Here is a 115,785-nt window from a genome sequence, read left to right as displayed (position 1 = left end):
TTGAAGAAATAGAATTTGTACAAAAGTCAATCTGTAAAATCAGTGATTATAAATTCCAGAATGTAAATATAATATATATATCACAGGATACTGTTGCAATGGTGATATTGCAGTCTGGAATATATATGAATATAAAAATACAATGTCATATATTTGTATCACCAATGTCTGTTTTCAGGTTCTGTTAAAACAGTTCAAGTCCTGAATGTGATACACACAAAATATCCAAAATGTCACAAGCTTAAAAATTTACAACTTGTGAATCCCAAACACATCACAGAATTAGTCTGAATGACTAGAAGTCCATCCAGGAAGGTTTGGAATTATTCTTGAGACTGCATGAACTCTTGAAGTTGAAATGAGATGAATGATGAACTGCCTCCTCTCACTGTGAAAGTGATGTTGTTGATTGGACTAGCAGCCCCACGTTGGGCGCCATTTTGTAGCCGGGTGTGGTGTGTTATGTCCAGCCACTGGGCTGCTAGTCATAACAAGAGCAGTTCTCGATGAAAGATGAAGTTTATTTGAGTTCAAAGTTGGGAGGAAGGCTGAAAACAGAGAACCTCCCTCCTATAAGAGTTCATGCAGAATGTATAATGTAAGCCAAATAGAGTTTAAATGGCTGAAGCACATGGTTGAAGACCATGTGCTCAGTCAAAGTTACAAAATATGCAGTAACTGGTAAATATTTAGATAAATGTATGAAATAATATTGTAATTAAATATGTTTTATAACTATGAAGTTGTGAGATACCCTTTTAATGAATAGTATTTGTTTACAGAACAAAGTACAGAAAGATAAGAATATTGAAATCTTTCTCACCTGAAAACAGAGAACCTCCCTCCTATAAGAGTTCATGCAGAATGCATGAGGAGGGCAGGTGAGAAAGGAAGTTCAGAGAGGGGGGCCAAAAGGCCAATCAGAATACAGGTAGCATCTGACAGGTGTCAAAGGAAGTCAGATGCTGGACAGTTACATTAGGTGGTGGAAGTGTCTAAAAATAGAGAGGGGAAGTCCAGGTGAAGCTGGAGAACTCAGAGGCTGCTAAGGGTATTGAAGACTGAAGATGTTAGTGGGCTGACATTCAACTGCAGACAAGGACAACATATAATACAAATAGCATGAAATGATGATGATGATGATGAAGTGGATGACAATGTGTATATATAAATGTATATGACAATACTGTGGGGGTTATGAGAGGGTGGTACTTAAGTGGTAATAACTCAGTCAGAGGTATAGCCACCACCCTGCTACTAGTTCAGTAGTTATTTTGTCTTAGTGTGAAGCTCCGGAACAATGAAAAGATAGAAGGAAATCACAATTTCTATTTTAATACAATGAGTTTTAGTATCTATCAAACACAATCTACACAACCCATTGTTATGAAAGCTTCAGGAAACGTGGGAACGTTCAGTGGGAAGGAACCTGAAACATCCCCTAGTGTGTGACATGAGTGAGTGAGTGAGCTACTACAAGTAGAATACAGGACATGTGATCCAGGTTAGAATTGATCTTCAGTAACCCATGCTTGTAAGAGGCGACTAACGGGATCGGGTGGTCAGACTTGCTGACTTGGTTGACACATGTCATCATATCCCAACTACTGTCAATCACTGGATTGGCTGGTCCAGCTGGACTACTGTTGAGTGCGGCGTTAAACAATAACCAAACTAGGCTACACAGGCGCTGTTAGATCACAGTGTCATTGACCGATCATGATTTATGGCTTGGTGTGTTTGTGTGTGCGTGCGTGCAAAATCAATGACCCTCCTTCCCACAATTTTAAGCGTAGGTTATAATAAACCCCTCCCCAGGGCATGTGTACAGATTGCGAGAGAGAGAGAGAGAGAGAGAGAGAGAGAGAGAGAGAGAGAGAGAGAGAGAGAGAGAGAGAGAGAGAGAGAGAGAGAGAGAGAGAGAGAGAGAGAGAGAGAGAGAGAGAAATAATTATTATGAACGGTCCCTTAAAAAAGTATCTTTTTAGAGTACGTGTACCTGCACGCCTGTAAGATATATTTTACGTCCGTTTCCTAAGCATCAGGGAAAGTGTCTAAGATCATAAACGGTTGATAAATGTTCTGTCGGTTTATAGGTGCAAGATTATTTTACTTTTATCTACTTATAGGTAACTGTTTATGTATGTACGTGTGCAGGTCATTTATGACCCGACTTATTCCGGTTTCATAGCTGATATCAACAGCGCACTTGAACATGCCACGGTGAGGTGAGGTGAAATTGGGTTTGTGTATGTGCGGCTGCTTGTACTAGCCCAGACTGAAGCTGGTCTTATAATGCTAGCCCACTGAGATACCATGCCGCAGTGAAGCATGAATTCCCCACTCAGACACATTATACTGACTCCGAGCCGACCAGTCCTTGTTGTACCCATTAATGCCGAGCGCCAGGCAGGGAACAACAAGTACCATATTTTAACGTCTTTTGGTATGACGCGGCCGGGGATCGAACCCGCGACCTTCCGCTCTCCGGGCGGACGCTCTAACCACTACACCACGGAGGCGGTCACATGCCACGTGAATTATGTATACGTTACTCAACCCTTACTTGAATTCTCCCGATCTGTCCGATTGGGAACCGATGACATGTGTCAACCAAGTCAGCGAGCCTGACCACCCGACCCCGTTAGTCGCCTCTTACGACAAGCATGGGTTTCTGAAGACCAACATTCTAACCCGGACCTTCATGGGTCATATTTGGGGTGAGGGGCGGTGGGGTAACCTAGTGGTAAAAGCTTTCGCTCGTCACTTGTCACCCGTTTTCGATTCCCCACATGGGTACAATGTGTGAAGCCCATTTCTGGTGGTCCCCGCCGTGATATTGCTGGAACATTATAAGAGCGGCGTAAAACCTCGCTCACTCACATTTGGGGTCACAGGGAAGGTTTTCGGATTCTTGTTATGGCTGCATGCACATGGTGTCACCGACGTCACCGGTAGCGTAAAGGTGTCACTCGCCGGGAATGAGACGGTTGGCTGTACATGTATCTTCAAAACACCTGTGCACGTTCCACCCAGGATCCTCGAACTTCCCGTGCGCAGGTGCAAAACTCCATGCCACTACGTATATCGCGAGATTAGACCGAAAGAGCATGATTTGCATGTGCACTTGAAGCCCGCGAGCGTGGGCTGTATTAATTCATTTCACACAACATCACATGTGACTGTCGCCGACAAAACATTAATTAATTAATATATTTTCCCAGAGATATTAAAAAATTAAACATGTGCGAGTAAACAGCTGATTTTCTATAAGAGCTGTCAATCTTTAAAAAAATGTAGGTTGAAAAATTCTCATATATACCCCACTCCTGAATTTCTGACTGCTGATGACAACATGTGATGATATTTATCCTTCTAGGAATGACGGGATTCAATTTTCATTGCTATTACTGATCACAATAGTTTCGTTTGACATTCAGTCATATGCCATATGTAACCATTTCTGTCTGCAGACGTGATTGACACTTAATCATGTTTATTTTTTACGTAAGTGCTTGAACATCAGGGGCTGGTGTCCAATGAGAGAATTGACGCACCACCAGCCTTGACGTCTATTACTGGAAAAGAAGTAATGCTAAACTGGTACTTAAGACGCATGGAATGGCTTAGTTGAAGTTATTTATCCAATAATCCCATATGCAAGGCCAATGTCTTAACTGAGGAAGAAATATAAAACATGCTGCAGATGACGTGATTCTGAAGACCATTCCTCTTTTGTACTGGATTCCAATGCTTCTTAAAAATGGACACAAACAGATATAATTCTATATCCAGCAAATGCAACCCCAAACCCTGTTTCAAAGGTAAACCATAATCCTTAATACTATAGTGAGTGAGTGAGTGAGTTTGGTTTTACGCCGCTTTTAGCAATATTCCAGCAATATCAGGGCGGGGACACCAGAAATGAGCTTCACACAATGTACCCATGTGGGGATTCGAACCTGGGTCTTCGGCGTGACGAGCTATAACGCTTTAACCACTAGACTTCGCTTTTGTTTATGATGGGTACCCCTAGAGAGGCAGGATACGCTAATCCAAGCTACACAGGCGATCTGGGATTAGAATCCAAGATCATTGTTCACAAAGTAGCATAAGGGACGCAGCTCTGGCCTGCAATTTGCGGAATCCTCACTAAGATGTGACAAATGTTTGTTTGTTGGGAATTTTACATGCATAGATATTTACATCTTGGTATGATTGTTTCTCATTCGACAATACATTATCAATAGTCAGGGTGTGTATGACTTTTAAAAGTACATCACTATCTCCCAAAGGATGATGTATCAGGACTGCTTCACTTGTTTTCACATTCCACAGAACTCTGCCGTATCCACGGGCGGTGGGGTGGCCTAGTGGTTAACGCGTTCGCTAGTCACTCCGAAGACCTGGGTTCGATTCCGTAATGGGTACAACGAGTGAAGCCCTTTTTGGTGTCCCCCGCCGTGATATTGCTGGGCCTAGATTTACGAAGCTCTCTTAGAGCTAAGATAGTGGTAAGTTAATGTTAATGTATGGTACTTACGACTATCTTAGCGCTAAGGGAGTTTCGAAAATCGAGGTCCTGGAATATAGCTAAAAGCGCAGTGAAACCACACGCACCCACCCTGTTTGAAACACTGTTCGAAGCTCTATCAGCTTCACGTTGGAACAATGCCTGAACTTCAGGTGACAACCAGGAGGCAACATCAGGGCGAGTGTAGGATTAGAAACGCACCATGATAGGATACAGACACAATCCATGGGTGTTCGACAAAACGCTTAGAACCGCCGCAGACTCCTTTTGCTCAGGGACCATTCATGATTTATTGTTAGGGGCGTGGTGTGTGCGTGAGTGCGCGCGTGTGTGATGATGATGATGATGATGACTTTCAAACAAGTGGGGCGTTTGGGGTGTGAATGATTGTGTATATTACATGAAGTGTGTGTGTGTGAGGGGGGGGGGGGCACTGACTTATTTTGCACAGATATGATGACTTCACCACTTGGGTACAGCTCCCATGAAGGTCCGGGTTAGAATTGATCCAACGCTTGTTGTAAGCGGCGATCGGGGTCTGGTGGCCATGCTCGCCGATTCTGTTGATGCTCATATCCCAATCGCGTAGACCGACACTCATGTTGCCACTGAGGTTGGTCTGGTCCAGATTCGATTATTTAAAATCGACTAGCTGGCCTGATGCGGCGTCCAACAACAAACAGTTGTCACTGGCACAAACATTTTATCGTTTCACTGTTACAACAAACAGTTGATGTGCAATTTGAAGCTTGACACATACGTATGTGTGTGGGTGTTATTTGTTTGCATGCAGCATCGTTCAAAAAGTTCCTAAACCATTTGGTTTAGCAAAATCGGAAAATCATTCCAAAGTCATATCTTCTTTCCTTCAGCATAATGTCCTATATGCGTTGACATCGTGCCCACGTTTCACGCGTGCATGTCGAGAGGATCATTCCACTGTGTCGAAGGGGACATAGGTTGTATGAATTGTGAATCGTGTACATTTAAAGCAACTGTCGGATGTAAATATTTTCAGTCCGCTTCAGTCACTTCCATATTAAATTTGTTTGTTGTTTACCATACCACTCCATCTTCCAGCTGTATATCGTGGAGTCTGAACGACATAATCAGGACTGACGTCACGGGCATCTACGGTGACAAGCATCAACCAAGTCATCGAGCCTGACCACTCGATCCAGTTAGTCGTCTTTTATGCCAAGCGTGGGTTGTTAAAGATAATGTCTCAGCCGGATCTTCACAGGTCTCCAGATTAAGAGTTGTTTTTCTGATCTGATTCTATAAGAAAACGAACTTTCTGAATATAAACTTCTGGGGTTTTTTTGTAGAGGATGACGTTTCGGTGCAGATTAACATGGATATCCAACAGGAGTGTTTACATACAAGTAATGAGGGAGTGATGTTTGTTTTATTCACGTACAGGGCCACCGGTCTTATATATACTGGACAAAATAAGTTAGGGATATTGGTATTTTTATGATTGATATTTTATTAGTATGTCAATGAATAAATAGATCATTATTCATAATTTCAAAATTTACATATATCCCTAACCATTTTTGTCCAGTATACAATGAGCATGAGATACAGATCATGATAAGGACTGTTGGACAGCGGCGCTGAGAACAAATATCACTAAATTATACACTGACAGTTTATGGTAATAGGCACGACAATGCAATCTTTTCACGATGTTGCTAAACAACAGATTTTTCTTTGTAAATACACAAGTTTATTACAGACATTAAGTTTATCACTTGAAAATATTGAGAAGAATTTGCCAAGAGTTGGGAACATTTTAATACTGTGGAATATGACAGGAGCGCAAATCTGAATTAGATGGGCACACTAAACAAACGTGAAATTCATCCTCAACTTTGTATCGGTACATGAAGGTTACATATGATGTTGTTTCTTGCAGCCAACTGATTGGACACAAATAAAACATCTCAGCTGCTTGCTTGGAACTTAATATAAAATGTATTAATAAGTACGAAATGTAATACCCTTGATCTCTGTTGATCAAAGGTTTGTGAGGGCGGATTTCTAAAGCATCTGAGTGTTTTATTTCAGTGAAGTCCTGATGTTGTTTTTGAGAATATTTGGACCTTTGGTCGCAGACTGCCCATGAAAACCTAATCAAGCAACAGTGAGTGAGTGAGTTTAGTTTTACGCCGCACTCAGCAATATTCCAGCTATATGGCGGCGGTTTGTAAATAATCGAGTCTGGACCAGACAATCCAGTGATCAACAGCATGAGCATCGATCTGCGCAATTGGCAACCGATGACATGTGTCAACCAAGTTAGCGAGCCTGAACACCCGATCCCTTAGTTGCCTCTTACGACAAGCATGGGTAATTGAAGACCAATTCTACCCCGGATCTTCACGGGTAAATCAAGCAATATACTTCTGTTAGCATCCAATCAGCTTGTCAAAACGTTTAAATCCCTTCAATTCTTATCCATACTGTACATCTGACTTCACAGTTAATTTCAGAATACAGTTGTGAATTATGTCACATTTCTATGGAATCCGAGAAGGGACATTGTCGCGTTGTCGCATTGTCGTCCTCTCAAAAACAAGTAAAATGAGGCAAAATAAACGAAAACGCGGCACGCGACATCGCGACAATGTCCCTTCCAGGATTCCATACATTTCTCTGTTGATTTCACATCGAATTCGTTTACGTACAGACTTCGGATTAACTTTTTGTTTCAATTTGGGAATCACGTGACACACCAGATACAAACATATCGAAATGTGACATTTAACCTTTGTAATCCTGAACTATTAAGGGTCTTGTTTAAAAAGGAGCGGCGGGGTAGCCTAGAGGTGAAAGTGTTCGCTCGTCACGCCGAAGGCCCGGGTTCGTTTCCCACATGGGTGCAATGTGTGAAGGCCATTTCTGGTGTCCTCCGCCCTGGTGTTGCTGGAATATTGCTAAAACGGCGTAAAACAATATTCACTAAGTCACTCACTTGTTTAAAAAAGCTGAACACTCAAACTGTCAAAATACCCTGTCCCCGTTCTTTAAACATATACAGTTAATCAAACTGACTTATGTTTTCCCAGATACCTGTATTAAACGCCAGATTTCGTAGCAAGAAGTATAACAGATGAGTCTGCAGTGTGCCTTCTATATAAATGATATTTATTCCGCTGGGAATAAAGCGGTGAACGTGACTGGGATATGTTGAAGAAAGACTACAAGTGAATCAATCTAACACAAAGGAAGTTGAATTTATGCATACAAAATCTACGAAAGGCTACGGAAATAAAGGTGGGTTTCTTTTTGTCACAGATGCTGGTCAGCTAAATAGAACGATGGGAATACGTTCTATTGTGAAATTACACCTGTTCTATAGACCATATTTTAGACTTTCATGTTGAACTAGCTCCTGAAGTTTTCTTTTGCTTTGTTTCGAGCCCTTCTGGAGAAATGAACCCGGGCCTTTGGTGTGACGAACGAACACTTTAACCACTTGGCTACCTGTCTCCCAAATGAAACTGAAGTCATCTGTGGTAGGGCAACTTAGTGTAAACATGAACTGTTTCAATGAAACCATTTAAACAAAAATATATACGAAAGGCCGAAGATGCTGACCAGCCAAATAGACGATGGGAACACTTTCCAATGTGAAATAACACCTGTTTTATAAGCCTTATTATTAGTCTTTTATGTTGAACCAGCTCCTGATTTGTTTTGTTTGAATTTGTTTCGAACCCTTCTGGAGAACTGAACCCGAACCTTTGGTGTGACAAACGATCACTTTAACCACATGGCTACTCATCCCTAAATGAAACTGAATAGGTACGAGAGCGTTGATATAGTGCCAAATCTGCTTTAACAGAAGTCAGGCAATAGCACGGAGATCGACACATCAAATGGGCTTTATCATTTTACCTGGGAATCGAACCCGAACCATCGGCGTGATGAGCGAACGCTATAACCACTAAACCACGCCACCACCCAAATTAATATTGAGTCTGCAATCCAAATAGCGACAATCTTGCTGTGCCCAGACAACAGAGCAGTAACAATACTTCCGATCATGGTCAATATATAAATTATAAAATCAATTTGAAAATATTAACATCTTCATATCTATATGTATCATTTCAAATGTTGAGCTGAGGACAATTAAATATTTAAATTTTATTGCTCTAAATTTGGCCTGACTGAAGATACGTACGCTGAGTCGCAGTCATCGGACATGGAAACAAACAAGAAACTGTTCCAAGTTAGTTTTGTCATTTAATTGAAACTCGAAAAGGTGTTTTTAGAATTGATTATGTATTCTATTTAGCCATAATTCATTCATGAGACGGTTTGTGAAAAGTCATCTGTGGTTTGGCAATTTCGTGTAAAAATAAATTGGTTCAATGAAAACCTGGGTAAGAAATACATTTGCAACCATTTGGCTCTTACCGTGGTTTGTTTCAATTATTTGAAATGTATTGATTTTCAAATGCTTTCAAAAGTCTAAGATGTGTATAATGCGGGTTTTTCATTTTTCAAAGTTTTCCAAATTAAATTTAAAAAATAATAGAACCATCTGGAAATGACTAAACGTCACTACTTGTAATATTTTACGTAATATCGATAACTTAAGATGTTTTCATTTGAAAATAAAGCATATGACCAAATCAGTTGAGAGGTATAGCTTCTTTCCCACTCTGTAAGTTAATACCTTCAGCTGAGACATTTTAAAGTTGAGAAACACTGATGACAATCCCCAAATCAATATGTTATGGTATTCTGCAGTGACTTGTAAAATAAAGAATTATGGAGTATTGCCCCGAGACAGATCTATACGTAGTTAAAGCCAGAATGTATGAGATAATACCTATCAGCATTACTGAAGGCCAGGCAAGGGTGTACTAAATCTACCAAGCTGCGCCTCGAGGTGCCAGAATCCAGTGCAACGTAAACCTTTAAGTTACTTGGCACCAGGTAACACTGATCAGATGAAATTTGGGTTTGATATAAATTTGATCATCCTCCTACTTTTCGTGCTTGTCGGATTTGATAAAAAAAACGAAGATTGACATCTTTGTTGGTCGGTAAAACCCGATAAAGACAACTGGGAAATATGACGTGTTTTCTAAGGGCTCCGGCCAGTAAAGATCCGGAGGGGAATTGGTCTTTAGCAACCCATGTTTGTCGAAAGGGACCTCTAACGGGAGGGGGTGTTTAGGCTCGCTGACTTCGCGAATTGCGTAGTTCGATCCTCATGATGTTGATCACTGGATTGTCTGGTCCAGACTCGATTAATTACAGCGTCTAATAGCGGCGTCGAACAACAAAGAAACAACATATAAAGGCCCCTTCCCAATAACACTGAAATAGTCTAAATTGTGCAAGCTCTGCCAAAACTTGGACTTCCGTTTGTGAATCTTATGTCTGTCTTCACAGATTATCATATCAGGTAGATGTTTGTTCTTGTGGGTGTCCTGTCAACCAGGATAAGCAGATGTATAATTCGGAAAACCTAAACTCCTACATACACGATCCTTGGTGATGATGAAGTCTCATTTGTTGAAAATTGCCCCATGGTCGCTTTGTGATGAATCAGTCGAATAATATTCATTGTTCAAAGTGGGTGAATGTGGTGTGTTTTGACAATACCTTGAAACCGCAGGTATTGTTAATGTGTGAGTGAGTGAATCGGGTTAATACCGCTTTCAGCATAATTTCAGTTACAGGTTCTACCACACCAAATTCCATAGTTTAACAAGCACTTTTCGTAGGGTTCCTTCAGTGCAGGCAGAATCATTTGAAGTTGTGATTTGATGATTTTGTGTTAGATTTTTGTGTTTTTTAAATGTACATCCATCAAGTATTTATACTGACCATAGTTTTCTATTATTAGTGCTGTCAATTTTAACACAATGACTTACGTTTAATGCTTGCAGAGATCAAGTAGGTGACATTTGGTTGGGGTTAGTGTGTTCCTGTACTCGGAACAGGAATTGGTTAATCAAGCAGAATCTTGGTTTTGAATGCCTAAGGACAAAGCAAGGCCCACTCTCCCTAAAATGAAACATACATGAAGCCTACCATCTCACTCCTTGCAACCATCGGGTAACACACACACACACACGCACTCACGCACGCACGCACGCACACACACACTCCTCGACATTCAGAAATCAATTTCGTCGCTAAGACGACACGACGCTATTCGATGAGACTAAACACTGACTTCCTGTGAAGTTTAGATCTTCAGTAACCCATGCTTGTCATAGCAAGCAACATTCAGGGTCGGTTGGTCAGGCTCGCTGTTTTTTCTGGTCCAGACTCCATTATTTACAAACCACTGTTATATAACTAGAATGTTCCTGAGCTAAACAACAAACAAAGTCACACAGACTGTCGACGATTGTCTTATTGCTGCAGCTGGGGAAACAAAACAACTCCTGCATACATTTCTAATTTTTGTTCTTTATTACAACTCTACATTTGTACAAAAATATATAAATATGACAGAAAACGCGACATGCATACATTATGTTACAATGTTGAAGTGTGGCGCCAGCACGGTCATACTGCATCCTGGTCTTCCGTCAGACATCAAGGGACAGGTTTACTGATAACAGAAGGGGTGTCGGGTTGAAACTGAGTTCAGTGTCCCGTAGAACACGTTAGTGAGCGAGTGAGTTTAGTTTTACGCCGTTTTTAGCAATATTCCATCAGTATTCCAACGAGAGACACCAGAAATGGCCTTCACACATTGTGCCCATGTGGGGAATCGAACCCGGGTGTTCGGCGTGAAGAGCGAACGCTTTAACCACTGGACTACCCCACCACCCCAGTTACAGGGTTAACACTGTTTCACTTCTATCGTGATATGCGTTCTCGTGTGTGACTGCCTGTTCTAGTCCGGGCCAGTGCCGGTTTTTAAGTGCTTGCTCACTGAAATACCATGCCGCAGTTTACCGCCTATGCTCGACTCAGAGAGATAGTATCTGTGCCCCGGGGCGGTGGGGTAGCCTAGTGGTTAAAGCGTTCGCTCGTCACGCCGAAGGCCCGGGTTCGATTCCCCACATGGGTACAATTTGCGAAGCCCATTTCTGGTGTCCCCCGCCGTGATATCGCTTGAATATTGCTAAAAACGGCGTAAAACCATACTCAGTCAGTCAGTCAGTCAGTATCTGTGCCCCATGTGCCAGTTTTATCCTTTTAAAGCTGAGCGCCAGCCATGGTAACAACAAGTAACATTTATATATTTTGTTGCGGGGGATGAACCTAAGATTTCCCACCTCCCGGGCTAGCACTGTAACCACTACACCACGAAGGCGGTCGCTTTTAACAGTATTTCAGTTATATCACGGCATCTCAGCTGGATGTAGGTGAAACACACGAATCTGGAGTTCGAACCCACGATAATTTGTTATGTGGCATGCGTAATGGACGGAGTCCATCGCCGAACATATTTTTGGTAAATAAAATCATGTGAACATTTCGTAGATAAATACCTAAATCATTTTATGTTACAATAAGGACAAATTTTACAGAAAAAACTTCATTTATTTCGTGATGAAACATTCCTAAAGATCCGTTGTCAGTGTGGGATAACGGTAAATGTGTCTTTATCGAGAGGTCGCACGCACAAAATAAATGAAGTTTTGTATGCATAAAATGTGTCTTTACTGTACACACCAACTTTTAAAATACCACTCAAATATGCATCTGGGGTCATCTTGCCTCTGGAACTATCGTAAAATCTGATTCAGTCACTTTTGACTTCTTCCCTAATTTACTTTCGGAAACACCTCTAAGTTTCCTTGTCGACACCCCTTGCTGTCGATGCTATTCAAGCTGAAAATAGAAACCATTTATTGTTTACTAATTTAATCTACTCTTAAATTATTTACGAAAGGTTTTCTGCATACATAAAAGTTATTTCAAAATACATATTCCCCAAGATAGAAAGAATTTATTGCACTGAAAAACTTTCACAGATTTTTCTTCTGCGAAGTGGCATTGTAAAAACACCCCACCTAATTGCATTAAACGATATTCGTCGATGTATTTTTGTGGATATTCCCAGTGGAAGTATTTTTAAATCTTAGCACCTTGATTTGAAACGGCAAAAATCAGTTTCTTTCTATTTTGACACTACTTTTTAAATCGAGCGATACGACCTAACCTTGACAGTGATGAAAACAAAAAGAGCTATACAACTTACGTAGTAAAAAGCTTCGTAATGTTTTCATACGCCTGAGACTTGGCCTAAATGATTTATATATCAGTCAAGGAAGATATTCATCTATTATAAAATCACAAAGGTTCTGTCCATTTTGTAATACTGTAGAGAATGAATGACACTTTCTATTTCTTTGTCCTGCATATACTGATTTAAGGCAACTGTATTTTCCAAAATGGCTACAATCAAATATTAATGCTACAAAACTGTATTCAATACTTTCATGTAAAGCATCCCTATTTTGTTTGTTGTTGAATGCCGCACTCAGCAATATCCAAATATTAACATCACTCAATTGATAAAATGTGTATCGTGTCATCCCACATATGTTGCTTGTGCTCTGAAAAGAAAAGAAAAATCATTTTGATATATGAATGATACAGGTTACATAATGTCACTGGAGTTAACTATCTTTAGTTGTGCGGTAAACAGTTTCACTGCCAAGTGACGACCTGACCTGAACCCGCGTATCTGCATAACACGTGCAGTCAATAACAACAGTGTTGAAAGGTATGCCGCCAATCCACGTGACACATTGACGAATACACGGAGAGCACGAACTCCACGTGCACAGTCTCGCGCCACCGGAAACACCTGTTCCATGGCGCTTTCGTTGCACACGGAACGCTAACTGTCAGAAATGGCAGGATTCGCGGTTTCCTTTTGGTTTGTTTGGTTTGTAAAACTATTACAGGACATTCGTCTTACAGAGGTTTTAGATCAATACGTGTATGTTCGAAGTTCCAAGTCTCCATCGATATACAGATGGCCAAAGTGCGTGAGTTGGGTTCTCAAGACATAGGCACCCATAGGTGTGTCTTGCCCAGAATCGATTCTTTGAAAACTGCCTCGGCATATCTTGAATAGTGCTGACGAGGGCTAGAAACAATATGGACTCACTCATTTGATGTTGGACCAAGACCCAAAGATAAACGATCATAGATGTAACCACACACCAATGAGAGTGAGTGAGAGAAGTCTTGATTCAAATCTCTATTTGGGGCGGTGAGGTAGCCTAAAGCTTAAAGCGTTTGCTCATCACGTCAAGTCGATTCCTCACATGAGTTTAATATAAAAAGCCCATTTATGGTGTCCCCCGCCGTCATATTGCTGGAATATTGCTAAAAGCGGCGTAAAACCACGCTGACTCAAACCCCTATTCAGCATATACAGTAGAACACGGATATAACGAACTCCAAGGGACCAAGAAATTTAGTTCGCTATATCCGTTGTTCGTTATTCACATTTGACCGCCATCTTGGATTGTAGAGATGTAGACATTCACAGACATTACCTATATCATGTTGATAAATATGAAGTTTATTTTTATAATAAAATTGAAATAATACAACTACAACTTAAATAAATGTATTTTTTAATGAAAATGCAAGCTTACATTTATAATGTCCAGATAAACCACGAAAGAAGCAAAAACTGTAGCGATTTTTTTTCCATTTGTGACATGTCATAACATGCCCGTGCCTTTTTCTTTTATATTTTCATTTTTATGTAATCAGGCTTTCCGTTCGTTAACATGACACAACAACGGGAAATACCTCCGTTTTCGAAACTTCGTATGAATAACATGCGAGGCGATTCGTGTGGTGTCTGGTATCGTTCGACAGCTCTGGAACATGAACAATATCACTGTAGCAAAGTTTGAGTGAAGTTAGTTTTATGCCACTTTTAGCAAAATTCCAGCAATATGACGGCGGAGGACACCAGAAATGGGCTTAGGACAATGTATCAATGTCGCCGTGACGAGCAAACGCTTTAACCACAAGGCTACCCCGCCGCCCCGAATCCTGGCAGAACTGAGGGAAACAACTCAGTATTCTAAACTGAATCATCTTTCTGCGACCCAGACGTTCTAATATGCCATGTCGCCTTTTCCAAACTATAGGATAAAACCCACTGAAGAATCTCGTGTAATTCAGTAATTCACCACGGGACGACTCGGGTAAGATATAACAAGAGCTGTCATCTTGAAATTTGTTTCTTCAATTTAATTTATCAGACTATCGATATTTTCACACAGGCTCGGCTCATAAAGCAGAATTCAATCAAATATGACATCGATGACGGCCGGAGAAAAATGAATCTCCCAAAGAAAAACAAATTCCATTTGTGAACGAAATATATTTCAATCAAAATCTCCTTGTGTTACAACACCTGCGATGTTTTGTGAGTGAGCCACGATGGCTTATGGTAGCTACCGAAATTATGTAAGCAGGTGCGAATGAGTTTAGTTTAACGCCGCCCAGAACAGTATTTTATTTGCAGCGTTTAGAAGGAAGAAATCTCGAAGTGATGCCTGTGTTCAACGTTCACTACTTTGGTTAAGCCCACTTTGGCGTATCGGGGATTCGAACCAGTGATAACAGTTTTCTGCAATTTCAGAAGGACATGACTCTGACGACTGACGAATATTTTCGATCCAAATAGGCCAACACAGTTGAAACGGTAAAGAGACCAACAAAATAGAGAATGAGGGGGCGAGTAGTTTTACGCCGCTTTAAGCAATGTTCCAGCAATATCATGGCTTCACACATATTACCACATAATACTGAACGACCTCATAACCTCATAACCAAGATCATCATCATTCTTCCTCTCTTCATCCGTGAGAGTGCTCCGGGTCCTCTACATCGTTTATGTGCCATAGTGAGTGAGTGAGTTTGGTTTTACGCCGCTTTTAGCAATATTCCAGCAATATCACGGCGGGGGACACCAGAAATGGTCTTCACACTTTTCACCCATGTGGGTAATCGAACCCGTGTCTTTGGCGTGACGAGCCAAAGCTTTATTCACTAGACTACCCCACCGCCCCTTATGTGACATAAAATGTGACGGTTGATGGTGTTACTCATGATATCCATCACGGGTTTGTCTGACCCAGATAATTGTACTCACCTGCCGCCGTAATTGTGTTGCAATATTCCCGAGCACGGCGGCCTATAACATCATTCACTTACTCGAAGGTAATCGAACTCGAGTGAGTGAGTGAGTAAATACCGCTTACTTCCGCATCAGGAATACCGCAGCCATTCCGGGCAGTGAACTGAACCAGAATCCACTGTGATTAAAACGTGGAACGCTAAGTTCAGAATGTTACATCACTATATGATGTCCGACTAACAGAGAATGTCGTAGTCTGTCTCACAGTCCCTGAACCATATTATTTTCCCTTCAGCCTAGCCCTCCCTGCTATGCTTAAGCTCTAAATGAAGCAAGTCTAGTTCTCCCCAATCTCTGGTCTCCCTTGGGAACCTTTTCAATTTAAATGGGTTTATTTGTTACAATCAAAATTATGCATTCAGAGACTAAGCGTTAGTCTAGGAATGTCGTTCAACAAATACTTTCCAGTTGAAAATATCTGTATGGGCAAAACATGGTTGTTTCATAATATGCCAAGGCTACTCTGATTTTCAAAATCGCTGTAACTCTATAGTTTTTCCTTCCTGAATTGTCCAGGAAGCCAATAATCAACTGCGTCAACTTGCTTATTTCTCTGACGTCAGATATATTGAAACATCAGTCTTGCAAAACCGTTGTGATATATAATTTGGCTTCAAGTATCTGAATAAAACTTAGTAAAATTCCAAGAACATATATTTTTAGACGATACTTGAAATGAACACATTTCCTCGTTTGCGCAGAACAGTTTGCTGTAACCGGAGCAGAAAGAAGTATGTTTATGTGTCTATTTGCGTTTTCCCTGATCTTGAGACGTCCTCGAGAATAGCACCAATACCATAATCTTGGTTAACGGGTTTCTCCAGGATTCATATAGTAATACAGAACGATCAATTCTACGGAATCGGCGAAAGCTGGTCATGGAAAGATATCATATTCCATATTATTATTCATTCCAAGATACCACATTCCCCCTTTGAACTAATAAACTTGAACTATTCATGTAATATAGTCAGCTATCCTAAGGGCATGAGATGAAAGATGCCTACTGTATTCATTTTGAATAAAGATGAAGTAAACTATCAATAATATCCTTAGCTCCATTCTCCATATTCAACTTGTCATTTTTAGATCAGTTCTAAAAATTCTAAACTGTAATGTTAACAGCCCCCCTCAAGCCCAGAGTAAATTTTGTAAACGCTAATAACTAAACAGCACAAACTTTTAACGTGCTGTAACATCATTTGCCCTACCGTTCCTTGGTGGTTGATATTGGTTCGAACCACTCTGTTGTTAATTGGCATGATGGGGCGGTTGTTGTTGGCCACGATGTTGTTTGGGTCGTCTTTTATACCTTGTTGAAGGCGCCGTAATGACGTCAGCTGCAACAAACAAAACTTACTTTGAATTTTAGAAATAAAATGCTAGTCCAGAAGCCTTGTGTGTTCAATTCCCGGTTCGCCCTGATAAAGATAAAAATACTTTGGCAGCACCACACCCTTGCTCGTTGGTGTCACCAAACGTCTGAGTGTGGAAAGTGGCTAATCCTGTGCCCACTCCTTTACAATGGACGGACATACTCTGACGTAACTGGGGTGCTGTTAAAACGACGTTATATCCGACTGGGCTGAGCCGAACGCATCCGGATATCAGAATGGCAAAGAGGGACGAGTTTTGTGTAACGGCAGTTTTACAGAAAGTTGGTTATATCACGGCGTGCTATGAGAGGAAAGCTCCAAGAGAGGTAGAACATTTATTACTGGTGAAATCCGCCCTTGGGTCCGACAAACCTAGAGACATTATCAAGACAAGCGGTCTCACGATCATAACACGTGGGCATACCTAGGGGACGCAACTCTTCCCAGCTAATTGCGGCGCCTCAGAGGAACGGGACATCCTGACACTTCATTCTGTGAGACTTTATTCCCAGAATAGTGAAGTCAAAGCGGTTCAAGGGAAGCAAAACAAATCTTAGGGAGACTTTATGCCATTGCCTAGAGGAAGGTAATCAAGAAGCACAAATTATTGATAAATCCGACATTTTCAGAACATATGAGCCTGTCAGTTTTGTCCAGTTAAATGTCAAATCAATAGATCTGACTGGAGACCTATAAGTTCTTTAGAACGGTTCCTTCACATTCTCAATATGCCAACGTAATTGACATCACCATCGACTGTTGACATGGCCGTGCCTCTCCAGTGTTAAATGTCAAGTGTATATCGATATGTTCGTGGTTGATATTCTGTCCTCTCTTCGCCAGGACAAAGTATGACATACACACTCAGCAAAATGCCACATCATCTCATCATCGAACGCCAAATGACTTCAAAATACTTAAATAAATCTCCCCGTCAACTTTTAAAGGTTTGCGTATAGGTCATGCAGCTTACCTTTATGCAATTGAGGAAGAAAGATATTTATATTTGCATTTCATATTTGGTTGTGGCAAAAACTGTTTCTTTGCGTCAAACTTAACAGACGCCATAAGCATCGATCTTTGCAACTGGCAGTCTGCGAGCCTGACAATCAGATCCCGTTAGTTGCGTTTTGGGTTGTTGAGGGCCAATAAACCGGATCTTAAATACGCAGGTGTTGTATATACACAAGCTGCAGCCTGTCACAAAAGATAAACAGACAAATAAACAGGCAGCCGTTAAACTAGACAAATAATGAATCTAACATGCTTACCATATCTTTTGAAATGTATATGGGCTTGTTGAATATGACCCACGTGACCGTCTCATAACATCCGGGTTGTGTGAGTGAGCCCTCGTACGTGACGTAATAGTTGGTGTTGGGGAAGAGGGCTTTGGCGGGGATCGTCTCTACCCGGGTTGACTGGCCTGGGAACAGATAAACGTCATGATTAAAACATGGTTCCAAACAAAACGATAAATATTTCGCAAAAATCAATTTTTGTTGGATATGATTGATAAATATCCGTTTCGGTAAGTATTGGAACAGTGATCTAATTAATTATTAAAATCTACAGTCCCTTTGAGTTCGTCATAACCGTACAACATATGGTACACCATTGTATTGGAAACCATGTGGGAATCCGACCATCTCTCCACAGTGACAGCAACTACCTTAACCACTAGGCTTTCTAAGCCTGGAAGCAGTACATCTTCTTGACAAAAAATTCGAAATGATAATTAGGAGATAATCCAACTGTGTTTACATTATGGAAGTGATTATAGTTGGTTGAACGCTGCTAAATGTTTCATGGTGCACCACAAGGCTGTGCAATATCTCCTGTTCTTTTCACCCTCTACACTAATGATTGTGCAAGCTCGAATTCAACCTGTTCAACTGTAAAGTTCGCAGATGATGCAGCAATTGTCGGCAAACTGAACGACACTGATTCTGAAGAACTGTATAAAGAGGACATTAATCATTTTACGACTTGGTGTGCAGAAAACCACTTACTCTTAAATGTCACAAAAACAAAGGAACTTATAATTGACTTTCGGAGTAAACCCACAGAAATGCTTCCAGTGATAATCAATGGTGAATGTGTTGAGACACTGGGAACCTTCATTGACTCTAAGCTGAACTGGAACTCTAACACTGAAACCCTATACAAAAAGTGTCAACAACGTCTTCATCTCATGCGTAAACTGAGATCTTTTAATGTAAACCCATCTGCGATGTTATCTTTTTTTTATGTAGCATTTATTCAGAGTATTTTAACCTTTTCCTTCCATTGTTGGTACGGGTCTCTCTCAGTTCATTTCAAATCTAAAATAGACAAAATTGTTAACACTGCAAGTAAAATCGCTGGAGTCAGATTTGAATGTTTATCATCAATATATGAGCGGCAAATCGTGAATTAAGCTGTCAAAATCATATCTGACCGTACTCACTACTTAAATTCGGAATACAACCTCCTCCCTTCAGGCCACCGCTACAAAGTCCCAATTGTGAAAACTAAGAGTTCCACTGTACCACTGTACATCCTTTATTCCAAGTACCATATCTCTCTTAAACAAATGTGAAGATACCTAAATCAAACAATTTATGTAAATATGTTTGGTATCTCTCTAATGTGTCAGTAGCTCTGCTGATGTAACACAAATTCCTGAAAAGGCATTAAAGTGTTATTCTATTCTTCTATTCTATTCTATTTAGCAGCGTTCAACCAACTATAATCACTTCCAAAATGTAAACGCAGTAGGATTATCTCCATTCTACCATGACCTATGCACCATGAATAGAACGCGTTTTAAATATGCACTCATTACCCTTGCGTAGTGTTTTGACACTACGCGCAGTGAACCGGCTCTCAGAAGTGCTTATTTGAAAACTTTTCACTTCTAATTTTTTAGTAACAGCCAATCAAAAACGAACATACTTAAAAGTCATGGTAGAATAGTGGTTAAGCGTTCGCTCGTCACGTCGAAGATCCGGGTTAGATTCCCTACATGGGTACATTGTGTGAAGCCCATTTATGGTGTCCCCGGCCGTGATATTGCGGGAATATTGCTAAAAGCGACGTAAAACTAAACTCACTCACTTAATATTTTGTGATAGAGAAATAGACTTTGACGGATGTATAGATAAACAAAGTGTCAAAAATGGTAAAATGTGTGTGCGTTCTAACTACTGTCCTCATGTCTCAGTGATCGGATGTCCCAGGGGATCATATTACGACAGGACCTAATTTCACGCTACGACGACCCGTGTTTCAACCAAGTTCATCAACATCCTACGGGACGGCAGGAGAAACTACCAGATCATTGTTTCTACAAGGCATGAAATGTAAACTTGCAGCTGACCTGTCACGTTAGATAAAGCACGATAAAACATGTCCTCATACATAATGACATAAAAGGAATGTGGTGACCCAAGGAGACATGATCAGTGACGTATCTGGGAGATGCTAGCTAGGACGTGCGGATGGCGAATAAATTCGCCTGGAGTTACATCCCCATAGTTTCCTATTTTGGAGGATGGGGTGTGTGTGCCTGTTCACTGTGGGTGAGTGAGTGAGTTTAGTTTTACGCCACACTCCACAGTATTCTAGCTATATGGCGGCGGTCTGTAAATAAACGAGTCTTGACCAGAACATCAAGTGATCAACAGCATGAACATCGATCTGCGCAATTGTGAACCGATCACATGTGTCAACCAAGTCAGCGAGCCTGACCATCCGATCCCGTTAGTCGCCTCTTACGACAAGCATGGGTTGCTGAAGATCAATATTCTAACCCGTGTTCACTGTGGAAGTTGCGTCAATTGGGCATGCCATGAGCTGAATGATAGTGGGTTCGAATCTTGGTTTACCCTGATCATATTCCTATGTCAACACCATACTCGTGCTCTTGGGTTTCACCGAAGCGATGGACGTCTGGCACGCGACGCACGCACGCACGCACGCACGCACGCACGCACACACACGCACACACACACAGACATACATACATACATGCTGCTCCTGGCCTTTGGGCAACGTATGTACCCTGATCCTGTTTGAAATGATTTTTGACGAATTTAGATATTGGATAAAAGGAAAACAATTAAACAGCCAGAACATCAAATATCTTAATAGCACGCGAGCCTCGTGTACACATCCTATATACATGTACCACCAAATCCAGTCACTCCTTCACCGTGTATTACTGGCAGCAGATTTCATCACAACATATCACTTTAACAAGAACATCTAACGTCGAAGTAAAACGTAGCGCTGTGAGATGGAGGGTCGATAAGCCTCATCCGTTCCTACTACTGAAGTCTAAAGGCCTTAATAGACAGTCGAAAAACAGTGTTATCTCAATCATAATTTCTCCGTATTCCATCTAAATTCCAGCTTAAAGCTACTGAAAACCCATTTCCAACTCAGTAAATGTCAATGGATTTCGTTAAAACAGATGACATCAAGAAATTTGATGATGTAAATTATATGCTCTTTATTACCAATTTAAATTTGCGCTGATGTTTGATCACTTCGTCAATAAATTTTAATGTGAGCGAATGTTGTTTCACACAACATTTAAGCGAGATCACGGATCTCTGCAGGTTCCCCGCCCGTCACTAAAGCTCCTTAGGGTAGTGCCTTTGTTCGAAACACGCCTCTGTTGATCCCGCGGTGAATGGGTACCCAGTAGAATGTGTGTTTAATGATTATCGATTTCCTTTGAGTGGCCCACGGACAGTTTTGATTTTGTATAGTCCCAAGGTTGGTGAGTATGAAAATGACAGTTTGGCGAATTGAATATTCACTTGGTGAGTGACTAGGTGAGTTTAGCATGGCTTTGAACATAATTTAATGTCTATCAAGCCCAAGGGGTGTATGCTCGAATATGACTGGACCTAAATACAACTATTATCGTTACAAGATATTTAATAAGAGTCAAACTAAGAATCAAACACTATAACCGCTGGACCACCCAAGCCCTTCATGGCAACGTTATAAAGCGTTGCTGTCACGCCGACCACGATTCCCCAAGGGTAGTCCCATTTCTGGTGTCCCCGCCGTGACATGAAAAGCGGCGTAAAACTAAAACTGTCATCGTCGCTGATCTAACAGTTCAACTCAGCTACGAAATTCCCCAAAGCATTTACAAATCTGGGATGATGACACTCTTCAATTGGTCTTCAGTCACCCAATGCTTGTCGTAAGAGGCGACTAACGGGATCGGGTGGTCAGGGATCGGGTGGTGGACACATGTCATCGCATCTGAACTGCTATTGACCACTGGATTGTCTTGTCGGGACTCGATTATTTACAGATCATATAGCAGGGATATTGCTGAGTTCGAAGTTTAATAACAAACAAACAAACAAACGGTTGTAGCTAAAGAACACGGTGTTTCGATTTGCTGCGCAGTGCTCACCATTTAATTGGGGCGCCAGATACCACAATGTCTCACATATAATAACAGACAGTAAAAGACTCCATCAAATGTTTATAAGATAATGATGAAAAAAATGTCAAAATGTTGAAGCAATACAAGATAAACGCCACTCCTACAATAGAAACGTTTATCTTCCGAAATTATAATGTTTTAAGTCATAAGCATCCCATCAATATATCAAAAGAGCTTTACTCAAAAAACATTAAAATGTAACGTCAAAACAGATATGCTAAAACCACAAAGTTAAATGTGATTATCTTTCGTAAATGACAGACAAGAATACTTAAGGAGAGCTTTTTTTATTTCTTGTCAGATGTAAATGATACATCAGTTCTTATTTTGTGTCATTATTTTGTTTATAGCCATGTTTCCGTACTCTGCATCAAGGCCGAACGTGCTTTCAAGTACTCCATTCACTTGTCACATTTAACAACGGTAACTAGCCAATTGACCGCCTCCATGGTGTAGTAGTTAGAGCGTCCGCCAGGAGAGCGGAAGGTCGCGGGTTCGATCCCCGACCGCGTCATACCAAAAGGCGTAAAAATGTGGTACTTGTTGGTCCCTGCCTGGCGCTCGACATTAATGGGTACAACAAGGACTGGTCGGCTCGGAGTCAGTGTAATGTTTCTGAGTGGGGTATTCAACTATTCATGCAGCATGGTATCTCAGTGGGCTAGCACTATGAAACCAGCTTCAGTCTGGGCTAGTACAAGCAGCCGCACATACACATACACACGCATGCACGTCGTCATATGAGCGAAATATTCTCAAGCACGTACGACGTTAAATCCAATTTCACCTCACCTCATTAGCTAATTGAAACGTGCATTTGTGATTTGCCCACTGCGCTGTGTAGAGTTACCTCCTTTTGCCCAAGGATTCGATCTAATCCGAAATTCGAGCTTAACATTAACATAATCCTTTTTCTTAGAACCACATCTGCGCTCATACATTTCACAAAAGTTACTATTGCTGACTGTGGCGTTAAACATCAAACAAAAGTTATTAATATCTAAAATCTTAGTCCTTGTGAGCCTTTGGAAGATTTCATTCGGAAATCGTAGTATCGATGTAACCACAATAAATTCTCACTGAGGCAGGAACCCTGATGTGAAAACAGTATCATGTCATAGGCAAACATTGATAATAAACTATTTTCGATTTAAGCGGCATGAGAGCAAGTTGCATAAAAATACACAACACAATTAAACTGACTATAAATAGTGCGACTTCACATCACATTCACGATCTAATATGGTCTCTTTAACACTGACATGGTATTAATTTGTATCGGATTAAGGCATTCTAAGATACTCCTTGTACTAAGGCAACCATAATGATTGCAGTGAATTGTAAAACACACACACACTTCTTCTGACTCTAAAAGCTAGTCAAGCTAAAGGCAAACTGAGTCCCGTGGGCTCCCACGAGGGACTTCCTCTGGTCGATGTGGCGAGCCCAGACTGTATTCCCCACCCCCAGGGATCACTAGAGTTTCCCCAAAACTGTCAAGAGTATTTACCAACCGCAGGGGATATATCTCAGCTGTCATATCTAAGACGACTCCGGGAAGTGACCACGACAGGGAAATATCATTATACGTGACTTGTAACGGGAACAGAAACGTAAATATACCAGCTGACTGACGTCGAGTTTCGATTCATGTGATGGAGATATGTCTTTTACACCAGATGAGCTAGGCACTTTTTCTCTTAAATAGTATGGTTAGATTTATGTAAATATACTCTCCCAAAAAAGAAACGCATATAGGAATTTCAACTGTATTTTATGTTTATTGTGAAACATCTTGTAGGCTTTATGAGTCAATAAAATATAGCGAAATTGCACACTGGGAATGCAGACTGATCCGTCTTTGGCACCAACTCGAGGAAAGTCAGTTTGAGTGTCACATGGAGACGTGTGGTGGCGCTGAAGTCAATACCTCGTGTGACCACCGTGGGCATCCAGAACTGAACGGCATCGCCTCGGCATCGAACGAATAAGTCTCAAAATCTCGTGTTGCCCAATCGCAGGCCACTCTGCCTGTTGTGCCTGTGCGAGTTGCTGAAGTGTCTGGGGCTGAGGGTTACGGCGTCGCACCCGTCTGTCCAGGGCATCCCACAGATGTTCGATCGGGTTTAAGTCCGGTGATCTTGAGGGCCAGGGGAGCACATTGATGTTGTTGTTCTGGAGGAAGTCTCTAGTGTGACGTGGTGTGTGAGGCCTGGCATTGTCCTTTTGAAACAACTCCCTCTGCCGATCAATGATTGGAAATAAGTGTGGGCGTAGGATTTCGTCACAGTACCGTTGAGCTGTCAGGTTGCCCTGGATCATCACCAAATCACTTCTTCTACGTCAGGTGATCGCTCCCCACATCATAACACTGTCCCGGCCGAATCTGTCCACCTCGGGAACGCAAGCGTCGGCGAAACGTTCACGTCGACGTCTGTACACCCGCATTCTTCCATCGCGTCGTTCCAATAGAAATCGTGATTCATCACTGAACCAGATTCTACGCCAATTCGGTAGGTCCCAGGCCTGAACGTTGGTGCACCATGAACTCGATGTCGACGATGTTGTTGTCGAAGCACAGGGTCAAAATAAGGTCTTCTGGCACGTAAACCAGCCTCTCTCAACCTGTTCCTGACGGTCTGTGCAGAAAGCCTCCTCAATCCGGGTATTTGTCGAGCGGCACTGGTCGCCGTAGCTGTTCGATGACGCAGGTGATGTACCCGGATGTAGCGATCCTGCGCCGCAGTGGTCGCTCGAGGTCGCCTACTACGAGGGGCATCTGCTACCGCATTCTGTCGACGATATCTCTCCCAGAGCCGTGAAATGGTGCTTTGGTGAACAATCATGAGTCGGGCAACTGCACGTTGAGACTAGACAGCTTCAAGCAAACCAATGGCGATATGACGGTTGGCTTCACTTAGACGTGGCATTTTGCGTTCGTCAACAATATTCCAAATACAGTGAATAATCGACAGACAGCGATCAACCTTTTATACCCCTCATTGAGACTATCTGATCCCCAACGTTCACGTACATTGCATGTGAATTGTGTATTCTGTGACACTACACGCCGAAATTGAAAATCATGCTGTTAAATACGGGTATTTTACGGATGGTGCGTTTTGTTGTGATGCTTCAAAACATAAACACCATAGGACTCGTAAACAGAGCAAAACCTTTTGTAAAATGAATCACGTTTTAATTCATTGCTACATGAAATTGCTATTTTCTTGATGCGTTTCTTTTTGGGGGAGAGTATATAGGAACACAGACAAAACTGAAGATGCCGGATACAATAACAACACTGATCATTGTGACACTGGTCCCAAAGACGTCGATGGTTAATGGACGAGATTGTTTTACGCTTTTAGCAATATACATGCAGTATTACGGAGGGGATACTAGGGATCCAGACATTATACACGTGGGGAATCAAACCCGGAACTTGAAGAGCCACAATCACGACCCTTCTGCTATTTACTGAGTCATAGCATCGATATCTGTTGTTTTGTTTGTCAATAATTAAGACTCTTTCACGGAATAACTGTGCCATTTTCATGACACCTTTTTGATATTATTCGGCCCGACCACGCCTTCTTAAGTGTGACTTTTTCAGTGATATCTTCGCGAAACTGCATAGCTTTAAGGGACAACTGAGAAATTAGCCAATAATGTCTGTTTGCCATAGTAGCTTCACGGGTCAACTAGTGACCAAAAATGGACCAAATCAAGATTCGACAGGATGCTGATACAGATCAGATGATTCATGAGAAAAGTAACGATGACAATTCATCTGACATGTTACAGATGTTGAACGCTAACCCTGATTAAACTGCCATTTGTTACAACTCCATGAAGTTAACCCTAACACCCAGCGTTTAGGCTGTCAACCAATATTGATCAAATCAGAAGAAATATGAAATATTCCCGAATTGTACGTGATCGCATTTCTAACTTAACGCTCTGGAGATTATAAAAACTTATTTTCTAAAGCATAAATTTCCATGCGTTCCTGGAGACAATTCAACAATGGGGGATCTGTGTAATATCATCAGCGAGGGGGCAATGCCGGAAGATACAATTCTGGTGACCTTTTGGTTTTACAACACTGCATATTTGCATGTCATCAAACAGAAATATTTGTAATGTAATGCATAACGTATCATGAGTGTGTTGCGAGTAAAATAATATTGAATGTTATTAAAGACAACATGAAACCTGGAAGTCCAAACATTCCCCGGGTCGAGTTCATTGATCCAACCAATGCTTTATTGTCCTTGGAATTAGGAGGGACTACACTGAATTTAGACTATATTGTGGCCAACAACAACCGCCCATCATGTCTATAAACAACACAATGGTTGGAACCAATGTCAACCAGAAACGGTAGGAGCAACGGCTTAACACTGGCTAAGGCTCTATGTTATCTTCATACTTGCTTGTGTGTATGTGTATGTATGCTCATGAACGATATATATATCTGTATGTGTGTGTGTATGCGTACGTACGTGCGTGCAGGTATCAATGCTTCAGAGAGAGAGAGAGAGAAGGGGGGGGGGGGGGTAAAGTAGTTGATAGTGATGCTGTGACCAGTATACCTATACCTTTACGGTATATAATCCTAATTAGTCCAGACTCGAATGTTTACAGACCACCGCCATAAAACTTGAAGGTTGCTGAGTGCGGCGTTAAACAACAAACAAACCAACCAAGTATCTTACAAAAACACGCTTGCTAAGGGAGACAAAACGACAAGGCTTTGGAAAGCAATATGACAACCACCACAAAATATCCACCGATTGTTTTTTATACTTTATTATTAGTCAACGTCTTTTTTGCAATGGGCGCGACGTGTCGGTGTATGTACTAACTTGTAGTGTAGGTCATCACTTGCTTGATAACAGTGTTAGTACCTACACCGATACGTCGCGCCCATTGCAATAAAGAAGTGGACTATCCATAAAACCTGGTTTTCCTTCAGTTTTGCGATAGTCACTGCAGGGGATGTGTATCGCCCAACTGGGGAATGTTAGCCAATTTACACCATCTTCGTTTGGCTACAAATAATAAAGTTCTAAAATGCCTCTCAAAGAAGTTATAGCAAAACTGACACCAAACCAGATGATGGAACACTATCATCTCCGTGAACTCACCAAGGCAAACAGTATTAACATCCGACTGTGGCAAAATACAATAGTTTGGGGATTTGATGACGAGAACGTCAATCCTTGCTTTGTTTGATTACCAACAACGTCATCAGAACAAACGTAACTATTCAATCACCGCCTTGACAGAAGGGCGGAAAATAAAAGTCCCTTTAAAAGAACTCACGTCACAAAGTACATGCTATATAGAATACGGAACAGCAGAGAGAGATTGCCTCATCGGCGGCTAACACACTTCCAAGGAATAACACAGTAATTAAAATCTTGCAATCTCTCTGATGGTATTGAAACACATCTGCTTGGGTAAAGGTTTATTTAATCCTTTGGGTGCTCTTATATTTGTTAATTGTACTACGCATGCGCAGATCAACATTCGTCGTGTCCCGGATATTGAGTGGCACGTGTCGGTAATCCATCTGATGACGCTATACAAGCCATATAATTATTGTTTGTCCCATTCACACCATCCATCACTTATCTCCCTTTGATCTGTCTGTGGTTACATGTGGTTTCGAGCAAGTCGTAATGGTCACAAATGTGGTGGAGTTGAGCACTAACTGGGTTCCTGTCTACCTGGACAGCTTGACAGGTATTTTATTACATCAGTTCCCGCGCCAAGTCCCATGGGAATGTTAAGGCTATATAGATATCCTATAATAGTTACTTACTTCCCTTTACATGCATGAGGATCTGCCATCGGCACACAAGTTACGTTGATAAACGAATTCATCCGAATTCAGAATGAAAGGCCATTGGTAAATGGTGCTAGGTGAGCTTCACACACCTCAGGTTGGAATGACAGACGACGGACAATGTGCCATATCACTTTACACGAACCTTCAATACAGGTAAGCTACAACAGATCGCGCCACTAACATTACGAACCTCCAATACAGGTAGGCTACAACAGATCGCGCCACTAACATAACGAACCTCCAATACAGGTAAGCTACAACAGATCTAGCCACTAACATAACGAACCTATAAATACCCAGGTTCCAAGTGTTTCTAGCATAATATCGTTCGCGAGACATAGAACACGATCTCGTGTTAGATCATTAATCTTCTAATGGATGATTCCTAATATGAGAACATTACGTTGAGTAATACACAGGCAGGATTCTACAGCTCTGACCTCGGGTGATACATGTACAGGTTTAGACTGTTTCTTTGGTAAAACGTTTCTGGCACGACATTTTAGACGTTAGGGTGAGGTGAGGTGAGGTGAGGTAATGTGGGGTGAGGTGAGGTGAGATAATGTGAGGTAATGTGAGGTGAGGTGAGGTAATGTGGGGTGAGGTGAGGTGAGGTGAGGTGAGGCAGGGTTACAACAAGCACCATCTTTTAGCCTCTTATACGACACGCCCAGGAATCAAGTAGCTTGGATACGAGATCTCAAATAATAAAGTAACTGCCACACAACATGTACACATAGCCCAGTATGAGGGAGCATAAACCCGAGACAAAGCCGAGTCTATACTGGATATTCATACACGACACAAAGACAAAGAACTATGTTTATGCAGGGATAATCTACAACGTCTTATAGTCTCCCTGGTTTGTGAGACACTGAAAGGTTTAAAACATACTTTGATGGAGAAAATGACACTCAGAAACAAATGACTGCGAAGATCAGTCCACACAGTGAAATCACGTGCGAGTTGACGCACATAGCGATGTTGTGCGAGATTTGGATGGTCAGACGAGTTTTGGTCGGTCAGAGAGATTTGGCAGGCGAGACAAGATCTGGTATCAAGACGAAGCACCACAATATTCAGTACGGAAGAGAAACCCAAATGATATTTGACGAAGAAAATCTGGATTTAAAAATACATATCAACATGAATACGTCAGCATATGTGAGGAGGAGAATCCCATAATTCCCCGTAAACATGGAGAAACGAGATTTTTGTATTTGAGAGAAGCCCGATCTTGTCTGAACAACACGATGTAACGTCAACAAATATAACATCTTAAATAACTTCAAGTTTTCTCTCAACAAGAGATAATACCGAAAGCTTCTGTGTCAATCTTTGTTCCGTATTGATTTCAGACACTTAATAAAGTTGTGAAACTCTCGCTGGAGTCCATGAGATAACGTGAATTCCAAGACCATTAAGACATTTCTGTTTGTACTGTAGTTACCAGACTAGCCCTGTTAAATTAGACACTTACATCAACTGACGTCATCGCGAGGACTTTATCTGCCTCCCTGGCATCGAGATATAAATACCTCGCAGTATGGCGACCGATTAAAGAGAAATAAAGTCGTCTTACATTTAATCACCTCGTTAATAAGGAATTGCTGATTATCAAGAGTAATGACATGAGTATTTAATGATAGTTTAGTGGAATGTTCGTTTGATAACGTACAGGCGAGATGCTTTAAGGTTAAAGTGTTCCCTCGTCATACCAAGGGCGGTGGGATAGCCAAGTGGTTAAAGTGTTCGTTCTTCCCGCCAAATGCTGAGGTTCGATTCCCCATATGGGTACAATGTGTGAAGCTCGTTTCTGGAGTCTCTAGAAGTAAAATTGCTGGAATATCGCTTAAGTTATCATACAAAATGCCTACAAAGTCACCACAATGCTTGCGCAAATTAGAAGTCGACGGATGTAATTTTCAAACAACCCTTTGTATTCTAAGAAACTTACGACTACACTAAGTTTAATTTGTAAATCGTCATATGTAACATTTCAATGTACGATATATTTCCTCCTTGACCACGCTTGCTCGGACCCATTGCTTGACCCTGTGATTGACCCGATGTACTCAACACTGTATGTACTTTGTAGAATAGATCTGTGACCCAAAGTCTGTCATACAGACCCTGAAGCAAATTTATCCAGGAAATCCCAAGCAACTCTAGAAAATGTGGCAAGTCTAGATTTCCACAGCTTCAGGAAATTAAGAAAGTCTCAGGGCTCCTTTTTATTATATTTTATTCCATTATGGGCCTTTTTTCTGTAAAATATGTTCATTTCAGAGACTAGTTGTTAGTCTATGTGACCTCATAATGACGCATATATAACAATCAATATCAACAGATGATTTCTCGATCTCCAGGTTTATGCTTAACGACGCACTCAGCAATATTCCAGCTATATGGCGGTGGTCGGTAAATAATCGAGACTGGACCAGACAATCTAGTGACTGAAACCATGAGCACCAATCTACCCAAATGGGACATGATGACATGACAATTCGATCCTTTCGTTGCCTTTCACAAGCACAGACCATTTCTAACCGGACCTTCACGGATCTGTAACAAAATATTTAACCCGTTGCCTCAATTCTGAATTTGAGTATATTATCTTTGACGACCTTCCTCACGATCAGCTTTCTATATCGAAATGTTAAGAAAATAGAGTCCCTCCTACGTGCATTAAATTATGCATCTACTAAATAACTTACATTCCCCAGATTGGTCTTTATAACCATTGAAGATCCGGGTGCGTGAAAAGCATAGACTGGATGGTAAGTCAACTATCGGGAAAGGTACTAAGGACATTTGACAGTTTACTAATGTTATATTTACCCAGTGTTATGGGCCCTCTGTGATACTTAATGTCCCCCTTGGCCTTCGCCCTGGGCTATGGCTCTGGGACCATCAACTATGTACAGTGTTGTTGTATAACGCCGCACTCAGCAATGTTCCAGCTATATGGTGGCAGTCTGTAACTAATCGAGTCTGGACCAGACAATCCAGTGATCAACATCATGAGCATCGATTTACGCAAATGGGATACTATGACATGTGTCAACCAAGCCAGCGAGTCTGACCACCCGATCCCGTTAGTCGCCTCTTACGACAAGCATGGGTTGCTGAAAACGTTATAACCCGGATCTACACGGGTCTTACTGATCTTTAATGGGATAGGTGCGGGCTATTTATAACAAACGACGGTTTGTGCAATACATATTTTCTGTCTATTTGACGCTTTATAGGCAAGAGAGTTGACGCAATTGCTTTAATGCCATCTTACAGCCTTGACTTGTTATGTTCAAGTATTTAACTTGTAAATATCATCGTAAAACATTTATAGCGACTTTCAGAAAAAGGAGAATCATGTCATGTAATAAGATATTCGTATGACAGGTAAGTTCATAAAGAAACTATAGTACTGTCGGAAATGCTAGAAAAATGCTTTTTAGCCTTAGTATCTTTATAAAGGTGATAAATGTACTATGTTGTCAATATATCAACTCGCCTATTGTCTACCTAATTTTTATTTCAATCGATTTAACATCCTCATGCATTTAAAGGGCAGTTTACAGGAGAGAATTTGGTACCAAAACAGCAACTTAAGATTTATTCAGAATTCAACAACAGAAATCTGAAATAGTCTTTACATTTATGCTAATAATACAGGTGGTGTAAAAATATGAATTAACGTTTTTCCTAAACAAATAAATGTTGAATGTTTGTGTTACTTTACTTAATTATCGTTTTCTGTATTGAAGAAATATTAATATAAATGTTAAGTCTTGATAAATAGGTTTCCCGTCATGCATGCACATCTTTATCACAGCGTGCACTATGGCCAACGATTTGCAGTCGATGGTTGCAAAGGTTTATAGTTTTTTTTTCTGCTTAAAAAAGACAGAGGTAAACCTTTCATTAGTGTAGAGAGGGTTTATTACAGAACTTGTAGAGCTATTGGCATGTCTTACCAACAAGTTTACAATATTGTAAACAAATCAGACAAGACAGGGACCGTCTCATATGCAAAACCGAGACGTAAAACCATCCTTGACAACTTTGACAAGGGAGTGCTTAGACGGACGGTCTACAAACTTTATGAGAAGAAAATACATGTATATATAATATATCTTTGGCCAATGTTCACAACTACATTTAAACTGACCGAATTACATCCATATTTTTTCAATGAACTATACTGTTGACATGCAAAACATTTATTAAAACGTTGCACATTTCTACAATCAATCGATAAGATACCACAAGTGATAGGATTCTTTCCAATGTACAGTAATTCGTATGTTTATGTCACAATAAACACACATACACAAATGATCCCTTACATAACTGATGCGTATACTATACGTACACATATTCAACATTTTGCAGAAAACATCTATTGAGATGACCCCTCGCCCGAGCGTGTGCTCAGGTGTCAATTTCACCTGTCGATACCGTGCATGCTGATGACGTAACACTGGCAGTTAATGTTTGTTTCAAATAACGTCCAACTACCCCTTATTTTTCTAAGTTTTTGGTATTTTCATCAGTAAAAACACAGTTTGGAGCATGTCTCTAAATTTATTCCCCCCGGTCTACATTAGGTAGATGTTTCTTGAAGTGATATTTGTTATTTAAGTAACTGTAATACCTCTGAATTTTAAATATAAGTCAAAAAGCATTTTTCTAGCATTTCCGACAGTCCTTTAGTTGTTGATCTGTTTTGTCAAACGTGATAATGTGATGTTACAGATTTAACATGGAGCTCGACCTTCTGTTTTCTCATCACATTCGACTGCACATCAATGGCTGCAGTATTGATTATACGGCAGTATTCACTCACTTACTCACTCACTCACTCACTCACTCAGGCATGGTTCCCCCCAAGCGAGTGAATTTTGTTGAAGGCCGCTGAGCAAATATAGTTACATTTTAGATGACCATTATTCACATGAATAGTTTCGTATTAGCTCAAGGGGAAAATTTAATATCTTTAAATGAATAATGACATTAAACATAATAATTTATCAAGAATAGTTTTTTGTCTCAGTCGTGTGTGTTACTTGATGAATCCTTGTTGAGAAACCCGATAAGCGAGGTTTATAGCATTAGGTGCCATTCTGAAGGACGTCTTAAGATCAGAGAAAACACAAATACACTCATAAACACACTTCTTTCTTTTAAGCTGTTCTACTCAGACGTAATCATTAAAACGTTCTGGATGAAAATCGTTCATCAGAACGATCAAACAGACTGTATTTTGAGAATTGCCAGCATCAATTGTTATTTACACTTCATCTGACAATAGTCAACTTTTTTATATCGCTCAATTTAAGTTCGACAACCTTAAACACTTCTCACACATCTGTGAATAATCTTTATCCAATTTGTGTGTGTCGGCATCATCAGAACCTAGAATTCCGATCAAACAGAACTTTCGTTTTATGACCATGTGGGCGCCACTGACCCGATGGTCTTCAACGCTATAACTCGCTGTGCAGAGTTACGTCCCTTGGGCATGCTAGGAACCTGTGATCATTGGGCGGAGCTGAATTAAAAGTTAGACCTGATAATGTTTCTGGGTGTGTCAGTACCACGCCCGTGATCAGGGGTTTCACCAAAACAGTAAACGTCTATGGACGGAATCACTCTCCGATTTTCTCTCATATCAAGGGTCTAGTTTGGCCTGCTCGAACAATAAAAACAATAAAACAAATAAATTCTTTTATTTTGACTCAAAACAATATTCAATAAATGATGACCGCCGCGTTATGAGCTGGAATATTGCTGTGCGGCGTAAACTGACGTCACATTGGCAATAGCTATACACGTTTTGAGCCAATAGTGTGATATTCACGTCACATTGATCCATAGAGCGCAAAAACGATCTAAGACGGTAATAATTCCCATAACTTAGGGCACTTAAGACAATGCTAGGGCTAAGAGTTCTTTGTTGATCTGTGTCCAAACACGTTAATAGGTATGGTAGCAGATTGGAGGCTGGATAACAATACCTTTTCCTCAACGTTATAAGCCAATACGCACGCATTCTTCCTTGACCGTTCCTCGCACGTCCTCATGTCGAAACCTTCCTTTATGACAAGTCATACGGCGTAAATCCACCCTCGCTCATTCACTCACTCCAACATCACAAGATGAAACAATTTCATTACATAATGATCAAGAGCTTCCCCTTGTATCAAAAGGTTACTTTGCTCTAAACCTGACCCAACGCCTTCCAGATAACCTAAAGGTTCCCCTATATCAAAGTCAGACCGACAAGGCCATACCCACATTCTCCCCCATCTCCCCGCCTCACTCTCACCCTCACCCTCAACCCAACCGTGCACTGTGCCAACAATACCCGTCGTGTTTCCGATTATTATTAGACTAGTTTAAAGCGTTGGCTCGTCACGCCGAAGACCCGGGTTCGATTCCCAACATGGGCTTGTGTTCCATTTCTGGTGTCCCCTGCCGTGATATTCTGGAATATTGCTAAAAGCGGCGTAAACTAAACTCAGTCGTCTCATCCGATAATTATTACAGGAGTTGCAATCTAAACTGGTTTCATTTTATATTCGCACAGGAAACTTTACGCTATCACCCAACAGGAGACAACAAGTCAAAACATAGATTACAAAACTCGTTTCCTGTTGACTGGGTCCCGTCCTACTGCGTAACGTAGCACAATAACCAGTCCAGAATTTTGAGACCAATTCATTCAACTGGATACATCATTATTAATCAGCATTATTTGATACATCTAAGCACTTGTATATTGCAACACCACGCTTCTTCTAATCTTTGCAATCGCGTTGTGCAGGGTGCTCTGACAAAACGGAAATCTGGAAATCGTGGAAATGTCAAAACGAGGCTCTCCCGCTAGAAAAGTTTGGCGGTCTTGTACGGACTTGATATTATATTTATCACATTGTGCGTTACAGAACTACACTGAATAAGCGCAAAAACACATAACATAAGCGAGCCAGATGCATTGTGAATCATTTTACGACCTCATCAAACAGGGGCAGTCTGTGACGTCATAGTTAAGGTCATGCTGCCTACACCTCGCAATAAAATATAGAAATACGATATTATTAAAGCTTAAAAGTTACAATTCATTGTAAATACGATTTTCTTTTGAAACAAGGAATTGGAATTCAGTGTAACCATAGTTGTTTGTGATGTCTATTTTCAGTTTCACATGAGAAAATTCGAATCGGCTGAAAAGTAGGTCATTGTCTGAATAGGTTAATGAGATTCATGTTTCGGTTTGACAAGAATCTCTGTACCATATCACGGTATAGGTGCTCAGTCGGGATTAGTACCAACGTAAAGAAACAGGGTCGCGATCCACAAAGCGTTCGTAACGTTACGACCTGTCGTAACTCTATAGTTAATCATAGGCTTACAAAGCGTTCGTAACGTTACGACCTGTCGTAACTCTATAGTTAATCATAGGCTTACGATTGTCGTAGTGCTACGGACGTTTTGTGGATCGGCACCCAGGAGGACATACCTACACCTCAATCGATGAACGTTGTAACAACCTGTTCTGATGATATACAGTTTGGGCGGGAGCAACTTCATTTTACAAACAGTAATCGACTATTAGCTTTCATCCCATACCTTGGACCAATGACTGTTTTGCGTCGCCCAGTCGCAGCCATTGAGAAAATGGCTCGTTTAGGTAGGCCGGATCCCAGTCAAGATCAAAGAGTTGCCTGCATTGTGACCAATTCCGAGTACCCTAATTCCAACCCAACACGAAACCGTTCCCCGACATTTACACATGTTCCTCTACTTATGTAACCTTGAGTGTACCCTAATTCCAACCCAACACGAAACCGTTCCCCGACATTTACACATGTTCCTCTACTTATACCCTTGAGTGTACCCTAATTCCAACCCAACACGAAACCGTTCCCCGACATTTACACATGTTCCTCTACTTATAACCTTGAATAACCCTAATTCCAACCCAACACGAAACCGTTCCCCGACATTTACACATGTTCCTCTACTTATACCCTTGAGTATACCCTAATTCCAACCTAACACTAAACCGTTCCCCGACACTTACACATGTTCCTCTACTTATCACCTTGAGTATACCCCAAACAAATACGTCCCAACGACACCACCAAACCAGGAGGAACCGTCACGAGGTAGTTTAGACAGTTCAACAGTCGAAAAGACCGATTACTTTTGTAGAGAACAGTAATGATCATTTAGATGAAAAAATGTGATTTACCTTTCCACAATATCCGTTGCGCAAAGGTTGCCATGGTTTTAAAGGCTTCGTTCACGGGCTGACCAATCTGCGAGAAATCAAGGACATTGATTAAAGATAACTCTGGTGCTGTGACAGATTTATAGTCATCTTTGGTGATCTCTCCGTCTCCCCATAAAGCACGGGTAATGCGGGGTGACAGGGAGAGGGACACTGTTCATATCGTTTAGGGATGAAGCTGGACGGGTTGTCATTGCTGCAGCGTTTGGCTGAGACATTTATCTCCACGCGCCATCAATTGTCGAGTTGATGACGTCCAATTGGAACCGGTCCATGACCGTTGCGTTATAAGTTATAACGTCTGGCTATTGTCTCGGGAGCCCGCTATTGTTACAGTAATGGTTCGGTGTTGTGATATGTTGGCTTGCGTGGTGGACTCTACAGTGACAGATGTATCTGCCACGGGTTTCGGGCAGGAAAAGTTGTAGAATCAGCGATATTTGAAACTGTTGCGTGCTGTGTAGCGGTTTCCCTGCATCGCAGAGGGGAGCAGAACAACACAGGAAAAACATAACTGAATTAATGTTTAGATCTGATGAATGGCTTCTTCAGATGGCTACCATGTTACATCTCCATTCTTGTTTGACGAATGCCCAACCCCAGACCAATTAGCTGTAATATTCGCAGCAACAGCGTCGCTTTGAGTCCAATCCAAACAGCAGGATGATAAAAACAGCTGTCCAAACATATTGGAGGAATTGTGAGCGAGCTTACAGCTTGTACGGAACCTGGAAAACACTATAATTGTCCAGCTATGTGACGCGGGAGAAGCTGGCCAGATAACGGAGGAGCCGACGGAGATGATGAAAATGGACCCAGCCTCCGAGCTCATCCTCCGATTCATTAAGACAAAGCATAGCAAAACCTGGATTCCCAAAGGGCAGGAAGAAACATGAGCCAAGTGAATGTCAGCCACATACACTGTGTGGAACTTTGCTTGAAATGGTAAAAACTATTGGAAGGGAGTTCGGTGCACCGACGGGAGGAAAGTGAAGGCAAGACCTGATTTGAGGTAAAAGTAAGACCTGATGGAGGGAAAGCAAGATGTGATGGGCAAGACCTCAGGAAGGGAAAAGACCTGATGGGAGGGAAAGCAAGACCTGATGGGGGGGAAAGCAAGTCCTGATGGAAGGGAAAGCAAGACCTGATTGAAGGAAAGCAATTTGAGGGAAAGGAAAGGCAGGACCTGATGGAAGTGAAAGCAAGACCTGATTTAAGTGAAAAGCAAGACCTGATTTGAGGGAAAGCAAGACCTGCTTTTAGGGAAAACAAGACCTGATGGAAGGGAAACTAAAGACCTGATTTGAGGGAAAGCAAGACCTGATGGAAAGGAAAGCAAGCAAGACCTGATGGGAGGGAAAGAAGGACATGAGGGGAAGAAAGCAAGACTGAGGGGAGGGATAGCAATTTAGAACCATGTGCATTAGCAGACCCGAGGGATATGAAAAGACCTGAGATGGAAAGCAAGACTGAGAGGAGGTTTAAGCAGAATATTGATATTTTACATACCTCCGTGAACTTAACTTTTGGCACCCTGTTTTTCACAATTTAGATAAAACTCCTAAATATTTTAAAACGCTACTCTGTTCATATGGTAATTGTATACTGTGACCTAACAAGATATCGATTTTAGTAATTCTAAAACGATTATTAAAGATTTTGCCTTTAAACCTGTCATATAATAACTGTAAAACTGTAGAGAGTTTTACGAGGGGTTAACGCACGTGATGAAAAAGCCAACAACATTGTAAAATGTGTGTCAGCGTGATATGTACATGCACGGGTATTTACATTAGCACGCTGAAGTGATGTCAAAGATCGTCAACACACAGGTTGAGGTAAAAACGATGTTGTACAAAGATGACCGGTAAATCATCAAAAGAGTTTACAACTTTTTCAAGCGCAAGGCAAAGCGAAAAAAACCCTCTTTTTAAAATTGAGTGTTTCTTCAAAAGACACTTAATGCCACCAAGATCTGCAAAAGAACATAGCAAAGAGTTATCTCCCATGACACTATTTCAGAGACTGACGATGACATGACAGTTAAATCAGGGACCGTCTCAAAACATGCAAAGAAAATATAGCTTGATGAATTCGTTAGAAGGGTTTGTGAGGGACGTCATGCGTCGGTTAAATCGATCCAGTGAGTCCATAGTCAAGCAAACTGAAGAAAATATTGTTCAAAAGAAGACCATGACATCAATGTATCAAAGCATACCATATGCAAGCTGTTGCTCAAATTTGGATCTTGATACAAGAGATTGAGCAACCAGTATTTAAAGATTTCAATAAATCTACTTGTTTAAAATGGATTTGTGATGATTATACAGTCCCTTTAGATTTGCTTGCAGGCGTAACAATGTAAACAAAATGCACGCGTGTCACACCATGTTGTTTTCTGTTCCATCGTATCATTTTACTCCCTTGTATAACTACTTCTATTTTTCATATGTTTATAAGATGGCTTCTTAAGAAGAAGCTTTAATAATTGACATAAATTTATGAAATTTGAACCTTAGATAGGTCATAAGATTTAAAGAGCATATGCCTAAAAACATTTTGAAGGCATTTTTGGTTGAAAGGTAAGTTGTGAAAAACAGGGTGCCAAAAGTTCAGTTGACGGACTATAGTCGCCTCATACGACAAGCACGGGTTACTGAAGGCCAATTGTAACCCGGATCTTCACGGGTAGTTTAACTTGGGAATGGATACGTAATGCAGTCAGATACAAACATATCAAACCTGCCATTTAGTCTTTATATGTGTCTCTGATTTATCACGTCTGTCAGGTTTAAAAAGCTCAACACTCTAAATGTCAAAATGACCCTTTCGCTGCCAAATGTCGCCATGTTCTTTAAACATGTACAGTTAATCAAAGTGACCTATGTTTCCCCAGACATTTATATTGAGTTCCAGATTTCGTAGCAAGAAATTTAACAGATGAGTCATATTGATAAATCATATTTATTCTGCTGGAAAAATGCGGCGTACCTGATTAGGATATGTTAAAGAATGACTTCAAGTGAAACTGACACTGAAAAATTAAGTTGAATTTATACGCCACAAACAAAGGCGGGTTTCTTTTTGTCAAAGATGTTGGCCAGCCAAATACACGTAGAAGATGGGAACTCTTTCTAATGAAAAATAACACCTCTTTGATAAACCTTATTATTTGTATTTCCTGTTGGACTAGATCCTGATTTGTTTTGTTTAACTTTGCCCTGGACACATCATAATGGGCTTTATACATTTTACCTGGGTATCGAACCCGAACCATCGGCGTGACGAGCGAACGTTTAAACCACTAAACCACCGCAATCTCCTAATTTGGCTGTATCTAGGCAACAGAGCTGTAACAATCCTTCCGATCATAGTCAATATTTCAATAAAATCAATTTTGAATGTTAACATCTACGTAGTATATTTCAAATGTTAAGCTGAGGAGAATATTTAAATTTTGCTGTTCTGAATTTCCCTTGACTTTCAAGCAAACCGTTGTTCCAGGCAAAGTAGTAGGAAGACCCGTACATTCAGTTGTAGTCATCATATACTAAAAAGAGAAAAAAGTGTCTCGAGTTAGTTTTGTTAACTAATTGAAACTCGAAAAGCTGTTTTTGAAATTGATTATGTATTTAGCAATAATTAATTCATGAGACAGTTTGTAAAAAGTCATCTGCGGTTTGGCAATTTCGTGTAAAAATACATTGGTTCAATGAAAACCCGAGTAAGAAATACATTTGCAACCATTTGGCTCCTACCATGGTTTGTTTCAATCATTTGAAAACAGAAGGTTGAAACAGAGTTCAGTGTCGCGTGGAACAGTTAGTGAGTGAGTGAGTTTAGTTTTACGCCGCTTTGAGCAATATTTCAGCAAGGTGTGTGTCAGAAATAGGCTTTACGGTTTGTACCCAAGTGGGGAATCGAGTCTACGGCGTGACGAGCAAACGCATTAACCACGAGCTAACGGGAGTTAAAGACTATTTCACTTTTATCGCGACGTGCGTCCGCGTATGTTACTGCTCATACCAGTCTGGACAAGTGCCGGTGTTTAAGGGACGCAATCTTTCGCATCCATCGCCCGATAGGTTTTGGCAATTAAAATCACACAAAGATTTTATCAGTAAGTAATTAAATTGTTTAGGAAACAATAAAGACAGATTTTATAGATAACAACTTCTTTTACATTTCATGATTCCCACGTTTCGAATCAAATTGTTGTACAGTTGTCAAGTGGGGATAACGGTACAAGGGTCATACTATGTTTACGACACCAGTGCCTAAATGTTGGTATTTCCAGAGCGAGAGCGAGGAATATACTGATATTAAGGCACGAGTGTCGTAAACATAGTATGATATGGGCACGAATATAATATTCTGTTTATTACCGAAGTCGTCAAATTGAGAAAAATACACCCAAATCTACTTTCAAACATAGGCTAGCTACCTGCCGTCGCCTATGTAGAACGCAACGTCATAGAAGAAACGTGACGTCATAGCATTGTTCATGACGTCACGTCACCATGACAAAGTGATATTTTGCCCTAGGGCATCGTATGAAAAATATGAACCCCGATATTTTCGCCCTCGTAGGTAATAAATAAGAAGTTTTTATTCATTTTCTTGTATCGTTGTCAAGCAGAGAAAACGGTACTAGAGTCTCTATCGAAATGTCACCAAATATATCAAGTTATTTATCCATAAAACGTGTCATTATTGAACACCCCAACTTCTAAAATCCACTCAAAGAAGCATCTGGGGCTATCTTGCCCCTGTAACCACTTTTGAAAAGACCTCTAATTTTCTTTTTCGACACCTCATGCTGTCACAAGGAGTTCTTAAATCTATACGTATTTTCAAAATTATTATTGACTTCAATGCTAGTCAAGATGAAAATAAAAAACAACAACATTTACTGTGTACTAATTTAATCTACTCTTAAAATGTTTACGTGAGGTTTTCTGCACACATAAAAAGTTATTTCAAACTACATATTCCGCAAGATAGAACGAATTTATTACACTGAAAAACTTTCACGGATATTTCTCCTGCGAAGTGGCACTGTAAAACTGACTCACCTAATTGCATTAAACGATATTTGTCGATGTATTCTTAATAAGGTTAGTTCCCATTATATATGAGGTCTTGAAGGATAATGTAACTGAACCAGAGACAGACTTCACCTTTGATCGGCATCCTGCTGCTGTAAGTGTAGATACAGTTAAAATACGTTCTAGGATGACGACGCCAGTAGGCAATGGAGACCAGCTTTTTATATGGAAACGTTTCTGATGGATTTTTTTTTTTCAAAATTGAAAAATAGAAGTTACTGTTCTGTAAGCCATTTCATTGTATGTACAATAACTTTTAAAACTTTTATCATGCTGGTCGAACATGAGTGAGCGAGAATCGAGAAATTTGTCAAAATATCTTCCAAGTCTGGAATGATGGAGACGGCTGGTTTCAAACTTGTGAAAAAGAGAGTGAGTGAGTAAGTATGGTTTAACAAGATTTATAGCAATATTTCAGCAATGCCAGTGCGGTGGACACCCGAAAATGGAATCGAACCCGCGTCTTCGGCGTAACGAACGAACGGCTTAACCACTATGCTGCCCCACCTTCCCTGAAATTTGTTCCGTAAAGTTCGAGACAGTCAATGGTAGGTCAAAGATTGCGAATGTCATTCTAAGGTTAGGTGTGATAGGATGTCCTCGGATCCTAGTTTAGTGGTAGCTAAAATAGCGGGAATGTAACGACTGCGGTGTAAAACAACACTCACTTACTGTAGTAAGGTATACAACTGTCCAAACAACGAGGGCGCGCCATTATCACGCTTTGTTAAATGAAACAGCGTTATCAAACCGAGAAAAATCAAGAGACATATAACACGCACAATCCAAAATAGTTCAATTTGTCAAGTCACGCTTAGGTTAGAGAAATTCTGCAGAATACTTGACCTGGCTGTTAACGTATTACAGCTAATCGCGTATATACTCAATGAAATAAATAAAGGAACACATAGTAAACTATCATGAGAGCCAGAAAATACTTGGCCTTCGAAATCACAGGTTTCAAATCACATTGCCACAAGTGTCCAGTCGCCACAGGGCGTAATATATCTCGTACTGCTTATAGCACGTAAAGATTTGTTTCCGGAATCTCTGCACTTCTCCACATCAGTCGTATTTGAAAATCAACAACTAGATTTTCTGGTCCATTAATCACTTGGTTGTCTCTTTTCTTCACAGACGGCCGTCGCACTGCGAGTGTATTCCTGTAAGCATTTATTTTTTTAAAGTGAGTGAGTGAGTTCCGATTTTAAGTCACATCGGCAGTATTTGGCAAATGGCCTCTGCTTCTGACTGGATAATGAAATGTGGAAATCTGACTTTTGTTTCAATGATGAGAACGAAAGTAAACTTGAAGTAAACATGGTTAATTGATGTAATTGAAGTGAGACGGGAGGTGCATCGCTGTTTTTGGGACAAAATGGCATTGAGGATAAATATATGTACGTACAACCTAACACATGTGACCCTCTTTCACCCTCCATTGCAACTCAGAGGAGAGTCCCGCACGGTCCCCATCAAGGTGACCTAACTTTGGTTGCTTGCGATCTCTAGCCCCTTTCCGTATTGTATTGTGAACTGATAGTTTATTTATAATTCTCTCAAACTTGTTTTAAATATATATGATTATCTAGTTACTACACGGTTCTTCGAGTGAGTGAGATGGGTTTTACGCCACTTTTAGCAATATTCCAGCAATATCACGGCTGGGGACACCAGAAATGGGCTTCACACAATGTACCCATGTGGGGAATCGAACCCGGGCCTTCGGCGTGACGAGCGAACGCTTTAACCACATTGATACACCACCTGTCCTCTGTTCTTCGACGCCAGGATGTTATCCAGACTAAATATGTTTATTTTGTATGTACAAGTTTGTCTCGTTAAGGTATAGCTGAACATTGCCGATCTGTCATTAAATTTTAACTCACTCACTCAGACGAGACCTAAGTGCACGGATCTAAACATAATCTCACAATACTCCCCATGTTTCAGCCCCTAAGCCATAGCTATACAGGCCGACATGTAACACACTGCAAAAACGTTTAAATTCTGAATAATCAAATCAGTTGTGAAATCAAATTACTATTTCACAACATATTTCAACTGCATGTCGTTCGCATTTCACTATTCAGAACCGTGATGTTTCAATTTGTTTTGCAGTCTGAAGAAGCAGATGTAATGGTTAACTCGCAGAAGTACAGATGCACTTTAAGTGCATTAGCCCTATTTGTAAAATCCCCCATGTAGATTGGTCCCCTGTGCTGGATGTAAAAGCCGACGGGAAAGAAGATTTAATTGTCCGTTGATGTAAAGTAGCTTCACGATGGTTTAACATCCCAACAAAAATAAAGCCACAAGCGCTGTAGCTCACCTGAATTCCTGTGGAATAATATTTCAGACAACCAAAACACAAGTTGGTATTTATTACATATTACAGTATTATATGTCTATTTAAAATTGGTATGACGTAGTACTACTCACGAAACATACCACCTATCAAATTTCATAAATTGCTGAAGAATAGAGGGAACCGCATTTTCAATATGGCCGAAGTGGACGCCATGTTCAGTTTGTGGAAGCACGTATTGGTTCATTATCACCCTCATCATACCATCGTCGTCGTCATCATCATCATCAGCAGCAGCAGCAGCATCAACAGCAGCATAGTGATCATCACCATCGTCATCATCATCGACAACATATAAATATTTAAGTACGCCCAAAGGGCATTCTGGAACAATAGGTTTAAGTGATATTTACATTTTAGGTATTAGACAGATTTGCCCAGACTAAATGTGTATTCACTCTCTGATTGCCTGTACGAGTGGATTTCTCACAAATAATATATAATACGTAGAATATTAACGTAGGTAAACATATTAAGCTTAATACATCGTGTCGACTCATGATGAATTTGGAATTTCAAAAGTAGCATTTAATAATTTTATGGATGTCGGTTTCAGTATGAAAACTAGTGATTTCACAGCTGTATCATTCAGGTTGGAGATCACCATTTTTTCAATAATGTTTAATATAAAAAACCGCTATGTAATCTCTAAGCAATGGCCGCTGCAATAGTATCTAAGTGTGCTTGTACTCATAAACTGGCAACTTGAAGCAAGCAGCCACACTCGCACACGTGCAAGCACGTCTTTTATGTAAGTGCAATAATCTTGATCGCGGCGTTTAACGTTAATAATTGGAGATACCTGTGGCTAAGACATTATCGTTCATGTAGGAAATTTTGTTTGTTGAAAAGCCGCTCTCAGATTTGTTTGCTTGTTTGCTTGTTTCTTTGTTGTTTAACGCTGCACTCAGCAATATTCCAGCGACATGGCGGTGGTTTGTAAATAATCGAGTCAGGACAAAACAACCCACTAACTGACATCATGAGCATCGATCTGCGCAACTGAGATACGATGACATGTGTCAACCACGTCAGCGAGCCTGACCACCCCATCCTGTTAGTCGCCTCTTACGACAAGCACGGGTTACTGAAGGCCAATTGTAACCCGGATCTTCACAGGTAGTTGGACGTAACGCACCCAGATACAAACATATCAAACCTACCATTTAGTCTTTCTATGTGTCCCTGATCTATCACGTCTGTCAGATTTAAACAGTTCAACACTCAAAATGTCAAAATGACCCTGTCGCTGCCAAATGTCGCCATGTTCTTTAAACATATACAGTTAATCAAACTATGTTTTCCCAGACATTTATATTGAGTGCCAGATTTCGTAGCAAGAAATTTTACAGATGAGTCTGCAGTTTGCCTTCTTGATAAATTGTATTTATTCTGCTGGTAAAAAGCGGCGTACGTGATTGGGATATGTTATAGAAAGACTTCAAGTGAACCTGACACTGAAATATCATGTTGGAATCTTTTCATGGAAAATCTACGAAAGACTACGTCGGAAATAGAGGCGGGTTTCTTTTTGTCAAAGATGCTGGCTAGCCAAATACATGTAGAAGATGGGAACTCTTTCTAATGTGAAATAACACCTCTTTGATAAACCTTATTATTAGTCGTTCATGTTTCTTCATGATTTGTTTTGTTAACTTTGCTACCACTCCGTCCGGAGAATTGAACCGGGGCTTTGGTGTGGCGTACGAACACTTTAACCACTTGGCTACCCGTCACCCAAATGAAACAGAACAGGTACGAGATCGTTTATATAGTACCAAAGCCACTTTTAGCAGTAGTCAGGCAATATCACGGCGATCGACACATCACATGGGCTTTATACGTTTTAGCTGGGAATCGAACCCGAACCATCGGCGTGACGAGCGAACGCTTAAACCACTAAACCACCACAATCTCCTAATTTGACTGTATCTAGAAAACAGAGCTATAAAAATCCTTCCGATCATAGTCAATATTTCAATAAAATCGATTTTGAATGTTAACATCTGCATATCTATGTGTATACTTCAAATGATAAGCTAAGCAACATTTAATATAATATTAAATTTTGCTGTTCTAAATTTGCCCTGACTTTCAAGGAAATATGTTCCAGGCGATAAAGGAAGATCCGTACATTGAGTTGTAGTAATCATATACTGAAACGAAAAAGAAAGTGTCCCGAGTTTGTTTTGCTATCTAATTGAAACTCGAAAAACTGTTTTTGAAATTGATTATGTATTCTATTTAGACGTAATTCATTTATGAGGCAATTTGTAAAAAGTCATCTGTGGTTTGGCAATTTCGTGTAAAAAATAAATTGGTTCAATGAAAACCTGAGTAAGAAATACATCTGCAACCATTTGGCTCCTACCAAGGTTTGTTTCAGATAAAATTTATCGATTTTCAAAACTTTTCAAAAGATGTGTATTACACTAGCTTTTCATTTTTCAAAGTTTCACATCAAATTCTATTTAAAAAAGAATAGAATCAACTGGAATGCTGGCTACATGTCAGTGCTTGTAATATTTTACGTAATATCGCTAACTTAAGATGTTTTCAACTGAACACAAAGCACATGACCAAATCAGCTGAGAGGTATAGTTTATTTCCCAGTCTGTAAGTTAATACCTTCAGCTGGGGCATTTTTAAAGTTGAGAAACACTGATGACAATCCCCAAATCAATATATTATGGTATTATGCAGTGACTTGTAAAATAAAAGAATTGTTGAGCAATGCCTTAAGACAAATTTATACGTTGTTTAAGCCAAAATGTATAAGATAATACCTTTCAGTATTACTGAACGCCAGGCAGCGGTGTTCTAGATCTACCAAGCTGCGCCCCCGGATGTGAGAAACCAGTGCAACGTATGTGGCACTAGGTAACATTGATCGGATGAAATTCGGGTTTAATATAAATTTGATCATCCTCGTACTTGGAGTGCTTGTCGGATTTGACAAAAAGAAGAGGATTGATATCGTTGCTGGTCAGTAAAACCTGAGAAAGAAAAGCTGGGAAACATGGCGTATTTTATAAGGGCTCGCGAAGACCCGGGTTTGAATAGGTCTTCAGCAACGCATGCTTGTCGTAAGAGGCGACTAACGGGATCGGATGGTCCGGCTCGCTGACTTCGTCTATTGCGTAGTTAGATGCTCATGATGTTCATTATTTGATTGTCTGGTCCACATTCGATTATTAATACAGCCCGTCGTCTAATAGCTGGAATATTGCTGGTTACGGCGTTAAATAACTACACAAAACACAAAGGCTTCTTCCCAAGAACAGGGAAACATTCTAAATCGTGCACGTATCACCTGACGTCACAGCTCTGCCAAAACTTCAGCTTCGGCTTGAGAAATCTGCAATAGAATCTTATGTCTGTCTTCACAGATTATCATTATCAGGTAGATGTTTGTTCTCTTGGGTGTCCTGTCAACCAGAATACACAGATGTGTTGTTTTAAAAGCATACACTTCTACATTGACAAATTCATGGTCCTTGATGATGATGATGATGATGATGATGATGATGATGATGATGATGATGATGATGAACCAGCTCATTTGGGGATTGAGCTTTAAATGAAAATTGCCCACAAGTGTGCTTTGTGATGAATCAGTCGAATAACATTCAATGTTCACAGTGGGTGAATGTTGTGTGTTTTAACATTGAAATCGCAGGAAATGTTAATGTGTGAGTGAGTGAATCAGGTTTAAAACCGCTTTGAACATTATTTCAGTTACAGTTTCCACCACACCTAATCAGATCCCGTAGTTTAACAAGCACCTTTCGTAGGGAGCCTTCAGTGCAGACAGAATCATTAGGCAGCTGTGATTGGGTGATTTTGTGTAAGAATTTTGTTTTTCTGTAAACGTTCATCCATCCACTACTTAACAATGACTATATTTTCAATATTTAGTGATATCTTTTTTAACACAATGACTTCTGCTGAATATGTGCAGAGATATTTTCAAAAGGGTGACATTTGGTTGGGGTAGGTGTGATTACGGAAAAGGAATTGGTTAACCGAGCCAAAAGTTGTGGCTTTAAGTCCATACTCTGCTTATATGTACATGCACATGGACTCTGTAGCTGGGGAAACAAAACAACTCCTTCATACATTTCTAATTTTTGTTCTTTATTACAACTCTACATTTGTACAAAAATATATAAATATGACAGAAAACGCGACATGCATACATTATGTTACAATGTTGAAGTGTGGCGCCAGCACGGTCATACTGCATCCTGGTCTTCCGTCAGACATCAAGGGACGGGTTTACTGGAAAACAGAAGGGGTCAGGTTAAAACTGAGTTTATACAGTCTGTAATTTTACTTGTCGACTCAGTATGGTATCACAAGGAGTTCTTAAATTTATACATGTTTTCAAATGTAACCAATTGTTAATGACTTTGATGCTATTCAAGCTGAAAATAGAAACCATTTATTGTTTACTAATTTAATCTACTCTTACATTATTTACGTGAGGTTTTCTGCACACAATAAAAGACATTTCAAGATACATATTCCCCAAGATGAAAAGATTCTATTGCACTGAAAAAACTTTTACGGATTTTTCTCCTGCGAAGTGACATTGTAAAAACAACCCCACCTAATTGCATTAAACGATATTCGTCGATGTATTTTTGTGGATATTCCCAGTGGAAGTATTCTTAAATCTTAGCACCTTGATTTGAAACGGCAAAAATAAGTTTCTTTCTATTTTGATACTACTTTTTAAATCGAGCGATACGACCTAACCTTGACAGTGATGAAAACAAAAAGAGCTAGCTGTCAATCATATCAACCTAACAAATCAGTATCATAGCGTGTACAAATATTGAGTGGGCCTAAAGACCCCATCATATTAACGCTGGTAAAACTCCCTAACCCGAACCAGACCGGGAAGTTTCAAGCGTTAGGTTAATCTTTGGCAGTATTTTGTTTGTTGTGCAACACCGCACTCAGCAATATACCAGCTATATGGCGACAGTCTGTAAATAACATGAACATTGTTCAACACAATCAGGATACGATGACATGTGTCAACAAAGTCAGCGAGCCTGACCACCTGATCCCATTAGTCACCTCTTACGACAAGCAAGGGTTGCTGAAGACCAAATCTAGCCCGGATCTTCAAAGGTCCTAAGGCAGTAACTGACGACATTGAAAACATGTGGTGACAAATATTAACAGTCACTGATTAACAGTATCGTGAAGATCCGTCTTGTAACTGGTCTTCAGCAACCCATGCTTGTGTAGACTGACGGGGTGGTCTGGCTTGCTGACTTGGATTATGCTTGTCCTTGAATCCCAGTTACGGGGATCGATGCTCATGATGTCAGTCACTGGATTGTCTGTTCCAGACTCGATCACTGACAACATACAGCTGTAATACTGCTGATTGTGGAATTAAAACAATCTGCAAACAAACCCGAATGTGGGAAAACCAAACGTTCCAAATATAAATAACACTCACTTTGATAAAACGTGTATCGTGTCATCCCACATATGTTGCTTGTGCTCTGAAAAGAAGAAAAACAGTCATTTTAATACTTGAATGAAACAAGTAGCTTTATGCCACAAGAGTTAACAAACATTAGTTGTCCGGTAAACGGTTTCGACCTGACCTGAACCCCCAGATCTGCATAACACGTGCAGTCGATAACAACAGTGCTGAAGGTATGCCGCCAATCCACGTGACACATTGACGAATACACGGAGAGCACGAACTCCACGTGCACAGTCTCGCGCCACCGGAAACACCTGTTCCATGGTGCTTGTTTCGTTGCACACGGAACACTAACTGTCAGAAATGGCAGTGTTCGCGGTTTTCTTTTGGTTTGTTTGGTTTCAGATCAATACGTGTATATTCGAAGTTCCAAGTCTCCATCGATATATAGATGGGCAAAGTGCGTGAGTTGGGTTCTCAGACATAGGCATCTATAGGTGTGTCTTGCCCAGAATCGATTCTTTGAAAGCTGCCTTGGCATATCTTGAATAGTGCTGATGAGAGCTAGAAACAATATGGACTCACTCAACTGATGTTGGACCAAGACCCAAAGATAAACGATCATAGATGTAACCACACACCAATGATAATTATCAGGGCGCATTAGGGATTGAAACCCATTATCAATTCATCTTGTCAGAGATAAGGGAAGCAACTCTGTTCAGCGAATTATGAGATATCAATGATATGAGTGCGCAATTGGAATTTGTTCACCACACCCCAAATAAATGATCAAGTCTAGATTCAAACCCCTATTTGGGGCAGAAAGGAAGCCTAGTGGTTAAAGCGTCCACTCGTCACCCGTCGAAGCCCCGGGTTCGATTCCCCACACGGGTACAGTGTGTGAAGCCTTCATATTGCTGGAATATTGCTAAAAGCAGCGTAAAACAATACTCACTCAAACCCCATATCAGCGACTTCTAGCAGAATTGAGGGGCAACTCAGTATTCTAACTTGAATCATGTTTCTGCGACCCAGACGTTCTAATATGCGGCCACCTTGCCCAAACTATAGGATAAAACCCACTGAAAAATCCCAACTCGTGTAATTACATGTATGTATTACACTACGGGACGACTCGGGTAGGATATAACAAGACCTGTCATCTTGAAATTTGTTTCTTCAATTGAATTTATCAGGCTATCGAATTTTTCACACAGGTTCGGCTCATAAAGAATAATTCAATCAAATATGACATCGATGCCCGTCAAAGAAAATCGAATCTCCCAAAGAAAAACAAATTCCATTTGTGAACGAAATATATTTCAATCAAAATCTCCTTCTTGTGTTACAGGCACCTGCGATGGTTTGTCAGTGAGCCTCGATGGTTTATGGTAGTTACCGAAATTGATATAAGCAGGTGCGAAGGAATTTAGTTTAACGCCGCGCAGGACAACATTGTATTTGTAGCATTTTATAGGAAGGAAGTTCAAAGTGATGCCAGGTAAATGGTAAAAGTTTTCTGCAATTTCTGAAAGACGTGACTCTAACAATTGACAAATATTTCCTATCCAAATAGGCCTCCAGAGTTGAAATGGTCATGAGTGAGTGAGTGAGTGAGTGATGTTACACTAAGAACCATGTGACGGTTGATGGTGTTACTCATGATATCCATCACGGGTTTGTCTGCCCCAGATAATTGTACTCACCTACCGCCGTAATTGTGTTGCAATATTCCCAAGCACGGCGGCCTATAACAACATTCACTTACTCGAGGGGAATCGAACTCGAGTGAGTGAGTGAGTGAGTGAGTAAATACTGCTAACTGCCGCATCAGGAATACCGCCGCCATTGAGGGCAATGAACTGAACCAGAATCGACTGCGATTAAAACGTGGAAAGCTAAGTTCAGAATGTTACATCACTATATGATGTCCGACTAACAGAGAATGTCGTAGTCTGTCTCACAGTCCCTGAACCATATTATTTTCCATACTGTCTTGCCCTCCCTTCAGTGCTAAAGCCCTAAATGAAGCAAGTCTAATTCTCCCCAATCTCTGGTCTACTTTGGGCTCCTTTTCAATTTAAATGGGTTTATTTGTTACAATCAAAATTATGCATTCAGAGATTAAGCGTTAGTCTTGGAATGTCCTTCAAAAGATACTTTCCAATTGAAAATATCTGTATGGGCAAAACATGGTTGTTTCATAATATGCCAAGGCTACTCTGATTTTCAAAATCGCTATAATCTAAATGTTTTGCATTGCTTTGTGAAGTTGTTTCTCTGACGTCAGATATATTGAAACATCAGTCTTGCAAAACCCTTGGGATATATAATTTGGCTTCAAGAATCTGAATAAAACTTATTAAAAATTCCAAGAAGATATTGTTTTAGAGGATACTTGAAATCAACAATTTTCCTCGTTTGCGCAGAACAGTTTGCTGTAATCGGAGCAGAAAGAAGTTTATGTGCCTGTTTGCGTTTTCCCTGATCTTGAGACGTCTTCCAGAATAGCACAAAACCTGGCTTAACGGGTTTCTCCAGAAGGATTCATCGAGTACTACACAACGATCAGTTGTACGGAATCGGCGAAAGCTGTTCATGGACAAGTATCATATTCCATGTTACTCCAAGATACCACATTCTCCCCTTTGAACTAATAAACTTGAACTATTCATGTAATATAGTCAGCTATCCTGAGGACATGAGATGAAAGATGCCTACTGTATTCATTTTGAATAAAGATGAAGTAAACTATCAATAATATCCTTAGCTCCATTCTCCATATTCAACTTAACATTTTTAGATCAGTTCTAAAAATTCTAAACTGTGATGTTAACTTAATAATATAAAACTTTACTTTTCACCTTGAACCAGTGAACCAGAGTGAACCAACGCGATATATTAAACATAGTTTGATCCTATTTAGTTAATGCTAACCAAAACGTATACGCTAAATAAAGGACTAGAGTGAGTGAGTTTAGTTTTAGGCCGCGTTTAGTCATATTTAGGCAATATCACTGTGGGGGACACCAGAAATGGGCTCCACACACTGTACCCATGTGGGGAATCACATCTGGTTCTACGCTTTAACCAAAGGCTACCAAACAGCCCCCTCAAGCCCAGAGTAATTTTGTAAACGCTAGTAACTAAAAGGCACAAACTTTTAACGTGCTGTAACATCATTTGCCCTACCGTTCCTGGATGGTTGATATTGGTTCGAACCACTCTGTTGTTTATAGGCATGATGGGGCGGTTGTTGTTGGCCACGATGTTGTTTGGGTCGTCTTTTATACCTTGTTGGAGGCGCCGTAATGACGTCAGCTGCAACAAACAACACTTGAAAAGTTACTTCAAATTTTAGAAATCAAGTAGAAATCAAATGCTAGTCCAGTAGTCTAAGGCGCCGCAATTAGCTGTGCAGAGTTGCTTCTCAGGGAGTAGTCCACAGGGTAGCCAGAAACCTTGTGTGTTCAATTCCCTGATATAGACTCTCTTACTTTGGCAGCACCACATCCTTGCTCGTTGGTTTTACTAAACGTCTGAGCGTGGAAAGTGGCTGACCCCGACCCCACCCCTTTACAATGGACGGACATACTCTGACGTAACTGGGGTGCTGTTAAAACGACGTTATATCCGACTGGGCTGAGCCGAACGCATCAGGATATCAGAATGGCAAAGAGAGACGAGTTTTGTGTAACGGCAGTTTGACAGAAAGTTGGTTATATCACGGCGTGCTGCTTGAAGTGAGAGGAAAGCCCCAAGCGAGGTAGAACATTTATTACTGGTGAAATCCGCCCTTGGGTCCGACAAACCTAGAAACATTATCAAGACAAGCATTGAATTCGGTCCCACGATCATAACACCTGGGCATACCTAAGGGACGCAACTCTTCCCAGCTAATTGCGGCGCCTCAGAGAAACGGGAGATCCTGAGACTTCATTCTCTGAGACTTCACTCCCAGAATAGTGAAGTCAAAGCAGTTAAAGGGAAGCAACAAAAATCTTAGGGAGACTTTATGCCATTGCCTAGAGGAAGGTAACCAAGAAGCACAAATTATTGATAAATCCGACATTTTCAGAACATATGAGCCTGTCAGTTTTGTCCAGTTAAATGCCAAATCAATAGATCTGACTGGAGACCTATAAGTTCTTTAGAACGGTTCCTTCACATTCTCAATATACCAACGTAATTGACATCACCATCGACTGTTGACATGGCCGTGCCTCTCCAGTGTTAAATGTCAAGTGTATATCGATATGTTCGTGGTTGATATTCTGTACTCTCTTCGCCAGGACAAAGTATGACATACACACTCAGCTGAATGCCACATCATCTCATCATCGGCAGCTAAATTCAAAATACTTGAATAAATCTCCCCGTCAACTTTTAAATGTTTGCGTATAGGTCATTCAGCTTACCTATCTTCAAATGAATATTTAACTGAGGAAGAAAGATATATATTCTTGCATCTCATATTTGGTTGTGGCAAAAACTGTTTCTTTTTGTCAAACTGAACAGATGTCATGAACATCGATCTATGCAACTGGTATACGACGACAGCTATCAAGTCTGCGAGCCTGACAGTCAGATCCCGTTAGTTGTGTTTTGGGTTGTTGAGGATCAATAAACCGGATCTTAAACACACAAGCTGAAGACTGTCACAAAAGATGCAGGTGACAAATAAACAGGTAACCGTTGAATTAAACAAATAATGAATCTTACTTGCTTACCATATCTTTTGAAATGTATATGGGTTTGTTGAATATGACCCACGTGACCGTCTCATAACATCCGGGTTGTGTGAGTGAGCCCTCGTACGTGACGTAATAGTTGGTGTTGGGGAAGAGGGCTTTGGCGGGGATCGTCTCTACCCGGGTTGACTGGCCTGGGAACCAATAAACGTCATGATTAAAAATGCTTCCATGAATAACGGTAAATGTTTGACAAAAGCAGTTTTTGTCAGATATGCTGTATACCCTGGATAAATTAATCGTTTCCGTAAGTTTTGGAACAGTGATCTAATTAATTATGCATAAATGACATATCTTTCTTATAAATAAATATAATTATAAATACCCCAACACTCGATCCATTGACGTGGTATCGGCTTCCTATACGTTGGAGATGAATACTCAAAGTACAATGTACATATGATAATCCTTTTTCTTAGAACCACATCTGCGCTCGTATTTTTTTCAAAAAGTTACTTTTGCTGATGTGGCGTTAAACATCAAACAAAAAGTTATACATCTAAGATTTTAGGACTTGTAAGCATTTGGAAGATTTCATTCGGAAAACGTAGTATCGATGTAACCACTAATACATTCTCACTGAGGCAGGAAGCCTGATGTGAAAACAGTATCATGTCATAGACAAGCATTAATAATAAACTATTTTCCATCTATGCGACATAAGACAAGTTGCATAAGGAATGAACATCATAATTAAACACTCTGTAAATTGTGAGACTTTACATCACATTAAAAAGATCTAGCATGGTCTCTTTAACACTGACACGGTATCAATTGTATCTGTTTATGGCATTCTGAGATACTTCTTGCACTGAGGCAACCATAATGATTGCTGAGAATGTAACACACACTCTCCAATGACTCTACATTCTACTGAAGCTAAAGGCAAACTGAGTCCCATGAGCTCCACGAGTGACTTCCTCTGGTCGATGTGGCGAGCCCAGACTGCATTCCCCACCCCCAGGGATCACTAGAGTTTCTCCCACACTGTCAAGAGTATTTACCAACCGCGGGGGATATATATCAGCTGTCATATCTAAGTCGGCCCCAGGAAGTGACCACGACAGGGAAGTATCATTATACGTTACTTGTAACGGGAACAGAAACGTGAATATACCAACTGACTGACGTCTAGTTTCGAGTCACGTGATGGAGATATATCTTTTACACCAGATGAGCTAGGCGCGTTTTCTCTTATATGCTTAGATTTACGTAAATATTTGAACACAGGCATAACTAAAGATTCCGGATACATAAATAGATAACTTTGGCCTTGAAAAACGATTGGTTCATTGTGACACTGATCCCAAAGACGTCGATGGTGAATGGACGAGATTGTTGTACGCCCCTTTTAGCAATATACATGTAATATCAGGGAGGGGATACCAGGGGTCCAGACATTGTACACGTGGGGAATCAAACCCGGAACTGTGACGTGAAGCGCCACAATCACGACCATTTTGCTATTTACTGTGTCACCGTCAAAGCATTTCTGTTGGATTGTTTTTCAACAATTAAGAGTCTGACACTTTCGAGCCTAACGGTGCCATGTTCATAGTATAGTATTTTTCTGTCATTCCAAGCCTTCCATCCGTTACCACTTCAGTGATATCTTCGCGAAACTGCATACCTTTAAGCGACAACTGGGAAATTAGCCATTAATGTCTGTTTGTCATAGTGGTCGTACTGGTCAACTCGTGACCACACAAACTGGACCAAATCAAGATTCGACAGGATGCTGATACACATCAGATGATGCATGAGAAAAGTAACGATGACAAATCATCTGACATGTTACAGATGTTGAACGCTAACCCTGATTAAACTGCCATTTGTTACAACTCCATCAAGTTAACCCGAACACCCAGCGTTTAGGCTGTCAACCAATATTGATCAAATCAGAAGAAATATGAAATAATCTCGAATTGTACGTGATCGCATTTCTAACTTAACGCTTCGGAGATTATAAAAAGTTATTTTCTAAAGCATAAATTTCCATGCGTTCCTGGAGACAATGCCTCGTTGGGGGATCTGTGTAATTTCACCAGCGAGGGGACAATGACAGAAGGTACAATTCTGGTGACCTTTTGGTTTTACAACACTGCATATTTGCATGTCATCAAACAGAAACTCTTTGTAATCTAATGCATAATTTATATGTTTGCTTTTGTTTCATGAGATTGAATGTTTTAACTGTAGAACGAGATTACAAATATGAGCGTGTTGCAAGTAAAATGATATCAAATATTGAATGTTATTAAAGACAACATGAAACCTAGAAGCCCAAACGTTCCCCGGGTCGAGTTCATTGATCCAACCAATGCTTTATTGTCCTTGGAATTAGGAGGGACTACACTGAATTTAGATTAAATTGTGGCCAACAACAACCGCCCCATCATGCCTATAAACAACAGAATGGTTAGAACTAATATCAACCATCCAGAAACGGGGGGGACCAACGGCGTAATACATATTTGTGTGTGTACGTTCGTGCTTGCATGTATGCGTGCGAGAGAGAGAAAGAGAGAGAGATAGAGAGAGAAAGATAGAGAGAGAGATAGAGAGAGATAGAGAGAGAAAGAGATAGAGAGAAAGAGAGAGATAGAGAGAGAAAGAGAGAGATAGAGAGAGAGAAAGAGAGAGAGAAAGAGATAGAGAGAGAGACAGATAGAGAGACAGATAGAGAGAGAGAGAGGGAGGAGGGAAGAGAGGGAAGTAAAGGATAAAGTGGTTGATAGGTATACATGGGTAACCCAACTCAAACTCACTAACTCACGCTTAGAATTAGGAAGAGAGGGAGAGGCTTCACAGCTAATTCCCGCGCCTAAAACGAACTGTCCTAGCATTTGCGTTCTATTGTCTGCTTTCTGATGTATTTTTTTGCAAAGCTAACTTTACATTGACAGCCCAACTCAAACTCACTCACTCACTCATCACATGAACACTGATGTTGTGACCAGTATACCTATACCTTTACGGTACATAATCCTAATTAGTCCAGACTCGAATATTTACAGACCGCCGCCATATAGCTTGAAGGTTGCTGAGTGCGGCGTTAAACAACAAACCAACCAACCAAGTATCTTAAAAAAACACACTTGCTAATAGAGTCAAAACGACAAGGCTTTGGATAGCAATATGACAACCACCACGAAATATCCACCGATTCTTCCATGCACAGTGTTTTTTATACTTTATTATTTGTAGCCAAACGAAGATGGTGTAAATTGGTTAACATTCCCAGTTGGGCGATACGCATCCCCTGTAGTGACGATCGCAAAACTGACACAAAACATTGACCAGATGATGGAACACTATCATCTCCGTGAACTCATCAACGCAAACAGTTTTAACATCCGACTGTGGCAAAATACAACAGTTTGGGGATTTGATGACGAGAACGTCAATCCTTGCTTTGTTAATTACCGACAGCGTTATCAGAACAAACGTAACTATTCAATCACTGCCTTGACAGAAGGGCGGAAAATAAAAGTCCCTTTAAAAGAACTCACGTCACAAAGTACATGCTATATAGAATACGGAACAGCAGCGAGAGATTGGCTAACACACTTCCAAGGAATAACACAGTAATTAAAATCTTGCAATCTCTCTGATAGTATTGAAACACATCTGCTTGGGTAAAGGTTTATTTAATCCTTTGGGTGCTCTTATATTTGTTCCTTGTAATACGCATGCGCGGATCAACATTCGTCGTGTCCCGGATATTGAGTGGCACGTGTCGGTAATCCATCTGATGACGCTACACAAGCCATATAATTATTGTTTGTCCCATTCACACCATCCATCACTTATCTCCCTTTGATCTGGCTGTGGTTACATGTGGTTCCGAGCAAGTCGTAATGTTCACAAATCTCGTGAAGTTGAGCACTAACTGGGTTCCTGTCTACCTGAACGACTACACAGGTATTTTATTACATCACTTCCCGCGCCAAGTCCCATGGGAATGTTGAGGCACATACACTTACTTCCTTTAACACGCACGAGCATCTGCCAGCATCAGCAAGTTACGCTGATACACTACAGGTCTTCCAAATTCAGGATGAAAGGCCATTGGTAGATCGCGTAAGGTGAGCTTTTAGCAATACTCCAGCAATATCTCAGCGCGTGACACCGGAAATGTGCCTTACACGTTCCACTCATTTGGGGAATCGAACTCGGTATGTCGGTGTGACAAGCGAACGCTTTAATCAGTAGCCTACAAAACCGACCCGAAAAACCTAAATAGTATTCAGGACGAAATCGAGACGCACACAGCGATGTTGTGCGAGATTTGGAAGGTCAGACGAGATTTGGTCGGTCAGACAGATTTGGCAGGCGAGACAAGATCTGGTATCAAGACGAAGCACCACAATATTCAGTACGGGAGAGAATCCTAGCCGACATTTGACTAAGAAAATCTGGATTTAAAAATACATCGAAACAAGAGTACGTATACGTATCAAGATGAATGTCAGTATATTAGGAGAATCCCATAATTCCCTGTAAACATGGAGAAACGAGATTTTTGTATTTGAGAGAAGCCCCATCTTGTCTGAGCAACATGATGTAACGTCAACAAATATAACATCTTAAATAACTTCAAGTTTTCTCTCAGCAAGAGATAATACCGAAAGCTTCTGTGTCAATCTTTGTTCAGTATTGATTTCCGACACTTAATAAACTCAGGAAACTCTCACTGGAGACCATGACCTGAGATAACGTGAATTCCAAGACCATTAAGACATTTCTGTTTGTACTGTAGTTACCAGACTAGCCCTGTTAAATTAGACACTTACATCAACTGACGTCATCACGAGGACTCTATCTGCCTCCCTGGCATCGAGATATAAATACCTCGCAGTATGGCGACCGATGAAAGAGTAATAAGGTCGTCTTACATTTAATCACCTCGTTAATAACTAATTGCTGATTACCAAGAGTAATGACATGGGTATTTAATGAGCATTTAGTGGAATGTCGGTTTGATAGCGTACAGGCGAGTAGCTTTAAGGTTAAAGTGTTCTCTGGTCATACCAAGGGTGGTGGGATAGCCAAGTGGTTAAAGTGTTTGTTCTTCCCGCCAAATGATGAGGTCTGATTCCCCACATAGGCACAATGTGTGAGGCTCGTTTCTGGTGTCCCTAGCAGTGAAATTGTTGGAACATCACTTAATCTTGCGCTTGCGCAAATTAGAAGTCGACGGCTGTAATTTTCAAACTGGTAGATCTAAATAAAAGCGAAACAACCCTTTGTATACTAAAAACATAAGATTACACCAATTGTAACTTGTGAAGGGGTTTCCCTGCAGTACGTATTTCCACGTACGATACATTTTATTCCTTTTTGACCACGGTTACTCGATCCCGTTACTTGACCCTGTGATCTGACCGATGTACATCAACACTGTATGTACTTTGTAGAATAGATATGTGGCCTCATTAGGACGCATATATAACAATCAATATTAACAGAATATAGTTCGATTCGTTCTTCAGTTTTGTGCTTAACGCCGCATCCAGTAATATTCCTGCTATATGGTGGTGGCCGGTAAATAATGGAGTCTGGAACAGACAATCCAGTGGTTGAAGTCATGAGCAAAGATCTAAGCAATTGGGACATGGTGACATGACCATGCGATCTCTTCGTTGCCTTTCACGACAAGCATGGATCAATTCTAACTGGGCCATAACAGAATATAGAACCCGTCGCCTCAATTCTGAATCTAAGTATAATATCCTTGACGACCTCCCCGATCAAGCTTTCTATGCTCGAAATGTTCAGATAATAGAGTCCCTCCCTCACGTGCATTAAATTGTGCATAAACTAAATAACTTACATTCCCAAACTTGGTCTTCTAAGATACGGATGCGTGAAAAGCATAGGCTGGATAGTAAATCAATTATGCAGAAAGGGCCTAAGGACATTTGACAGTTTACTGATGTTATATTTACGCAGTGTTATGAGCCCTCTGTGATACTTAACGTCCCCTTGGCCTTCGCCCGGGCTATGGCTCTTGACCATTAACTATGTATTATTAAATAAATAATCGAGCCTGGACCAGACAATCTAGTGATCAACAGCATGAGCATCGATTCTACGCAAATGGGATACTATGACATGTGTCAGACAAGACAGCGAGAGCCTAACCACCTCGATCCCGTTAGTCGCCTCTTCACGACAAGCATGGGTAGCTGTAGACCAATTCTAAACCCGGGTTTTCACGGGTCTTGCTGATCTTTAATGGGTTAGGTACGGGCTATTTATAACAAACGACGATTTTACAAATGCATATTTTCTGTCTATCTGAACTTTATAGGCAAGAGAGTTGACGCAATCGCTTTAATGGCTTCTTACATCCTTGACGTGTCATGTTCCAGTATTTAACTTGCAAATATCATCGTCAAACATGTATAGCGACTTTCAGAAAAAGCATGACAGGTAAGTTCATACAGAAACTAGTTGTTGATCTGTTTTGTCAAACGTGATAATGTGATGTTACAGATTGAAGTTGGAGCTGGACCTTCTGTTTTCTCATCACATTCGACTGCACATCAATGGCTGCAGTATTGATTATGCGGCAGTATTCCCTAACTCACTCACTCAGGTATGGTTCACCCCAAGCGAGTGAATGTTGTTCAAGGCCGCTGACCAAATATAGTTACATTCAAGGTGACCATTATTCACATGAATAGTTCCATATTAGTTCAAGGGGAAAATCTGACATCTTTGAATGAATAATGACATTAAACATCATAATTTATCATGAATAGTTTTTGTCTTAGTCGAGATTTTACTTTTCGTGTGTGTTACTTCATGAATCCTTGTTGAGAAACCCGATAAGCGAGGTTTATAGCATTAGGTGCCATTCTGAAGGACGTCTCAAGATCAGAGAAAACACAAATACACTCATAAACACACTCACCTCTTTCAAGCTGTTCTACTCAGACGTAATCATTAAAACGTTCTTGATGAAAATCGTTCACCAGAACGATCAAACAGACTGTATTTTGAGAATTGCCAGCATCAATTGTTATTTATACTTCATCTGACAATAGTCAACCTTTTTTTTCGCTCAATTTAAGTTCCCGACAACCTTAAACAGTTCCACATCTGTGAATAATCTTTATCAATTTGTGTGTGTCGGCATCATCAGAACCTAGAATTCCGATCAAAACAGAACTTTCGTTTTATGACCATGTGGGCGCCACTGACCCGATGGTCTTCAACGCTATAACTCACTGTGCAGAGTTACGTCCTTAGGCATTCTAGGAACCACCTGTGATCATTGGGCGGAGCTGAATTAAAAGTTAGACCTGATAATGTTTGTAGGTTTGTCTGTACCTGTGCGCCAGTGATCAGGGGAATTCACCAAAGCGGCAAACGTCCAGGACGGAATCACTGCAGGATTTGCTCTCACATCAAAGGGTCTAGTTTGGGCAGCTCGAACAATGAAAAAACTAAAACAAATAAATCCACCTATTCTTTTCGCTCAAATGATATTCTGTAATTATTAGTTAAAATTAAAGCGTCAAATCGGCAATAGTTCAGCCATAGACTGTGCCGTTCCACAAAACTATCTAACCGCTGAAACGATGGTAAATCTGACTCGATTATTTAAATACAGCTGGAATATTGCTGAAGTTCGGCGTTAAACAACAAACAAACAAACAATCGAAATCTCACAAAGGGAAACATACGACAATCCTCGCTAAAGATGGCTTTGTGGAACGGTGCCTAAACATGTCAGCAGGAATGTCGGTATCGTTGCTGGAACATAATACTTTCCCCCACCGTTATTGGCCAAACGTAAGCCCGCATTGTTCCTGACAATCAAGAGTCCTCAGTATGGAAGAAACCGTATCCTTACTTAATAACCAGTAAGCACCCTTGCATTGCTAAATAACTCTGTTCTCACATCACATGACAAAAGATAATGAAAAGGAGCTTCTCCTTGTATGACACCCAACATCCATTGATTACGATCAAAAGTTTCCCTTGCTCTAAACCTCACCCAAAGCCTTCCAGATAACCTAAAGGTTCCCCTATATCAAAGTCAGACCCACAAGGCCAAACCCACGTTCACGTTCACACACACCCTCATCCCCACCCGAAACTTGGTACCCTCGTGCACTGTGCCAACAATACCCGTCGTGTTTCCGATGATGAGAAGACTAGTTGCGTTACAACCTAATATCGTTCGATGTTTCATTTGTGCAGGACGATTTACGCTATCACCCACACACGAGACAACACAAGAATCTCTCAAAGAATCACAGTTCCACATCACGGTATAGGTGCGCAAGCAGTACCAGTACCAATGTGAATGAACAAACACGGGGATATACCTACACTCAAGCGATAACAGCCTGTTCTGTTGATATACAATTTGGGCCAGAGCAGCTTCACTTTACAAACACGCTTCAAGTAGTCGACTATTTGCTTTCATTCTGTACTGTGGACCAAGGACTGTTTAGTGTCAGCGCAGTCATCGCCATCTAGTAATTGACCATTGCCTGCTCTTTTTTTGGTAGACAGGATCCCAGTCAAGATCAAAGAGTTGCCGGCATTGACCAGCAACCCAACACAAAACCGTTCCCCGATATTTTCACATGTCCTTCTACATATAACCTTGAGTATACCCTAAATTCAATATAACACTAAACCGTTCCCCAACATTTACACATATTCATCTACTTATTACCTTCAGTATACCCAAATCAAATCCAACACTAAACAGTAAGACATGTTCCTCCATTTATCGCCTTGAGTAAACCCCGAAATCCAATATAACACTAAACCGTTCCCTAACATTTAGACATGTTTACTCTACTTATTACCTTGGTATACCCCTAAATCCAATATAACAGTGAACTTCGTTCCCCGACACTTTACACAGGTTCCTCTACTTACCCAATACCCTGGTATACCTAAACAAATACGTCCCAACGCACCACCAAACGAGGAGGAACGTCACGAAAGTTAGTTTATACAGTTCAGCAGTCGAAAGACCGATTACTTTTTAGTAGAGAACAGTAATGATCATTTAGATGAAAAAATGGGATTTACCTTTCCACAATAGCTCCGTGCGCAAAGGTTGCCATGGTTTTAAAGGAAGGCTTCGTTCACGGGCTGACCAATCTGCGAGAAATCAAGGACATTGATTAAAGATAACTCTGGATTGCTGTGACAGATTTAAGAGTCATCTTGGGTGATCTCCGTCTCCCCACGCAAGCACGGGTAATGAGGGGGTGACGGGGGAGAGGTTACTGTTCATATCGTTTTAGGGATGAAGCTGGAGAGAGGGGTTGTCATTGCTGCAGCGTTTGGCTGAGACATTTATCTCCACGCGCCATCAATTGTCGAGTTGATGACGTCCAGTGGAGGTTTCCAGTCCATGACCCGTTGCATTATAAGTTATAACGTCTGGCTATTGTCTCGAGGAGCCCGCTATTGTTACAGTAATGGTTCGGTGTTGTGATATGTGGGCTTGCGTAGTGGACGCTCTACAGTGACAGATGTATCTGCCACGGGGTTCGAGCAGGGAAAAGAATCAGCGATATTTGAAACTGTTGCGTGCTGTGTAGCGGTTTCCTGCATCACCGAGAGGGAACAGAACAACACAGGAAAAACATAACTGAATTAATGTTTAGATCTGATGAATGGCTTCTTCATATGGCTACCATTTTACATCTCGATTCTTGTTTGACGAATGCCCAACCCCAGACCAATTAGCTGTAATATTCGCAGCAACAGCGTCGCTTTGAGTCCAATCCAAACAGCAGGATGATGAAAACAGCTGTCCAAACAAATTGGAGGAATTGTGTGCAAGCTTAAATGGTAAAATAGATAGGATGTGACGTTTGTACGGAACTTTGTTGTTTAACGCCACACTCAGCAATTTTCCAGCTAAATGACGGCGGCTTGTAAATGTACGAAGCTGGCCAGATAGACCTCTGATATCAAGAGCAATGCCCCATGCGTTTGAGCTATGGTGACATGCAATGGACCCAGCCTCCGAGGCTCATCCTCGGATTCGTTAAGTTGCCAGTTTCAAGCATAGCTTGCGGGGGAGCACTCCAATGTGGATTCCCAAAGGGCATAAACATTGTAGGCCTCGGTTTTGTTACATAAAACATGAACCGTGAATGTCAGCCACATACATAGTTGTGTGTATGATATAGCGCGATTCTGTGACTTTGCTTGAAATGGTAAAACTCGAGGAGAGAGAAGAGAGATAACGGAGGAGTCGACAGGAGGAACAGTAAGCTCCTCGATGACAGAGAGCACAAGACCGAGCAAAAGCAAGACCCGAGCCAAGTGAAAGTAAGACCTGATTTGAGGGAAGGTAAGACCTGATTTGAGGTAACGCAAGACATGATGGGAGGGAAAGCAAGACATGATGGGAGCTCAGGGAAAGCAAGACCTGATTTGAGGGAAAGCAAGTCCTGATGGAAGGGAAAGCAAGAACTGATTTGAGGGAAAGGAAGACCTGATTTGATGGAAAGCAAGACCTGATTTAAGGGAAAGCAAGTCCTGATTTGAGGGAAAGCAAGACCTGATTTGAGGTAAAGCAAGACCTGATGGGAGGGAAAGCAAGACCTGATGGTAGGGAAAGCAAGACCTGATTTGAGGGAAAGAAGGACATGAGGGGAAGAAAGCAAGACTGAGGGGAGGGACAGCAAGACCTGAGGGGAAGGGTAGCAAGACCTGAGGGGTGGAAAGCATGACTGAGAGGAGTGATGAGCAGAACCATATGCATTAGTAGAGTCATATGAATATCAACTTCCGAAAACAATAGATGACATCAACAGAGGTTTCAAATGACGGTGAATATTGATATTTTACATACCTCTGCGAACACAGACACGATAGCTATGCCGTACGGGGCTTGTAGAGCCTCTCGGAAGGAGGAGTAGATATCAGTGTTGTAAGCTACGAGTTGAATCTGAAAATGTAAGTTGCAAGAATATAACACACAAGACTCCTGTACTTTTCAAGCTATGGCTACCAAAGGGATAGCGAACTACCAGGGGGGGTCAGACTCGCTGACCCAATATCCCATATACTGTCTTCATATCCCAATTGTGTAGATCGATGCTCATGCTGTTGATCCCTGGATTGTCTGGTCCAGACTCATTATTTACAGAAAAGTCGTAAAGCTGGAATATTGCTGAGTGAGGCGTAAAACTAAACTCACTTACTCACTCACTCATTCATGAACCCCGGTGAAATCTACAAGTCAGGCGGACAGCACGTGTTGCGTCTATGAATGTCACTGTCATTGACAGAAGAACTTCTCAGCTGATGAGTAATTTGATAACGTTGACTTTAAAAATGATTGACAGACAATTGCGTTTTTTTTAATTCAGTTAGTTTCTATTATATTCGAGGTCTTGAAGGATAATGTAACTGAACCAGAGACAGACTTCACCTTTAATCGGAATCCTGCTGCTGTAAGTGTAGATACATTTAAAATACGTTTTAAGATGACGACGCAATTGGAGACCAGTTTTTGTTATATGGAAACGTTTCTGATGGATTTTTGTTTCAAAATTGAAAAAAAGACGTGAGTGTTATGAAGGTCATTTAACGGTATGTACAATAACCTTTCTAACATTTAACCATGCTGTTGATTGTGAGTGAGTGAACATCGAGAAATCTGTCAAAATATCTTTCAAGCCTGGAATCATTATGGAGGTCGCTAGTTTCAAACTTGTGAAACAGAGAGTGAGTGGGTATGCTTTTACATGTTTTTTTAGCAATATTCCAGCAATGCCAGTGCGGTGGACACCCGAAAATGGAATCGAACCCGGGTCTTCGGCGTAACGAGCGAACGGCTTAACCACTATGCTTCCCCACCTACCCTGAAATTTGTCCCGTAAAGTTCGAGACAGTCAATGGTAGGTCAAAGATTGGTGTGATAGGATGTCCTCGGATCCTACTTTAGTGTTTCAAGAATAGCAGCAATGTGAGTTTAGTTTTACGCCGCATTCAGCAATATTCCAGTTATATGGCGGAGCAGGAATGTATGGTGTAAAACAACACTCACTTACTGTAACAAGGTCTACTATTGTCCAACCGACGATATCATGCTTTGATAAAAAACAAGTTTGTCTCATATAACACGTATAATCCAAAATAGTTTAACTTGTCAAGTCACGCTGAGGTTACAGAAATTCTGCAACATACTTGGCCTGGCTGTAAACGTATTACAGCTAATCGCGTATATACTCAAGGAAATAAATATAGGAACACGCAGTAAACTATCATGAGAGCCACAAAGAACTTGGCCTTCGAAATCAGAGGTTTCAAATCACATTGCCACAAGTGTCCGGTCGCCACAGGGCAATATATATCTCCCACTGCATTATAGCACATAATGATTTGGTTCCGGAATCTCTGCACGTCTACACATCAGTCGTATTTCAAAATCAACAACTAGATTTTCTGGTCCATTATTCACTTGGTTGTTTCTTTTCTTCACAGACGGCCGTTACACTGCGAGTGTATTCCTGTAAGCTTTTACTTTTTTAAAGTGAGTGAGTGAGTTCCGATTTTAAGTCACATCGGCAGTATTTGGCAAATGGCCTCTGCTTCTGACTGGATAATGAAATGTGGAAATCTGACTTTTGTTTCAATGATGAGAACGAAATTAAACTTGAAGTAAACATGGTTAATTGATGTAATTGAAGTGAGGCGGGAGGTGCATCGCTGTTTTGGGGACAAAATGGCATTGAGGATAAATATATGTACGTACAACCTAACACATGTGACCCTCTTTCACACTCCATTGCAGCTCAGAGGAGAGTCCCGCACGGTCCCCATCAAGGTGACCTAACTTTGGTTGCTTGCGATCTCTAGCCCCTTTCCGTATTGTATTGTGAACTGATAGTTTATTTATAATTCTCTCAAAACTTGTTTTAAATATATATGATTATCTAGTTACTACACGGTTCTTCGAGTGAGTGAGATGGGTTTTACGCCACTTTTAGCAATATTCCAGCAATATCACTGCGGGGGACACCAGAAATGGGCTTCACACAATGCACCAATGTGGGGAATCGAACCCAGGCCTTCAGCGTAACGAGCAAACGCTTTATCCACATTGATACACCACCTGCCCTCTGTTCTGTTATCCAGACTAAATATGTTTGTTTTGTGTGTACAAGTTTGTCTCGTTAAGATATAGCTGAAACATTGCCGATGTGACATTAAATTTTAACTCACTCACTCAGACGAGACCTAAGTGCTCAGATCTGAACATACTCACAATACTCCCCATGTTTCAGCCCCTTAGCCATTGCTATACAGGCCGACATGTAACACACTGCAAAAACGTTTAAATTCTGAATAATCAAATCAGTTTTGAAATCAAATTACTGTTTCACAACATATTTCAAATGCATGTCGTTCGCATTTCACTATTCAGAACCGTGATGTTTCAATATTTGTTTTTGCAGTCTGAAGAAGCAGATGTAATGGTTAATTCGCAGAAGTACAGATGCACTTTAAGTGCATTAGCCCTATTTGTAAAATCCCCCATGTAGATTGGTCCCCTGTGCTGGATGTAAAAGCCGACGGGAAAGAAGATTTAATTGGTTTAACATCCCAACATTTGTCCGATGGTTTAACATCCCAACAAAAATAAAGCCGCAAGCACTGTAGCTCACCTGAATTTCTGTGGAATAATATTTCAGACAACCAAAACACAAGTTGGTATTTATTACATATTACAGTATTATATGTCTATTTAAAATTGGTATGACGTAGTGCTACTCACGAAACATACCACCTATCAAATTTTATAAATAGCTGAAGAATAGAGGGAACCGCATTTTCAATATGGCCGAAGTGGACGCCATGTTCAGTTTGTGGAAGCACGTATTGGTTCATTGTCATCCTCATCATATCATCGTCGTCATCATCATCATCAGCAGCAGCAGCAGTAGCAGCAGCAGCATAGTGATCATCACCATCGTCATCATCATCGACAACATATCAATATTTAATATAAGTATGCCCGAAGGGCATTCTGGAACAATAAGTTTAAGTGATATTGACATTTTCGGCATTAGACAGATTTGCCCAGACTAAATGTGTATTCACTCTCTGATTGCCTGTACGAGTGGATTTCTCACAAATATTATATAATACGTAGAATATATATAGAAAACGTAGGTAAACATATTAAGCTTAATACATCGTGTCGACTTATGATGAGTTTGGAATTTCAAAAGTAGCATTTAATAATTTTATGGATGTCAGTTTCAGTATGAAAACTAGTGATTTCACAACTGTATCATTCAGGTTGGAGATCACCATTTTTTCAATAATGTTGAATATAAAAAACGCTTTGTAATCTCATCTGTGGCCGCTGCAATAGTATCTAAGTATGCTTGTACTCATTAACTGGCAACTTGAAGCAAGCAGCCACACTGGCACACGTGCAAGCACGTCTTTTATGTAAGTGCAATAATCTTGATCGCGGCGTTTAACGTTAATAATAAGAGATACCTGTGGCTAAGACATTATCGTTCATGTAGGAAATTTTGTTTGTTGAAAAGCCGCTCTCAGATTTGTTTGTTTGTTTGCTTGTTTCTTTGTTGTTTAACGCTGCACTCAGCAATATTCCAGCGACGTGGCGGTGGTTTGTAAATAATCGAGTCAGGACAAAACAACCCACTAACTGACATCATGAGCATCGTTCTGCGCAACTGTGATACGATGACATGTTTCAACCAAGTCAGCGATCCTGACCACCCCATCCTGTTAGTCGCCTCTTACGACAAGCATGGGTTACTGAAGGCCAATTGCAACCCGGATCTTCACAGGTAGTTCGACGTAACGCACCCACATAGAAACATATCAAACCTACAATTTAGTCTTTATATGTGTCCCTGATCTATCACGTCTGTCACGTTTAAACAGTTCAACACTCAAAATGTCAAAATGACCCTTTCGCTGCCAAATGTCGCCATGTTCTTTAAACATATACAGTTAATCAAACTATGTTTTCCCAGACATTTATATTGAGTGCCAGATTTCGTAGCAAGAAATTTAACAGATGAGTCTGCAGTTTGCCATCTTGATAAATTGTATTTATTCTGCTGGTAAAAAGCGGCGTACGTGATTGGGATATGTTAAAGAAAGACTTCAAGTGAAACTGACACTGAAATATCATCTTGGAATCTTTTCATGTAAAATCTACGAAAGACTACGTCAAAAATACAGGCGGGTTTCTTTTTGTCAAAGATGCTGGCTAGCCAAATACATGTAGAATATGGGAACTCTTTCTAATGTGAAATAACACCTCTTTGATAAACCTTATTGTTAGTCGTTCATGTTTCTTCATGATTTGTTTTGTTAACTTTGCTACCACTCCGTCCGGAGAATTGAACCGGGGCTTTGGTGTGGCGTATGAACACTTTAACCACTTGGCTACCCGTCACCCAAATGAAACAGAACAGGTACGAGATCGTTTATATAGTACCATCGCCACTTTTAGCAGTAGTCAGGCAATATCACGGCGATCGACACATCACATTGGCTTTATACGTTTTAGCTGGGAATCGAACCCGAACCATCGGCGCGACGAGCGAACGCTTAAACCAATAAACCACCGCAATCTCCTAATTTGACTGTATCTAGACAACAGGATCTATAACAATCCTTCCGATCATAGTCAATATTTCAATAAAATCAATTTTGAATGTTAACATCTACATATCTATGGGTATACTTCAAATGATAAGCTAAGCAACATTTAATATAATATTAAATTTTGCTGTTCTAAATTTGCCCTGACTTTCAAGGAAATATGTTCCAGGCGATAAAGGAAGATCCGTACACTGAGTTGTAGTAATCATATACTGAAACGAAAAACAAAGTGTCCCGAGTTTGTTTTGTTATCTAATTGAAACTCGAAAAACTGTTTTTGAAATTGATTATGTATTCTATTTAGACGTAATTCATTTATGAGGCAATTTGTAAAAAGTCATCTGTGGTTTGGCAATTTCGTGTAAAAATAAATTGGTTCAATGAAAACCTGAGTAAGAAATACATCTGCAACCATTTGGCTCCTACCAGGGTTTGTTTCAGATAAGATTTATCGATTTTCAAAACTTTTCAAAAGATGTGTATTCCACTAGCTTTTTATTTTTCAAAGTTTCACATCAAATTCTATTTAAAAAAGAATAGAATCAACTGGAATGCTGGCTACATGTCAGTGCTTGTAATATTTTACGTAATATCGCTAACTTAAGATGTTCTCAACTGAACACAAAGCACATGACCAAATCAGCTGAGAGGTAAAGTTTATTTCCCAGTCTGTAAGTTAATACCTTCAGCTGGGGCATTTTTAAAGTTGAGAAACACTGATGACAATCCCCAAATCAATATATTATGGTATTATGCAGTGACTTGTAAAATAAAAGAATTGTTGAGCAATGCCTTAAGACAAATTCATACGTTGTTTAAGCCAAAATGTATAAGATAATATCTTTCAGTATTACTGAACGCCAGGCAGCGGTGTTCTAGATCTACCAAGCTGCGCCCCCGGATGTGAGAAACCACTGCAACGTATGTGGCACTAGGTAACATTGATCGGATGAAATTCGGGTTTAATATAAATTTGATGTACTTGGAGTGCTTGTCGGATTTGAGAAAAAAAAGAGGATTGATATCGTTTCTGGTCAGTAAAACCTGAGAAAGAAAAGCTGGGAAACATGGCGTATTTTATAAGGGCTCGCGAAGACCCGGGTTGAATAGGTCTTCAGCAACACATGCTTGTCGTAAGAGGCGACTAACGGGATCGGATGGTCCGGCTCGCTGACTTCGTCTATTACGTAGTTAGATGCTCATGATGTTCATTATTTGATTGTCTGGTCCATATTCGATTATTGATACAGCCCGTCGTCTAATACCTGGAATATTGCTGGTTACGGCGTTAAATAACTACACAAAACACAAAGGCTTCTTCCCAAGAACAGGGAAACCTTTCTAAATCGTGCACGTATCACCTGACGTCACAGCTCTGCCAAAACTTCAGCTTCGGCTTGAGAAATCTGCAATAGAATCTTATGTCTGTCTTCACAGATTATCATTATCAGGTAGATGTTTGTTCTCTTGGGTGTCCTGTCAAACAGAATACACAGGTGTGTTGTTTTAAAAGCATACACTTCTACCTTGACAAACTCATGGTCCTTGATGATGACGATGACGATGACGATGACGACGACGATGATGATGATGATGATGACGATGATGATGATGACGATGCCTTAACCAGCTCATTTGGGGATTGAGCTTCAAATGAAAATTGCCCACAAGTGTGCTTTGTGATGAATCAGTCGAATAACATTCATTGTTCACAGTGGGTGAATTTTGTGTGTTTTAACATTAAAATCGCAGGAAATGTTAATGTGTGAGCGAGTGAATCAGGTTTAAAACCGCTTTGAACATTATTTCAGTTACAGTTTCCACCACACCAAATCAGATCCCGTAGTTTAACAAGCACCTTTCGTAGGGAGCCTTCAGTGCAGACAGAATCATGTGACAGCTGTGATTGGGTGATTTTTTGTACGAATTTTGTTTTTCTGCAAACGTTCATCCATCCACTACTTAACAATGACTATATTTTCAATATTTAGACATATCTCCTTTAACACAATGACTTCTGCTGAATATGTTCAGAGATATTTTCAAAAAGGTGACATTTGGTTGGGGTAGGTGTGATTACGGAAAAGGAATTGGTTAACCGAGCCAAAAGTTGTGGCTTTAAGTCCATACTCTGCTTATATGTACATGCACATGGACTCTGTAGCTGGGGAAACAAAACAACTCCTTCATACATTTCTAATTTTTGTTCTTTATTACAACTCTACATTTGTACAAAAATATATAAATATGACAGAAAACGCGACATGCATACATTATGTTACAATGTTGAAGTGTGGCGCCAGCACGGTCATACTGCATCCTGGTCTTCCGTCAGACATCAAGGGACGGGTTTACTGGAACACAGAAGGGGGTCAGGTTAAAACTGAGTTTATACAGTCTGTAATTTTACTTGTCGACTCAGTATGGTATCACAAAGAGTTCTTAAATTTATACATGTTTTCAAATGTAACCAATTGTTAATGACTTCGATGCTGGGCCTAAAGACCCAATCTTATTAACGCTGGTAAAACTCCCTAACCAGAACCAGACAGGGAAGTTTCAAGCGTTATATTAGGTTAATCTTTGGGAGTATTTTGTTTGTTCTGCAACACCGCACTCAGCAATATACCAGCTATATGGCGACAGTCTGTAAATAACATGAACATTGTTCAACACAATCGGGATACGATGACATGTGTCAACAAAGTCAACGAGCCTGACCACCTGATCCCATTAGTCTCCTTTAAGGACAAGCAGGGTTGGTGAAGACCAAATCTAGCTCGGATCTTCAAAGGTCCTAAGGCAGTAACTGACGACATTGAAAACATGTGGTGACAAAATATTAACAGTCACTGATTAACAGTATCGTGAAGATCCGTCTTGTAACTGGTCTTCAGCAACCCATGCTTGTGTAGACTGACGGGGTGGTCTGGCTTGCTGACTTGGATTATGCTTGTCCTTGAATCCCAGGTACGGGGATCGATGCTCATGATGTCAGTCACTGGACTGCCTGTTCCAGACTTGATCACTGACAACATACAACTGTAATACTGCTGATTGTGGCATTAAAACAATCTGCAAACAAACCCGAATGTGCGAAAAAACAAACGTTCCAAAATAAATAACACTCACTTTGATAAAACGTGTATCGTGTCATCCCACATATGTTGCTTGTGCTCTGAAAAGAAGAAAAACAGTCATTTTAATACTTGAATGAAACAAGTAGCTTTATGCCACAAGAGGTAACAAACATTAGTTGTCCGGTAAACGGTTTCGACCTGACCTGAACCCCCAGATCTGCATAACACGTGCAGTCGATCACAACAGTGCTGAAGGTATGCCGCCAATCCACGTGACACATTGACGAATACACGGAGAGCACGAACTCCACGTGCACAGTCTCGCGCCACCGGAAACACTTGTTCCATGGTCCTTGTTTCGTTGCACACGAAACACTAACTGTCAGAAATGGCAGTGTTCTCGGTTTTCTTTTGGTTTGTTTGGTTTCAGATCAATACGTGTATGTTCGAAGTTCCAAGTCTCCATCGATATATAGATGGGCAAAGTGCGTGAGTTGGGTTCTCAGTACATAGGCATCCATAGGTGTGTCTTGCCCAGAATCGATTCTTTGAAAGCTGCCTTGGCATATCTGAATAGTGCTGATGAGAGCAAGAAACAATATGGACTCACTCAACTGATGTTGGACCAAGACCCAAAGATAAACGATCATAGATGTAACCACACACCAATGATAATTATCAGGGCGCATTAGGGATTGAAACCCATTATCAATTCATCTTGTCAGAGATAAGGGAAGCAACTCTGTTCAGCGAATTATGAGATATCAATGATATGAGTGCGCAATTGGAATTTGTTCACCACACCCCAAATAAATGATCAAGTCTAGATTCAAACCCCTATTTAGGGGAGAAAGGAAGCCTAGTGGTTAAAGCGTCCACTCGTCACCCGTCGAAGCCCCGGGTTCGATTCCCCACACGGGTACAGTGTGTGAAGCCTTCATATTGCTGGAATATTGCTGAAAGAGGCGTAAAACAATACTCACTCAAACCCCATATCAGCGACTTCTAGCAGCATTGAGGGGGGCAACTCAGTATTCTAACTTGAATCATGTTTCTGCGACCCAGACGTTCTAATATGCGGCCACCTTGCCCACTGAAAATTCCCAACTCGTGCAACTATGTATTACACTACGGGACGACTCGGGTAGGATATAACAAGAGCTGTCATCTTGAAATTTGTTTCTTCAATTGAATGTATCAGGCTATCGAAATTTTCACACAGGTTTGGCTCATAAAGAATAATTCAATCAAATATGACATCGATGTCCGTCAAAGAAAATCGAATCTCCCAAAGAAAAACAAATTCCATTTGTGAACGAAATATATTTCAATCAAAATCTCCTTCTTGTGTTACAGGCATCTGCGATGGTTTGTGAGCCTCGATGGTTTATGGTAGTTACCGAAATTGATATAAGCAGGTGCGAAGGAATTTAGTTTAACGCCGCGCAGGACAACATTGTATTTGGAGCTTTTTATAGGAAGGAAGTTCAAAGTGATGCCAGGTAAATGGTAAAAGCTTTCTGCAATTTCTGAAAGACGTGACTCTAACAATCGACAATTTTTTTCTATCCAAATAGGCTTCCAGAGTTGAAATGGTCATGAGTGAGTGAGAGAGTGAGTGAGTGAGTGATGTTACACTAAGAACCATGTGACGGTTGATGGTGTTACTCATGATATCCATCACGGGTTTGTCTGACCCAGATAATTGTACTCACCTACCGCCGTAATTGTGTTGCAATATTCCCGAGCACGGCGGCCTATAACAACATTCACTTACTCGAGGGGAATCGAACTCGAGTGAGTGAGTGAGTGAGTAAATACTGCTAACTGCCGAATGAGGAATACCGGCGCCATTGAGGGCAATGAACTGAACCACAATCGACTGCGATTAAAACGTGGAAAGCTAAGTTCAGAATGTTACATCACTATATGATGTCCGACTAACAGAGAATGTCCTAGTCTGTCTCACAGGCCCTGAACCATATTATTTTACCTACAGTCTAGACCTCCCTTCAGTGCTAAAGCCCTACAGGAAGCAAGTCTAATTCTCGTTCTCTAGTTCTTGTACTCCTTTTCAATTTAAATGGGTTTATTTGTTACAATCAAAATTATGCATTCAGAGATTAAGCGTTAGTCTAGGAATGTCGTTCAAAAGATACTTTCCAGTTGAAAATATCTGTAGGGGCAAAACATGATTGTTTCATAATATGCCAAGGCTACTCTGACATTCAAAATCGCTATAATCTAAATGTTTTGCATTGCTTTGTGAAGTTACATCAGTCTTGCAAACCCGTTGGGATATATAATTTGGCTTCAAGAATCTGAACAAAACTTATTAAAAATTCCAAGAAGATAATATTGTTTTAGAGGATACTTGAAATGAACAATTTTCCTCGTTTGCGCAGAAAGAAGTTTATGTGCCTGTTTGCGTTTTCCCTGATCTTGAGACGTCTTCCAGAATAGCACAAAACCTGGCTTAACGGGTTTCTCCAGAAGGATTCATCGAGTACTACAGAACGATCAGTTGTACGGAATCGGCGAAAGCTGTTCATGGACAAGTATCATATTCCATGTTATTCCAAGATACCACATTCTCCCTTTGAACTAATAAACTATTCGTGTAATATAGTCAGCTATCCTTAGGACATGAGATGAAAGATGCCTACTGTATTCATTTTGAATAAAGATGAAGTAAACTATCAATAATATCCTTAGCTCCATTCTCCATATTCAACTTAACATTTTTGCATCAGTTCTAAAAATTCTAAACTGTGATGTTAACTTAATAATATAAAACTTTACTTTTCACCTTGAACCAGTGAAACAGAGTGAACCAACGCGATATATTAAACATAGTTTGATCCTTTTAGTTAATGCTAACCAAAACGTATACGCTAAATACAGGACTAGAGTGAGTGAGTTTAGTTTAAGGCCGTGTATAGTCATATTTAGGCAATATCACTGTGGGGGACACCAGAAATGGGCTCCACACACTGTACCCATGTGGGGAATCACATCTGGTTCTACGCTTTAACAAAAAGGCTACCACACAGCCCCCTCAAGCCCAGAGTAAATTTTGTAAACGCTAGTAACTAAAAGGGACAAACTTTTAACGTGCTGTAACATCATTTGCCCTACCGTTCCTGGATGGTTGATATTGGTTCGAACCACTCTGTTGTTTATAGGCATGATGGGGCGGTTGTTGTTGGCCACGATGTTGTTTGGGTCGTCTTTTATACCTTGTTGGAGGCGCCGTAATGACGTCAGCTGCAACAAACAACACTTGAAAAATTACTTCAAATTTGAGAAATCAGTAGGTACCAAATGCTAGTCCAGTAGTCTAAGGCGCCGCAATTAACTGTGCAGAGTTGCTTCTGAGGGAGTAGTCCACAATGTAGCCAGAAACCTTGTCTGTTCAATTCCCTGATATAGACTCTCTTACTTTGGCAGCGCCACGCCCTTGCTCGTTGGTTTTACCAAAACGTCTGAGCGTGGAAAATGGCTGACCCCGACCCCACCCCTTTACAATGGACGGACATACTCTGACGTAACTGGGGTGCTGTTAAAACGACGTTATATCCGACTGGGCTGAGCCGAACGCATCAGAATATCAGAACGGCAAAGAGGGACGAGTTTTGTGTAACGGCAGTTTGACAGAGAGTTGGTTATATCACGGCGTGCTGCTTGAAGTGAAAGAAAAGCTCCAAGTGAGGTAGAACATTTATTACTGGTGAAATCCGCCCTTGGGTCCGACAAACCTAGAAACATTATCAAGACAAGCATTGAATTCGGTCCCACGATCATAACACCTGGGCATACCTAAGGGACGCAACTCTTCCCAGCTAATTGCGGCGCCTCAGAGAAACGGGAGGACCCTGAGACTTCATTCTCTGAGACTTCACTCCCAGAATAGTGAAGTCAAAACAGTTAAAGGGAAGCAACAAAAATCTAAGGGAGACTTTATGCCATTGCCTAGAGGAAGGTAACCAAGAAGAACATATTATTGATAAATCCGACATTTTCAGAACATATGAGCCTGTCAATTTTGTCCAGTTAAATGTCAAATCAATAGATCTGACTGGAGACCTGTAAGTTCTTTAGAACGGTCCGTTCACATTCTCAATATACCAACGTCTGTTGACATGGCCGTGCCTCTCCAGTGTTAAAAGTCAAGTGTATATCGATATGGTCGTGGTTGATATTCTGTCCTCTCTTCGCCAGGACAAAGTATGACATACACACTCAGCAGAATGCCACATCATCTCATCATCGGCAGCTAAATTCAAAATACTGGAATAAATCTCCCCGTCAACTTTTTGAGGTTTGCGTAGAGGTCATTCAGCTTATCTATCTTCAAATGAATATTTAATTGTGGAAGAAACATATTTATTGTTGCATATCATATTTCGTTGTGGCAAAAGCTGTTTCTTTTTGTCGAACTGAACAGATGTCAAGAACATCGATCTTTGCAACTGGTATACGACAACAGCTATCAAGTCTGCGAGCCTGACAGTCAGATGCCGTTAGTTGCGTTTTGGTTCGTTGAGTGCCAATAAACCGGATCTTAAACACGCAAGCTGAAGACTGTCACAAAAGATGCAGGTGACAAATAAACAGGTAACCGTTGAATTAAACAAATAATGAATCTTACTTGCTTACCATATCTGTTGAAATGTATATGGGTTTGTTGAATATAACCCACGTGACCGTCTCATAGCATCCGGGTTGTGTGAGTGAGCCCTCGTACGTGACGTAATAGTTGGTGTTGGGGAAGAGGGCTTTGGCGGGGATCGTCTCTACCCGGGTTGACTGGCCTGGGAACGAATAAACGTCATGATTTAAAAATGCTTCCAAAAATAACGGTAAATGTTTGACAAAAGCAGTTTTTGTCAGATATGCTGTATACCCTGGATAAATTAATCGTTTCCGTAAGTTTTGGAACAGTGATCTAATTAATTATGCATCAATGACATATCTCTCTTATAAATAAATATAATTATAAATACCCCAACACTCGATCCATTTGACGTGGTATCGGCTTCCTATACGTTGGAGATGAATAATCATAGTACAATGTACATATGATACAATGCACAGCTTTAGTCATTCATCGGGTCACATGACTTCATCAGTGGAATCTGCCATGCACATAACGAACTACGGTTATATCGAACTGAAATCTACGTAATCCCTTTGAGTTCGTTATAACCGAACTACATGGTACATGGAAACCATATGGGAATCCGACCATCTCTCCATAGTAACAGCAACAACCTTAACCACTAGGCTTTCTAAGCTTGGAAGTAGTACATGTTCCCATAAACAATGTCAAAACAATAATGTGAAATATCCGAGGCAATGGAGAGCACACCGTTCTTGGAAATCGTAAAATGCGACTAACGGGATCGGGTGGTCAGGCTCGCTGACTTGGTTGACACATGTCATCGTATCCAAATTGCGCAGATCGATGCTCATGCTGTTGATCGCTGGATTGTTTGGTCCAGACTCGATTATTTACAGACCGCCGCCATATAGGAATATTGCTGAGAGCGGCGTAAAACTAAACTCACTCACTCACTACTATTAGGTGTAGAGTTGCATACAAACGGTGCGTATAAAGATCTGCCCTACTTGATATTTTATGATATAGAATTTGATTTTGATGTATAGCTAAGCATAGTGTCCAATGTGGTAATATTTGTGTGCGTTCTAACTACTGTCCTCATGTCTCAGTGGTCGGATGTCCCAGGGGAACATATTACGACAGGACCTAATTTCACGCTACGACGACCCGTGTTTCAACCAATTTCATCAACATCCTACGGGACGGCAGGAGAAACTACCAGATCATTGTTTCTACAAAGCATGAAATGTAAACTTGCAGCTGATCTGTCACGTTAGATAAAGCACGATAAAACATGTCCACATACATAATGACATAAAAGGAATGTGGTGACCCAGGGAGACATGGACACTGAGGTATCTGCGAGATGTTATCCAGGACGTGCGGATGGCGAATAACTTCGCCTGGAGTTACATCCCCATTATTTCCTATTTGGAGGGTGGGGTGTGTGTGCCTGTTCACTGTGGGTGACTGAGTGAGTTTAGTTTTACGCCTCGCTCCTCAGTATTCTAGCTATATGGCAGCGGTCTGTAAATAATCGAGTCTTGACCAGAACATCAAGTGATCAACAACATGAGCATCGATCTGCGCAATTGTGATTCGATGACATGTGTCAACCAAGTCAGCAAGCCTGACGAACTGATGCCGTTAGTCGCCTCTTACGACAAGCATGGGTTGCTGAAGATCAATATTCTAACCCGTGTTCACTTTGGAAGTTGCGTCAATTGGGCATGCCATGAGCTGAATGATAGTGGGTTCGAATCTTGGTTACCCTGATCATATTCCTATGTCAACACCCTACTCGTGCTCTTAGGTTTCACCGAAGCGATGAACGTCTGGAACGCACGCAAGCATGCACGCACGCACACACACACACGCACACACACACAGACGTACATACATACATGCTGACCCTGGCCTTTGGGCAACGTATGTACCTTGATCCTGTTTGAAATGATTTCTGAGAATCTAGATATTGTAAAAAAAGGATATCAGTTAAACAGCAAAACATCAAATATCTGGATAGTACGTTAGCCTCGTGTGGACATTCCATATACCACGAAATCCAGCCACTCCTTCACCGTGTATTACTGGGAGCAGATTTCATCACAACTTATCACTTTAACAAGAACATCTAACGTCGAAGTAAAACGTAGCGCTGTTAGATGGAGGGTCGATAAGCCTCATCCGTTCCTACTACTGAAGTCTAAAGGCCTTAATAGACAGTCGAAAAAACAGTGTTATCTCAATCATAATTTCTCCGTATTTCATCTAAATTCCAGCTTAAAAGCTACCAAAAACCCATTTCCAACTCAGTAAATGTTAAGGATTTCGTGAAAGCACATGACATTAAGAAATATGAAGATGGAAATCATATGCTCTTTATTACCTATTTCCGCTGATGTTGATCGCTTCATCAATCAAATTTATGTGAGCGAATGTTGTTTCAAGCAACATTTAAGCTAAATCACGGATGTCTGCAAATTCCATGTCCGTCACTGAGGCTGTTTAGGACAGTGCCTAAGGACTTCAACAACCCATGCTTGTAGTAAGAGGGGGAATAACGGGATCGGGTGGTCAGGCTCGCTGACTTGGTTGACACATGTCATCGGTTCACAATTGCGCAGATCGATGCTCATGCTGTTGATCACTTGATGTTCTAGTCCAGACTCGATTATTTACAAACCGCCGCCATATGGAAGGAATATTGCTGAGTGCGGCGTTAAACAACAAACAAACTGTTGTGGCTGAAGGACACGACGCTTCGATTTTCGATACAACGCTCCACATTTAATTGCGGCGCCAGGTACCACAATGTCTCACATTCACTCGATATAACGTAAGTAAAAGACTCGATCAAATTTTAAAAAGATAATGACTGAAGTAAAATTTCAAAATGTGGAAGCAATACAAGATAAACGCCACTCCTGCAATAGAAACGTTTATCTCCCGAAAATTTACTGTTTTAAGTCATAAGCAGCCCATCAATATGTCAAAAGAGCTTTACTCAAAAACATTAAAATGTAACGTCAAAACAGATATGCTAAAACCCGAAGTTAAAAGTGGTTTTCTTTCGTAAATGACAGACAAGAATACTTAAGGTGGTTTTCTTTATATTTCTTGTCAGATGTAAGTGATACATCAGTTAATATTTTTTGTCATTATTTTGTTTATAGGCATGTTTCCGTATTCTGCATCAAAGCCGAACGTGCGTTCAAGTTGCCCAAAACACCATTCACTTGTCACATTCAACAACGGTAAATAGCCAAAAGTGCATCTGTGATTTACCCACTGTACTGTGTAGAGTTACCTCCCTTGGTCCAAGGATTCGATCGAATCCGACATTTGAGCTTAACATAATCCTTTTTCTTATAACCACATCTGCGCTCGTATTTTTCACAAAAGTTACTATTGCTGAGTGTGGCGTTAAACATCAAACAAAAGTTATACATCTAAAATCGTGTACGCCTTTGGAAGATTTCATTCGGAAAACGTAGTATCGATGTAACCACAATAAATTCTCACTGAGGCAGGAAGCTTGATGTGAAAAAGTACCATGTCATAGACAAGCATTAATAATAAACTATTTTCCATCTATGCGACATGAGACGAGTTGCATAAGGAATAAACATCATAATTAAACACTCTGTAAATTGTGAGACTTTACATCACATTCACGATCTAGCATGGTCTCTTTAACACTGACACGATATCAATTGTATCTGTTTATGGCATTCTGAGATACTTCTTGCTAGGCAACCATAATGATTGCAGAGAAATGTAACACACACTCTCCAATGACTCTACATTCTACTGAAGCTGAAGGCAAACTGAGTCCCGTGAGCTCCCACGAGTGACTTCCTCTGGTCGATGTGGCGAGCCCAGACTGTATTCCCAACCCCCAGGGATCACTAGAGTTTCTCCCACACTGTCAAGAGTATTTACCAACCGCAGGGGATATATATCAGCTGTCATATCTAAGTCGGCCCCAGGAAGTCACCACGACAGGGAAGTATCATTATACGTTACTTGTAACGGGAACAGAAACGAAAATATACCAGCTGACTCACGTCAAGTTTCGAGTCCTGTGATGGAGATATATCTTTTACACCAGATGAGCTAGGCGCGTTTTCTCTTAAATACCATGCTTAGATTAAATATTTGAATACAGACATAACTGAAGATGTCGGATACATAAATAAGTAACTTTCGCCTTGAAAAACGATTAGTTCCTGGTGGAAATGATCCCAAAGATGGTGAATGAGGGAGATTGTTTTACGTCACCTTTAACAACACACACTCCTGGGGACCCCAGGACTCCAAATATTGTACCCATTTGGGGAATCGAACCCGGGCCTTAGTGCCACAGTCACGACCCTTTTGCTGTTTACCGAGGCGCCGTCAGAGCATCTCTGATGTATTGTTTGTCAACAAATGAGACTCATTCGTGGCATAACGGTTCCATTTTTACGAGACAGGACAGCCTTCTTCCACAAGACCACTTCAGTTATGTCATCGCAAAACTGCATAGCTTTAAAGGACAACAGGGAATTTAGCCATTAATGTACTGGTCAACTCGTGACCACACCACAAAATGGATCAAATCAAGATTCGACAGGATACTGATACAGATCAGATGATGCATGAGAAAAGTAACGATGACAATTCATCTGACATGTTACAGATGTTGAACGCTAACCCTGATTAAGCTGCCACTTTAAGACTTCCATGACGTTAACCCTAACATCCAGCGTTTAGGCTGTCAACCAATATTGATCAAATCAGAAAGAAATATGAAATATTCTAGAATTGTACGTGATCGCATTTCTAACTTAACGCTTTGGAGATTATAAAAACTTATTTTCTAAAGCATAAATTTCCATGCGTTCCTGGAGACAATGCCTCGTTGGGGGATCTGTGTAATATCATCAGCGAGGGGGCAATGACAGAAGATACAATTCTCGTGACCTTTCGGTTTTACAACACTGCATATTTGCATGTCATCAAACAGAAAATATTTGTAATGTAATGCATAATGTATCTGTTTGCTTTTGTTTTATGAGATTGAATGTTTTAACTGTTGAAAGAGATTACGAATATGAGCGTGTTGCGAGTAAACTGATATCAAATATTGAATGTTATTAAAGACTACATGAAATCTAGAAGTCCAAACGTTCCCCGGGTCGAGTTCATTGATCCAACCAATGCTTTATTGTCCTTGGAATTAGGAGGGACTACACTGAATTTAGATTAAATTGTGGCCAACAACAACCGCCCCATCATGCCTATAAACAACAGAATGGTTAGAACTAATATCAACCATCCAGAAACGGTGGGACCAACGGCGTAATACATATTTGTGTGTGTGTACGTTCGTGCTTGCATGTATGCGTGCGAGAGAGAGAGATAGAGCGAGAGAAAGAGGAGGGAAGAGAGGGAAGGAGGGGGATAAAGTGGTTGATAGGTATACATGGCTAACCCAACTCAAACTCACTAACTCACGCTTAGAATTAGGAAGAGAGAGAGGCTTCACAGCTAATTGCCGCGCCTAAAACGACCTGTCTTAGCATTTGCGTTCTATTGTCTGCTTTCTGATGTATCTTTTTCAAAGCTAAATTTACATTGATAGCCCAACTCAAACTCACTCACTCATCACATGAACACTGATGTTGTGACCAGTATACCTATACCTTTACGGTACATAATCCTAATTAGTCCAGACTCGAATATTTACAGACCGCCGCCATATAGCTTGAAGGTTGCTGAGTGCGGCGTTAAACAACAAACCAACCAACCAAGTATCTTAAAAAAACACAATTGCTAAGAGAGACAAAACGACAAGGCTTTGGATAGCAATATGACAACCACCACGAAATATCCACCGATTCTTCCATGCACAGTGTTTTTTATACTTTATTATTTGTAGCCAAACGAAGATGGTGTAAATTGGCTAACATTCCCAGTTGGGCGATACGCATCAGATGCAGTGATTATCGCAAAACTGACACAAAACATTGACCAGATGATGGAACACTATCATCTCCGTGAACTCACCAAGGCAAACAGTTTTAACATCCGACTGTGGCAAAATACAACAGTTAGGGGATTTGATGACAGCAACGTCAACCCTTGCTTTGATTAATTACCAACAACGTCATCAGAACAAACGTAACTATTCAATCACTGACTTGACAGAAGGGTGGAAAATAAAAGTCCCTTTAAAAGAACTCACGTCACAAAGTACATGCTATATAGAATACGGAACAGCAGAGAGAGATTGCCTCATCGGCGGCTAACGCCCTTCCAAGGAATAACGCAGTAATTAAAATCTTGCAATCTCTCTGATGGTATTGAAACACATCTGCTTGGGTAAAGGTTTATTTAATCCTTTGGGTGCTCTTATATTTGTTCCTTGTACTACGCATGCGCGGATCAACATTCGTCGGGTCCCGGATATTGAGTGGCACGTGTCGGTAATCCATCTGATGACGCTACACAAGCCATATAATTATTGTTTGTCCCATTCACACCATCCATCACTTATCTCCCTTTGATCTGGGTGTCGTTACATGTGGTTCCGAGCAAGTCGTAATGGTCTCAAATGTTGTGAAGTTGAGCACTGACTGGGTTCCTGTCTACCTGAACGACTAGACAGGTATTTTATTACATCACTTCCCGCGCCAAGTCCCATGGGAATGTTGAGGCACATACACTTACTTCCTTTAACATGCACGAGCATCTGCCAGCATCAGCAAGTTACGTTGATACACTACAGGTCTTCCAAATTCAGGATGAAAGGTCATTGGTAGATCGCGTAAGGTGAGCTTTTAGCAATACTCCAGCAATATCTCAGCGCGTGACACCGGAAATGTGCCTTACATCTTCCACTCATTTGGGGAATCGAACTTGGGATGTCGGTGTGACAAGCGAACGCTTTAATCAGTAGCCTACAAAACCGACCCGAAAAACCTAGAAACGTATTCAGGACGAAATCGAGACGCACATAGCGATGTTGTGCGAGATTTGGAAGGTCAGACGAGATTTGGTCGGTCAGACAGATTTGGCAGGCGAGACAAGATCTGGTATCAAGACGAAGCACCACAATATTCAATACGGGAGAGAATCCTAGCCGATATTTGACTTAGAAAATATGGATTTAAAAATACAATGAAACATGAGTACGTATCAAGATGAATGTCAGTATATCAGGAGAATCCCATAATTCCCCGTAAACATGTAGCAATGAGATTTTTGTATTTGAGAGAAGCCCCATCTTGTCTGAACAACACGATGTAACGTCAACAAATATTACATCTTAAATAACTTCAAGTTTTCTCTCAGCAAGAGATAATACCGAAAGCTTCTGTGTCAATCTTTGTTCAGTATTGATTTCCGACACTTAATAAACTCGGGAAACTCTCGCCGGAGTCCATGAGATAACGTGAATTCCAAGACCATTAAGACATTTCTGTTTGTACTGTAGTTACCAGGCTAGCCCTGTTAAATTAGACACTTACATCAACTGACGTCATCACTGGCATCGAGATAAAAATGCCTCGCAGTATGGCGACCGATTAAAGAGAAATAAAGTCGTCTTACATTTAATCACCTCGTTAATAACTAATTGCTGATTATCAAGAGTAATGAGATGGATATTTAATGAGTATTTAGTGGAATGATAGCGTACAGGCGAGTAGCTTTAAGGTTAAAGTGTTCCCTCGTCATACCAGGGGTGGTGGTGTAGCCAAGTGGTTAAAGTGTTCGTTCTTTCCGAAGAATCCTGAGGTTTGATTCCCCACATGGGCACAATGTGTGAGGCTCGTTTCTGGTGTCCCTAGCAGTGAAATTGTTGGAACATCACTTAATCTACCTTAAAAATACACTCCCTCACTATCTCGCAAATTAGAAGTCGACGACTGTAATTTTCTAACTGGTAGATCTAAATAAAAGCGAAACAACCCTTTGTATACTAAAAACATAAGATTACACCAATTGTAATTTGTGAAGGGGTTTCCCTGCAGTATGTACTTCCACGTACGATACATGTAACTCCTCTTTGACCACGGTTGCTCGATCCCGTTACTTGACCCTGTGATCGACCCGATGTACGTGCATTAACTTATGCATGAACTACATAACTTACATTCCCAAACTTGGTCTTCTAAGATACGGATGCGTGAAAAGCATAGACTGGATAGTAAATCATTTATGCAGAAAGGGCCCAAGGGCATCTGAAAGTTTACTAATGTTATATTTACCCAGTGTTATGGGCCCTCTGTGATACTTAATGTCCCCCTTGGCCTTCGCCCTGAGCTATGGCTCTTGGACCATCAACTGTGTACATGACCACCTGACCACCCTATCCCGTTAGTCGCATCTTACGACAAGCATGGGTTTCTGTAGACCAATTCTAAACCGGGTTTTCACGGGTCTAACTGATCTTTAATGGGTTAGGTACGGGCTATTTATAACAAACGACGATTTTTACAAATGCATATTTTCTGTCTATCTGAAGCTTTATAGGCAAGAGAGTTGACGCAATTACTGTAATGGCTTCTTACATCCTTGACGTGTCATGTTCCAGTATTTAACTTGCAAATATCATCGTAAAACATTTATAGCGATTTTCAGAAAAAGCATGACAGATAAGTTCATAAAGAAACTAGTTGTTGATCTGTTTTGTCAAACGTGATAATGTGATGTTACAGATTTAACTTGGAGCTCGACCTTCTGTTTTCTCATCACATTCGACTGCACATCAATGGCTGCAGTATTGATTATGCGGCAGTATTCACTCCCTCACTTCCTCACTCACTCACTCACTCAGGTATGGTTCACCCCAAGCGAGTGAATGTTGTTCAAGGCCGCTGACCAAATATAGTTACATTCAAGCTGACCATTATTCACATGAATAGGTTCGTATTAGTTCAAGGGGAAAATCTGACATCTTTGAATGAATAATGACATTAAACATAATAATGTATCATGAATAGTTTTTGTTTCAGTCGAGATTTTACTTTTAGTGTGTGTTACCTAATGAATCCTTGTTGAGAAACCCGATAAGCGAGGTTTATAGCATTAGGTGCCATTCTGAAGGACGTCTCAAGATCAGAGAAAACACAAATACACTCATAAACACACTTCTTTCTTTCAAGCTGTTCTACTCAGACGTAATCATTAAAACGTTCTGGAGGAAAATCGTTCATCAGAACGATCAAACAGACTGTATTTTGAGAATTGCCAGTATCAATTGTTATTTACACTTCATCTGACAATAGTCAACGTTTTTATTTCGCTCAATTTAAGTTCGGTAACCTTAAACAGTTTTCACACATCTGTGAATAATCTTTATCCAATTTGTGAGTGAGTGAGTGAGTTTAGTTTTACGCCGCACTCCGCAATATTCCAGATATATGGCGGCGGTCTGTAAATAATCGAGTCTGGACCAGACAATCCAGTGATCAACAGCATGAGCATCGATCTGCGCAAATGGGAACCGATGACATGTGTCAACAAAGTCAGCGAGCCTGACCACCCGATCCCGTTAGTCGCCTTTTATGACAAGCATAGTCGCCTTTTGTGGCAAGCATGGGTTGCTGAAGACCTATTCTACCCCGGATCTTCACGGGTCTCCAATTTGTGTGTGTCGGCATTATCAGAACAGAATTGCGATCAAATAGAACTTTCGTTTTGTGACCATGTAGGCGCCATTGGCTCGATGGTCTTCAACGCTATAACTCGCTGTGCAGAGTTGCGTCCCTTGGGCATGCTAGGAACCTGTGATCATTGGGCGGAGCTGATTTAAAAGTTAGACCTGATAATGTTTCTGGGTGTGTCAGTACCACACCCGTGATCAGGGGTTTCACCAAAACAGTAAACGTCTATGGACGGAATTACTCTCCGATTTTCTCTCATGTCAAGGGTCTAGTTTGACCTGCTCGAACAATGAAAACAATAAAACAAATAAATTCTTTTATTTTGACTCTAACAATATTCAATAAATGATGGCTATACACGTTTTGAGAAGGGAAAAGTGTGTTGATATTGACGTCACATTGGCAGTATATCAGCCATAGAGTGCGCTGATCCACAAAACGATCTAAGACGGTATTAATTCCCATAACGAACGGCTTAACCACTATGCTGCCCCACCTCCCCTGAAATTTCTTCCGTAAAGTTCGAAACAGTCAATGGTAGGTCAAAGATTGCGAAATGTCATTCTAAGGTTAGGTGTGATAGGATGTCCTCGGATCCTAGTTTAGTGGTAGCTAAAATAGCGGGAATGTAACGACTGCGGTGTAAAACAACACTCACTTACTGTAGTAAGGTATACAACTGTCCAAACAACGAGGGCGCGCCATTATCATGCTTTGGTAAATTAAACAGCGTTATCAAACCGAGAAAAATCAAGAGTCATATAACACGCACAATCCAAAATAGTTCAATTTGTCAAGTCACGCTGAGGTTACAGAAATTCTGCAGAATACTTGACCTGGCTGTTAACGTATTACAGCTAATCGCGTACACAGTCAAAGAAATAAATAAAGGAACATGTAGTAAACTATCATGAGAGCCAGAAAAAAGTTGGCTTTCGAAATCACAGGTTTCAAATCACATTGCCACAAGTGTCCGTCCGGAAATAAATAAAGTCCAGACAAAATATGTTTGTTTTGTATGTACAAATTTGTCTCGTTAAGATATAGCTGAAACATTGCCGATGTGACAGTAAATTTTAACTCACTCACTCAGATGACACCTAAGTGCTCAGATCTAAACATACTCACAATACTCCCCATGTTTCAGCCCCTAAGCCATAGCTATACAGGCCTACATGTAACACGCTGCAAAAACGTTTAAATTCTGAATAATCAAATCAGTTGGTAAAATTACTATTTCACAACATATTTCAACTGCATTTCGTTCGCATTTCACTATTCAGAATCGTGATGTTTCAATTTGTTTTTTGCAATCTGAAGAAGCAGATGTAATGGTTAACTCGCAGAAGTACAGATGCACTTTAAGTGTATTAGCCCTACTTGTAAAATCCCCCATGTAAATTGGTCCCCTGTGCTGGATGTAAAAGCCGACGGGAAAGAAGATTTAATTGTCCGTTGATGTAAAGTAGCTTCACGATGGTTTAACAACCCAACAAAAATAAAGCCACAAGCGCTGTAGCTCACCTGAATTCCTGTGGAATAATATTTCAGACAACCAAAACTCAAGTTGGTATTTATTACATATTACAGTATTATATGTCTATTTATAATTGGTATGACGTAGTACTACTCGGGAAACATAGCACCTATCAAATTTCATAAATTGCTGAAGATTAGAGGGAACCGCATTTTCAATATGGCCGAAGTGGACGCCATGTTCAGTTTGTGGAAGCACGTATTGGTTCATTATCACCCTCATCATACCATCGTCGTCGTCGTCAGCAGCAGCAGCAACAGTAGCATCATCACCATCGTCATCATCATCGACAACATATAAATATTTAAGTACGCCCAAAGCGCATTCTGTAACAATATGTTTAAGTGATATTTACATTTTAGGTATTAGACAGATTTGTCCAGACTAAATGTGTATTCACTCTCTGATTGCCTGTACGAGTGGATTTCTCACAAATAATATATAATACGTAGAGTATATATAGAAAACGTAGGTAGACATATTAAGCTTAATACATCGTGTCGACTCATGATGAATTTCGAATTTCAAAAGTAGCATTTAATTATTTTATGGATGTCGGTTTCAGTATGAAAACTAGTGATTTCACAGCTGTATCATACAGGTTGGAGATAACCATTTTTTCAATAATGTTTGATATAATAAAAAAGCTAAGTAATCTCTAGGCAATGGCCGCTGGAGCAGTATCTTAGTGTGCTAGTACTCATTAACTGGCAACCTGAAGCAAGCAGCCACACACGCACTCGTGCAAGCACGCCTTTTATGTAAGTGCAATAATCTTGTAACGCTAATAATCGGAGATACATGTGGCTAAGACATTATATTTCATGTAGGAAAGATTGTTTGTTGAAAGGCCGCTCTCAGATTTGTTTGTTTGTTTGCTTGTTTCTTTGTTATTTAGCACCGCACTCAGCAATATTCCAACGATATGGTTCCGGTTTGTGGATAGTCGAGTCTGGACCAGACAATCCAGTGATCAACAGCATGAGCACCGATCTACGCAATTGTGATACGATGATATGTGTCAACCAAGCCAGCGAGCCTGACCACCTTATCCTGTTAGTCGCCTCCTTACGACAAGAATGAGTTGCTGAAGGCCAATTGTAACCCAGACCTTCACGGGTAGTTTAACTTGGGAATAGACACGTAACGCAGCCAGATACAAACATATCAAACAAACCATTCAGTCTTTTTATGTGTCCCTGAGCTATCATATCTATCAGGTTTAAAAAGCTCAACACTCTAAATGTCAAAATGACCCTTTCGCTGCCAAATGTCGCCTTGTTTTTTAAACATATACAGTTAATCAAACTGACTTATATTGTCCCAGACATTTATATTGAGCGCCAGATTTCGTAGCAAGAAATTTAACAGATGAGTCTGCAGTTTGCCATCTTGATAAATTGTATTTATTCTGCTGGTAAAAAGCGGCGTACGTGATTGGGATATGTTATAGAAAGACTTCATGTGAAACTGACACTGAAATATCATGTTGGAATCTTTTCATTTTGTGAAATCTACGAAAGACTACGTCGGAAATACAGGCGGGTTTCTTTTTGTCAAAGATGCTGGCCAGCCAAATACATGTAGAAGATGGGAACTCTTTCTAATGTGAAATAACACCTCTTTGATAAACCTTATTATTAGTCGTTCATGTTTCTTCATGATTTGTTTTGTTAACTTTGCTACCACTCTGTCCGGAGAATAGAACCGGGACTTTGGTGTGGCGTACGAACACTTTAACCACTTGGCTACCCGTCACCCAAATGAAACAGAACAGGTACGAGATCGTGTATATAGTACCAAAGCCACTTTTAGCAGTAGTCAGGCAAAATCACGGCGATCGATACATCACATGGGCTTTATACATTTTACCTGGGAATCGAACACGAACCATCGGCGTGACGAGCGAACGCTTAAACCACTAAACCACCGTAATCTCCTAATTTGACTGTATCTAGACAACAGAGCTGTAACAATCCTTCCCATCATAGTCAATATTTCAATCAAATCAATTTTGAATATTAACATCTACATATCTTTGTGTATATTTCAAATGAAAAGCTAAGCAAAATTTAATATTATAATATTTAAATTTTGCTGTTCTTAATTTGCCTTGACTTTCAAGGTAAACTGTTCCAGGCGATAAAGGAAGATTCGTACATTGAGTTGCAGTAATCATATACTGAAACTGAAAAGAAAGTGTCCCGAGTTAGTTTTGTGATCTAATTGAAACTGAAAAAGCTGTTTTTGAAACTGAGTATGTATTCTATTTAGACGTAATTCATTTATGAGACAATTTGTAAAAAGTCATCTGTGGTTTGGCAATTTCGTGTACAAATAAATTGGTTCAATGAAAACCTGAGTAAGAAATACATCTGCAACCATTTGGCTCCTACAGAGGTTTGTTTCAGATAAAATTTATCGATTTTCAAAACTTTTCAAAAGATGTGTATTACACCAGTTTTTCATTTTTCAAAGTTTCACATCAAAGTCTATTTAAAAAGGAATAGAATCAACTGGAATCCGGGCTACATGTCAGTGCTTGTAATATTTTACGTAATATCGCTAACTTAAGATGTTTTCAACTGAACACAAAGCACATAACCAAATCAGCTGAGAGGTATAGTTTATTTCCCAGTCTGTAAGTTAATACCTTCAGCTGGGGCATTTTTAAAGTTGAGAAACACTGATGACAATCCCCAAATCAATATATTATGGTATTATGCAGTGACTTGTAAAATAAAAGAATTGTTGAGTAATGCCTTAAGACAAATTCATACGTTGTTTAAGCCAAAATGTATAAGATAATATCTTTCAGTATTACTGAACGCCAGGCAGCGGTGTTCTAGATCTACCAAGCTGCGCCCCCGGATGTGAGAAACCAGTGCAACGAATGTGGCACTAGGTAACATTGATTGGATGAAATTCGGTTTTAATATAAATTTGATCATCCTCGTACTTGGAGTGCTTGTCGGATTTGACAAAAAAAAGAGGATTGATATCGTTGCTGGTCAGTAAAACCTGAGAAAGAAAAGCTGGGAAACATGGCGTATTTTATAAGGGCTCGCGAAGACCCGGGTTTGAATAGGTCTTCAGCAACACATGCTTGTCGTAAGAGGCAACTAACGGGATCGGACGGTCAGGCTCGCTGACTTCGTCTATTACGTAGTTAGATGCTCATGATGTTCATTATTTGATTGTCTGGTCCACATTCGATTATTAATACAGCCCGTCGTCGAATAGCTGGAATATTGCTGGTTACGGCGTTAAATAACTACACAAAACACAAAGGCTTCTTCCCAAGAACAGCGAAAGATTCTAAATCGTGCACGTATCAGCTGACGTCACAGCTCTGCAGAAAACTTCAGCTTCGGCTTGAGAAATCTGCAATAGAATCTTATGTCTGTTTTCACAGATTATCATTATCAGGTAGATGTCTGTTCTCTTGGGTGTCCTGTCAACCAGAATACACAGGTGTGTTGTTTTAAAAGCATACACTTCTACCTTGACAAACTCATGGTCCTTGATGATGAGATGATGATGATGACGATGACGATGACGATGACGATGATGATGATGACGATGATGATGATGACGATGCCTTAACCACCTCATTTGGGGATTGAGCTTTAAATGAAAATTGCCCACAAGTGTGCTTTGTGATGAATCAGTCGAATAACATTCAATGTTCACAGTGGGTGAATGTGATGTGTTTTAACATTGAAATCGCAGGAAATGTTAATGTGTGAGTGAGTGAATCAGGTTTAAAACCGCTTTGAACATTATTTCAGTTACAGTTCCTACCACACCTAATCAGATCCCGTAGTTAAACAAGCACCTTTCGTAGGGAGCCTTCAGTGCAGACAGAATCATTAGGCAGCTGTGATTGGGTGATTTTGTGTAAGAATTTTGTTTTTCTGTAAACGTTCATCCATCCGCTACTTAACAATGACTATATTTTCAATATTTAGTGATATCTTTGGTTAACCGAGCCAAAAGTTGTGGCTTTAAGTCCATACTCTGCTTATATGTACATGCACATGGACTCTGTAGCTGGGGAAACAAAACAACTCCTTCATACATTTCTAATTTTTGTTCTTTATTACAACTCTACATTTGTACAAAAATATATAAATATGACAGAAAACGCGACATGCATACATTATGTTACAATGTTGAAGTGTGGCGCCAGCACGGTCATACTGCATCCTGGTCTTCCGTCAGACATCAAGGGACGGGTTTACTGAAAACAGAAGGGGTGTCGGGTTGAAACTGAGTTTATACAGTCTGTAATTTTACTTGTCAACTCAGTATGGTATCACAAGGAGTTCTTAAATTTATACATGTTTTCAAATGTAACCAATTGTTAATGACTTTGATGCTATTCAAGCTGAAAATAGAAACCATTTATTGTTTACTAATTTAATCTACTCTTACATTATTTCTGAGGTTTTCTGCACACAATAAAAGACATTTCAAGATACATATTCCCCAAGATGAAAAGATTCTATTTCACTGAAAAAACTTTTACGGATTTTCTCCTGCGAAGTGGCATTGTAAAAACAACCCCACCTAACTGCATTAAACGATATTCGTCGATGTATTTTTGTGGATATTCCCAGTGGAAGTATTTTTAAATCTTAGCACCTTGATTTGAAACAGCAAAAATAAGTTTCTTTCTATTTTGATACTACTTTTTAAATCGAGCGATACGACCTAACCTTGACAGTGATGAAAATAAAAAGAGCTGGTGTCAATCATATCAACCTAACAAATCAGTATCATAGCGTGTACAAATATTGAGTGGGCTAAAAGACGCCATCAAGTTTCAAGCGTTAGGTTAATCTTTGGCAGTATTTTGTTTGTTGTGCAACAACGCACTCAACAATATACCAGCTATATGGGGACAGTCTGTAAATAACATGAACATTGTTCAACACAATTAGGATACGATGAAATGTGTCAACAAAGTCAGCGAGCCTGACCACCTGATCCCATCAGTCGCCTCTTACAACAAGCAAGGGTTGCTGAAGACCAAATCTAGCCCGGATCTTCAAAGGTCCTAAGGCAGTAACTGACGACATTGAAAACACGTGGTGACAAATATTAACAGTCACTGATTAACAGTATCGTGAAGATCCGTCTTGTAACTGGTCTTCAGCAACCCATACTTGTGTAGACTGACGGGATGGTCTGGCTTGCTGACTTGGATTATGCTTGTCCTTGAATCCCAGTTACGGGGATCGATGCTCATGATGTCAGTCACTGGACTGCCTGTTCCAGACTCGATCACTGACAACATACAGCTGTAATACTGCTGATTGTGGCATTAAAACAATATGCAAACAAACCCGAATGTGCGAAAAACCAAACTCACTTTGATAAAACGTGTATCGTGTCATCCCACATATGTTGCTTGTGCTCTGAAAAGAAGGGAAACAGTCATTTTAATACTTGAATGAAACAAGTAGCTTCATGCCACAAGAGTTAACATACATTAGTTGTCCGGTAAACGGTTTCGACCTGACCTGAACTCTCAGATCTGCATAACACACGTGCAGTCGATAACAACAGTGCTGAAGGTATGCCGCCAATCCACGTGACACATTGACGAATACATGGAGAGCACGGATTCCACGTGCACAGTCTCGCGCCACCGGAAACACCTGTTCCATGGTGCTTGTTTCGTTGCACACGGAACACTAACTGTCAGAAATGGCAGTGTTCGCGGTTTTCTTTTGGTTTGTTTGGTTTCAGATCAATACGTGTATGTTCGAAGTTCCAAGTCTCCATCGATATATAGATGGGCAAAGTGCGTGAGGTGGGTTCTCCAGACATAGGCATCTATAAGTGTGTCTTGCCCAGAATCGATTCTTTGAAAGCTGCCTTGGCATATCTTGAATATTGCTGATGAGGGTTAGAAACAATATGGACTCACTCATTTGATGTTGGACCATGACCCAAAGATGAATGATCATAGATGTAACCACACACCAATGATAATTATCAGGGCGCATTAGGGATTGAAAATTAACCAATTATCAATTCATCGTGTCAGAGATAAGGGAAGCAACTCTGTTCAGCGAATTATGAGATATCAATGATATGAGTGCGCAATTGGAATTTGTTCACCACACCCCAAATAAATGATCATGTCTAGATTCAAACCCCTATTTAGGGCAGAAAGGAAGCCTAGTGGTTAAAGCGTCCACTCGTCACCCGTCGAAGCCCCGGGTTCGATTCCCCACACGGGTACAGTGTGTGAAGCCTTCATATTGCTGGAATATTGCTAAAAGCAGCGTAAAACAATACTCACTCAAACCCCATATCAGCGACTTCTAGCAGAATTGAGGGGGGTAACTCAGTATTCTAACTTGAATCATGTTTCTGCGACCCAGACGTTCTAATATGCGGCCACCTTGCCCAAACTATAGGATAAAACCCACTGAAAAATCCCAACTCGTGTATTTAGATGTATGTATTACACTACGGGACGACTCGGGTAGGATATAACAAGACCTGTCATCTTGAAATTTGTTTCCTCAATTGAATTTATCAGGCCATCGAATTTTTCACACAGGTTCGGCTCATAAAGAAAAATTCAATCAAATATGACATCGATGCCTGTCAAAGAAAAATGAATCTCCTACAAAAACAAATTCTATTTGTGAAAGAAATATATTTCAATCAAAATCTCCCTCTTGTGTTACAGGCACCTGCGATGTTTTGTGAGTGAGCCACGATGGTTTATAGTGGTTTACCGAAATGATATAAGCAGGTGCGAAGGAATTTAGTTGAACGCCGCGGTGAACAGTATTTTATTTGTAGCATTTTGAAGGAAGATCAAAGTGATGCCAGTTTACTACCAAATGGTAAAAGTTCCAAACAGGCCTCCAACGTTGAAATGGTCATGAGTGAGTGTGTGAGTGTGTGAGAAATTTTAGCAATATTGCAGAGGTATCACGGCAAGGGACACCGGTAATGGGCTTCATGCACTGTCCATATGAAGGGAATCGAACCCGGGTCTTCGGCGTGACAAGCAAACGCTTTAACCACTAGGCTCCCACCACCCGAGATGCTCATGAGATAGCCGCACAATCTTCAACGACCTCAAAATCTAGATCTATTGTTGGGCAGGGCTGTCGTTTTTATAACTACGTTAAACACTGACTATCCTCATCATCATCATCATCATCATCATCATTATCATCATCATTCATCTCCCTTTTCTTCTTCATTTCAGTATTATCATTGTTACACTAAGAACCGGTGTTCCGAGTCCTCCACATCGTTGATTTGTCATAGTGAGTGAGTGAGTGAGTGAAAGGTTGAGTGGGTAGGTGGGTGAGTGAGTGAGTGAGTGAGTAGTGATGTTACACTAAGAACCATGTGACGGTTGATGGTGTTACTCATGATATCCATCACGGGTTTGTCTGACCCAAATAACTGTATTCACTTACCGCCGTAATTGTGTTGCAATATTCCCGAGCACTGCGGCCTATAACAACATTCACTTACTCGAGGGAATCGAACCCGAGTGAGTGAGTGAGTAAATACTGCTAACTGCCGCATCAGGAATACCGCCGCCATTGAGGGCAATGAACTGAACCAGAATCCACTGTGATTAAAACGTGGAAAACTAAGTTCAGAATGTTACATCACTATATGATGTCCGACTACCAGAGAATGTCGTAGTCTGTCTCACAGTCCCTGAACCATATTATTTTCCTTACTGTCTTGCCCTCCCTTCAGTGCTAAAGCTCTAAATGAAGCAAGTCCAGATTTCCCCAATCTCTGGTTTATTTTTTACAATCAAAATTATGCATTCAGAGACTAAGCGTTAGTCTAGGAATGTCGTTCAACAGATACTTTCCAGTTGAAAATATCTGTATGGGCAAAACATGGTTGTTTCATAATAGGCCAAGGCAACTCTGATTTTCCAAATCGCTATACTCTATATTGTTTACTTTGTGAATTGTCAAGGAAGCCAATCATCAGCTGCGTCAACTTACTTATATCTCTGACGTCAGATATATTGAAACATCAGTCTTGCAAAAACCTTTAGTATATATAATTTGGCTTCAAATATCTGAACAAAACTATTAAATTCCAAGAACATATTAATTTTTTAGACCATACTTGAAATGAACAATATTCCTCGTTTGCGCAGAACAATTTGCCATAACCGGAGCAGAAAGAAGTATGTTTATGTGTATATTTGCGTTTTCCCTGATCTTGAGACGTCCTCGAGAATAGCACCAATACTATAATCCTGGTTAACGGGTTTCTCCAGGATTCATACAGTTATATAAAACGATCAATTGTACGGAATCGGCGAAAGCTGGTCATGGAAAGGTATCATATTCCATATTATTATTCATTCCAAGATACCACATTCCCCCTTTGAACTAATAAACTTGAACTATTCATGTAATATAGTCAGCTATCCTGAGGGCATGAGATGAAAGATGCCTAATGTATTCATTTTGAATAAAGATGAGTAAACTATCAATAATATCCTCAGCTCCATTCTCCATATTCAACTTAACATTGTTAGATCACAACATATGTTATATTTTGGATTACACTTTCTTAGTAAAGTACAATTAAAGTACTTTTGGGGTTGAGTCCCATCCGGTTAATGCTAGTCAAAACGTGTACGCTAAATAAAGGACTAGAGTGAGTGAGTTTAGTTTTATAGGCCGTGTTTAGTAATATTTAGGCAATATCGCTGTGGGGGACACCGGAAATGGGCTCCACACACTGTACCCACACGGGGAATCATACCCAGTTCTACGCTTTAACGAAAAGGCTACCAAACAGCCTCCTCAAGGCAACAGCAAATTTTGAAAACGCTGATAACGAAAGAGCACAAAACTATAACGCGTTTAACATCATTTGCCTCACCGTTCCTGGATGGTTGATATTGGTTCGAACCACTCTGTTGTTTATAGGCATGATGGGGCGGTTGTTGTTGGCCACGATGTTGTTTGGGTCGTCTTTTATACCTTGTTGGAGGCGCCGTAATGACGTCAGCTGCAACAAACAACACTTGAAAAATTACTTCAAATTTTAGAAGTCAGTAGAAACCAAATGCTAGTCCAGTACTCTAAGGCGCCCCAATTAACTGTGCAGAGTTGCTTCTCAGGGAGTAGTCCACAGGGTAGCCTGAAACATTGTGTGTTCAATTCCCTGATATAGACTCTCTTACTTTGGCAGCGTCACGCCCTTGCTCGTTGGTTTTACCAAACGTCTGAGCGTGGAAAGTGGCTGACCCCGACCCAACCCCTTTACAATGAATGGACATACTCTGACGTCACTGGGGTACTGTTCAAACGATGTTATATCCGACTGGGCTGAGCCGAACGCATCAGCATATCAGAATGGCAAAGAGGGACGAGTTTTGTGTAACGGCAGTTTGACAGAAAGTTTATCAAGACAAGCATTGAATTCGGTCCCACGATCATAACACCTGGGCATTCCTAAGGGACGCACCTCTTCCCAGCTAATTGCGGCGCCACAGAGAAACGGGAGACCCTGAGACTTCATTCTCTGAGACTTCACTCCCAGAATAGTGAAGTCAAAGCGGTTAAAGGGAAGCAACAAAATTCTTAGGGAGACTTTATGCCATTGCCTAGAGGAAGGTAACCAAGAAGCACAAATTATTGATAAATCCGATATTTTCAGAATATCTGAGCCTGTCAGTTTTGTCCAGTTAAATGCCAAATCAATAGATCTGACTGGAGACCTATAAGTTCTTTAGAACGGTTCCTTCAGATTCTCAATATGCCAACGTAATTGACGTCGCCGTCGACTGTTGACATGGCCGTGCCTCTCCAGGGTGGTTAAATGTCAAGTGTATATCGATATGTTCGTGGTTGATATTCTGTACGCTCTTCGCCAGGACAAAGTATGACATACACACTCAGCAGAATGCCACATCATCTCATCATCGAAAGCTAAATGGTTTAGAAATACTTAAATAAATCTCCACGTCAACTTTTAAATGTTTGCGTATAGGTCATTCAGCTCACCTATCTTCAAATGAATATTTCATTGTGGAAGAAAGATATATATTCTTGCATCTTATATTTGGTTGTGGCAAAAACTGTTTCTTCTTGCCAAACTGAATAGATGTCATGAACATCGATCTATGCAAGTGGTATACGACGACAGCTATCAAGTCTGCGAGCCTGACAGTCAGATCCCGTTAGTTGCGTTTTGGGTTGTTGGGGATCAATAAACCGGATCTTAAGCACACAAGCTGAAGACTGTCACAAAAGATGCAGGTGACAAATAAACAGGTAACCGTGGAATTAAACAAATAATGAATCTTACTTGCTTACCATATCTTTTGAAATGTATATGGGTTTGTTGAATATGACCCACGTGACCGTCTCATAACATCCGGGTTGTGTGAGTGAGCCCTCGTACGTGACGTAATAGTTGGTGTTGGGGAAGAGGGCTTTGGCGGGGATCGTCTCTACCCGGGTTGACTGGCCTGGGAACAGATAAACAACGTCATGATTAAAAAATGCTTCCAAAAATAACGGTAAATATTTGACAAAAGCAGTTTTTGTCAGATATGCTGTATATCATGGATAAATTAATCGTTTCCGTAAGTTTTGGAACAGTGATCTAATTGATTATGCATAAATGACATATCTCTCTTATAAATAAATATAATTATAAATACCCCAAAACTCGATCTATTTGACGTGGTATCGGCTTCCTATACGTTGGAGATGAATACACAAAGTACAATGTACATATGACACAATGCACACCTTTTGTCTTTCATCGGGTCACATGACTTCATCGGTGAGATCTGCCATGCACATAACGAACTACGGTTATATCGAACTGAAATCTACGTAGTCCCTTTGAGTTCGTTATAACCGAACTACATGGTACATGGAAACCATGTGGGAATCCGACCATCTCTCCACAGTGACAGCAACTACCTTAACCACTAGGCTTTCTAAGCATGGAAGCAGCACATGTTCCCATAAACAATGTCCAAATAATAATGTGAAATATCCGAGGCAATGGAGAGCACACCGTTCTTGGAAATCGTAAAATGCGACTAACGGAATCGGGTGGTCAGGCTCGCTGACTTGGTTGACACAATGTCATCGTATCCAAAATTGCGCAGATCGATGCTCATGCTGTTGATCGCTTGATTGTTTGGTCCAGACTCGATTATTTACAGACCGCTGCCATATAGCTGACATATTGCTGGGAGTGGCGTAAAACTAAACTCACTCACTCACTACTATTAGGTGTCGAGTTGCATACAAACGGTGCGTATAAAGATCTGCCCTACTTGATGTTTTATGATACAGAGTGTCCAATGTGGTAATATTTGTGTGCGTTCTAACTAATGTCCTCATGTCTCAGTGGTCGGATGTCCCAAGGGACCATATTACGACAGGTCCTAATTTCACGCTACGACGACCCACGTTTCAACCAAGTTCATCAACATCCTACACGACGGCAGGAGAAACTACCAGATCATTGTTTCTACAAAGCATGAAATGTAAACTTGCAGCTCATCTGTCACGTTAGATAAAGCACGATAAAACATGTCCACAGACATAATGACATAAAAGGAATGTGGTGACCCAGGGAGACATGATCAGTGACATATCTGGGAGATGCTAGCATGGACGTGCGGATGGCGAATAAATTCGCCTGGAGTTACAGGCCCATTGTTTCCTGTTTTGGAGGGTGGGGTGTGTGTGGCTGTTCACTGTGGGTGAGTGAGTGAGTTTAGTTTTACGCCTCACTCAGCAGTATTCTAGCTATATGGCGGCGGTCTGTAAATAATCGAGTCTTGACCAGAACATCAAGTGATCAACAGCATGAACATCGATCTGCGCAATTGTGAACCGACATGTGTCAACCAAGTCAGCGAGCCTGACCAGCCGATCCCGTTAGTCGCCTCTTACGACAAGCTGAAGGCCAATATTCCAACCCGTGTTCACTGTGGAAGTTGCGTCAATTGGGCATGCCATGAGCTGAATGGTGGTGGGTTCGAATCTTGGTTTACCCTGATCATATTCCTATGTCAACACCATACTCGTGCTCTTGTGTTTCACTGAAGCGATGAACGTCTGGAACGCACGCACGCACGCACGCACACATACACACACACACACGCGCGCGCGCACACACACAGACGTACATACATACATGCTGTCCCTGGCCTTTGGGCAACGTATGTACACTGATCGTGTTTGAAATGATTTCTGAGAATCTAGATTTATAAGTTAAACAGCAAAACAGTAAATATCTGGATAGTACGTTAGCCTCGTGTGGACATTCCATATACCACGAATTCCAGCCACTCCTTCACCGTGTATTACTGGGAGCAGATTTCATCACAACATATCACTTTAACAAGAACATCTAACGTCGAAGTAAAACGTAGCGCTGTGAGATGGAGGGTCGATAAGCCTTATCCGTTCCTACTACTGAAGTCTAAAGGCCTTAATAGACAGTCGAAAAACAGTGTTATCTCAATCATAATTTCTCCGTATTTCATCTAAATTCCAGCTTAAAAGCTACTGAAAACCCATTTCCAACTCAGTAAATGTCAATGGATTTCGTGAAAGCACATGACATTAAGAAATATGAAGATGGAAATTATATGCTCTTTATTACCAATTTCCGCTGATGTTTGATCACTTCATCAATCAAATTTATGTGAGCGAATGTTGTTTCAAGCAACATTTAAGCGAGATCACGGATGTCTGCAAGTTCCCTGTCCGTCATTGAGGCTGTTTAGGACAGTGCCTAAGCACTTCAACAACCCATGCTTGTAGTAAGAGGTGACTAACGGGATCGGCTAGTCAGGCTCGCTGACTTGGTTGACACATGTCATCGGTTCACAATTGCGCAGATCGATGCTCATGCTGTTGATCACTTGATGTTCTAGTCCAGACTCGATTAGTTACAAACCGCCGCCATATGGAAGGAATATTGCTGAGTGCGGCGTTAAACAACAAACAAACTGTTGTGGCTGAAGGACACGACGCTTCGATTTTCGATACAACGCTCCACATTTAATTGCGGCGCCAGGTACCACAATGTCTCACATTCGCTCGATATAACATAAGTAAAAGACTCGATCAAATTTTAAAAAGATAATGACTGAAGTAAAATGTCAAAATGTTGAAGCAATACAAGATAAACGCCACTCCTGCAATAGAAACGTTTATCTCCCGAAATTTTACTGTTTTAAGTCATAAGCATCCCATCAATATATCAAAAGAGCTTTACTCAAAAACATTAAAATGTAACGTCAAAACAGATATGCTAAAACCCGAAGTTGAAAGTGGTTTTCTTTCGTAAATGACAGACAAGAATACTTAAGGAGGGTTTTTTATATTTCTTGTCAGATGTAAATGATACATCAGTTAATATTTTTTGTCATTATTTTGTTTATAGCCATGTTTCCGTATTCTGCATCAAAGCCGAACGTGCGCTCAAGTTGCCGAAAACACCATTCACTTGTCTCATTTAACAACGGTAAATAGCCAAATGTGCATCTGTGATTTACCCACTGTACTGTGTAGAGTTACCTGCCTTGGTCAAAAGATTCGATCGAATCCGACATTTTAGCTTAACATAATCCTTTTTCTTAGAACCACATCTGCGCTCGTATTTTTCACAATAGTTACTATTGCTGAGTGTGGCGTTAAACATCAAACACAAGGTATACATCTAAAATTTTAGTACTTGTGAGCCTTTGGAAGATTTCATTCGGAAAACGCAGCATCGATGTAACCACTAATAAATTCTCACTGAGGCAGGAAGACTGATGTGAAAAAGTACCATGTCATAGACAAGCATTAATAATAAACTATTGTCCATCTATAGATGCGACATGAGACAAGTTGCATAAGGAATAAATATCATAATTAAACTCTCCGTAAATTGTGAGACTTTACATCACATTCACGATCTAACATGGTCTCTTTAACACTGACACGGTATCAATTGTATCTGTTTATGGCATTCTGAGATACTTCTTGTACTGAGGCAACCATAATGATTGCAGAGAATGTAACACACACTCTCCAATGACTCTACATTCTACTGAAGCTAAAGGCAAACTGAGTCCCATGAGCTCCCACGAGTGACTTCCGCTGGGAAGTATCATTATACGTTACTTGTAACGGGAACAGAAACGTGAATATACCAGCTGACTGACGTCTAGTTTCGAGTCACGTGATGGAGATATATCTTTTACACCAGATGAGCTAGGCGCGTTTTCTCTTATATGCTTAGATTTACGTAAATATTTGAACACAGGCATAACTAAAGATTCCGGATACATAAATAGATAAGTTTGGCCTTGAAAAAACGATTGGTTCATTGTGACACTGATCCCAAAGACGTCGATGGTGAATGGACGAGATTGTTGTACGCCCCTTTTAGCAATATACATGTAATATCACGGAGGGGATACCAGGGATCCAGACATTGTACACGTGGGGAATCAAACCCGGAACTGTGACGTGAAGCGCCACAATCACGACCATTTTGCTATTTACTGTGTCACCGTCAAAGCATTTCTGTTGGATTGTTTTTCAACAATTAAGAGTCTGACACTTTCGAGCCTAACGGTGCCATGTTCATAGTATAGTATTTTTCTGTCATTCCAAGCCTTCCATCCGTTACCACTTCAGTGATATCTTCGCGAAACTGCATACCTTTAAGCGACAACTGGGAAATTAGCCATTAATGCCTGTTTGTCATAGTGGTCGTACTGGTCAAGTCGTGACCACACAAAATGGACCAAATCAAGATTCGACAGGATGCTGATACACATCAGATGATGCATGAGAAAAGTAACGATGACAATTCATCTGACATGTTACAGATGTTGAACGCTAACCCTGATTAAACTGCCATTTGTTACAACTCCATCAAGTTAACCCTAACACCCAGCGTTTAGGCTGTCAACCAATATTGATCAAATCAGAAGAAATATGAAATATTCTCGAATTGTACGTGATCGCATTTCTAACTTAACGCTTCGGAGATTATAAAAAGTTATTTTCTAAAGCATAAATTTCCATGCGTTCCTGGAGACAATGCCTCGTTGGGGGATCTGTGTAATTTCACCAGCGAGGGGACAATGACAGAAGGTACAATTCTGGTGACCTTTCGGTTTTACAACACTGCATATTTGCATGTCATCAAACAGAAACTCTTTGTAATCTAATGCATAATTCATATGTTTGCTTTTGTTTCATGAGATTGAATGTTTTAACTGTAGAACGAGATTACAAATGTGAGCGTGTTGCGAGTAAAATGATATCAAATATTGAATGTTATTAAAGACAACATGAAATCTAGAAGCCCAAACGTTCCCCCGGGTCGAGTTCATTGATCCAACCAATGCTTTATTGTCCTTGGAATTAGGAGGGACTACACTGAATTTAGATTAAATTGTGGCCAACAACAACCGCCCCATCATGCCTATAAACAACAGAATGGTTAGAACTAATATCAACCATCCAGAAACGGGGGGACCAACGGCGTAATACATATTTGTGTGTGTACGTTCGTGCTTGCATGTATGCGTGCGAGAGAGAGAAAGAGAGAGAGATAGAGAGAGAAAGATAGAGAGAGAGATAGAGAGAGATACAGAGAGAAAGAGATAGAGAGAGAAAGAGAGAGATAGAGAGAGAGAAAGAGAGAGAGAAAGAGATAGAGAGAGATAGAGAGAGAGACAGATAGAGAGAGAGAGAGAGGAGAGGGAGGAGGGAAGAGAGGGAAGTAAAGGATAAAGTGGTTGATAGGTATACATGAGTAACCCAACTCAAACTCACTAACTCACGCTTAGAATTACGAAGAGAGGGAGAGGCTTCACAGCTAATTGCCGCGCCTAAAACGAACTGTCCTAGCATTTGCGTTCTATTGTCTGCTTTCTGATGTATTTTTTGCAAAGCTAACTTTACATTGATAGCCCAACTCAAACTCACTCACTCACTCATCACATGAACACTGATGTTGTGACCAGTATACCTATACCTTTACGGTACATAATCCTAATTAGTCCAGACTCGAATATTTACAGACCGCCGCCATATAGCTTGAAGGTTGTTGAGTGCGGCGTTAAACAACAAACCAACCAACCAAGTATCTTAAAAAAACACACTTGCTAAGAGAGTCAAAACGACAAGGCTTTGGATAGCAATATGACAACCACCACGAAATACCCACCGATTCTTCCATGCACAGTGTTTTTTATACTTTATTATTTGTAGCCAAACGAAGATGGTGTAAATTGGTTAACATTCCCAGTTGGGCGATACGCATCCCCTGCAGTGACGATCGCAAAACTGACACAAAACATTGACCAGATGATGGAACACTATCATCTCCGTGAACTCATCAACGCAAACAGTTTTAACATCCGACTGTGGCAAAATACAACAGTTTGGGGATTTGATGACGAGAACGTCAATCCTTGCTTTGTTAATTACCAACAGCGTCATCAGAACAAACGTAACTATTCAATCACTGCCTTGACAGAAGGGCGGAAAATAAAAGTCCCTTTAAAAGAACTCACGTCACAAAGTACATGCTATATAGAATACGGAACAGCAGAGAGAGATTGGCTAACACACTTCCAAGGAATAACACAGTAATTAAAATCTTGCAATCTCTCTGATAGTATTGAAACACATCTGCTTGGGTAAAGGTTTATTTAATCCTTTGGGTGCTCTTATATTTGTTCCTTGTACTACGCATGCGCGGGATCAACATTCGTCGTGTCCCGGATATTGAGTGGTACGTGTCGGTAATCCATCTGATGACGCTACCCAAGCCATATAATTATTGTTTGTCCCATTCACACCATCCATCACTTATCTCCCTTTGATCTGACTGTGGTTACATGTGGTTCCGAGCAAGTTGTAATGGTCACAAATGTGGTGAAGTTGAGCACTAACTGGGTTCCTGTCTACCACAACTACTAGACGGGTATTTTATTACATCACTTCCCGCGCCAAGTCCCATGGGAATGCTGAGGCACATACACTTACTTCCTTTAACATGCACGAGCATCTGCCAGCATCAGCAAGTTACGTTGATACACTGCAGGTCATCAAAATTCAGGATGAAAGGCGATTGTTAGATCGTGTAAGGTGAGCTTTTAGCAATACTCCAGCAACATCTCAGCGCGTGACACCGGGAATGTGTCTTACACCTTCCACTCATTTGGGGAATCGAACTCGGGATGTCGGTGTGACAAGCTAACACTTTAATCAGTAGCCTACAAAACCGACCCGAAAAACCTAGAAACGTATTCAGGCCGAAATCGAGACGCACATAGCGATGTTGTGCGAGATTTGGAAGGTCAGACGAGATTTGGTCGGTCAGACAGATTTGGCAGGCGAGACAAGATCTGGTATCAAGACGAAGCACCACAATATTCAATACGGGAGAGAATCCTAGCCGATATTTGACTAGAAAATCTGGATTAAATAATACATCGAAACATGAGTACATACAAGTATCAAGATGAATGTCAGTATATTAGGAGAATCCCATAATTCCCTGTAAACATGGAGAAACGAGATTTTTGTATTTGAGAGAAGCCCCATCTTGTCTGAGCAACATGATGTAACGTCAACAAATATAACATCTTAAATAACTTCAAGTTTTCTCTCAGCAAGAGATAATACCGAAAGCTTCTGTGTCAATCTTTGTTCAGTATTGATTTCCGACACTTAATAAACTCGGGAAACTCTCACTGGAGACCATGAGCTGAGATAACGTGAATTCCAAGACCATGAAGACATTTCTGTTTGTACTGTAGTTACCAGGCTAGCCCTGTTAAATTAGACACTTACATCAACTGACGTCATCACGAGGACTCTATCTGCCTCCCTGGCATCGAGATATAAATACCTCGCAGTATGGCGACCGATGAAAGAGTAATAAGGTCGTCTTACATTTAATCACCTCGTTAATTACTAATTGCTTATTACCAAGAGTAATGACATGGATAATTAATGAGTATTTAGTGGAATGTCGGTTTGATAGCGTACAGGCGAGTAGCTTTAAGGTTAAAGTGTTCTCTCGTCATACCAAGGGTGGTGGTGTAGCCAAGTGGTTAAAGTGTTCGTTCTTTCCGAAGAATCCTGAGGTTTGATTCCCCACATGGGCACAATGTGTGAGGCTCGATTCTGGTGTCCCTAGCAGTGAAATTGTTGGAACATCACTTAAAATTGCGCTTGCGCAAATTAGAAGTCGACGGCTGTAATTTTCAAACTGGTAGGTCTAAATAAAAGCGAAACAACCCTTTGTATACTAAAAACATAAGATTACACCAATTGTAACTTGCGAAGGGGTTTCCCTGCAGTACGTATTTCCACGTACGATACATTTAATTCCTTTTTTGACAACGGTTACTCGATCCCGTTACTTGACCCTGTGATCGACCCGATGTACTCAACACTGTATGTACTTTGTAGAATAGATATGTGGCCTCATTAGGACGCATATATAACAATCAATATTAACAGAATATAGTTCGATTCGTTCTTCAGTTTTGTGCTTAACGCCGCATCCAGTAATATTCCTGCTATATGGTGGTGGTCTGTAAATAATCGAGTCTGGACCACACAATCCAGTGATCAACAGCATGAGCATCGATCTACGCAAATGGGATACTATGACATGTGTCAACCAATACAGCGAGCCTGACCACCCGATCCCGTTAGTCGCCTCTTATGACAAGCATAGGTAGCTGTAGACCAATTCTAAACCGGGTTTTCAAGGGTCTTACTGATCTTTAATGGCTTAGGTGCGGGCTATTTATAACAAACGACGATTTTTACAATGCATATTTTCTGTCTATCTGAAGCTTTATAGGCAAGAGAGTTGACGCAATCGCTTTAATGGCTTCTTACATCCTTGATGTGTCATGTTCCAGTATTTAACTTGCAAATATCATCGTCAAACATTTATAGCGACTTTCAGAAAAAGCATGACAGATAAGTTCATAAAGAAACTAGTTGTTGATCTGTTTTGTCAAACGTGATAATGTGATGTTACAGATTGAAGTTGGAGCTCGACCTTCTGTTTTCTCATCACGCTCGACTGCACATCATTGGCTGCAGTATTCATAATCCGGCAGTATTCACTCACTCACTCACTCACTCACTCAGGTATGGTTCACCCCAAGCGACTGAATGTTGTTCAAGGCCTCTGAGCATATATACTTACATTCAAGGTGAATAGTTTCCTATTAGTTCAAGGGGAAAATCTGACATCTTTGAATGAATAATGACATTAAACATAATAATGTATCATGAATAGTTTTTGTCTCAGTCGAGATTTGACTTTTCGTGTGTGTTACTTCATGGATCCTTGTTGGGAAACCCGATAAGCGAGGTTTATAGTATTAGGTGCCATTCTGAAGGACGTCTCAAGATCAGAGAAAACACAAATACGCTCATAAACACACTCATCTCTTTCAAGCTGTTCTACTCAGACGTAAGCATTAAAACGTTCTGGATGAAAATGTTCATCAGAACGATCAAACAGACTGTATCTTGAGAATTGCCAACATCAATTGTTATTTACACGTCATCTGACAAAAGTAAACGTTTTTATTTCGCTCAATTTAAGTTCGACAACCTTAAACACTTCTCTCACATCTGTGAATAATCTTTATCCAATTTGTGTGTGTCGGCATCATCAGAAGCTAGAATTGCGATCAAACAGAACTTTCGTTTTATGACCATGTGGGCGCCACTGACCCGATGGTCTTCAACGCTATAACTCGCTGTGCAGAGTTAGGTCCCTTGGGCATGCTAGAAACCTGTGATCATTGGGCGGAGCTGAATTAAAAGTTGGACCTGATAATGTTTGTAGGTTTGTCCGTACCACGCCTGTGATCAGGGAATTCACCAAAGCGGCAAACGTCCAAGGACGGAATCACTGCGGGATTTGCTCTCACATCAAGGGTTTAGTTTGGGCTGCTCGAACAATGAAAAAAACTAAAACAAATAAATCCTATTCTTTTCACTCAAATGATATTCTGTAATTGTGTGTTAAAATTATACGTCAAATCGGCAATAGTTTAGCCATAGAGTGTGCCGTTCCACAAAGCTATCTAACCGCTGAAACGATGGTAAATCTGACTCGATTATTTACAATGACATATACCTGGAATATTGCTGAGTTCGGCGTTAAACAACAAACAAACAAACAATGGAAATCCCACAAAGGAAACTTACGACAATCCTCGCGCTAAGATGGCTTTGGAACGGTGCCTAAACATGTCAACAGGAATCGCGTATCGTTGCTGGAAAATAATGCCTTTCTCCCAACGTTATTGGCCAAACGTTAGCCCGCACTGTTCCCTGACCATCAAGTCCTCAGTATGAAGAAACCGTATCCTTACTTAATAACCAGTAAGCACCCTTGCATTGCTAAATAACTCTGTTCCCACATCACATGATAAAAGATAATGAAAAGGAGCTTCTCCTTGTATGACACCCAACATCCATTGATTACGATCAAAAGTTTCCCTTGCTCTAAACCTCACCCAAAGCCTTCCAGATAACCTAAAGGTTCCCCTATATCAAAGTCAGACCCACAAGGCCAAACCCACGTTCACGTTCACCCTCACCCTCATCCCCACACGAAACTTCGTACCCTCGTGCACTGTGCCAACAATACCCGTCGTGTTTCCGATTATGAGAAGACTAGTTGCGTTACAACCTAATATCGTTCGATGTTTCATTTGTGCAGGAAGATTTACGCTATCACCCAACACGAGACAACACAAGAATCTCTCAAGAATCACAGTTCCACATCACGGTATAGGTGCGCAAGCAGGCTTAGTACCAATGTGAACAAACACGGGGATATACCTACACCTCAAGCGATAACAGCCTGTTCTGTTGATATACAATTTGGGCCAGAGTAGCTTCACTTTACAAACACGCTTCAAGTAGTCGACTATTTGCTTTCATTCTGTACTGTGGACCAAGGACTATTAAGTGTCGCGCAGTCATCGCCATCGAGTAATTGACCATTGCCTGCTCTTTTGGTAGACAGGATCCCAGTCAAGATAAAAGAGTTGCCAGCATTGTGACCAACAGCCCAACACAAAACCGTTCCCCGATATTTACACATGTCCCTCTACTTATAACCTTGAGTATACCCTAAATTCAATATAACACTACCCCGTTCCCCAACATTTACACATATTCCTCTACTTATTACGTTGAGTATACCCAAATCAAATCCAACACTAAACAGTTAGACATGTTCCTCCATTTATCGCCTTGAGTAAACCCCAAATCCAATATAACACTAAACCGTTCCCCGACATTAGACATGTTCCTCTATTTATTACCTTCAGTATACCCTAAATCCAATATAACAGTGAACCGTTCCCCGACACTTACACATGTTCCTCTATTTATTACCTTGAGTATACCCAAACAAATACGTCCCAACGACACCACCAAACGAGGAGGAACCGTCACGAGGTAGTTCAACAGTCGAAAAGACCGATTACTTTTGTAGAGAACAGTAATGATCATTTAGATGAAAAAATGTGATTTACCTTTCCACAATATCCGTTGCGCAAAGGTTGCCATTGTTTTAAAGGCTTCGTTCACGGGCTGACCAATCTGTGAGAAATCAAGGACATTGATTAAAGATAACTCTGGAGTTGTGACAGATTTAGAGTCATCTTGGGTGATCTCTCCGTCTCCTCCATAAAACACGGGTAATGCGGGGTGACAGGGAGAGGGACACTGTTCATATCGTTTAGGGATGAAGCTGGAGGTGTTGTCATTGCTGCAGCGTTTGGCTGAGACATTTATCTCCACGCGCCATCAATTGTCGAGCTGATGACGTCCAATTGGAACCGGTCCATGACCGTTGCGTTATAAGTTATAACGTCTGGTTATTGTCTCGGGAGCCCGCTACTGTTACAGTAATGGTTCGGTGTTGTGATATGTGGGCTTGCGTGGTGGACTCTACAGTGACAGATGTATCTGCCACAGGGTTCGGGCAGGAAAAGAATCAGCGATATTTGAAACTGTTGCGTGCTGTGCAGCGGTTTCCCTGCATCGCAGAGGGGAGCAGAACAACACAGAAAAAACATAACTGAATTAATGTTTGGATCTGATGAATGGCTTCTTCAGATGGCTACCATGTTACATCTCCATTCTTGCTTGACGAATGCCCAACCCCAGACCAATTAGCTGTAATATTCGCAGCAACAGCGTCGCTTTGAGTCTGATCCAAACAGCAGGATGATAAAAACAGCTGTCCAAACAAATTGGAGGAATTGTGTGCGAGCTTACATGGTAAAATATATAGGATGTGACGCTTGTACGGAACTTTGTTGTTTAACGCCACACTCAGCAATTTTCCAGCTAAATGACGGCGGCTTGTAAATGTACGAAGCTGGCCAGATAGACCTCTGATATCAAGAGCAATGCCCCATGCGTTTGAGCTATGGTGACATGCAATGGACCCAGCCTCCGAGGCTCATCCTCGGATTCGTTAAGTTGCCTGTTTCAAGCATAGCTTGCGGGGGAGCACTCCAATGTGGATTCCCAAAGGGCATAAACATTGTAGGCCTCGGTTTTGGTTACATAAAACATGAGCCGTGAATGTCAGCCACATACATAGTTGTGTGTATGATATAGCGCGATTCTGTGACTTTGCTTGAAATGGTAAAACTCGAGGGGCGAGAAGGGAGCTAACGGAGGAGCCGACGGGAGGAAAAGTAAGCTCCTCGATGACAGAGAGCACAAGACACAAGACCGAGCAAAGGGAAAGCAAGTGTGGGGTTCGGTAGCAAGACCTGATGGAAGTGAAGGCAAGACTTGAAGAACCAAGATTTGAGGGAAAGAAGGACATGATGGGAGCTCAGGAAAGAAAGAGCTGATTTGGGGAAAGGGATAGCAAAGCAAGACCTGAGGGGAAAGGTATGGAATTCAAGACCTGATGGGTTATTTAAGGAAAAGCAAGACCTGATTTGAGGGAAAGCAAGATCTGATGAAAGGTAAAGCAAGACCTGATTTGAGGGAATGCAAGACCTGATTTGAGGTAAAGCAAGACCTGATGGGAGGGAAAGCAAGACCTGATGGGAGGGAAAGAAGGACACGAGGGGAAGAAAGCAAGACTGAGGGGAGGGATAGCAAGACCTGAGGGGAAGGGTAGCAAGACCTGAGGGGTGGAAAGCATGACTGAGAGGAGTGATGAGCAGAACCATATGCATTAGTAGAGTCATATGAATATCAACTTCCGAAAACAATAGATGACGTCAACAGAGGTTTCAAATGACGGTGAATATTGATATTTTACATACCTCTGCGAACACAGACACGATAGCAATGCCGTACGGGGCTTGTAGAGCCTCTCGGAAGGAGGAGTAGATATCTGTGTTGTAAGCTACGAGTTGAATCTGAAAATGTAAATTGAAAGAATATAACACACCTTGATAGAGTTCGTATTCATTCATTCATTCATTCATTCATTCACTTATTTATTTTCCTTTCTTTCTTTCTGTCTTTTATTCTTCCTTCGTTTGTTGAGGCACTTCATAACAATTCTAATGCAGAATATATTTCTAGTGATATGAAATAGGGATTCACGCTGTGGGTGACCTGGTTGATTTTCTGTTAATCATACTTGTAAAGACTCCTGTACTTTTCAAGCTATGGCTACCAAAGGGACAGCGAACTAGCAGGGGGGTTCAGACTCGCTGACCCAATATCCCATATACTGTCTTCATATCCCAATTGTGTAGATCGATGCTCATGCTGTTGATCCCTGGATTGTCTGGTCCAGACTCATTATTTACAGACCGCTGTCATGTAGCTGGAATATTGCTGAGTGCGGCGTAAAACTAAACTCACTTACTCACTCACTCATTCATGAAACTCGGTGAAATCTACAAGTCAGGCGGACAGCACGTGTTGCGTCTATGAGTGTCACTGTCATTGACAGAAGAACTTCTCAGCTGATGAGTAATTTGATAACGTTGACTTTAAAAATGATTGACAGACAATTGCGTTTTTTGAATTCAGTTAGTTTCTATTATATTCGAGGTCTTGAAGGATAATGTAACTGAACCAGAGACAGACTTCACCTTTGATCGGCATCCTGCTGCTGGAAGTGTAGATACAGCTAAAATACGTTTTACGATGACGACGCCATTGGAGACCAGCTTTTTTTTATATGGAAACGTTTCTGATGGATTTTTTTTTCAAACTTGAAAAATTGACGTGAGTGCTATGTAGGTCATTTAATGGTATGTACAATAACCTTTTTAACATTTAACCATGCTGTCGATTGTGAGTGAGTGAACATCGAGAAATCTGTCAAAATATCTTTCAAGCCTGGAATCATTATGGAGGGCGCTAGTTTCAAACTTGTGAAACTGAGAGTGAGTAAGTATGCTTTTACGTGATTGTTAGCAATATTCCAGCAATGCCAGTGCGGTGGGCACCCGAAAATGGAATCGAACCCGGGTCTTCGGCGTAACGAGCGAACGGCTTAACCCCTATGCTACCCCACCTACCCTGAAATTTGTCCTGTAAAGTTCGAGACAGTCAATGGTAGGTCAAATATTGGTGTGATAGGATGTCCTCGGATCCTAGTTTAGTGTTTCAAGAATAGCAGCAATGTGAGTTTAGGATTACGCCGCATTCAGCAATATTCCAGCTATATGGCGGAGCAGGAATGTATGGTGTAAAACAACATTCACTTACTGTAATAAGGTCTACTACTGTCCAACCGACGATATCAGGCTTTGATAAAAAAACAAGTTTGTCTCATATAACACGTATAATCCAAAATAGTTTAACTTGTCACGTAACATTGAGGTTACAGAAATTCTGCAGAATACTTGACCTGGCTGTTAACGTATTACAGCTAATCGTGTATATACTCAAGGAAATAAATAAAGGAACACGTAGTAAACTATCATGAGAGTCAGAAAAAACTTGGCCTTCGAAATCAGGGGTTTCAAATCATATTGCCACAAGTGTCCGGTCGCCACAGGGCAATACATATCTCCCACTGCATTATAACACATAATGATTTGTTTCCGGAATCTTTGCACGTCTACACATCAGTCGTATTTCAAAAGCAACAACTAGATTTTCTGGTCCATTATTCACTTGGTTGTCTCTTCTCTTCACAGACGGCCGTCGCACTGCGAGTGTATGCCTGTAAACAGTGAGTTAGTGAGTTCCGATATTAAGCTACATAGGCAGTATTTGGCAAGTGGCCTCTACTTGTGACTGTATAATGAAATGTGGAAATCTGACTTTTGTTTCAATGATGTAATTGAAGTGAGACGGGAGGTGCATCGCTGTTTTTTGGACAAAATGGCATTGAGGATAAATATATGTACGTACAACCTAACATGTGACCCTCTTTCACCCTCATTGCAACTCAGAGGAGAGTCCCGCACGGTCCCCATCAAGGTGACCAAACTTTGGTTGCTTGCGATCTCTAGCCCCTTTCTAGATTGCGTTCTGAACTGATAGTTTATTTATAATTCTCTCAAACTTGTTTTAAATATATATGATTATCTAGTTACTACACGGTTCTTCGAGTGAGTGAGATGGGTTTTACGCCACTTTTAGCACTATTCCAGCAATATCACTGCGGGGGACACCAGAAATGGGCTTCACACAATGCACCAATGTGGGGAATCGAACCCAGGCCTTCAGCGTAACGAGCAAACGCTTTAACCACATTGATACACCACCTGCCCCCTGTTCTTCGACGTCAGGATGTTATCCAGACTAAATATGTTTGTTTTGTAAGTACAAGATTGTCTCGTTAAGATATAGCTGAAACATTGCCGATGTGACATTAAATTTTAACTCACTCACTCAGATGAGACCTAAGTGCTCAGATCTAAACATACTCACAATACTCCCCATGTTTCAGCCCCTAAGCCATAGCTATACAGGCCGACATGTAACGCTGCAAAAACGTTTAAATTCTGAATAATCAAATCAGTTGTGAAATCAAATTACTATTTCACAACATATTTCAACTGCATGTCGTTCGCATTTCACTATTCAGAATCGTGATGTTTCAATTTGTTTTTTGCAGTCTGAAGAAGCAGATGTAATGGTTAACTCGCAGAAGTACAGATGCACTTTAAGTGTATTAGCCCTATTTGTAAAATCCCCCATGTAGATTGGTCCCCTGTGCTGGATGTAAAAGCCGACGGGAAAGAAGGTTTAATTGTCCGTTGATGTAAAGTAGCTTCACGATGGTTTAACTATCCAACAAAAATAAAGCCACAAGCACTGTAGCTCACCTGAATTCCTGTGGAATAATATTTCAGACAACCAAAACACAAGTTGGTATTTACTACATATTACAGCGTTATATGTCTATTTAAAATTGTTATGACGTATTACTACTCACGAAACATACCACCTATCAAATTTCATCTACGCTGAAGAATAGAGGGAACCGCATTTTCAATATGGCCGAAGTGGACGCCATGTTCAGTTTGTGGAAGCACGTATTGGTTCATTATCACCCTCATCATACCATCGTCGTCGTCATCATCATCATCATTCTAAGCAGCATCAACAGCAGCATAGTGATCATCACCATCGTCATCATCATCGACAACATATAAATATTTAAGTGCGCCCAAAGTGCATTCTGGAAAAATAGGTTTAAGTGATATTTACATTTTAGGTATTAGACAGATTTGCCCAGACTAAATGTGTATTCACTCTCTGATTGCCTGTACGAGTGGATTTCTCACAAATAATATATAATACGTAGAATATTAACGTAGGTAAACATATTAAGCT

At 40.7% G+C, this 115,785-nt stretch overlaps 2 protein-coding genes and 2 long non-coding RNA genes across 4 annotated transcripts; all 4 read right to left on the bottom strand.

The window, feature by feature from the left end:
* Positions 1–12,349: 12,349 nt before the first annotated feature.
* LOC124262153 (putative carbonic anhydrase-like protein 2) lies at positions 12,350–65,287 on the bottom strand. Its single transcript, XM_046696614.1, has 6 exons — positions 65,226–65,287; positions 36,656–36,722; positions 18,352–18,506; positions 16,916–17,044; positions 15,769–15,822; positions 12,350–12,358 (listed from the first exon to the last, which is right to left on the bottom strand). Exons 2-6 carry the CDS (start codon positions 36,687–36,689, stop codon positions 12,350–12,352), a joined length of 381 nt encoding a protein of 126 aa, XP_046552570.1. The 5' UTR covers positions 36,690–36,722; positions 65,226–65,287.
* LOC124262162 lies at positions 48,287–54,506 on the bottom strand. The gene is made up of 4 exons (XR_006894507.1): positions 54,356–54,506; positions 52,818–52,946; positions 49,650–49,695; positions 48,287–48,451 (listed from the first exon to the last, which is right to left on the bottom strand). It is a non-coding gene; the product is annotated as an uncharacterized LOC124262162 (long non-coding RNA).
* A 6,935-nt stretch (positions 65,288–72,222) lies between the features above and the next one.
* LOC124262163 lies at positions 72,223–76,375 on the bottom strand. Its single transcript, XR_006894508.1, has 3 exons — positions 76,252–76,375; positions 73,166–73,211; positions 72,223–72,387 (listed from the first exon to the last, which is right to left on the bottom strand). It is a non-coding gene; the product is annotated as an uncharacterized LOC124262163 (long non-coding RNA).
* Positions 76,376–93,008: 16,633 nt separating this feature from the next.
* Positions 93,009–115,585, bottom strand: LOC124262149 (putative carbonic anhydrase-like protein 2). Its single transcript, XM_046696610.1, has 7 exons — positions 115,514–115,585; positions 112,299–112,394; positions 110,538–110,604; positions 99,277–99,431; positions 97,838–97,966; positions 94,308–94,353; positions 93,009–93,173 (listed from the first exon to the last, which is right to left on the bottom strand). The coding sequence occupies exons 1-7, from the start codon at positions 115,583–115,585 to the stop codon at positions 93,151–93,153; spliced, it is 588 nt and encodes a 195-aa protein (XP_046552566.1). The 3' UTR covers positions 93,009–93,150.
* Positions 115,586–115,785: the final 200 nt, after the last annotated feature.

The sequence above is a fragment of the Haliotis rubra genome, unplaced genomic scaffold, assembly GCF_003918875.1.
Source record: "Haliotis rubra isolate DU_JTF1 unplaced genomic scaffold, ASM391887v1 Scf824, whole genome shotgun sequence".
Classification (NCBI taxonomy): Eukaryota; Metazoa; Mollusca; class Gastropoda; order Lepetellida; family Haliotidae; genus Haliotis; species Haliotis rubra.
This window is presented reverse-complemented; position numbering and strand designations above follow the sequence as displayed.

Coding starts and splice junctions, on each gene's coding strand:
- LOC124262153 (XM_046696614.1), bottom strand. CDS start 36,689: ATGGCAACCTTTGCGCAACGGATATTGTGGAAAG. Junction 18,507..36,655: donor GCAACGGATATTGTGGAAAG/GTAAATCACATT, acceptor ATCTGTTCCCAG/GCCAGTCAACCCGGGTAGAG. Junction 17,045..18,351: donor TATACATTTCAAAAGATATG/GTAAGCATGTTA, acceptor TGTTTGTTGCAG/CTGACGTCATTACGGCGCCT.
- LOC124262149 (XM_046696610.1), bottom strand. CDS start 115,585: ATGACGATGGTGATGATCACTATGCTGCTGTTGATGCTGCTTAGAATG. Junction 112,395..115,513: donor TGATGATGACGACGACGATG/GTATGATGAGGG, acceptor TTACATTTTCAG/ATTCAACTCGTAGCTTACAA. Junction 93,174..94,307: donor ACGATACACGTTTTATCAAA/GTGAGTTTGGTT, acceptor TTCTGTTTTCAG/TAAACCCGTCCCTTGATGTC.